Source organism: Barbatula barbatula, assembly GCF_947034865.1.
Source record: "Barbatula barbatula genome assembly, chromosome: 25".
Lineage (NCBI taxonomy): Eukaryota > Metazoa > Chordata > Actinopteri > Cypriniformes > Nemacheilidae > Barbatula > Barbatula barbatula.
Window position 1 is genome coordinate 9,271,734 of NC_136788.1, and position 138,143 is coordinate 9,409,876.

The 138,143-nt window shown below is 38.7% G+C and overlaps 7 protein-coding genes across 12 annotated transcripts in view; 3 read left to right on the forward strand and 4 right to left on the reverse strand.

The window, feature by feature from the left end:
• The window catches only part of grm8b (glutamate receptor, metabotropic 8b), a 111,758-nt gene extending 85,984 nt beyond the window's left edge, over positions 1-25,774 (forward strand). Inside the window, exons 7-11 of the mRNA XM_079450890.1 lie at positions 7,216-7,416; positions 17,412-17,548; positions 18,464-19,399; positions 23,442-23,688; positions 25,204-25,774. Coding sequence (XP_079307016.1) covers positions 7,216-7,416; positions 17,412-17,548; positions 18,464-19,399; positions 23,442-23,688; positions 25,204-25,253 — 1,571 coding nt within the window. The 3' untranslated portion in view covers positions 25,254-25,774. The remainder of the gene's footprint in view (positions 1-7,215; positions 7,417-17,411; positions 17,549-18,463; positions 19,400-23,441; positions 23,689-25,203) is intronic.
• A 32,262-nt stretch (positions 25,775-58,036) lies between these two features.
• On the forward strand, positions 58,037-86,185 carry pot1 (protection of telomeres 1 homolog). 3 transcript variants are annotated; one of them, XM_079450597.1, is made up of 18 exons: positions 58,037-58,096; positions 70,589-70,696; positions 70,811-70,861; positions 71,441-71,546; positions 73,099-73,229; positions 73,406-73,699; positions 74,987-75,142; positions 81,423-81,592; positions 82,156-82,247; positions 82,333-82,356; positions 82,464-82,496; positions 83,205-83,361; positions 83,721-83,911; positions 84,001-84,136; positions 84,279-84,361; positions 85,103-85,200; positions 85,339-85,444; positions 85,544-86,185. In XM_079450597.1, the coding sequence occupies exons 2-18, from the start codon at positions 70,670-70,672 to the stop codon at positions 85,651-85,653; spliced, it is 1,965 nt and encodes a 654-aa protein (XP_079306723.1). In that variant the 5' UTR covers positions 58,037-58,096; positions 70,589-70,669; the 3' UTR covers positions 85,654-86,185. The 3 variants fall into 3 exon arrangements, 2 of the variants coding, with proteins under 2 accessions (XP_079306723.1, XP_079306724.1); XR_013786296.1 differs by having other exon boundaries at positions 58,041-58,096; positions 85,075-85,200; XM_079450598.1 differs by lacking the exon at positions 82,333-82,356 and having other exon boundaries at positions 58,041-58,096.
• Positions 86,186-86,767: 582 nt separating this feature from the next.
• On the forward strand, positions 86,768-90,947 carry gpr37a (G protein-coupled receptor 37a). Its single transcript, XM_079450599.1, has 2 exons — positions 86,768-87,920; positions 89,270-90,947. Exons 1-2 carry the CDS (start codon positions 87,075-87,077, stop codon positions 90,089-90,091), a joined length of 1,668 nt encoding a protein of 555 aa, XP_079306725.1. The 5' UTR covers positions 86,768-87,074; the 3' UTR covers positions 90,092-90,947.
• Positions 90,948-100,145: 9,198 nt separating this feature from the next.
• Positions 100,146-102,794, reverse strand: spam1 (sperm adhesion molecule 1; the record flags this gene model as incomplete). Its single annotated transcript, XM_079450485.1, has 3 exons — positions 100,146-100,481; positions 100,762-100,851; positions 101,868-102,794. 3 exons carry the CDS (start codon positions 102,792-102,794, stop codon positions 100,146-100,148), a joined length of 1,353 nt encoding a protein of 450 aa, XP_079306611.1.
• Positions 102,795-103,540: 746 nt separating this feature from the next.
• LOC306890250 (hyaluronidase-5-like) lies at positions 103,541-107,959 on the reverse strand. Of its 3 annotated transcripts, none has more exons than XM_079449837.1 (5): positions 107,899-107,959; positions 107,519-107,589; positions 105,542-106,473; positions 104,530-104,619; positions 103,541-104,253 (listed from the first exon to the last, which is right to left on the reverse strand). In XM_079449837.1, the coding sequence occupies exons 3-5, from the start codon at positions 106,466-106,468 to the stop codon at positions 103,954-103,956; spliced, it is 1,317 nt and encodes a 438-aa protein (XP_079305963.1). In that variant the 5' UTR covers positions 106,469-106,473; positions 107,519-107,589; positions 107,899-107,959; the 3' UTR covers positions 103,541-103,953. The 3 variants fall into 3 exon arrangements, with proteins under 3 accessions (XP_079305963.1, XP_079305964.1, XP_079305965.1); XM_079449838.1 differs by having other exon boundaries at positions 107,519-107,634; XM_079449839.1 differs by lacking the exon at positions 107,519-107,589.
• Positions 107,960-108,347: 388 nt separating this feature from the next.
• On the reverse strand, positions 108,348-117,429 carry hyal4 (hyaluronidase 4). Its single transcript, XM_079449836.1, has 4 exons — positions 117,174-117,429; positions 112,353-113,344; positions 110,944-111,033; positions 108,348-110,701 (listed from the first exon to the last, which is right to left on the reverse strand). The coding sequence occupies exons 2-4, from the start codon at positions 113,304-113,306 to the stop codon at positions 110,228-110,230; spliced, it is 1,518 nt and encodes a 505-aa protein (XP_079305962.1). The 5' UTR covers positions 113,307-113,344; positions 117,174-117,429; the 3' UTR covers positions 108,348-110,227.
• Positions 117,430-131,901: 14,472 nt separating this feature from the next.
• Positions 131,902-138,143, reverse strand: part of hyal6 (hyaluronoglucosaminidase 6) — a 7,503-nt gene continuing 1,261 nt past the window's right edge. The window contains exons 2-5 of one of the 2 annotated variants that reach the window (XM_079450412.1): positions 135,913-136,117; positions 135,033-135,797; positions 133,108-133,197; positions 131,902-132,586 (exon numbers count right to left, since the gene is read on the reverse strand). In XM_079450412.1, the coding sequence (XP_079306538.1) occupies positions 132,134-132,586; positions 133,108-133,197; positions 135,033-135,797; positions 135,913-136,065 (1,461 nt within the window). In that variant the 5' untranslated portion in view covers positions 136,066-136,117 and the 3' untranslated portion in view covers positions 131,902-132,133. The remainder of the gene's footprint in view (positions 132,587-133,107; positions 133,198-135,032; positions 135,798-135,912; positions 136,118-138,143) is intronic. The other variant, XM_079450413.1, reaches the window with a different exon arrangement.

The window sequence follows — 138,143 nt, forward strand, 5'->3', positions numbered from 1 at the left end:
ATTTTAAAAATAAAAAGCTCAATAAATGTTTTGGTTACTCACATTCTTCCAAATATCATCTTGTGCAGAAGATACAGGTACATCATACAGTATATGATGACAGTAAATGAAGTGATTGACAGATTGTGTTGCTATGTCACGATCATGTCAGTGTTTCGTTTTTGTATTTCTGGATTTATGATTTTAAAACAAATTTATTATCAGACATTGTGCTAATCGAATAAAGACACGAAACATTGACAATTAATTATTTGAAAATTAATTCAAAATTAAATATGATGGGCTTGTAATTCCTTGAATGTCCTTTTTTAATTTTTTTTTTAAATTTGGCATCATTTTTTAAGCCTGATTTACTTGTGCGTCGGACCTACGGCGTACGTGTTACACTTCCGCATCGTTGTCCGCGTCGACAGGCAATGACCACTAGGCGTCAGTGCCCACGCGCGTGTTGTTTGTGTAACCAAGACAAGAGCCGAAGAAGCTCGCTTAAGAAGCATTTAGCAGTTATAGCAGCAAGTAAATGGTCACTTTTTTTTGCAGCTTGACATAATTCATCCGTAAATGCGTTTGAGTAAACATGGAGCTTTTGCTGAGTTTTTTTACCTGAACGCACTGCGCTTGCGTTTTGCATTGAGTTGACACATTGTTACATTTTTGGAGAGGTGCGCGTCAGGTTACGGCGGGGGGTATGCGGCTCTGCGTAGGTCTGACGCACAAGCATAAACTGAACTTTACTGTTAAATTTAACTCATGGATAAAATTGTGTGATAATAATAAAATGATAATAATAGCTAATAAAATTATTTTATGTTGGCGGGTTCTAGTGATAATAATTGAGATACTGTGTACACCTATCTGACTATAGTTTTCCTTCTTGTTTTAATAAAATCAAGTCAGTATTTTAGTTCAGATTTGGGTGACATAATCGCGCAATAAGGACATTTTTATCAGAAATGCTGGATGAAAATTGGGTGTTATGAAGTGTGAATTGCAGCGAAACAAAGTCAGAACTGAGAGACAAAAAGTCGTAATTACCCTTTCATCTTATTTTTTTATTCAGTGCCGGAAACAGGCTTAATATACAAATGGCATATAAACGTCTTTTTAACAATATACATTTTACAATAGGCACATCCTAAAATATAAAATATAAAAATCTTGATCCTGTCTCAGTGCCTTTTAGCCATATTAGCTTAGGTCTATTTGAAAGGTGGTTAAATCGCCTATACGGATTCACTCTTCTCTGTGGATATACACGCTTGTTTTTGAGGGAACAGAGAGAGGAGGTGGGCATGTGACATGAAATGACACTTTTTAATGCATATCAACAAGACACTGACGATTTAAATACAAAAGACAGATATATGATTTGCTTCTTATTTATTATTTATAACCAAGTCAATAATGAAACGAATGTTTTTGTCCTGTTTCGAGAGTGTGGATGGAGTAAAAGAAAAAGCTGCAAGAAATCATGCGGTTCCGTTTGCATTTTCCGCACTGCAGAAATCATTTCGCGGACCCCCGGACACACATCTGCGGACCCCACTTTTAGAACCCATGATTTAGATAGTTCATTCAAAAATGAAGGTTTGTCATCAATTATTTTACCTGCGTGCCACATCTGTACGATTTTCTTAATATATTTTGAAGAACGTTGGTAACCAAACAACACGGCCCCCATTGACTTCCATTGTTTTATCACACAACCACCGAGACATTTCACACATGAAAGTAAAAAAAAATGAAAATAGATACAGATATGACACAGTTGTTGAAATACAGTAAGGTTAATATAAAACAGCCTACTTCAAATAATATTGTTTTGGTGGAATCTGAAGGCAAATCTTTAATTGAACAAATTGTAGCACAGTTGCTGTACATAACTTTGGAAAAAATGTTGTCAGGTAACCAGATAAAGTTCTCATTATGCAGCGCAATCATTTCAAGAAATGATCTCATTATCGTGACTTACCTTTAAGATGATCCTGAACCTGGCCATCCTTTGAGTCTCATTTCCCTACTGTAGCTATTTAATAATTTCTGATGCAACTGTATCCTAGCTTTTTCAATTATGCATCCCTTACTTGAATACTTCACACGAATACTTGATCATTTAAACATTAGAAGCAGATCCAAATCAAACCCTTAGTGTAATTTGCATAGCGGATGTCTTATATATTTTAATCCGGTCACATAGCCATATTGGCTGTCGTCAATAAATGGACTTTCATGCTCAGATCTTTATTAACACCCCCAGTATTTTGCCAGCCTCCCTCGTACCTCCTCAGTCCCGGCAGGAAGCGGGGCAATATTACCATTGCATGCAAATGCGTGGCCTGATTTACATTTCCCCTTAATTGGAAAAAAGGGATAATGCACCAACATCCACTGCAGTGAAATAGAATTTTTCTACCTTAGAGACAACAAGATGAAGATGCACCATTTTATGTAAAGCATGTCCATTTCCTGATAGTCACTTCGCTGTTGTGTTTTTTATTTAAGGAAAATGAGAAAGTAATTGATCGAAATACAGCTGGTTACAAAAAGGCTACTTTCACTTCCTCATTAGCTACATTGCGAAACGTCCTGTAGATTGACATTGGCAGGATTTCAACAGACTAAAAGTCAATTGGATTGTAAATGAGGCGATACGTGTCACCCCAGTGCAGGCTTTGTCAGAGGAAAGTTTAGAAATGACATTTATGTTTGTTTTATCAAATCAATTTGATTTTTAAGAACCTTTATGCTTAAGTTTATCTCGTCCATGCCAATATCTATGTTTGTAGCTCTCAGCCATGACCACAGATCTCTTTTTCACTGATCGCCTGATGTGTATTACAAACTGTATACTAAGGTTTAGCATCGGGTGCTTACGGTAGCACCCCAATGCTGAAGCTTTAAAATACTTGCACGAATGTTATATATAAAATTATTTCATTAAACACGATAAAAAAGCATGCCGCCAAATGTTGTTTTGTTGTCTTTATTTTAAACTAATACAATAAATATGACAAATAAAATTAAAATGAATTTTTATATTTTAAAAACGATCCACAAAGCCACACAAGTGTAATAAATCTGTTTGGCCGACTCTCGGCAGTCACTTCCTCAGCACAAATATTATTCAGCTGCGATTGTATGAAGGTAGAATAGTAGCAAAACTCGAGAGCACTTAGATGTGAATTTGAACAATAAATATTTGCACTTGTATGCTACAATTTACACTCACAGCTTCGATGTGAAAACCTGTAAATTAAAAATCTGAAGTTGAACGCTGAGATTTGCACTCGCAGACAATAGTCACAAACCTGTATTCTGAATTTGAAGCTGCAGACAAGTAGTCACAAATGTGTACAATGACAGACACAGTTTTACAATGACAGACACAAACTTGAAATACATATTTGCATTTCTTCTTACATTCACATTCGCAGTACAACCTCAAATAGGCACTTGGTTTATGTCAAGTTGTCATAACAAAGACATCTCACACAATGTCAACTGTTTTTACACGGTATGTTATATGTGATGTATGTAATAATTTGAATACCAAATATTGTATAAAAACAAAAAATTACCCTCGGATTGTTATATCCCGCCATCGCGATGACAACCAAAGTGTCGGGAATGCGAGGCTGCGGGTGTCGTGACGCCATCGCGTGGAAAAGAAGCACGATTTCATTGGCTAGGTGCCAACCAATAAAACGACTCCATTGCAGCCACCCACCCCCGCCTCTCCCGCCCCTCGCTGCTACTGAGTTGCAAGTGCACAAATCAGTTTTGCAACTGATCGCGATAAGAGTAGCAAAAGTCGAAGCCAGAAATTGGAACTTGCAGTGACAGACTTGAGAAGTTGCAGGTGCCTATTTGAGGTTGTACTGCGAATGTGAATGTAAGAAGAAATGCAAATATGTATTTCAAGTTTGTGTCTGTCATTGTATAGCTGTGTCTGTCATTGTACACAGTTGTGACTACTTGTCTGCAGCTTCAAATTCAGAATACAGGTTTGTGACTATTGTCTGCGAGTGCAAATCTCAACGTTCAACTTCAGATTTTTATTTACAGGTTTTCACATCGAAGCTGTGAGTGTAAATTGTAGCATACAAGTGCAAATATTTATTGTACAAGTTCTCAAATTCACATCTACGTGCTCTCGAGTTTTGCTACTATTCTACCTTCATACGATTGTGTCCTAGTGGATCAGATCAACCTAATACATATCACTTAGATGAACAGCTGTTAACCATGCGATGCATCTGGTGATTTATCGACGCTATTGAAAACCACCATTAGGAATTCTTCATCATCATCACGAGGAGTATGAAAGCGATGAAAAAACTCTAACCAAATCACTTTGGATTTATGTTGCTCTTCTGACAACTGGTAAAATGTATTAGTGTTGAAGCAGACACTTTTAAATCGTAATGTGTTGGTTCTAAAGGGTCCTACTTAGCGGTTTATTTCATTACAGAACACTTGCAGAAATCCATCTACTTTTAATGAGAACTGTTTTGAAAACTGTTATTGCCGTCATATTGTAAGCCTCTTACAATCATCCATATCAAAAGAGACGTTTTATTATTCTCAACACAATGGCTGTGTAGAATGGGACTCTGGTATCAAAGAATAAAATGTACTTTCAGTTCTTTAGTCCGATTACAGTAAGATAGTCAGTTTTGAGAGTTATTAGTGCTAACGTACATTCTATGGAAAATTTTAACTAATACTATGTGTAGGGGCCAGTCTTTTATTTTGGAAACATCACTTCCTGTCTCTGGTGTCGGTGTATTTAATTGCCATTTTGGGTGTTGGATAGACCCTAACTATCCCATGCTCACTTTTGCTTTAGTATACAATTGCAAATACACTCAATGTTAAAGTCATGGCGCAATAAAATCCGCCTGGCAGTTTCTGTCCATACTGTCTCTTTATTACCATCAGAAGGACAAAATCTCAACACATATGATAAACAACTACATTTACATTTAGGCATTTGGGAGACGCTTTTCATATTATTAATGTAAATGCATTCCTTCTGTCAGCGGTGAAACCGCTTAGGATGTTGTTCCTGTTATGTTGCTTTATTAATCTTATCATGAAAGAAATTCTACGTAATTAATTTGTCATTTATCGAATTTTCTCATGTAATTGCAACCTAGCGCTGTTCATCTGCCGTACAGCCAAACACAGACAGAGCGGATTATTTGTCGGCCTCTTCCAGGGGTAATTGAATTAGCCCTCGTAAGTGAAGTTTAATTAAGATGCTTGTTTTAATGATCGGGCTCTGTGTCCTTTGTATTGCCACTCGTCACTCATCGAGAAGGAAGATTTGTCCTCCAGATGCCTCCGGACCGGCACAGCTTTGAGATATGGGACTGATTAAAAGACTAAGATTATGTGTCCGGGATGTTTTTTCTGCACAGAATGCCTGGGCTTAGCTGGATACAGCGAGATTTGCCACTCTCCCATCCATGCACCCAATTTTAGTCACTGTATGGTGTTCAAAAATGAATATCCAATCATATTTTTATGTTCTATGAACAAAGTTTGAGAGTGTGAGAAAACCCACTGTTGCTATGATGGTTGCCATGATATTGATACGAAGTTGCAAAGGTGTTCTGAGTGTTTGGGTGTGTGTTGCTATGGTGTTTTGTTTGGTTGCTAAGGTTAATGATGGATGCTAGTTGGAAAGACCCCACTCTAGAGTCTTTATTATGGATAGACCACTTCACAGTTTGTTTTATTTTTTAATCTCACATATCTTTTGGTTTTATATTGTTTAAACATTTGTGTAGAGTTCAACTGAAACAGCAAGTTCTTCAGGACCAGCGTTATACAAGTGTTGTATACATCCTGCAAAGTGATATAAATATATTTGTTGTTGTAATCTTTAATCTTTAAAATTAACTTTAACAAAATATAATCATTTGTTCATTTAGTGTTTGTTTCTTGCTAGACTTTAATAGCCAGATCTGATCTTATTTGTTTCAGTGCCTTTCTGTTTATAGTCATTTAACAGGTTGCTATAAAATCTTAAGTGTGACCCCCCGTGCAAGCGCTGTCTTCGTTTCACCTTTGCCGCGTCTTTTAAATTCACAGTCCAGCTTCTGCACAAGTAAAGTAGCTTTGTTCTTAAAAAATACTGTGCACGAGATCACCTTAATAATGTACCTGACCTCAGGTGATCCAATACACCAACAACATCAGTAAGTGCTCCCCATAGTGAATTAAAAGCCTCTCATTCGGTTGAGTTGTAGACCTTGGTCCACTGTAGGGGTGCATTGTATTTCATTCTTTATAAATGAGTCTGTATAAAGTGTAGCCTGAAATCAATTCAAAAAGTTCAATAAGTGAGTGCTCTTGCTGGACCTGTTAACATGCCCCTTCATTACGGACAGATTTTTAAAGCTCTCTTTTGTCAGATTGAATATAAATGGGGAGATTGAGGTACCGGCGCATTGCAGTTACATCAAATATTATAAGGGGGGATTGGTTTCACGCTGAGGCGGGATTTATCAAACAGTTGCTGCACATTTGCGGTGTTTCAGTGTATTATTCACTAACAAACTTCAATGGAGATTAACCAACCATTTTCAGCTCTGCAATGGAACTAGTGTCATGCATATTTAAAAAAAAAGATACATTTCTACTATTTTTTACTTTGTTAAGAATTATTTTGAAAATCATATTTCTCGGCGGTCAGGTTTGTAAGTTTAAATTGTGCTAAAAATCTAATTTTTCAAGGTCGCTTAATCTACTGGGCATGCTCACAGGTAGGCAAGCGCCCCAATAAACTCTGTTGAGCTATTAAGTACACGTATTAAGACTTGGCCAGGAAGTATTAAAACGCAATAGTCACTTTGCACTGAATTTGTAAGCTTTTTGTTGTTTTCTCCAGCTAACCTCTGTGAAAAGGTCATTCCAGTCGGCGCTAATAATCTAATTACCACAGAGCATGCCATGAATTTATCATTAGGCATTGAGGCATTGTGTAAATTAGTTTGGCATGCTTTTGAAAGGTCCAAATTGCCCTACAAACTTTGCAAATAAAACAAGCTTGCGTATAAATAAATATTTAATTTATTTAGATATTTTTACATTTAAATAAATGAATGTATTTCATTTTAATTTAATTAAAATTAATAACCCTCGCAAGACACAAATGAATGAAATATGTAAAAGCTTCAGTCTGAACTTGATGTCGTCTCTTTGCAGGGCTGGAGAAGGTCGGAAGGGACTCCACTTACGAGCAGGAAGGGAAGGTACAGTTTGTGATGGATGCGGTGTACGCCATGGCCCACGCGCTGCACCGCATGCATCGAGATCTCTGTTCGGGGTATCCGGGCCTCTGCCCTCGCATGAGCAGCATCGACGGGAAGGAGCTGCTGGGATACATCAGAAACGTCAGCTTTAATGGTGAGAAACGTCTTATTCTCCTCCGATTTAACTGAATGGTGGTAAGTTTACTTGAACTCAAATCTGATTTGTTTATGATTAAGTTTTTAATTCCTCAGATTTTCCTTCAGATGTTTGCCATTCTTTGTATGAAATTGTATGAAAAGTGCATTTTAAAAGGTTTGTCTTTCTGTTCCACAGAAGAAAATAAAATCGTTCCCATTGCACTTTTCAACTCTTCACCTCGTCCACAAACACGCAGGTGTCTCTTTTAAGAAAATGTTTCATGCTGCTACATTTTGTGGCTCCATTCAGTGCATCAACAATTCCTAAAGCTTCTAAAAGCCTTTTCTTGCTGAACCGTTTCGAGTGATTAAGGAGTTCAGCTTTGTTCTCTGTTTAACATATTCTTCTTTTTCTATAGGTTGATCAGAGAGATTTACGCAGACGGTCACTATCTTCCTTTGCTTTCTCATATCTTCTCACATAAAGTCAAGCTCTGCTTACTTCTCAAATCCTTTGGGCTTTGGGGCGGTGTTAAATCTTTGATATGTGAAGGTTCCTTTGATTCTTGTTAGACCTTTTCATGTTTTACACAAAATGTAGCCGATTTACACATTTTTCTTTGGGAACATTGTGAACTGCATTCACACCACTGTAGGAGAGCAAAACAGGATATTTAAGAAGAAATGTATTGGTTGACATATTAGAAAAGTTTAAAGAAATTCCGATTTATAGACTTAGGAATAAAGCTACGCAGACTTAGGAATAATTTTGTGCAATATGACCAAGAAAAATCAAGTTACTGTATAAATTTGATCTTTACTGTCCCATGGCATCAGTTTTCTCAAAATGCAAGAAAATTGGTTTTCTTAGGTATTGCCAACTTTGAGTTTTAAAGTTTTCTGACACGAAAGACAAGCATTGTTTTCCACCATAAAAAACATTTTTATGTTTATATCTATTCGTCATTTAAAACGAATTAAAAGTACCCAAAGATCAATACCTTGCATACAATATGACAGGATTTGGATGAAAAAGCGTATACATCTCCCACAGTCCAGTTCTCAATTTAAGAGCATCTGACGCATTGAATTTGTGAATGAATATTTGTATTCACTTCAAATCACCTTCAGAGTTTATGAATACCTCTTTTTGTGGTTTATGGTCTTTTTTCAAAAACATTTATACAGTAGATACTTCCTCATTCTGCTCGATGTCGATTTCAATGGGAAATGAATAAATCAGCAGCCTAACACACAGTAGGCCTATTCGTTTGGTGCGCTTTGTTTTGTGCAATTTTTGATGAAATGTTATATGAATAAAGCCATGGCTCTCATCTCCACGGTGCCACAATTTTACCTAATCAAAGACCTTTACAACCTGCTAAGCATCAATTCCAAAAATCTAAGACAAATCCATACATGTACGCCTACAAAACTATTTACTGTGGAAAAAGCCTCCAAATGAAGGCCGTTCACAGACATTGTGGTAGACAAGTAAATAGATTTTACAAAAAAGTGGCTTAGAAATTTTTTTTTATTTAAATATCATTCAACTTAAACCTGTTACTGGATTAATGCTAGAAATTACATGATGTCACAACCTTACAGAAACGCAACTTGGAGGACAAAACAAGACTTATCTTTTTCTGCACGCCAGCAATTGTTCTTCTTAAGTTTTCATTTTGTGTTGCCAAAATGATGCACTAGCCAACAAAGATTGTTCAGACATAGTCTGTGAGTGGTACAATGAAACAAATGCCATTGGGATTGATGAGTTTCAGATCCAAATCCAAATACATACCTGTCTGGACATAAATATCCCTTCGGTGGTGCTTCTGCACATGACATGAAAACATGATTACGTGGCGCTTAAAGCCACAATATGCTAGAAGTTTGTTATCCAAAAATCATTCGCACAGCGTGATATATTTCATGCAGTTGTGTAGTTACATTATCCCGAATGTTCCCAAGAATGTGCAAATCCAGAGAATGACCTGACCTATTTAAAATAATGGCCGTCCCTTGTCTCCCATGTGTTTGTCGCATATCAGTGACTTAATATCCAGTGCTCCCCAATACCCTCAGTTTAGAGAGAATTTACGGCAACATGCAAATGCAGAAGTGGTTATTAAAATTCATTCATTACCTCGTACCTGAACATGATCTCCATACACCTCTGGATGGTGACGACATGTCCCATAATTCCACTCTCCTACATAACGTCATTAAGCTTAGCTTTTTGTTGTAATTAAAACACTGAGGCTTGTGCTGTACGTAAATCACAGGCACCCAAAATATAAGTTTCTTGACATGTCTTCCAAATATTTAAGGCTTGAAACAGATGGCAATTTGACAAACCTGCGCCACAGTCATACGAAGTGTCTCATATTGGCTGCTATGTTGAAACAGGTCTACGCGCCACATAAATCTTGCAATCGAGTTTGTCAATCACATTCGAAGCAGACAGGATAAGGTCACAAAAAAGGTGATCCTGTCCCATCTGTGCTGTCCTATAATAACATATATGGTCATATTTGGCTATCTATGTTACATCTCAATGTTTTGTCAGCACGTCAAGTTTAAGTAGGATTAACTATCAAAGAATCTCGAGACCTCCGCTACTTTACATATATAAGTGTGTACAATCTAGCTTGTTTTTGTTCACAAAGTTGTCAGACTGTGCTGCTAGTTTTTGGTATGTGTAGTGTGGCAAGCAAACATTTGAGGCAAGATTTTTTAGAAAAGGCTAGATCTAGAAGGAAACAAATCCCAAACTAATGAATGTAAAACCGTTGCTTGGAGGGTTTACGCTTTTGCACAAACAACTTCATTCCTGATGGACCCTGTGCACATGCAGTTCTTCTGGGATGTGATGTGACAGTAAACTCTTGATCTTGTTTCTGTTCAGCTGGATTTGTGTTCTGTTGAGGTCCAATGTCATGTAATTTGTAGCATTTAATTGGATTTGCAAATTGCATTTCAAAGGCTTTTTCTATGTTTTGAGTCATTATGATTCAACAACCTCAGTGTGTTTGTACGATACGCAAGTGTGTGTATTTGTGCATATATTGTCATGCATGAAACGCATGATTGAGGAATTTATATGTGTGCCAGACGTACACATGAAGTTCAAGATGTTAATCAAAATCAATAACAAAAGCAGCAGATCTGTGTCGAGCATCAAACCCAAAACCTTCATCTTAGAGCCATGCGAGCCACTGTTGCCAGAGGGCAATTGCCAAGTCGACTGCGGTCAGATGCACTTGAGTGACTTCAGACATATGCTTATTTTTAGATTTGTGTTAGGACATTTAAAGCATGACATAGCTGCAAAATAGACATGTCGGACATGATCACATTAAATGTTCAGTAGTCAGTACTGCTCTACATGAGGAAGATGTTCTATGTGTCATTGTGACCGCTTGTGACGTAGTTGTCTATTAAGAAATTATTAATTTAATTTATAATAATTCCCTTAAAATATCATTGTTTACTTTTAGTGTACTCAACAAACTCAATTTTTTTTTCCTTTACGTAACATCCGGGTAACAGGGATTGTTCTTTAAATGTTGGCTAGCGTTCTCTTAACGTGTTCTTAGTTTAAAAAAAATTGCGTTAACATTAAAAGAACATCTCATCAACATTATGTGTCATTGCTAAACATTGTAGGCATGTTGGTGGAACGTTATTTCTTTGTTGGATGGTGGAAGGTTTAAAATATTCATAAATATAATCTTTTTTTTTAGCTGTGACAGAAACTCATATATATATACATATATATATATATATATATTTCTTAGCTATAACACCCCACCTAACAGGGACCGTTCTTTAAATGTTTGCTAGCGTTCTCTTATCGTTTGCTTAAGGTTCAAAAGAGTGTTCTTGGCGTAACATTAAAACAGCATTTTTATCAACATTGTGTCATTGCTAAACATTCTAAATACATTGATGGAACGTTATCCCTTTGTTTGTTAGTGGAACGTTTGAGACATTCAAAAATTACATTTTCATGTTGTAATGGGAATATTTGAACATATTCTTGTTAGCTGTACCAGTAGACTATGACATTAACGGACCAGGTGCTGTTAAGCTTCAAAAACTAAATGTGGCATAGAATTCAACATATCCAGTAAGATCACTATACAATGCTGACCTGGAAAGATTTCCTCTTGTGAATCTTCATTATCGATTCTGCCTTAGATTCTCACTATCTGTGAGAACAAATGAATAAATAGCTGGTTAACGGTTGAATAAATAGAGGACAGGAACAGGAACATTGTACACTTGAGCATGTTGGCAGCTAATTGTCTTTATAAAGAGCAGAAAAATCAATGATGGCAGATGAGTTCAATAAGCGGGGGATTTCGGGGGCCTTGTCTTTTTCTTGGAGAAGGGCATAACGTCTCACACTGGATGGCAATCACTACATTAATTTGAGAATTAACCTCTTGGCAGGGCATATGCTCCGTTCATTTGTTCCTGACATAAACGTGCTTCGTTTTCAGGCTCTGACAACCGATCATGAACATAATCTGTGCTGAGGCCAAGCGCCGTGCAAACGGTATTCATGCTTTGTTGAATGGTTAACTTACAAGCAACTTCACACGCATGTTAAGAATTCCTTAGCATGTCTATGATCTCATTTGTGGCTTTGTCTGTTCCCTCCCATGATGGACTGTATATAATTAAATCAGATGTCAAGATATTGAGTTAGGAGAACAAAGAGAATGTTATCACACAGTATAAAGTTACTATGGAGTCTGAAGGTCTTGGTGCGGACTCGAGTCAGTTGGAAGATTTGTATAAGTTGTATGTTCTACAGTACATGTGTAACTGGTTGAATGAATTGGCTTCTCAAAATGACATTGAAACCAACCCCATGGCCATTTTATGAGACCATATTTCATATGGGGACAAACAGCTCAGAAGATGAAACATTTTTTAATCCAATTGAAATGAAATGGCTTAAGGTTTTTTCCTTTTTGCAGAAACCACAGCACCAGTGGCAACAGGTTTCTTGTGATGTTGTTACACATCATTCTTGGCAGCAGTCCATGTCTGCTTGATAGTATCGTAGAGATCTACCCTACAGAAATGACCCCTCATGGCTTCTGCATGACTGAAAGGCCTTCTCAGAGCAAAAGCTGTCTTGTTTACGGTCCGCAGGGGCCGTATTTCAAATGGAGAGAGTGTCTTGAGCATTGGAGTTGATTAGGTTAGCTTTTACCATAAGAGAGCTGCCGAACACACCACTTGACCATGAGCTCCATCAAATAGCTATTAGTATGAATCTCCCTCGTGTCCACAGAGATGTTGAAGGTGTTTCCCTCGCAGGAAATTAACTTAGAGCTAGCGGTTCAAAAGTACCCCACTTCTAATTGTCTATCTCAGGGGTCCCCAAACTTTTTTCTGCAAGGGCCACATAATTCTCCCTGTCTTCAATGGGGCGCCGTGATCAGAAAATGACATGTGCCAGAGGTACTACTTGAATTATTGTAGAGATTTAATTATGATTTGAAATGTATTTGTTATGCCTCCTAATGGTAGAATAGTTTATTAATAGTTACTGTAATAGTTCAGTGCTACTCAAATTCAAAACATTTTCTTATGCATATTAATTAACCTTTCTCTTTCCCATCCGCTTTTCCCATTTTATCCTCTCTTTGAAATTTTCCGATGGTTCGTGCGTCAGATCTCGCAATGGTATGTTATGAATTTAACAAATAATTAGGCTATGTGAGTAACTTAGCGAAATTTGGGTCTGAAAGCCAATATTTATTATCAAATATAGACATGATATATGTGACACTGTAGGCCTATATTTAAAAAAAATGTCTCATAGAGTGTTCACACCAAACGCGGTAAATCGCGCTATTCGCATTTAGTTGGACCCTTGAACATTTTGAGTTTACTCGCATCGTTCGCCCGTGAAATTTGCTTTATTACAGACGTGAATTTGCGTCATGGGAGGGGCTTCTGACGCTCGCTCACGGCCCTACTAGAGCAAGCTCCTGATTGGTTAACGCGGCGCGAATTCTCTGCAAAGTTCAGATTTTTCAACTCGACGTCCAAATCGCGGGCCGTAGTTTGGGGACCCCTGGTCTATCTGGTTATATAAAAGGACAGAGACCTCTGCATGCATCGAGTCCTCGGTTTATCAACCGCCAATCCAAATTCAACGTAAATTTGTCTATGTTCACACAGCAGTGTGGAAAAAAAGAAATACCCAAAAATGTAAATTCATGTTTACTCGCCATCATGCCATCCCAGATGTACTGTATAAATGGTTTCAGAGTGACAACATAAGCAAACGTTACTGAGCATGCGCGCATTCGTGGACTGCTCAGGTACACATTCACAAACAAAAGAGTGCCTGTAGATTATTTCTAATCTAGAGAAGAACCGTTGGCTAAACTTTTCTCTTCAATATTTTGAATTAAGACTGCGATACCAAGCTCAACTGCTAGATCGCAATGTACCATACGGTTTGTTTAAATGTGTTAAAACGACAGGACCCAGTCAACGATTGTTTATTTAATAAAATCAACTTACAATAAAATAAAAATTTATATTAACATAAATTAAATAAAATATAAATAGTTATGTTATTTGACACTAGCCAAACACAGACCGGAAGTTGACTGCAGTCCAATCGCGCGTTGAATGAAACTGCTTTATGGCTTTATTTCTTACGCTGAACACACAGAAATAATTTTATATTAAAATGTTGTCATACTATCTTATGATATTGTACTTAAAATAGTGAAGCTTGAAAATTTAGATACATTCATCGTTAAAGTAATCCAAACCATTAATAAACGTTTCATTCCATTTAATTCTTTTCAAAAGCATGCAAATGTAGTAGAATGTACATTTTGCTGCATTCCAAAAGGTCAAGTTTAATGAACTCTGACCTGCAAATTTGCATCACATGACAGTGTTTGACCAATAGAAGATCGGCACAACGTTACCTGGAGCCGGAGACAATGCTAATAATAATATCGTAAAATCCAATTTCTACAATAACTTCAAAATAACAACTTTAGCAGTGCTAATCTATTGAAATCCTAGATGTGTAAATAAAAATAGACTAATGTTTCATAGCCACATTTTGTCTAGTTTGCATAACTTCAATTATGGCGGCATATTGATAACTTGGAATCTCATTAGTTCTTGCTTGTCACTTGACACAAAAATTATCAATGACATTTAAAGTTTAAATGAAATTATTGATCAAACTTTTTAATAAATGCACTGTGTGATCAGTCAATTACCTAATAGTTTAGCAGTTTTAGTCACTCTCGCAATGGCTACAGTTTTTATCTCAACTATTTCAAGGATTATTATTCAAAAAGTGTCTAGATTTCATTGACACAGACAGTATTCAATCAGACCTGTCAATTGATTGTGAGTCACATCTGTCCGTAGATACGGTTGCTAATCACAAACACAGCTTGTGTGAGCATAGCGTATGAAACAACACCAACAACGATAACAGGAAACGACCTCACAGGTGCGATGCACAAAAAGTCAACACATCGCATATGATCTTCAATCCTAAACGAACTCGTTTGGTTTGCCTTTGTTCTCTTTAAATACAGCACGCTCGAGCGGATTCATTGTCGATGGCGAATATTAGCCATGGTGTGTTATAATGAGAAACATCTTCAGGCTGAGCACAAAAAAGATTCACTCCACCGCAGATGGGATTTGCAAGGCATGTTCTCTGGAAAGTAATGCAGGGATCAAGTCGAAACTTGTGCCTACACGCTGCGCATAAATTACAGTCGAGCGAATCATTACCGAAACATCGCCTCTCCGTGTCTGTTTTTCCACAGACCACTTTTTATTACGACCGTCTAATTGCAAGTTTTGACGATGGGATCTAACCTGTGATTAAACCAAAAGTTGGCTTAATCAAAGCATCTTCTCCACCCTCTAATCATTCCTCCAGTACTGTCGCCATCTTCACATAGGCTTTTGGATTGCGTCGACCAGAGGCGGCAATCATGTAGTTGATTGGAGAATGACCGTTGGTCAGTGTCCTGCATTAAGATGAAGAGGCTTTTGACACCTGATGACACATCTTTTGTCGTTCAGACGCGCTGCCGCTTCTGGATTGAAGTTATTTTAACACGGGCATATCACGGATATGTAAATTAAGTGATTCATTCTCAGTGCTTGTTTCTCCGTTTCGCTATAGTTGCTTTATCTATTTTAAAATGACATCTTTGTCATTTTACCTTTATCAGGACAGTTGTCAGAAACAGGGAGCAAGAGAATCCTGAAAGAATCTTGAACGGCGCCTCGAACTTTGATCACCTAAACTTACGTTTACGCATTTGGCAGACGCTTTTATCCAAAGCGACTTACATTGCATTATACTATACATTTGTGTATGTTATAGTATATGTTGGAGCACTAACATATTATACCCTATATACCAACATAAGTATTTATATTGTTTTATTTTTTGTTTGTTCTGTTTATTTGTTTAGTTTTATATTCCTTTATTTGACTTTTTATTTTGTTGTATTTGATAGTTTGTTTTTATTGTTAGTTTATATTATATTATTAAAAAAAAAAATTTTTTATTGTGCATCTATTTATTATATATATTTTTTTAAATGGCGCTGTTGTTTTTGTTTTTGATTTGGTGGTGTTTTGGGGGGTTTTCTATAGGAAACATTATAGTAAGTATAGGAAAATTTGAAAACTGTACAAAACTGTAATTTTTCAGAATGTACTGTTACTGTAGGTTTTTCACGTAGAGTGTAAAAAACAGTTACTTAATAAATATTAGCATAACATAAATAGTTTTAACATAATTTTAAAACAAATTAAATCAAATTACAGAAAAACTTAATTTTACGTGACAAACTGTAATTTTACGGTATTTCTTGCAACAGCCGGAAAATTGCAGTTTTTTTACAGGATTTCTTTTCAGGTTTTGAATCTATGCATGGTTTTAGCAGCTGATTTATTAAAACAAATTATGTAAATCCGGTAAAGGCAATCTGTGCTGAACACAATTTGCATTTAGGTTCGTTGATGTCTGTGCGAAAGACTGTTACGTTTATATTTAGTTACAACAAATGTACAGCATCATTTGACCTCTGCATCCAGGTTCCTAAACCGGCTCCATATAATGCGTAACGTCCACTGGCGTTTGTGGGGCTGGCTCCATCATTTGATCACATATTGTTTGATCACAATAAAGCATCAATTACAAGAGTGCTTCATCACTGTCCCGCAACCTTTTAAAAACTCAGCAGACCTGTTTAGGGTAAACTTTTCAATTTGTTTTAGTAGTCATCTCACGTTGCGCACAAGCCCTAACCTTGTCAATTAATTGGCTCGTTTGATGCGGCGTAAAGCTACACCTCGACAGATAATACCGAATGCACTCAAAGCGCGAAACTCCGAATGAGCAATCTGATTATTTTGTGGCTCGAGGTGCGTCGTAGCAGTAAGCTGCATTTCCCGCGGAGTCCTGCAGGCGCGTGCCGTGTCTGACTCTATGCAGGTGTTTTAATAATGCATGACTCCCTATCTCGAGAGACGCTCATTTGATACAAACTCTCCCCCCTTCAGGGGCTGCTCTGTGTGCCGCTGAAATTGTTCATCTGAGACAACTCCTGCAGGCCCAGGAACATTCGCCAAGGCTTCATAATGATGGAATGATTTTGTATAATAACAGATAACAAATGAAAGATCCTCACGCTTCGCTTTGGCGAATTGTTTTGTTTGGAATACGGAGCTGATCTCATTTTTAGCTTATCATTGATTGTAATTTATTCACCTTGTTGGTTGAATGAATCGGGAACATTATGCATATTTTGTTTACACGGAAGCCCTGACGCTTTCATGTCTCAAGCGATGTCTGATGTGTTTACAGATTCATCTCGGCCGCGGGAGATTACGTAGCCATTGGCGTCTGATTCAGTGCTGCACACAATAGAGGAATAATCACAGATAATCACAATTTTGCTGTATCTCTTTGGACAGGAAGCGCCAAGACCCCCGTTGTGTTTAATGAGAATGGAGACGCACCAGGACGCTATGACATCTACCAGTATCAAATGACTAACAGGTCAGCTGAGTACAGAATCATCGGCCACTGGACGGATCATCTGCATTTAAATGTAAGGAGTGACATTTCTACAATTTTATAAGAGTGAAATGGTTGTTTATATTGTTGTTTGTTTTAAACGTCTGTCATGCTAATTATAGATCTATAAGTGTAAAAGAGCTGGTGTTGAATTAACACCCCTGGAGTTCCTTTAAAAGTTATTTCTGCTCCTCAGAAATAATATGATGGACAGAATAATATGTCCATGTCCACGTGACGTGACATTACGTTATGTATATTGATATTTTATGTTATGTTATGTGTTTTATCTTGGTATCTTATGATATTTTGTGCTTTGCTGTGTTGTGCTATGTTGTGTTATGTTGGTTTGTTGTGTTGCCATTTTATGATATTTTGTGTTAATTTGTGTTTTGTGTTGCATTGTGTTGTGAACCATTATGTTGTGTTAGGCCATGTAATGTTACTTTTGTTGCGTTGTGAATTTATTTTATGTTGTGTGTTGCATTGTGATGTAAACTTGTGTTACGTTGTGGTTTGGATTGTGTTGTGATATGTTGGATTATGCAATGTTATGTTGCTATGTTATGATGTTTTTCGTTGCCATCTTTTGTTGTGTTACATTGTGTTGTGAATTGCCATGTTGTTGTTGTGTTGTTTTGTATTTTATGTTATGCTAGGCTGTGTTATGATATTTTTTGTTGTTATGTTGTGTGCTGCATTGTGTTGTTTTTTTAAGTGCTACTGTATGTTGTGTTGCGTGTCACTATATTATAATATTTTATGTCGCTGTGTGTTACATTGTGTTTTGTTGTATTGTACTGTGTTGATACAGAATGCCGTCTTGTTGTGTTGATATTTTTTGACACGTTATTCACCATTTGATGCTATTGTATTTTTGTGAAATGTGACTATAAAAATAATGTAAATGCTTTTCTACAATTACTAAAATAATGATGTGTCTCTTCAGATTGATGCCATGCAGTGGGCGAGCGAAGGCCCTGGTGTGCCCATATCTGTATGCAGCCTGCCCTGTCAGACGGGCGAGCGGAAAAAGGTGGTGAAGGGCGTCCCCTGCTGCTGGCACTGCGAGCGCTGTGAGGGCTACCAGTACCAGGCCAGCGAGTTCACGTGTCAGCTGTGCCCGTACGAGCAGCGTCCCGACAGAAACCGCACCGGCTGCCAGCCCATCCCTATCATAAAGCTGGAGTGGCACTCGCCTTGGGCCGTGGTACCCATCTTCATCGCAATCCTGGGAATTCTCGCCACCACCTTCGTGGTGGTGACATTCGTCCGCCACAACGACACGCCCATCGTACGTGCCTCAGGCAGGGAAATGAGTTACGTGCTTCTAACTGGAATTTTCCTCTGCTACTTCATCACGTTCCCCATGATGGCGGCGCCCGGAGTGGCCGTGTGCTCTTTCCGGAGAATCTTCTTGGGCCTGGGCATGTGCTTCAGCTATGCTGCTCTGCTCACCAAAACCAATCGAATCCATCGGATCTTCGAGCAGGGAAAGTGCTCTGTGGCGGCCCCACGTTTCATCAGTCCCGCCTCCCAGTTGGTCATCACTTTCAGCTTGATCTCAGTTCAGTTAATGGGCGTGTTTATGTGGTTTGTGGCCGACCCCCCGCACACCATTGTGGATTACGGCGAGCAGCGCACACAGGACCCCGGATACGCCCGTGGCGTGCTCAAGTGCGACATCTCGGACCTTTCGCTCATCTGCTCGTTGGGCTATAGCATCCTTTTGATGGTCACGTGCACTGTTTATGCAATCAAAACCAGGGGAGTGCCGGAGACCTTCAATGAGGCGAAGCCCATTGGATTTACCATGTACACAACGTGTATCATCTGGCTGGCCTTCATACCCATCTTCTTCGGAACTGCACAGTCTGAAGAGCGGGTGAGTTTATATCTATAAAGTACTTACTGAAACACATGCCTATAACTATCAAAATCAGAAAAACTAAAAATAACTTCCAGATCTGTATATACTATGTCTTCATCAGATTGCATCAAATATTGTATTTAAGTATACATTGCAGGATGTAACCTTATATTAGTCATTGTCCTTGGTGGCCTGATCAAAAACAAGCACTCTTCTAAGAGAGGCTCATTATAAGATACATAGAGCCGAGTGATCATACATGACCCATAGGAATACTGCTGCTGATAAAAGACCATAAATAGATCTCACTTCTTCTCAGTTCAGGCCAGTATGGCGCCAATAATGCTGATGACCTCAGTGGTGGTCTACAAAACTGTCGTTTCACTGTCTGTTCTTGCATACAGATGAATAAATGTGTTCACAGCTCATTAGTGTGACTACCAAGAGTTTAAAAACAGCACACTGTTAGACACATTCTCCGCATGTCCGGGCATATGTCAAGGTTTGCTGTCAGATATTGATGTCAAGTGGTTGTGTTAAAAGGACACAGGAATCCGGCCCAAGTGAAATAAATATCTGTTGAGTTTTCTCAAAAAGCTACACGGTGTGATATTTTGTTGAAATGGCTACAAATTTGAAATATGAATATGCTGCTTTGCTTGGCATATAAAGATGGTTTTTATTATGATTATCTTTTGTTTCATGGCTTTCTGAAATGCTTGATTCTGATTGGTCAATTTCCGTGTTCGTTTTTGTTGCTTTTTCAATGGAGTATATGCACACGGAGCGATGACGTACTTCCGCTACAATCTCAGCCAATTCTGATACATCCAGCACATGTAGCGTCCATAGGGAACAATGGTGTTTTTCCACTGGGTCGCTTCAAGATGCATATGGGATTACAGTCAACGACGTGAGTCAAATTATTCAGATACAACCAAAAAGAAGCGCTTCAGGCTATCCGTTCCAAGCTACATTCAAAAACATGGAAAAGTCTAAGTTAACTTTTGCACTCACTCAAGGCATAATGACAAAGGCATATAACAATGTTCAGCCGTAGTGTTGTCTGTTCGTTACAATGTGAACTTTTCTTACTAAACACATTGTTATAACTTGGTGCTATGAGAGCGCAATTGGCTTAGCTGGCTGAGATTCTAGCGGAAGTACGTCATTGCCCTGTGTGCATAAAACCCATTGTGTCCTTTCAGTGCATAGATTGGTGCATAAGAGTGCATAAGACTTAAATTGCTCAAAAATACTTTTATAATATACAACACGTGAATGAGAGTCAATAATAACAGAATGTCATTTTCAGGTGAACTTTATTTTTCTCCTCCTGCAGACACGTATGAAGGCTACACACCTGTGTGAAGCCCAACATGCGGTGGAATCCAGTTGTGCATAATACAGAATTAGCTGGTGAAGTGGTTCAATGTAGTAATTATCCGTGTTGATTTGAAACGCGCTGACATTGATCGAGTTGCCATTTTCTCCTCTTGCGATATTCTCTGCATGTGACACTTCCTAAGGCTAATTACAATAGATTTAACTTCGGATAGTTTCCCGTGCAGACACAAAAGCTGTCAATCAACGCAATGGCCTGTAATCCATTGTGCTAACCTATTGAAAAAGGTTTAACGGTTCCATATTCACATTAGTGTTAATCGTTTTGTGGGGTTTAGAAAATCCTGAGAACAGATATATGTATTCGTAGTCTTTTTGTGTCTTTATTAGAGAAGGTCATGCTGGAGCTAAAGTCTATACATTGTAGCTTAGACTCAAATATCATGAGTGCCAAGGCTAACATTTATGTTGTTTCTTTGAGATAACTTATGATTTATGAAAGTCACAATTATTTTTGGCTTATATATTAAGCAGAATGTCCAGATTTGCCTCGCAGGTTTCCTGCGATTAAATAAATATATAAATTATTTCATTTTCAAATCATCATCACGTCATTTCAAACCTGTATGACTTTCATTATTATGCAGAACACAAAAGAAGATATTTTGAAGAATGTTGGTAACCAAATATCATTGACTTCCATTGTATGGACACAAAACCACTGAGATATTTCCCAAAGCATCATAGACAGGTTTTGAATGACCCAAGGATGAATAAATGATGACTGAATTTTAGGGTGAACTATCCCCTTTATCATCATCTTATTTAGATCTTATTCAGATTATCATAACCAATGCTCATCGAGGTGCGGCACATACTGTATACACAGGGGATTTGTGGAACCGTAGAATTTAACATAAAAACACCAGCATTCATTTTGGGAAACCAACATTACAAAACAAACACTGTTGCACACATTAAATTAAAAGTAACGTTAAAAAGAGGATATTGTTTTCCTCAAATCTAAGACTGTTTTTCGTCCCTCTGAAATTACAATAGACTTATTTCCAATAGAAGGAAAATCCGCAGAGCGCATTTCCTGTTCTCTTATCTTTCCCCGGCTTATTTCTCTTGCCCTCGCTGATGTTAAAAAGATTATGCTTCGCAATGAGCCGCTGCTATATGAGGACACTGTTATGAGTGTTTTATTGAGGCATGTCTCTTCGATTCGCATCTCCTAGCTTGGCGCTCATTAAAACGTCCGGGTCTTTTCTTGCAGCTATGCATCGTGGGTAATTTGAACCTTGCACGCACGTCCTCATTTTTGCTGATTTTCCGCATTAACGCTCTGGGTTTGTCTGTATACTCCCTTCATTTAAGGAAACGGAGTACATCTATAGATTGCTCTTGTTTTACTGCAGGGAGGGAAATTACTTCGTTTGTTTGAGAGTTCGTTTTATGTCCACTTTTTTCCTTCAATTGGGTGAAAGAGATGAAAAGATGCGGATGCCTGAAGGGGTTCATCCACGTTCACGTACAAACTCTCTAAGTTTTAAAGCATTTTCCATAGTCAGGTATGTGCCGCTTTAAGAATTGTCACATTCATAACCATCCATATTCCTCGTAAATGAGCACATGAAAATTAACTTACTATTTTTTGTTTTGTAAAGAGCCATCCCCTCTCTATTTGTTGGGTGTTATTTTCTTATGGTTTGCACATTTTAATTCACAGAGATCCGACAAAGTATGTTGGTAACAACAATAAGGTGCTATTTATACTGCTTTTTGCATGAATTAATGTCTTGCTGGGAATAATATGATACCTCATACATTTGGAACACAATAAACAGATATTTTCACACATCATGTATAATTTGACAAAATCACATTGTGATTAGAAATGATGCACCATAAAAAGATAGCCACTGAGGTCTGGTGATGGTGTCTGACTTACACACCACTTTCAGTGAACCTTTTCTGTACAGATCATGCTTCGTACGAGCATAAGGCCTGATGCTTGGTCTTATTCTAAATCGAAGAGATTTAGTGTTGGTGTTGTGTGAGCTCAGATATACTTTCCAACAGAACAACTAGAGATCTGCAAGAGATCATTGGCTCATTTGTTCTGATGTATTGCTTGGTACCGATGTGGGCAAAGGTAATTTTATTTGAGGTTGCATAACCTCTGTTGTGGTATAAAATGACACCTTGCTGTGCTCTAGATTCTCCACAGATGACCTGAAAGTCCCGGCTCATTCTTTAGATGAAACTAACACCTCATATATTCATAAACAGTATTGTAAATGTGAAGAGCTTATCATTTACATACAGCAGGATCATTTACTGCTCATTTGCTTACTAATCTCTCGCACCCAGGGTGAGAAGTATATAGTAATGGATTTGTTCGAAACAAAGACATTAGCCTGAATTAAGACTGATTTTCTTTTCATTGCTTTGGTTCTTTGGTGTTGCATCCAAGGTTCAAACAGATTGATATGTTGTATAGAATTGAATTGGATCGCTTAAAAACTCCAAAAGTTGGAAAGTTACATTTCACAAGACAATTATCTAAAAAAATGGAACAACAAATAGGTTATAAAGTAAATATGTATTTCACGTTATATAACCAGTGATTTTGGTCGCCCTTAATGTGGCACGTTTGATATTTGCCTCTTCTTTAAATATTGATATCACATCCATCTTTTTACTCTAGATGTACATTCAGACGGCCACCCTCACGGTCTCTCTGAGCCTGAGTGCATCTGTGTCTCTCGGGATGCTCTACATGCCCAAAGTCTACATCATCATCCTGCATCCTGAGCAGAACGTACCCAAACGCAAGCGCAGCTTCAAGGCCATCGTCACCGCCGCCACTGTGACCAACAAGCTCAGTCACCTGGCCAGCGAGCGACCCAACGGAGAGGTGAAAACCGAACTCTGTGAGAGTGTGGACAACAGTAGTGAGTACAGACGTATTCTCTTTCAAGCACAAAAATATAATGCTTTGTTAGATACCTGATGACTTGAAAAGGCTTTAAAATATTCGCAACGTTACAAAGTATGCCTCCTCCTAGGGTTTGTTTTGTCAGAACCGTTTTATTAAAGAGGAGATTCACTGGCGAATCAGTGCTGATTCATTAGTAATGCTGCCTGAACTGTCTGACTAGATGGGACATTTAAGTTCGAATCACATCTCATATAAAGTTATGTCCCCGCAAATCTGAATTACTGACTGCGGGCTCATTTCCACAGCCAAACGGAGGCGAGGGAAATTACTTCTGCGCTGATGTATTTCTGCAATAAATGTGGTGTTGCCTTTTACGAAAGGGATCCGATCATTAAACAAGGGCAGAATGCACAGGTCTACAGCACCATGCTACAGTTAAAGTAAATGTTCAGACCTTCACTAATGTGCCATGACCCATCTGTGAACGGGTCCTGAGGCTGGGCCAGTGTCGTAATGGGTTTCAAATGTGCCATGTAATGAATAAGCAAATAATGCCTTTTGGAGGCCGACCATTTCAGTGCGGTTCTTAGTTTAATTCTCAATTTAATCAAAAAAGTGTCTGCTAAATGACTAAATGTTAATTTGCTTGAAGTAAATGCAGTATTAAAATGTCTATTTTAGTGAGCGAAATAAACATGTTTCATTATAATTATAATACGTTTTAATTGGACTAAATGTATTTTATTATATTATATAATATGAAATATATTTATTATAGAATGTATTTAAATGATTATTTGAGGGAAATTATAGTTTTTATCTTTATTTTCAATAAGTTTTAATTAGGCTTACCTTTTATCTTAGTTTAATTTGCAGTAAATCCAGTAAAAAAATATTAAAATTTTTATATGAAATGCCGGCTAGTAAGGCAAACTTTTTATATTATTTAATTTTGTTTTCATCTGCTTATACTTAATTAGTATTTTTGCCTTGAAAATGATTAAAAAAATATTGTAGACAGTATATATTTTAAAGTTCCTTTTTACTCCTGTTTTTATTTTTTGATGTGGTAAACTTTGTACATCATTATTGTAAATCATTACATTAGTCTTTGCATATTAGCAGTTTTTTTTAGTTTTGGCTCTCTAGATATCATATATTAAGACCCCATATTGGACAACGTTTAGTCAATAAAGGTACAATTTGGAAACAGGACTACACCATGAAATGTTCCTGAACTCAGTGTCTCCCAGCAGACCTTTATTTTTGCTGTAATACCATTTTTGCCGTATATTGTTTTATTCTGTCATTTCATTCCCTCCTTTAAATCAAAGCAGGAGGCAAAAGCATTTTCAATCTACGAAACAAAATGAAAGTTTCAATGTGATGGTGATCTGTAACTTCCCAGACTCTGAAAACGAATTAGCTCAATATACACCACAATTCCCCCATCTCCCGCTACAATATTGCGTGTGTTCTTCTATTTGATACACAGCTGTCTTCTTAAACGGACTGTTTTCATTTTCAGCAGCATCCACAAAAACAACCTACGTCAGCTACACGAATCATGCCATATGAGAACCCGTCCTGAAAACGGTTTGCCATGGAACTGGCTGGCTCCGAGCGGACAAACACCAATGAATGAGCATGAGACATCATTGTTGTTCGTGGACAAGAGGACTCATGAACTGAGGAAATCTCTTCTGTTTTTCTGATGATTTGTAAGAACAGCTTACAAAAGAGGCAGCGATCCAAAAAAAAGTAAGATAAACGCTGCCATTTAGGTTGGCAGCCTATAAAGTGGGCCACTGCTACAGGACCAAGAAAGAGAAAAAAACAAGTTTAAAAGAAACTGAATAAATATTGGAGTCAACCATGTTACATGTTATTCTAATTGTAAGTATTTTGTGGTTGTGAACAATTTTTAATTCTTGTCCCACAGCGTCAGACTTGCATTTGAAAATTCATCCGTCTCTTGTATTGGCTACTCTGGTCTATAACTTCGGGTTGTGAGTGTGCAAATGCCATGGTTGAAGCATGCCGATTCAAATTTTTATACAAATAATTTATTTATAATAAAGGAATGTTTTTGAAATGTGCAGGGCTCTTGGGTGTTTGAAAATGGTGTTTTGGTTGGAAGACTGTGACTCGTATCAGTTCATAACATTAAGGGATCTTCTTTTGTGTTCTGCAGAGGAAAGTAAGTCATGCAGGTTTGAAATGTCAATAAATAATGACGAATTTAATATTGGGGAGATTTAAAATCTCACGCACGAGAGTTTGAATCTGCACAAAATTTTATAAAATAGAGAAATTAGCAAAATAACTCAAATGTCTTGGTATTTTTCTCACATAGATGTCTTATTTTATGGTGTTTTTATGGTTGTAGGTCAAAATAGGAGGTGAACTAGTAATGCGCTGGTCGGGGATTTTTTAAACCCACAGGTCCCGCTTTTATTCAATTATAGGGCCCGTCCCAGCCCGCCTCGCACCACTGTCTCTATTTTTACAACCCGCAACCATTAAATAGACATACTAGGCATTGTAAAGTAAATTAAAACAGACTTTATTTCAGCCTAAAAGTGCTTGGAAGCTATTAAATTACATCGCCCTGTAAACTGGGAACTACATACACTTATGAATCAACTTTCCCGACTTCAATTTCTATCTTCAATCTTCACTTTTATTTCTTTGTTTGTTTTGTTGTTGCGGCTGGCGGCGGGAGCTGCTTGCTGCTTTTGTGACGTGTTTGGTTTGGGGACATCACAAATGTTACGTTTTGTAACCTTATCAAAGAACCTAGTAAAATATCAAAATATACATTACCAAATATTTAATATAGGCTTTAGGGAATTGCACGCAACACACCATTTTTTATTTTGGTTTTAAAGACCCGCCCCACAATTAAAGTGACGATTTCTTTTCCTGACCCAAGGGTTACCCGCGGGGCCCGCGGGTTCGGGTTATGAGACGACCCGCGCATCACTAATGTTAACACAATTTTTTCCTCAGACATGAAAGTAAGTCATACAGGTTTGGATCGATATGAGGGTGAGTGAATGAAGATTGAATTTTCACAGTATTGTTGGCGGACTGAATATCTTTAACGTTTGAAACAATAAGAAAGCAAAACATGAGAAAAATAAGATAGAAAATGTGTGTCATATACGCATTATGTGTTCCGGTGAGTCCAGACCATTCCAGGAGATAGAAATGCCAAGCCGGCAAGTTCATATAATGTATGAGCTGAATCCAAGCAGGTGTACCGGGTTCCAAATATAGCGAATGCCCATTTTTATTCAGGGCATTACAAAATGTGTTATTTGTTGCGGTGCCACAAGTATAGCCTTGAATCTTAAAGCCTCCTTTATTTTGGAAGCACTTTATGCAGCCCAACCAGAAAATAATAGTCACTATGTTTACATGCACCCTCTTCATGCGATTATAATAGGATTTTGGCAATATTGCAATGACATTTTACCTCATGTAAACGCAAGAATTCGATCTAAATACTGTGATTAAGCACAGTAAGAATAATCGAATTCACGTAAATGCAAATTCATGGTTAACATGTCGGTCTGAAGTTTTTCCGTCAACACAACTCACTGTCGGTAGTCTTCTTCACATAGAAACAAAGCGAACGCGATGACAGCGTTTTCCACTGTTGGGGGGTTTCTTCCATCACATTTCTATATCACGCCGCCGGATAACCATAAAATATGTCCACATGTGTTTGGCATTAGACCCGAAAATATACTGAAGCGATAACCAGTAACACACACCTACTGTATCTGAGATCATCATTTGTGCTGTTTAGACGAATAAAACTTTCGTGTAAATGGAAGCAAAGAGGTGTTCGCTTGTCATGTAAACATTTAAGTCCTTACTCTGATTATTGGAAATAATCGCATTATTGATGCGCATGTAAACGTAGTCATTGGTTTTTCCTGAACAGTCAAATCTTTTCCTGTCCGCATTTTCTCTCTTTTTTACCTTCTCCAAATTTATCTCCAAACCTAACCGCAAAACGGTTTACGCACAGACCACACTACGCTTTGTCCACCGGGATAGTTTATGAAGTTTTGAAGCGGCCGGACGCCATTAACTGGCTCACCGACTACCCCAAGATTCCAGAATCATCTCGTAAGTATGCGCACCCAACCCAATTATCTCTCCTTCTCACTAATGAATGCCTCTCAGTCGCTATTTCAGGACTTATGACACAAAGAAAAACATTGATAACAAAAATAAACAGGCCTTTCAGATGTTTTCACAGCGCACAACTTGGAGGATGCCGTCTTTCACTTTGAGAAACCCAGCGGGATGGAAATAAAATGGAGAAAACTGGCCACGTGCTGTCCGCGATCAATATTTGGAATGTGGAAGAATGCAGCCGCGGACGACTTGCATCTGTGGGTGAAACATCAATAATCCAACTCATTGCTGAATATGGCACCTGGAATTGTTTATGGTTGTTGTTGGAATTTAATCACAGCATATTTCAGCGTATACAACACTGTGCAGAATACAATACAAATTTGGTACATATAGCTTACCTGTGGCTCAGTGGTAAGAGCATAGCGCAAGCAACGGCAAAGTCATGGGTTCGATCGCAGGGGATGACACATAGGCAATGCAATGCAATGCAAGTCGCTTTGGATAAAACCGTCTGCCAAATGCATAAATGTAAATGCTACGAGGGAGGTGTTGAAATTGTTTTGTTAAAAGCATTTTAGGAAAACAATTATGGATGATACTGTGTATACAGTACACACACACATTCTGCATGTGAGAACTTAAGTTCAAAGTCTACTCCTGGTCTTTCAACTAAAATGTTTAAATGACCGGCAATATTTTATTTCTTCGTGGAGTGGGTTTTGAGGAATCACTAATTGTTTTTTTTAATAAGAATAGTTTGCAAAGCACTGATAAACAATATTATTTGCTGTATAAACACAGATTATTGTGAAGCACTGACAAGGGACCAACAACTAGGAACATTTTGTTTCTGTCAGACTAAACCTCTTATCTTCATTTTTTTTTTCATATATCATACTATAGGTCACTCTTTATGTTTGCCTGTAGGTTTTGCAAACATTTAACCAAAAAAACGTATTGAAAAGAGCTTGTCAACTTTAACACTACAATGTTTCATTTCCTCTTAAGTGGCAGTTTTGGACATACAAGCTTTTAGTAAGACAGCAATTATTTTGTATATTCCCTTACAAAATCATGTGCTTTTTAACATGTAAAAAATATGGATAGTTGACAAATTAACTGTAAATGTGTCCTTTTGTGTTACAGCTAAATTTTCGAAAAAAAAGTATAAATTAAACCAGATCTCTCTTGTGCTGTTTGATTTAATAAATAATAATAATATAAAATGTTTCTGTCACACAATAGGACACATTTACTGTTTATTTGTACTACCCATACACAGTAGTGGCCCAACATGTCCAGGATGGCATATTTATACAATATGTTTCTTTAATGCTCTCTCAGGTTTAAATAAACTGTCAAAATATGAGGTGTATGGTACAAAATGGACAGAACACACATTTCTAGGTATTTATTGAACCAAATTATTTGGCAAAAAGACAAAGTACAGCATATCAGGGCATTTTGGTTTTTACTCTATCAGTGTATACAAGAAAAATCTTACAGCAAAGAAGCAAACATTGTCTACAATTGTATTTATTATTTGTTGACCTCTTTATTTGTCTTATGTCTATTTGATGGTAATATTGTGAGCTATGTCTTCATATACTTTGCACATGTGTTGTGGAAAGTTTCATTCCATTCTCAAAGCTGAGCTTCAGTTTATACTCCAAACACACAAATGCAACATGCATACAACATTTCTAATGCATCTTTAATGCAATGTTTCAAATATTTGAAAAAACAATTTTATATGAATATTGCAATATTCTAAAGAACATGACTTTTGGCCACTACTGTATTTCATTATGACAAGATGAGAAAAGCATGCTGTTTATCGCACCAAACACAGACATCCTCATCAATGAACACCCCTTTAGGTTCAGCAGGATTACGGCACTCATTTTATCATTAGAAATCTAATCTGGTCAAATCAGCTGTTTTAACTATGCCAGCCCTAATTGATTCACATGCGCTGCAAGAGGCTAATTGATCACAGGATCGGATTCTTTGAAGCCAGAGAGCAAAGTGTAAGAGAAAATCCTACAGACTTTCTGTGGGATCAATTTGGCCGGCATTGACCTGATGCCCCAAATGGATTTTACATTCTTCAGTTTGCTCTTATCCCATTTGCAAAACCGTTTCTCCTCTCTTAGCAACCCGGCCTTTTTAATTTGATTCAGATCCATACTCTCCATGTGAGATTAAAACAGGAAGCTTAGTCAGCATTAATGATCGATCAAGAGGCTACTTTATTTCACGCTTGTAATTTGACCATACATTAAATCTATAAATTATCCTTACATACAGTACATTCCATTAGGTCCATAAATATTTGGACAGAAGCACATTTTTGGTTATTTTAGCTGTGTATCAAAATGTAATGTATACATATATAATGGATATTGTCTTAAAGTGCACACTCTCAGATTTATTTAGAGTCTATCCACATCCAGATTAGCTGAAGGCTTTGAGAATAACAGCTCTTTTATATGAAGCTCCCCCCTTTTTCAAGGGACCAAAAGTACTTGGACAGTTGAATCAAAAGCTGTTTTATTCACAGGTATGGGCTTTTCCTTAAATAATTTCTTCATAAATGAAGCATATTAAAGGTCTCGAGTTGATTCTTCATGTGGTGTTTGCATTTTGGACCTGTTGCTGTGAAACCACATCATGGGGTTCAGGGAGATCTCCATGCAAGTGAAACAGACCATAGCTGGATTTCCAAAACACAACAAATCCATAAGAAAGATGCTAGGAACATTAAGAGCGGCCAAATCAACAATTTGGAACATTCTGAAAAATAAACACACCGCTGAGCTCAGCAATAATATGCACATATGACATGAAAGTGGTGGATGATGACATTATCCTCTCCATGATAAAGAAAAAAACATCTTCACAACGTGAACTGTAACTTTTCATAGTTTATGTGTAAAAACACAAAGTACTTTTTAAGTTGTTGTCCAGATGAATAATTTCTATTTTGAGCTCAGATCTGAAAGGAACATTTATGTCAAACATATATTTTTCACATCATAATGCCACGAGTTCACTTACTTGTGTCATATTGCTGAGAACATTATGTTTGACGTCTAAAGGACAAAACATGCCCAGAAGCTGTCTTTACTAATAAAAACAGTTTTACGGAAATTCATACTCCTCAGGGAAAACAGTTCTCAATCTGCCAAAGGTTGCTAAAACTTTCTGAGGTTGGCAAAATTCATTAAGATTTGTTTTGTTAGAGTGTATTTAGCTTAAGGTTAAAGGATGAACTGCAGTGATATCATGGGATGGGGTTACATATTTAAATATTCATATTAGCTCTAGAAAATACAGAATGTCAGAACAGAGATGGACAAACTTCAGAGTTCTGACATTCATTTCTAAACTTTTTAATGATTTATTTATTGTTGGTGCAAAAGTCATTGATGAGTAATTTCTGCCTGATTTCCAGGGTGTTGCTAAACAACGGCTAGCGTGTTCTGTCTGCAGTTTTTAACTGCAGTTGCTAGGATGTTCTGGATGGTTTTCAGGCTTTTGCTTTGCAGTTTAGGCTTGTGTCCATGGTGTTGCTGTACAGTGCTAGTGTGTTCTGTCTGGTTTCCAGGGTGTTGCTGTACAGTGCTATTGTGTTCTGTCTGGGTTCCATGGTGTTGCTGTACAGTGCTAGTGTGTTCTGTCTGGTTTCCAGGGTGTTGCTGTACAGTGCTAGTGTGTTCTGTCTGGGTTCCAGGGTGTTGCTATGCAGTTGCTATGGTGGTCTGTCTTGTTTTCAGGGTGTTGCAATGCAGTTGATAGAATGTTCTGGCTCGTTTCTAGGAAGTTGCTATGCAGTTGCTAGAGTGTTTTGTCTGGTTTTAGTGGTTTTGCTATGCAGTTTCTAGGGGGTTCTGTCTGGTTTTCAGGGTGTTGCTATGCAGCTGCAAACGTGTTCTGAGTGATTTCCAGGGCTTTGCTTTACAGTTGCTATAGGGTGTCAGGTTGCTAGAGTCTCTGGTGTTCTGGACCCTAGACTTGGCCCAGGCTGTTGATTGCCTAGAAGAGCAAGAGGATGCCCCCTCTTGTAAATCCACATGATTTGAGGTTTTGTTCATGATTGTACAATGCAGGAAAAGTTACCCGATAAGTATATTACTGACGTAACTTTGTTTAAACTCCCAATTCTAAATACGGGTAATAGAAATGATGCTTGAATATACAGCAACAGTCTTGCAACTTAAAATGCAATGCAAATATAACTCATGAGAATAATTCAAATGTTTCTCATTCTGTGCTCAAATGTATTGTGTTTTCTCTCTGTAGCAGAGCGCAATACCAGTAAGTATGTGAGATGTCCTGATATTTTAATACGACAGGATTTTACAAGAGAGCGACTCCCTGATTCTGTAGTTTTTTTTCTCCCAGTGAATGTCTAACAATAGCCTGCCACACGTCTACTGCTGGCACCGGTTGCTTGTCACCATCCATTTGTGTGATATAACACTCAGAGACAGATCAGAGACACTCCTTTGAGGTTTTTGTGACTGCAGAGGATAGTACCAGACATATGTATTAGTTGCTGGTTCTGATAGACAATAGAGAGAGTGTGTGGGTGTGTGTGTTTGTGTTTGTAAGCGAGTGCACGTGTGTTTGCGTGCATGTGTGTGTGTGTGTGATTTTATTATCACACTTACTGTAAACCTTCTTTTGAGGAGGTCCACCTGTGGAGCCGAGGAAACAGGATCCATGTCCTGCAGTAAGTTGCTTGAGCTGCTAATACACACAACACCAATAAACTCCAAGAGGCACCAATATTCTAAATTCTTTTTCACATTGATCCAACAAATGGCATCTGTATGAATTAGTCTTTAAGGGATGGGGCCTGTATATTTTACAGTTATATAATAATAATTACAGTTCCAGATTTATCACGTTTCTGTTTCGTTTCTATAACATTAATCAATGGTTTGTAATGCTGATAAAATGCTCTTTTAACGTTACTGCGATGTTGTTGCTAACTTTGAGAGCCTTGTATTCCTGATCAGTCTTTATGATTCATGTTTCATTCATTCTCAGAATTTTGAGTTTGCATTTGTGTTAGGCTGCTGTCTCATAAGATATAAAGCAGATGTCATAGAAAGGCAGCTCTTGAGAGTTTGGAGAAGAGCCAATATGTCCAATCGTGTTTCTGAAAGCTGCCTCTGAGTGAAAGCACAGTGATGTGCTCTCTGCTTTTCCATCATGGCCAATATATCTTAATTATTCCCAGAGGACATTGTCCACATTTTCACCTGTGGCACATATTTTTCTAGTGACCGTTGAGTCAATTCCTGTCAAATCCTAAAGATGCAAATTGGGCCATTAATCACTGATGTAGGGCACACAGTGTCAATCATAATCTGGAGGGATTGGAAATGTAATGTTTGTTGTTCCAATGACCTGGAAAATCTACAATAAATTATTGGTGTATTGCCATATTGCATTTGGATGGATCAATGCTTTGAAGATTTTCCTCCAAAGGTTTTCATTTTGTATTATTTTCATTTTGGTTAAACACTTTCTTTTGAATCAATTGAAGTTAATGCACATGCATCTTTAATGAATACACTTTTATGTGGACAAGCTTGTTTTTTTAAGCACAAATGCACAAATATCTGCAAACGTAACACATGCACGCAGGCTATTGTCTGTACTCCGTTTGATTTAGGACTGTAATTATTCCTCGTTGTCCCTTTAGAGCGACAGAACAGGCCGCCTGCAGAGATCTGCCTATGTCTGAATTAAGGACTTTCAATGTGGTGTCATGGCAACATATCTGTTTTACTGCTTTATCCCACAGAAACGTCCTTTGATATTCTGACTCGCTTTGGAATGCTGCATATGGTGCGAATTCTAAAACTTTAATCTGGAGTCTGTCGACTTTATCAGTTCCACAACATGCGCACACATTCACTACTCAATGGTGACATGGCCAGAATTAATGGCTGCCGTATTAAAGTCACAAATGTGAAGACAGTCACTATGGAAAAGCCCTAGAGTTAAATGGCTTGCTCAAGGGTACAATGGTGAATTTACATCATTTTTACATCAAGTTTTACTGCTAAATAAATTATTGTTATTGCTATACTTGCAATTCAAGAAAATATGTTCCAAGAACGTTTTGCTAACATAAAAATTATTTTAAAAGTGTTTTAAACATTCCACTTATAATGTAAGAATGTTATTATACCAACATTTCTAAAATATTTAAAAATGATTTATAATGTTGATAAAATTCTCTTTTAATGTTACTGCAATGTTTTCCCCAACCAAAGTTCTGAGAGTGTTCTTTATATCGTCATATCTGTAGTACATTTAATGGAAGATCATTTTGTAGTATTTTCTAATATATTGAATTTTGTTTAGTTATACTGTGTTTGGTTAGAAATAAATGGCCAGAGCTATGTAAGAATTACATGCGACACAATTTTCAGCCAGGGTTTTTATGTGTCAAAAAACTAAAACATTAAGCTTTCTGTCATGTACCTTAGGTTATTCAGATTTACCTATTGTTTTATGTCACTGTTTGGAGCTTCCTCTAGTCTATTAATTTATCCCGGCCTTATGTATTAAACATTTGTGTCTTGAGATGGCAGGTTGACGTTTTCCTGCTTGTCTGTCAATTGCAAAGATGAAAAATGTCCATCAACAGCAAATTGTTATTGATGTAAATCCTTCAGCTGTGTCACGCCAGAGGCATCTGCTCCTAATTTTCAATTCTAGAAATGTAAAAAACAATTTTCCAATCTGCCAGTTGGAGGATTTATCCATTTTGTCGGTTTAAAGAAAATTCCCTGTTGTCCCACGCTTGCTAATTTCAAAATCAAAATAAATTGAGCATAAAAAAAAAATTGCCACCCGTTATCACGGCGGTGAACAGGTGGTGCGGTCGTCCTTCATTGAAAATTCCTGCGCGGTTAATCTTAAGCAACTTTGTTTGTTAAACTTTCAAATTCGGACGTCTTTATTTGATAATGAGTAACCAATCGCACGTGCCTGGTGCCACCTTTTCACAGGGCCGGGCCTGTGACGCCTGCACGAGCTGCTGACCAAGCTTCATTGATCTTGACGGACGTGTGAGGAAAATGCTATCTGGAGATCACGTCTGGGGGATGGCTAGATAATTCATTGATTAAGATGACCTTGGTCGAAACCTCTTGAGCTTGCATGTGTTTTTACAAAAACTAGCCAGGTCCATATCGATCCAATCAGCTGGGGAGGTTCCTCACGGAGATTCACAGAAGATAGCCGGTTCATGGAAAGAATATCGTCAACATCCGACTTAAAGTTAATTACTTTTCCGGGGTGATAATTCAGACGGGTCCTGAAATAACAAGCACATGTGCTGAATAAAGATAGTGGCGGGCATTCAGAAAAGACTGCTTACATGTATCCATGGTGCCTTGGGACGTTTTAATGAAGAATAAAAAAGAATAGTCTAGTGCTGATCTCCTGAACGCTAATGGTGTGTTACTAAAGGTCAAAAGCCAGTAAAAAGGGTCAATTGGAATTAAACGTCCAGTGTATGAAATTTAGTGGCATCTAGCGGTGAGGTTGCAAATTGCAACCAATGGTTTACTCCACCCCTCCCTTTCGAAGGTTGACTGACAGAACTCGTCACGGTTTGACTTCTTTGGTGAAGGACATTACGTGTTCACAAAATGCGCTCTGTAGATCAGTTTGTCCATTTAGGGCTACCGTAGAAACAACATCGTGAATTCCATGCAAGGGGACCCGCGGTGTATGTAGATAGAAAAAGCTCATTCTAAGGTAATAAAAACATAACGCTTCATTATGTAAGGTCTTTAAACACCTCTAAAGATATAGTTATGTGTATTATATTTTATATGTGCATTTTTGTCAACAGATCCTTCAAAAGATTACACACAGTATGAAACACAGTTGATGTTACTGTTGATGGTATACAGCAATCTGACTTCGGGATCATTCTGTAATATCTATAACAGACTTCTTTAAGGGCGGTCTGTGTTGAAATTGCCACACTTTCGTATACAAAATTAGCAAAGCTGCCTGGATGGCAGATCAAAGCTACTACATAATGCAGATACTACTTACAACTGAGGTCGACATGAATCACAAGCATGAATGAAGCGTGTCAGTGCTACTCATGTATATGCATTTCATGGACACTATAATTTTCACGTCAAATAGAATGACATACAGATTTGTGCACATGAGTGGCATCTGCTCGGTTTATGGATTTTTTTCTAGGCGTAAGAACAAGCGCACCAATAAATTGCAAACAAATTATAATACCGTATGAAAAACGGAAATCTGATTTCTTCAGTTTGCACATTTATTTTATATTTTTACAAGATGTATAAACATCATATATATATATATATATATATATATATATATATATATATATATATATATATATATATTGTTTTTCTGAATTTACTATTTATAGGTATGTGTTTAAGTAAAATGATCATTTTTGTTTCATTCTGTGAACTACTAATGATATTTCTTATAAAAAATATTGTTTCCAATTGCATATATTTGCAGAAAATAAAAACTGGAAAAACAAGTCAAAATGACAGAAAAGATGCTCTGTATTTTTCAGACCTCAGAAACTGCAAAGAAAACATGTTCAAATTCACTTATACAGCAATACAGCAGTAATATTTGTATATTTATTTTTTTAAAGTAAAAAAATGTTTAACATGATAACCTTGATTTTTAGACAGATTTCAGGTGTCATGCTCTCAGTCTTTCACATTGCTGTAGGATGACTAGGAGAATCAACCATAAAATAAGTGTTTCAGCATAAAACAAATTTGTTTGTCTTTGTGTCTAGTAGGAAACAGGATGAGATTTGATGGATGTCATAGCGACAGATATCTTCATACAGATCTCTCACTTTTTAAATATGGACCAGGAAATGAAGCATAAATTGAAACTGTAAACTTAAACTGTTGACTTGTAGGTTTTTCTGAGGTCAGTGATTAAACATATTGCCTTAAACATACTTATAAAACGTATTGAATGCAAGTTTTGATCTTGACTTTAAAGTTCTGTTTACGTACTTTAACCAATATCGCAGTCGGTTCTTTTTATCACCGTGTCTGTTATTCTCTTTATTGGGTCAGGTTTTCACTTCTATCCGTCAGAACATGTACTCCTTGCCTTTGTTGACTGCTTCACCACCTTGGTAAAACATTTAATCAAAGTACAAGCAATATTGCGTTTGGTGAGGTTTTGAACTGAACATTTGATTTATAGCACCAGATGAAAGACTATGAAATAAACACACTTTGAAGAACCTAGAGCCAACGTCCAATGCTGTACTCCTGCACAGATAGAAGATCGACGTGACATTGCTTAATCTCAGTTTCATCTCGCTGACACATTAGCCTCGGCTACACACCTGCTATTCACTATGATGTGCATGAACATACAATCTACAAATGGCAATGCTGATGATGTGAAATGTAAGCTAGGTTACGAATACGAAGCCGAATGGTGTTTGGTGACTGAACTGGCACTATATTCACTTTCCCGTGCTTCTGTTAAGCTTTCCGTTTAATTTCTGCAGACAATGACCTCTTTGATTGTAGATTGAAACATTTATGTTTGGAATTAATCCATGGCAGATGCTGGGCTTGTGCACGGCACATTTCTCTGATGATTATTTCAAGGGGTTGCATAAGGCGAAAATCAAAGCCAAGCCACGAAGTGCCAAAAAGCGCAGAATGCCAATAATCATTGGAACTACTTGGAAATGGTGAGTAATTTTGGTGCTCGGTTGAATTTTGTCAGTAAACATGATAAGAAATGAGGTTTTGCAACTTTATCGAGGTGCCGTTCAAAAAGATGGTTCAGCAGTTTCGACTGTACGCCTTAAACGTTTTACGTTTATGCATTTCAGACACTTTTATTCAAAGCGACTTACAGTGCATTCAAGTTATACATTTTTATCAATATGTGTGCTCACTGGGAATCAAACCCCCGACATTCTCTACGAATCGAGCTACAGGAACAAATCTTCAGGTGCATAACCGTGCAGAAAGTCTACCTTTCAAACCCTTTGCACCAACTGAGATAAAGTCTCAGAGAAGCCTGTGGTGATCTACTGTGTGATGATGTCACAGCTAAAATCAGGTCTAAAAACAGTTGCGTTGACACATTGATGTGTTCTCCTTAACCAAAAACATTTCTGTGTTATTTCTTGGGACAACACATTTGTGTTACTTTGAACACAATTTATATTCAAAATCAACAACAAACACACAAATAATCCTCAATACAACAAAAATCGTTTATTTCATCACTCGCAGCACAATAAAGGACATACTGTAGGACATACTGACCATTCTGTATTTGTCCTTGGCTCCTCTTGACTCATTCACAAAGGACAATGCTTTGATTGGGAATAGCGGTCTCTGGCAACTGTATGGGTGTGGTGATAAGGGTTTGGAGCTGGAATTGGGAAATGGAAAGAATGCCGCCAGAGACTGGATTAACTAACTGGCATCTGCAATTGGTCCATTTCCCGGTCACTGATCGTCCTTAATTTTGTAGACGTATTCATTTTTCTGGTCTTTTCCGCAGTCTGAAAAACTTGTGAGGCATGACCTTTTAACCCCTCACTTTTAGCAAATTGAAGTTACACACTAAGTCAATCCAACATATAATTATGAGAAAAACTAGATTTTATTTCTCTTGAGGAGTACATTGAGAAATTTGAGGATTGGGATGGAGTACAACCTCTACAATATGCTGGGTTGTGCAAATTAACCTGTGCTTGGACGCATGCAAGCTGTAACTTTACGCAATTGTATTGTTTTATTTCACAGAATTTTCCAATACAATCTAATGGCTAAACCTAACCATTTTACCTGGTTCTTAATTTTGTCACATTTGTATGAATTTGCACGATCCCATTCATACATTTAGTCCGTTTTGCTTTTGGGCCAGTCATTTTAGGTTTGGGGCGAGGTTAGGGGTGGGGCTTTAGTATTTATTTTTTCTAGGAATCCAAAATATTACAGTTTTTGCAGGATTTTTTAAGACGACCCAGCATGGATTAATTCATAACCCAAACTTTTTAGAGATACTATAATTAAAACTTCACACCTTTATAACTTACTTGGTGATTGAAATGCATGGAAAGGACAAAGCTATATTCTAAAAGTTATACTGTCCACACCATTATAAATCAATATGTCAATAAATCATCCCATGAAAAGCATTTGTACGTGCTTATGTCCTACGACCATTCCCCGGCTGTGAATTCATGTAAACCTCTATTACAACGGCTAATCTGCTTAGTTTTGCAACTCTCCCCAAACACTGTGCTTCACATTTGGAGCGCAGACGTATAAACAAGGTGTCGTTGCAGCCTCCACATGCCAACTCCCCGTCTTCAGAGGGCAATTTGTTATGCATCTCTACCATTCAGGAGAGAATAAATACTTGATGGAAGCAAAGCTTGATGATCGGGGTGTGTTCAATGGTAAATAAAACAAGCGAGGCGCGACTGCATACAAACGCGGCCATCTGTTGTTTATCTCGCGCACAGCTTTTGGCAAATGACGACTAACATCCACATGTGCTGTTCTGTTGCATTCATTTCAATATGCGCTAATGCATCATGCAGCGGTATGGACGGGAGAGGAAATCTGTTCGATTACGGTTTCCATTCCGACAAAGTAATAGGCCTACTGATGGTGTGTAATATTTAATGTGTTAATTAGGAACCTAGTTACATGCTATATTCATCTTTGTTTGACATATTTATTTCGCGTAGCATGACTTTGGACTGTCCATCATAATTTGTAGCTTGAAGTATATTTACCAATTAGTGGTGCTTCTTAAAGACCCATGGAAGGGTTTTATTTGGTTTATATGTCAATATTTGAAAAATATTGACATATTTTGATGTCAACAGTAACATCAACTGTGTTTCATACTGTGTGTAATCTTTTGAAGGATCTGTTGACAAGAATGCAATATAATACACATAACAATTGAATTGCCCCTCCCCCTTTTAAAATAGCACCAATGGCGTTCAGTTTACAGCTTTGAATCTGATATAAGGCTGAAGTGCAGAAAGATCATTCGTATTGGCGAAGTGATAGACTGTAGTTTTTAATGCATGTTATGTAAATTTGAATAAACATTTTTAAACATGAATTTTGCATCTTCATGCGATATGTACTGTTGGTTTTTAAAGGTATAGTTCACCCCAAAATAAAAATCCAATGTTGATCAAAACCTGTATTTGACTCTTACTTTGATATTTTGAGAAATGTCACAATGGAAGTCAATAGGGGCCAATGTTGTCTGCTTAGCAACGTTCAAAATATCTTCTTTTGTGATTTTCAGAAGACAGAAAGTCATACAAAGTATTTTAAATTTTGAGTGAACTATCCCTTTAATAAAAAATCCTTCTTTTGGGAGCACTGTGTTTGTTTTTCATCAATCATTGGTTTACATATTCATTTTATTTTTTACTTTTAAAAAATGTCTCTAAAAGTTTCTCTCTGCTAATTCATTCTTGCAAGGTTGGTAATTACAGGAGGGTCAGAGCAACACCATCAGGTTGGGTGATCTTTCAGTGCTTATATCCAGCAAGAGGTGAGGGTAACAAGGCCCAAATCGGTGCCAGAGAGGGTGACAAATTGGGCACACAGCTGGGCTTCGTGAGATCAGGCTAGAAGGGCGTGTATGTGTCAAAGTGAAGACAGCTGGGGACGCAGACATGAAAATTAGCGGTAGGAAGATATGAATTCAACTGCACTAATGAGTTACTTCATTACGCACTGGCCTCCTCAGATAAGACCGTAAACAACAAATATAATAGAATAGTACCATATGTACTATATTAGTTTTGTACAAATAGTAAACTAGAATACTTAAATACTAAATCTTACCAGGATAAATATTTACAAAAACGTACATGTTTAGGCTACTATATAATGTAACTGTGATAGCTTTTGGAAAAGTTAAAGGGATAGTTCAACCAAAAAAATTATTCTGTCGACATTTATTCACCCCTTTGCCTTTTCAAACTGCCTTTCTTTCTTCCGCAGAACACAAAAGAAGATATTTTGAAGAATGTTCAACAACAGCGGGACCTTTTGACTTCCATTGGTTTTGTGTCCATACAATGCAAGTCAATGGGTACTGCCGTTATTCGGTTACCAATATTCTTCCTAAAATCTTCTTTTTGTGTTCTGCCGAAAGAAGAATGTCAAATGAAAAGAGAGTGAGTAAATGATGACAGATTTTTCATTTTGAACTATTGCTTTAAAACATTACCACCAGGATAACTGGACCGAGCAAAAAACAAAAAAAAGCCAAACCCTTGGTGTCATGCATCACATTCAATCTTTGTTATATTTGACCATCGATCAATATATAATCCCACTTTCATCAGTTTGAAATAACAATCTAAAAGGGTGAATCTGCTCTTGTCAATTTGTGGGACGTCCCACAGAGCTCAGGGTCTCATTAACTAGAGTGTGAAGAACCCCTGAAGTGCGAGCGGCTGCCGTCTCATGCTGGTCAGTGAGAGTCGTATGAGTGAACAAGTATGATGTTAAAAGTAGTTCGCAGAGGGGAGAAGAGCAAAGAGCTGTATGTGAAGAGCGCCTTATCTCTGAGGAGCGAGAGATGGCCTGAGAATGAAAACCACTCAGGCGGAGAACGCGTCTCCCTCCCTCTCCTTTCTAAAAACGATCCTTCTAACCTTCATGGAGTTTGAAAGCTGGCTGGTTTAATTTAATGAATTTGCATCTATAATGCCAGGAAGGTTCTTTGATCTTAAAGTGTGAATGCGATGGAAAGGGCTCAGGCAGTTGGGTGAAGAATGTTGGTGTGAAAGTGTAATGTTGGAGAAACTGCACCTGAACATGAAAATGTTGTCGATTACAAAAAGTATCGTGCTGTAAAATGTGTCAATAGGGCTCATGTGACGTGTTTTCTTTAAAAGCTATAGCTTCGTGTAGATTGAAACTGGGTCAAATATAATGTCAATGGTGTCATATTTTGTTCGGGAGCTGTGGCGGTGATAAACGAAGACTTCAATTTTAGTATCTGGCTTCAGAAGATTAGGAATAAACACAAGTATACAGCTACCACAACTGATGTGTGACTCAGTCTTCATTCACATTATTTGGCAGGATTAGTAAATCATCCTTGACATGTCTGTAATCACAGGGTCAGAGGAACAGCTGTCAGGATTAGAAGAAAGAAAGAAAGAAGAAAGAAAGTCATGCGGTTTGAAATGCCGCGAGGGTGAGACTTATTGTCCAATTTTGCTTGAACTGTAATTTTTTCTCTTTTTTAATCCACACAGTTTACAGCTCAATTGTAAGGAGGATTTCTACCCTTTGAAAATAAGTATTACACGTCAGGTATTCTGCACTCGGTTCTCAAAGCTTTGCACGTCTTCAGAAGGATTTTTTAATATTCATTTTGATGATAATGGAATCTAGATGAAAATTAAATTTCTGGCAATTACTCACCCTCAAGTTGTTCCAACCCTGTATAGATGGTTTCATCAGACGCATGCGCTGGCCCGAAGTTACCTCTGTCTGTGTTTGGTTATAATAAAATTTTTATTTTAAATTTCATTTATATTCATTCAAATGTATATGAATATTTCATTGTTTATTCATTGTATTACATTCATTTTAAACTACTCAACAGTTATTGATTCTTTGCGGAGGTCTACTTAAAGATACATTTGAGCCACATAAAAAAAAATATTATGTTGCCGCTGAAACCGTCTATAAATTACTTTGTGCTGTTGAACACAAGGAAATATATTTTGAATAATTTAAGCAATTGAGATTTCTGGGTTTGTCAGAAAAATGGTAGTCAAAGGTGCCCCAGAACTGTTTGTTTTCTACATTCTTTAAAATATCTTCATTTGTGTCTAACAGAACAAAAAATATATATTTGTTTTCTACTATGGTAGTCAAAAGTCTCAGTTGCTAACATTCTTCCAGATATCTTTCTTTGTGTTCAACAGAAAGTAGAAAAATAAACAGGTTTGTTCGAGAAAACTTGAGGATGTGTAATACAATTTTTGGGTGTAATATCCCCTTAAGATATCAGTTTGCGTCCTTTTTTGGTATCAAATGAGCACTTGTGTAATATTTTTAGGCAGCATCATTTTGCATTTAGTCTTCAATGATGAAACAGTTCCACTATTCAGAATGACACATCAGACATGATGCTGCAAGACAATGCAAGATTGTCAGTGATTGTTCAGTGATTCGTGAAGCGTAGCTGTTCTTAACATTTCTTACATAATCGTTGTGTATTTGAAAATATATAACCTTTAGATTAGGTCAAACCTGTATAACTTTCTTCCTTCTGCAAAAAAAAAGAAGATATTTTAAAGAATGTTGGTAACCACACAAAACTGGACCCCATAGACTTGGATTGGATTTGTGTGTATTCAATACAGTAGTCAGTGGGTACCGGCATTGTTGGTTATCAACATTCTTTAAACAGAATAAGAAATAAACATGAAAGAAAGTCATACAGGTTTGAAATGACAAGAGACTGAGCAATGAGAATTCTCTTTAAGGAGGTGATGTAACATCATTAGCCTGGCTTATGAATATTAGGATAGCATTGTCAGATATCTTTGATATCAGGAATCTAACGTATTGTATATTCCCTACAAAACTTTCTAGCGGTTTTTGAATGCTAATGATTCAGAAAGTTTGTTCGAAATGTTTGCAAACTGTTGCCTGAGTTTATTCTAGTGTGTCACATCGTTCATCTTTATGGCAGTTTATCTTTCTCTGTTATCTCAGGGTTGCAAAATGTTAAGGTGTCTTGTGCTGAAATACTTATAGTTACGATACATCTTGCAAAAATATGCTTTCCTTCTGTCAACTGAAGGCTTTTGTAACAGGCTTTGACCCTTCTATTAAACTTTTGTCCTCTATCCGGCATTGTGCGAAATTGTACCACGGAGACCTCAGAGGCATTTAAGGAGAAATAAAGAGCCATGAAACTATGAGGCACTGAGAGCCACAGTATAAATATGATCTCAACATGAATAGGGGCTTGAATGAGTTCAACACCATAAAAAAGGAAAGTGTAGAGAAGATAGAGGACCAATTCCTACCTCGGGTAAGACAAATGGGAGGTCTTATGAATGAGTCAGACAATAAGGAATTAGATTTCCCTTGATAAAGAGAGTTCACCATGCTGTATGAAAACTACTGTACGTACAGCACAAAACTTCTTAGGTAGAAAAAAAGCCATTTATTGTAAGTACTGCATTTAGATTTACATTTAGTCATTTAGCAGACGCTCTTATCCAAAGAGACTTACAAAGAGTTCAGGGAGCAATAAGCGATTTTTTCAACACGAGAAATAATACAATAGTAGCTAATACAAAGTACTAGCAAAACCTGCCGACGTCAGACAGATGAATACATTTGAGCGCAGGAATGCATAACCACCCACATTTACACATTAATAACGCCTGTGCAGTCACGGTGAGGCCATAAGGACAAAGCAGAATAGAAAATGGTCTTCATAAACACCAGGGGAAAGTCTGAACATCCACCGCTTCTCTTTCACCTGTAACACTTATATAAACATGGACCATACCATTAATACCCAAGATATTAAAATTAGGGCAGATATAAGGTGCAAATTAGTTTATGTCTAATGTTTAAAGTCCCAGTGAAATTAAAAATGACAATTCTTATTTTTTCATGACATATTGCATCGTTTAGTAAATAGCATATCAATGTGGGTCATATTCTTTTTATAACTCATGTACCCTCATAATCTTCAGTTAAAGTCAGTGAAGATGCACTTCCAGCCCGAAATGACTATTCACCTCAAATGACATAAATTAGCTGCCAGTTTAATTTCAAATCCAATGCAACAGCTGCTTTTACACATCCAATCAATTTGCAGGAAAAAATGCAAGCCACGCCCACTTATTTTCTCCTTAGAAAGTGCTTTTCATTCGGAAATGTGTCACAATAAGGAAGTAAAAATGATCGCGACGGTTTTTTGAGCACACTTAAAATAAAACTTTTTTAGAATGTTGTTGTTTTTTTAGCATGAGTTGTTTTCACTTTCCTGAGAAAAAACTTACACTCAACTTTTACGTATAAATCCAAGTACCTATACTCTTATTACATATACAACACGAACAATTTATATTTCGGCAATGAAACAAAAAGACATCTGAAATATATAATATTTTAATTGACCTAAAAAGAGCAATTTATGGTCATCTAATGATTGCAATAGGGTTTAGAGCATAAACTCGAATTTTACTTATTTATCAACGTAATCTTCACTCATTAAATTTACAACCTGGACAATTTCACATTTATTTGATGAAACAAAAGCAAATCTGTTTGTAAATATATATAATGTACTATATGTCCTATATCTATATGTCCTTTATCTACGTTCATCCAAGAATGGCCTTTTGTCATTATTTTGTGTACTTTTTAAGGAAGGGAAGACGATTTTGGAGAGGCAAACAAAATAGCAAGCTAGCCCTGAACATATGATCTCCAAAAGCGGCACCTCCTCTCAGACAAAACGATTGGAGGAAATTGGAAGAAATTAACAACCTAAAGTACCAATATTTTTTTCATTTTGTGAAACCAACCGCGCCAGTTGTCTTGTATTTAGCTGAGATGTTAGAAAGTTCTTTAACAATAAAAAAACACATAATAAAAAAAATGACAGGCTGAAGGGCTTTTGCTTCATCCACCGAGTTATCCCGGATCACCCAGCAGGCTTCATACATTTGATTCAAACAAATAACTATTTGTGCTTTGTGTCTGATCTTTTGTTATTATGCACTGGTACAGATAGCTTGCGTTGTATCGCACCGAGAATCACAATTGTGATGGGAATACATTTACATGAAATTAGACAATTGGAGGACATCCTTAAAGATCAAAACGTATTACATAGCACGCAGCTACTGTGAGGCAATTGCTTTGAAGCAGGTTGAGGGAGGCATGCGGTTATGATTTTAATTTGAACGAGATTCATTTTCCTGAATTTAAATGAAAAGGTATGTTCAGTCAACTGTGCGGACGAAGCATATGATATATCAGTTTTGTCATAAATGTTATTTATATTTTGTACTTTAAGGGATAGATCATCATATTTTGAGAAATGTATCAGTGGTTTACTGTCCGTACAATGGTAGTCAATGAAGTATAATGTTGTCTGGTTACCAACATTCTTCAAAATATATTTTGTGTTCTGCAGAAGAATGAAACTTGTACAGGTCTGTGCATGAGGATGAGTAAATGATGAAAGAATGTTCATATTTCATAGGGGGAACCAGGACCAGTAATGTGTATTGAGGAAATACAGTAATAAACCAGAAATACTGTAAACAAAATTGACACGCTATAAAAGTTTAATTCTATTTGGTATACAACAACAAGGTCTTCATTTATAAAATGATTTGTAATGATGTCTTTGTAAAATACCCTTATAACTTCCATTAAATCACTTCAGCTCCAATAAAACCTCCCACATTTTCTATAGAAAACAAAAGTAGAGTTTTGAGATTGATACTTGATATTGTATGGGCCCCTGTTGCGTTCTTTAAATCTGGATAAATGGATTTCCATTATGTACAGTGTGTCCCCTCAGATACTGAGTCTACCAACACAGAGAAAGATGTTTTACAAAAAAGAACGTAAGTGAGAAGTGAAAAGTTTGTACAATCTGCCTCAATAGCTCAATAAGACCAATGAAATTTCATAGCACCATAAATTAAAAGTTACGGAGTGAGAAGAATGAGAAGTTATTGAACCATTAACTTCAAGCTTAATATTAAGCGCTATCAGTCGATTTTTCAGAATTAGTACGCCATGCGATCAAAGGTGAGTGATTTCTTGGCCATGGGGCATTGAAAACGGCTTTCCGCAGCTTTTATTTCAGAAAAGGGAGGATAAATGAGTATATATAATTTACTTTTTGTTCAGAGCGCATTCATCTGAAGTTTTTGCCCTGATGAGTCACAGCGAGAACTGCAGTGAATGATTACTCCCAGTCAGCTGTACTAATTTAATTGTGTGTGTGTGTGTGTGTGTGTGTGTGTGTGTTTGTGTGTGTGTGTGTGTGTGTGCGTGTGTGTGTGTGTGTGTGTGTGTGCGTGCATGTGCGTGTGTGTGTGTGTGGGGCTGCTCTTACAGATATGAGCTATAGAAATTAAACTTGTTTGCAAGTCATGCATACATTACAAAAACAATAGCAGGAATATGATTCATTATGCAAACTCTAATGTAATAGATTTAAAAGTTAAACAGCTGTTTAGGGAATGTTGTAACAACAAAATTTTACCAAGCAAATTAAAACTAATTCAAGCAACACCATTTGAGATATTGTTCATTATACCTTTGAACTCGGTTTCAATATCAGCATTCTTTAAATGCACGAGTTTATAAATGAACACGATTTGCATTCCCTAAAGGAAATACCCGTGCTTTTAAAGCTGCAACATGCTAAAAGAAGGAAATCTACAAAAACAAGTTCCAGTGGACTATGTACGTACGTACAGGGCTGGTAAGGTTACTTTTAAAATGTATTTCACTACTGATTACAAAATACATGCTTTAAAAAGTCATCTGAAACGTATTTCGTTAGATTTGACAAATTTTGTAACGTAATCTAAATACTTTAGAATACTTTAATATGGTACATAAAACAAAGGGATCACTAAACAGGACTTGGCCTTTAATTTTGAATAAAAGCAGTTTTACAGTTTATAATTCTTAATAAGGTGTATAATGTTTAATAACCTTGAAAAAATAACTAAACTAAACACTCACACACAACAACAATATTAACAAACATGAAGACAGCCGTTGATCATTCAGGTCAGACAATAAAGATTCAAGGATATGTAATTTTTTTATGTTTTTTATATCAGTATAAGTTCAGACAGTTTGCCTTCTGGAGTATATACAGTATAGACTTCTATTATGTGAAATAGCTTATTCAGGACAGTACTAAATATAATTAATTCACAATTTTAATAAATCAAAATAACTTTTATTTTGTTAAAATTATTAAAATTATGTTTGGGATTTATGGGCATAACAGTTTAGGATGCTTTTGCAGATTATCAGGTTTGCTGTTTACATTAATTGCCTGTTACAGTTTATAGTTAATGTTTAAATGAAATAGTTACATAAAATTCCACTTTATACAGCTTAACTTTGGTAACTGGATAACTTTTTGCATGTAACTGTAATTAGATTACCACTCTTTTAAAAGTAACTGTAAAGAAAGTTTACAGTTTAAATGTATTTCGTTACCCCCCAACGTACGTATGTCTGTACATACAGCTATGAACTCCATACATGCTGAATTGCATACATTTACTGCAGAAAACGACCACATTGCTGACTTGCAAACAATGTAATGATGTAAGATTTCTTTATTGAATAACATGCTTCCAAGACATATTGATTACAGAGCACTTGTACATTGAATAGCAAGGTCAATGTGATGAGCACAGTTCTACAGACTTAAGTAACATTAATAATTCAAGGGAATGGGGTGGAGTTCTACATTTTGCAGTGGTTAAACGTTTAGCGTCAATGAAAAATGAATGATGTTGTCTTTTAGGGGCTGGCTTAAAAAAGATTTTTGGAAATCTCTAGTTCCTCCGGTGCTATCAATTACTCCTTTGGCATCACGATTGGGGCGATTATCAGAGAATCTTGTGTGGATTTTCACATCCTCTTTTTAATCTACCATCATTAGAAGATTTACTGTACAGTATACTGTGGTTTAGTCTGGCTCACATCCAGTGCCAACACAGTCACACAGGAAATCATAGATATAAAATTTGTACGATATTATTAGTACATTGATGGTTTTCTTTCACACCAGTGACGTTAGGTTGAGGGGTGGGGTTAGGATGTACCCGGCGGTTAAAGGGCCATATGTGACAGGTGGGACATCAGTATTTCTTTTTTCTAATAATCGCTATTTTTACAATTTCTAGTGTTAGGAATTCATATGAATTAGGCACCACATAAAATAGATATGAATTCCTGTGAGATCAGATTGCCGGTACTTGCTTCCTTCATTCATCGTTCCTACCTATAAATAAATAAGTTAATAAAGAATTGATTTGCAAAAACAGATAACTTTTTTCAAAAATGATGTTTTTTATTATGTCATCATGTTTTAATTGCGTTTTATTGTGTTAGTTAGCTTTAAAGTTATTATTACCTAATCAAAACAACCCAACTTGGATTGTTATTAATTGAAATGCACAATAAAACATGATTTATGAGAATTCTAAGAGTTTTTGCCACTCAAAAGATTCCATATTGTTTTAAGATTGAAAATGCTTCTGGTCGAATTTGCAGTTGTTTATTTCTAAATGAAATAAAATCATAATTGATTTTTTAAAATGTATTAAAATTTTCAATTGAAAATGTAATAATACAGAAAGAAAGACCAAATTACTGGTAATGATTTCAGCGAAGTTGCTAAAACCTAAATGAGTAATTTAAAGAATGAATTAAGCAAACATACTAATTTGAATAATGCCTCATTAACCCATTGCACAGAACTAAAGAGTTCAATACAAACTGAGCATTGATCTCTCCAGCACCGATCGCGACAACAGACATTCTTTAATCTCTTAATCCATATTTAATTCATTTTGATACTGAAATCTTCTTTGATCAAGTGAATTTTTAAAGCTCTAACTTTGTTTGCTTACAGTAGATGTTTCTGATGCTGCGCGTGTGTGAAACCCTGGTTGTCAAAACTTTCCTGAATTATGAGGTGATGTCAGTGTGTTATTATTTTTGTAATTATCCTAATCCAACATTTTCTTTTCTGCTCGCTTTTCAAAATTGTACTTGAGATAATGATGATTTCAATTATTCACTGTTTAATTGTATATAATTAGCAACGGATGGAACACGGAAGGAACTGTCGGACTTCAGTTGCGTGCCCTCCATAGTAACATTCATCCATATTTTTCAACCACTGTTTGTTCTCATCTCAAGTGGTTCTTATTACACGTTCTCAGACTTCATTGTTTCAACTACATGTTCTACATTTCAGTGCCAATTACTAGTGCAAATTAACATTGATCGCTTATTTTTGTATGGAAGCAGGTCAGAATATCAGCTGAAATGAACATGCTTCTCGCGTTGTATTGATTTTTCTGTTGTATTATTAACTTTATGATCTTGTTCATCTGTTCATTAATTATTCAGCCTATATCCTCTTTCAGCCTAAACAGTTCACAGACGTTTTACACAAAATTACAGTCGGGGAAAATAGAAATGATGTGAAAAATACAGCTACACAAATCCTAAAATAGGTCATTACCATACCCTCCTTTCAAAAGTGTTCGGATTTAGTAGATAATAACACATTGATTTGAATACATTTGACAGACAAAATTAGTCGCAATATATGGCTGCTCATTGCTTTCATTGTGCCATGAAACAGGACAGCATAATCGGTGCCATAAACCATGGGAAAAGCATGTAATTTCATACTTTATTTATAGAGCCACTGGGATGTTAATGTGCACGATAGGACATTCTGATGCATGGGACATGGGACCCTCGTTTTCCTCTGGGATTCCTCCCTGTTGACCATTGATAGGATGGAAATTATAGATTGATCTGTAAGAATGCAATGGCTCATATCCGACACAGCTGTGAAAGCTTGAGAAGGGGTAAGAAGGTATTTTGTTTGTAATACTTTACAGAGTTAATAAAACTGAAGTTGATGTCACAATAAAAAAAATCTTTGCTGACTTGGCCTTACAAGTTATTCAAATTACTAATTTATGTTTAGGCCAGAAGTCAGTTTATTTAACTACAAATTTAGTTGATACAGTATAACTTAGATGTGTTGAAGTAATGTAAAAAGCCCACATGACTTGTAAAGGTGAATGATAAAACTTCTGGGAAAAAATCCCTAAAACCCTGTAAAAACTGAAATATTCCAGCAGATCGCTCACGTAAAATATCAATTGTTGTTTGTTAGTTAAATTATGTTTTCATGTTATTTTACACCCAACAGCTTCTATAATTTGACATTTTCACCACAATATGTGACAATTCTGTCAAATAAAACAACAAAATTGCATAAAGATTTTTTTTACAGTGAAGACTTACAGTATTTGTTGGTGAGTGAGCTCCTTTAAGTCTTTTTTTACTAGTAACCAACCAACATACACACATACAGAATACCCCAGTAACCACCTAGAAATAATAACACTCTAAAACAGCTGACAACGCTTTAATAACCATATAACAACGTCCTGGAAACCATGCAAAATTCAGTGTGGCAGCAGGTGTGTATAGGAAAGCACCACTTTAAAATAATTTTCTTTTCAAGTCTCTAAGCACTTTCTTTAATGCACACTTTGCTTAACTTTGACTTTTAAAATAAGGTTTAAACATTTCAGAGCTATAATTTTTTTATCTGAAATGTACTAATAACTTGTTCATTTAAGATTGTGCTTGTTACCTGAAACAGAGCAGTACGTTCTGCTTAACTATATGTCCCAGGTCACAGTGTTCTTCATTCATATCTGCACTTGTCAATCCAATTCATCATCCAAATAGTATATTTCCTGTGTCTTTTTCTCATTATAATCATTGCTTTTTTTCTTTATAATCTCTCTTCGAAATATGTCACACACATACACCCTCCCACTGGCAGATGTCTTGTTCTCTGCGGTCTCATTATGACTCTGTCCACCATTAAGTTACAACCCATAAAATGTGGCATTTTGTCAGCAAAATGCTTGAAGCAGAGCTTCTGCCCATTGCCTGCTCAAAATGGGTCTCCGAGGCCCCAAGACGTGCTACGTGTTCACAAATTGACCCCAAAATGACAAACTTTTCATTTGAATTGATTTAGAGTGCGATTTAGACCCAAGGTCTAAAAACTATACTAATGTAAGTGGCAGTCTTTTATGTTGCCTAATTTTGTATTCTTTGGAGTTATTCTACAGGGAGCTCCTTCCTCAGGCTGATTGCTGACTGGAGGCAAAGGAGTACATTGCAACACCAACATACCTGTCTGGCCCCACAAACTCTCAGGGGTTGAATTTCTGAAAGCATTTCTGAAAATGACTCTTATTTCACCCATAATCAACCTTTACTGACAACTTGAGCGCTGACTTTATTTTTATTTGACACTGTGAACCACCAGATCCTGCTGTTCACTCTCTCCAAACTGGGCATCTCTGGTACTGCACTCAACTGGTTTGACTCTTATCTCACAGACAGATCCTTTAAGGTATCCTGGAGAGGCAAGACATCCAGATCTCAACAGCTGACAACTGGAGTTCCTCAGGGATCAGATCTTGCTCCTATCCTCTTTTCTACATATACCACTTCCCTGGGTCCAATTATTAAGGTTCATTGGTTCTTGAACAATTTCTATGCAGAAGATTCACAGCTTTATTTCTCGGCTTTATTTCTTCAGCCAGATGACCCTACCATCTCTGCCGTGTCTCTGCCTACGTTCTGGGCATCTCTTCTTGGATGAAAGAACATCACCTAAGTCAACCTATCCAAGACAGAACTCCTGGTTATACCGGCCCACCCATCAATTGAACACCACCTTCCCATTCAGCTCGGATCCTCAACTATAACACCCAACAAGTCTGCGAGGAACCTGGAGGTGATGTTCTACGACCAGGTGAAGTTCACCTCTCACATAGCAGCAACTGCTCGAACTTGCAGGTATGTGCTCTACAACATCAGGAAAATTTGGTCGTTCCTGTCAGAGCATGCCTCTCAGCTGCTAGTCCAAGCTCTGGTCATATCATGACTGGACTACTGCAATTCTCTACTGGCTGGCCTTCCAACCAATGCAGTCAAGCTCTTTCAAATGATCCAGAATGCAGCTGCACATCTAGTTTTCAATCAGCCTTAAAGAGCCAATGTAACACCCCTACTCATTTCAAGTTTAAATCGCTGACACTGGCCTTCAGAACAATAACGGCAAATTCGCCCCTTTACCTTAATTCACTGCTCCAGGTCTACATCCCTCCCGTCATCTTAGGTCTGAAAATGAGCGACGCCTGGTTGATCCATCACAGAGAGGGACCAAATCGCGTTAAGCTTTAAATGTTATATAATTGTATTGACATTGAGATTTGTTTATTTTTTTGGAGGATCTATTGACAGACATGCAATATACATAACATTACTATGTTTTAGTACACACAATGAAGATTTTTGTTTTTATTACCTTAGAATGAGCTATTTCTATCTACAGTTTATGAAAAAGGAAATGTGATCTCAGGAGCTGAGAGGAGGGCCTGTTCACGTCATGATGCAAGTTTATTTATTCATGTCCCAGTTCCAAAGATTCTGGATTCAGTTTTTATCATTCACTACGTGTTGTTTGGATTGAGCTTCTCTGCATAGAAGTGTAAAGTGGTGATACTCATCTTCTGTTCAAAATTCGAAAATCGAGCAAAAAGGTGCATCACCTATTTCGTCGGCTTGAAGCCGTGCCATCTTCTGCTACTTCTTGACCTGAAAAGTTTGTGGTACACAACGATAAACAGAAATGACATTCACATTACCAGTGTCTCACATTGGGGTGTGTGAGAATGTGGGTGGTACAAGACAATAAGTGTGAGATCTCTGAGTCAACCATATATAGCGTTTGTCACAAAGTGTGTAAGCAGAGTGCAAACTTCGAACACCTACTTTAGCGATTGTGTTGACGTTTGTTGTCGTTTGCAAAAACAGATGTCCAGAGTGACAAAAACCCTTAATGTGAGAGACTTGTCTCCGTAAATTAGTTAAAACTTTATGTTTGTGTTGCAAAATTAAAGGAAAATTATTTCAGTTGTAACGTTGAAAGTCTGAGATTTGTGTTGCCTACAAACACAAAAATGTTATAATGAAATATAATGTCTAAGGAGACGAATGGGAAAACAATGAAAATAAATGTGAAAATGTACCGAGAATTTCAGTAAAACTCTCCCACATATTTACACTGTTAGACCATTCAAGGCATTTCTACAGTAAAATACTGGCAACACTGTTGCCAGCTACTTACTGTAATGCAGATTCAACAGTTATTAGCTGGCAACAGTGTTGCCAGTATTTAACAGTAACTGAGACTTTACGGTGACTAACTGGCAACAGTGTTGCCAGTTAGTTACCTTTAAATATACATTACAGTAAGAAGCTGGCAACACTGTTGCCAGTATTTTACTGTAGCTGAGACTTTACGGTGACTAACTGGCAACAATTTTGTCAGTATTGTACTGTAAATCAAGAATAACAGCTAATTACTGGCAGGAGTAGTGGTGATAGTTATTTACTGTAATGCATTACAATCACAGTAGAATACTACATATACATTGTGCTCCATCAAATATGCTGCATTTTATTTGATGGCATTATCTTCTAAAAAGACAAAGAAATTCAAAAGGTTCAAACAAACATAATTTATTACTTTAGCATACAAAACACAAGAAAATCCATAATTACATAAGACAATTGAACAAACCTGAAAGTTATTCTGAAATATAACATCCACTGCTAGTGTATGGCAATGTATAAATCACATTAAAGGAAAATAAAGAAAACAAGTACACTATATTGTAGATATGGGATATCTATGGCAAAGATTACTCAAAATGTTAACCAAATACATTCTATTTTCTTTTACAATATAAAAAATATAAATAAACAACAGAAACTGTGTCACTTATCAATTCATTAAACATTTTCAACACAACTTTGCAAATGAATAGTAGACCATAATTAATGTGACTAATAAACTAAAGTATTAACTTACAATATTACACAAACACACAAATACATAAAAAAAGGCTATTCTTCAAATGCATCCTGATACAAGATCATTGATAACGATGATGGATTCTCATGAAAGATGGCATTTTGCATGATGCATGTGCCATCCTTATATCCTCCATTACCTTGTCATCATGATCAAGCATTTTTGACTGGTTGTACTGCTCCCTCACCGATGCTTGCTTAAACAGAGATTTTAGGGTTTCTATAACTGGCACATAATGTCAAAAGCGATCTTTACCAGCTGTGTCACTGTCAAGTTATCAGGGTTTGTTTGCCTCTATGTCTGACCAAACTTGAAAAAGGCTCCAATCAACTTTAAGAGGGTGCATAGAATAACTCAAAGCATAGATTTCTTCATCATCAAATCAATGTATTATATGTTTCAATGAATATCTCAGATGATTAGCTTAATAACCTATACAGAAAACATAAATATATAAGTCACTGCACACAGTATTCAAAGATATTTTAAGTACAAACAACATTGTTAAAATATTTGCAGTTTATGTAGCAACTTAACAGCAATGTAAAATCAAGAATACTTCATAGCACACGTCCAGTTAGCATGCTAGGTGCTAAAACTACTAGCATAAACTACTCTCAAGCATCCAGTACACAACGAGTATTTGTCCTACCAGTAGCATCTCTAAGTTTATGAACACATTGTGGCTTTTCCCAGCAGTCTTTGGACAAACTCAATTGACCCAATGCTGATTTCCAATCTTGGGTAGGAGAAGCACATTCACTGCTCACAAAGATCTTTCAGCATGCTGGCAATCACACACATCTGGTACTTTGTGCCATGTGGAGTTCCAATGCCCAATCAGCTTCCTTGGTTGTTCCAGGTAGCACTGTGCTCATACCCAATAGGCTTCACTCATTTTTATCTCAAATCTTTTTAATTTAACAATGATGAGTATATATATTTTCCTCTTTTTCTTCCATTTTAACTTTACCTTAACAGTCACTGCCCAGATATATTGGTTTTGGGGGAACAAAGTTGAAGTTCTTTTTGAAGTAGCTTTTACAACCTTCGTTGTACAAAGTTAACAGATCTTGTGCAAGTAATTCATCAATAATTTTGTCAATCTGCATGTGTGACCTTAATGAGGAGAATTTCTAAAAAATACAAGGGCACTGAAACTCAAACTGAAAATTCGCACTGTGTTGGTGTTTTTTTAAACATGTGTATAAAAAAGGCCTAGTTGGCGTAAAGGCAATTCTCACAATTCACATCTGTACATTGTGGGTAATGTGACTACACAATAAAAAATAAACAGGAAAAATAAATAAAGAAGCGGTGGGGTGATACATTATTTTCAACTCTAAAGGCTACTGAGAGTTGTAAGATGCTAAAAGCTAGCTAACAGGTAGCTTATGGAATCAAAAGATACAGAGCACATAATAAGAAATGATTAACTTATCTACGTTTGCAGTATATTTAACAAAAACCTTCTAAATATTTGAAATGTTTAATCACTCATTGTTGGGGATTTCATTTTAAGTTTCAAACCATGACAATCAAAGGAAAGGAACATAAACTCAATGATCACACACACCTGGCTGCCCTTAAAGTGGCAACACCTTTGCGTAAACAATTAAGCAGTCAGCGCACATATGTGTGTGTATGTTACAGTTTAGTAAAAAAGGCAGTATTTTACAGCTGAATATTACAGCTGTTCTCTGTAATGTGTTAATATAGTTATTAACTGTATTATATCATCTGAGCTACAGAAATGGACCTCATGTTTCAGTTAAATACTGTTTCCCAATGTTACTGCTAAATACTGACTATTTTAAAGTTATTTACCCTGTAATTTACAGCGAGGTTTAACAGTGTATAATATGAGTACCAAATGTTCCCACAATGTTCTATAATCTCACCTATGTTCAGTATGTGACAGCACCACAACTGTACATCAAGTCTCCAACCTGTAGGCAGACTAACTTTCCTGCTGTCATGAGTTAAACTGTAACATGAGTTTCTAATTTGAAGAGTTTGCAAAGCGTCATCCACGTTCTCTTGTGAATGTCACTGCAAATTGGCAATTTTCAAAAATGTGCATTTCTCATTTAACATACACATGCCTGGTCAAGAAAAGGTGTAAATTATGAACACAACCGAAGCATGAATAATTGATTAATGCTAACATTTATCAAAGTGTCTGATTTACACACTATTTTTGCTTTTTGTTAATTACAGCCTCTTGCCACCGTCAGGAGTCAGTCAAGCATGCAGCCAGGAATCCTTTCGTAGTGTAACACATACTATAGTGTTAGGCAGACCAGACACCTGACCTTCAGTGAGTTTATCGGGTCTGTCATTGATTCTAGATGCACAGTATTAAGCACAGATGGAAGGCAGGTTGTCATTTAATGGCGTCTCAGTTTTTCCGATGCGTGTCGCATTCCAGTTTAAACTTGTGATTACATCAAAGGATGCTATAGCACAAGATTCTCCCCAATAAAGTAGCCTACAATGAAACATGCATAGGCCTCATAATATGGGAAATTTAGACATGCTTTCGGAGTTCTGTCTTTTCAACAAAATGTTGTATATATAGCTGTGTAAAACTAAAGCACAATAAACAAGAACAGTATCTGTGTTCATATGTGTATATTTACAAAAAGATCCATATATACATATCATAGTTATAGCTTTTCTATCCTTTACTTGCTATTTCTGTCAAAACAATAATTTGATGTTTTGTAGGTTACCTTAAGCCAGTGTTTCTAAAAGTGTGGGGCGGGCCCCGCTGTTGGGGAATAGACACATGACAAGTGGGGCGCGACAAATGGGTGGACATCTCTATTAATTACTTTATTATTGACCATACACTCAAAACAAAACAACGTCATTTAAATGTAAGCCTTACTTAAAACAACATCAGATTGCAAATAAATTGCAAGAATGATTTTATGTCAGATGTTTGAGACATGGAATGAAATGAAAACTGGAGATTCGGCACCAGCAGATAATACCAAGACAGACAGTGGACCTAAAGTTGATTAACATTTTGTTTTTGGCTATTGGGGACAGGTGGGGCTCGGACCCCTACCCTACTTTCAAAGCGGGGACTGGCTTGCAAGTTTAAGAAACACTGCCTTAAGCGTTTTTGCTGTTTCATAAGGGCTTTGCTCTTTACACTACGCCACAAAATACAGGTGTTAATCGAAGATTTATTTCTTTATTAATAAAAATCTTTGAAAATTACAATATTTTACAGATCAAACAATAGACCATATAAAGAGAAAGAGAAAGAATAAATCAAGCGAAAGAAAGAGAGAGAGAGAAAAAAGGTGGTAATCTAAGACGTTTGTATGCGCCTGGCCGGTGACGTATATCCGGTGCAGAACGCGCCCGTTCAAACAGCAGCAGAGGAAGTTCAGACAGACCGCTCGGTGAGTTTGATGTCACTGATGCACGCGTGTGTTTATATGAGGCAAAGCTGTCGAACTGCTATAAAATGTACACAAATGCACATCTGTATTCAGAATGAATACGCTGGGCGACTTGCATTAAGCGATTAGCAAGGAAGTTAGCTAGCGAAAGCTACTTTCCTCGGTTGTGCAAGTGTTTCACGCTGTTTACCTTTGTTATTGTATGTTTTACTGCACTGCTGAAGTGAAACATGTGTTGCATGTGTTTAATATCAAGATGGCTGGAAATGCTTTTAGTCAGTTTCACGAATGGTACCGATTAAGATGCAGTATGCTGAAGATTTGACACACGAGCATACATTACATAATATTAAAATGCCCGGAAGTCGTAATATAAGGAGTTAAGACTTTTTGTTGATACATTTCGGCAAAGTGCACGATGCATACGGAGATAAAGTATACGAATTATTCACAATATGGGATTCATGCACACATCACTGCTGCTTATTTTAGGCTCATTTTTACTTATAACACATGGAAGTAAATTAAGGTGATGCAAATTACACCAGAAGTGCGCAAGGTTTGCTTGTACACATATCCTAACGGTATGTAATGCACATGTTTGTGTATATATGTGTATGCAAATTGTATTAAAATAGTTTTACTACATACAGTTAAACTATAGTTTCTGTAGTTAGCCAATGGTAAATGTGTGGTTATGATCATTGTACAAACACTATTATTATACTGAATATATAATATATACTGCAATAATAGTATGTATGTAAGGTGAGCATTGTATCCCATTAGGATAATTGTTTGTCTTCTCTTATGTTTGTTTCATATATATACTGAAATTGGAGGAAGTTTGTTCCTTGAGTTTGTTTATCCACTGTGCTTTAAATTAATAAGGGTCCTTAAGGGTGGTCCTCTAGTCACTGTATCTTATTAACCTTCTTGCTCCCGTTATTGGACACTTTCAGCTCCAGAATACATTATTCAATAATGACATATACTTCTGTGAATAGTGTATTTCCCCAACTGCTTTATTTCAGTATATAAGACCTTGTTGTATTGACTAGGTAAACCACAGTGAAATTGCGTAAGAAATGTAATATCATAGTTTAAAAATCGAGGTAGTGTTCTTTTTCCGTCATGGTAATTTTAATAATTGCGAAATTGTCATGCATCTTTGTTATCAGATGATCAGAAATTGCATTGTCGAATGGAAATTTTTACTTTTGCAATAGTGAAATGTAGGTGTGTCTGTTTGTTCACGCCATTTCAGTAATGGATGTTATATAATTTATATAACAACTTCGATCTTTAGCAAGTCGTTCAATAAGGGGTGGGAATCCATTGGTCCCTCACGATTCGATTCAGAATCGATTCTTAACGTACCAATTATTATACAGAAAACGTCATTACGTCGCATTTGCGCTCAGAGTCTGACTAGTGTTGGCAAATTGGCACTTTTGCTTCTAGTCTTTGAACCGGCTGTTAGGACTCTGTCCTTCCTGTCTCGAGCTTTCTAGCTCCCTGGGCAGAGTCATGACATTGCCACGTCTTTCGGGTTTCTGTTGTGTTATGTGTGGAGACATGTGGCTTTATGTTGTTACTTAATGCCACGTGTCTTCCTGTTATGTCTCTCAGCCCCACCCTCCTATCTCCTGTAATTTTATTAGGGTTTCATTCCCATCGTCTGTTTTGTAATTCACCTCGTTAGGGTTTCATTCCCATCAGCTGTCACCACTCTCCCCATGTAATCACTCCTTGTTAGTGTTTCCCTTTATATGGTCTCAGTTTCTCTCTGTTCAGTGTTGGTGCATTGTCTTTGTCTTTGTCTTATATTGATTGTCTAATGTCACTGGATGTCTTGCTGTTCGTTGGACTTTGTGTTTTGGATTTCCTGGTCTAGTTTGTAGACATTATTTCATTTTCTAATACCCTTGTTTTGGCCCCCTCGTGGGAAGTGTTTGTTTGCCTTTGTTTTTTCGTTCGTGTTTTCCCCATTGTGGAGGTTTTATTTAATAAAAGTTTTACGTTAACCTTTTGTCTGCCTGCATCTGGGTTCTGTCCAAACCATTTCGTGACACCGGCATTTTAATACAACTGAGTGTCCAATAAAGCCATTCTCATTGACATTTTCTATTGTCAGACATTAAAACGAGTGTATAATAGTAAATAATGCATTAGTGCCACATATTAAACGGCAGTCACTTTCACGAATTGACACATTCTCTGACAAAGTTATCATGCACATTAGAGAGGAGATTTTGGCAATATTACTATATTCGTCTCATGCAGTGTGTGTGAGCTGGCTGAAAAACTGTGCATATTTACAGAAGTATGATCATGTTCTGAAGTCTAAACAGTGACAGGTTTTGGGAAACGCTATATTGCACTCATTGACATATCAGCTGCAGTATGGTCAATTGGACGCACTGTTTTTCGCTGCCGCTCACTGCACAGAGTAGAAAGACCATCTTGAAATGTATTTAATTTATATTGAAGTTCAGTACAACGGGGCTGAATGGTTTTCTCTTTCTCTACTGTCGTGTATGATCCGCCGTAACTCCGTGTGAGGTGTGCGCTCTCTAACTGGACCGGGTGCTGCACCTCTCTCGCTGTTGACCTTTTGTGTCCCGATTAAATCACTTTATTATATTTACTTATAACATTTAAAATAGATTTTTGTCATTTGTGAATCGATTTGAATCGCTAGAAGACTGAATCGTGGTTCATTTGTGAATAATCCCACCCCTACATTCAATCTTTTAACGTACAGTACGACTCATTTCATCACTTCTCAAATTGGTACAGCGAAGGTTTCTTTTGACTGACTTTGTTGCATTTCACGTTATGCAGCAACTCATGTTAGCGAATTAACATTGGCATATAAAAACGTTTGTGCTTGCCTTTGTAATGAGTTCGGGGTAGACTCGCCAGCAGTTTAAGGTTTGCTGTGTTTTACTGGCGATTCGAATGAAAATAAAACGCTTTGTAAACTACATGGAGACACAGATTATGTGTCTTGTGCATATGGAAGATAAGCACATGTGATGCGCTGGTGCAGAGTTGGTATCGTCTTGAGCGCTCAACAAATAGAATTCAAAGAACATCATATCGTAAAATATCCCCATCTCTCTACGATGGGCAATCATAACTACGAAGTATCGTTACACCCTATTTGAAACTGATAGGTGCCATGGTCCCAGTGCCAAAAGCGGTAAGTCAAACTAAGTCATATGTCTGTGTTTTGTTGGCAATTGGCGCGTACATGCATAATTGTGTGCTCATGCTGAAGTTCGTCCCACTGCCAGCCTCCAGCACTTTGTGTTTTTCCTGAAATAATCGTACAGCTTTATCTATCTTTTGTAAATGTGATCAAACTAAACACTCTTTGAAGATTCGACGTATGCAATACTACTGTATAGGTACTCAAGATTAATATGAGATTGGCAGAAACTGAGTGTAAAACTGATCTTTAATGTCGTCCAGCAAGCATTCACAGACCATTAAGAATAATTCAAATTGCATTTTGCACATCATTTACATTTTACATGCTCTTTGAGTCCAAACATTTCTCGTTTTGGAAAAGGAAAAATTCATTGCCTGGGTTAATTCGGTCTTGTTTGGAATTGAGAAATCCCTTCAGGAACAAGTTTGACACACCACGTGTAGATCTTCCTTTCTTTTCCTGAATTCCGTTTTAACAGTAAAGCCTAATTTGCTTTGTGTAGGCTTAGTTCCGTTCCACTTTGGAGGTTTCAGTTTCCTTGTTTGGAGTGCCCGGGAGAAATGCGTAGGAATATTCATAAGCAGTAACAACATTACACCACGGTTCAACCTCATGCCCTGTGTAATGATGTCTACCGTGCGTGGTCGGGGCGAAAAGATCAAAATGTGCAAGTTATATGCCAAGACACCCCTCCTCTTCTTTTTGTTTATTCGGTTTGAAATCATAAAGCATCAAAAAATAACATACTGTAAGTTTAGTCACCATAAATTATCACATCTTTTCAAAAATTAAGGTGAGAACATGCATAAGTGTTAATTGCGATCACACTTGAAGTTAAGTTTGCTAATATGAAAGCTTACCGAACCCGATACTATCTGAAGGAAGTGGTCTGAGTTCGGTTGCTCTCGAAGTATGGCTCGGTTCGCATGAATATGAAAGCAACACGGACCGCTGTATGCACTTGATGTGGAAGTAAAGTGACCTGCGCATGGGTTTAAGGTGATTACGATGTATTTCCTTACATAAAACACATGTAAGAGATGATATTGGTGATTTACCTGGGATTCGAGTAAGACTGAGCCTGCATCATATTTCTGCGTTGCGAGGGGAATCAGAGCGGCAGGTCAATGGTAATCCACTGCTTCCTCAAAATAGTCTGTTCGCAAGCAGCAGAAACCTGTCCGCACATACAGTAAACCCAAATTAAGAGTGAGCTAAAAATACATGTTGGTGTGTACAATCTATGGTATTCTGGTATGTTCATCACATTCAAGCTTTCCTGTAGCTCAGTGGTAAGAGCATTGCGTTAACAACGTTAGGTTGTGGGTTCGATCTCAGGGGATTGCAGATACCTATGGAATAATGTATAGGATAATGCAATGTAAGTCGCTTTGGATAAAAGCGTCTGCCAAATGCCTAAATGTAAATGTAAATCACATTATAGTGATAACTCGCAATAGTTAGCTGTATCGATAGTTTTGCACAGCCCTACTAAGAATGATGGTCGAGTAGATTTCATCTAGATAAGAAATCCACCACGTTTTACAGTAAATTTTAAGAAATTACAATGTGATTTTTCTTTTACTTTTTTGTTAACAGAGGAATTGGGGAAGCTCATTCCGGTTCATTTCCTTTACCGAAAACATTACGATAAGATTTTAATATTAGATTGTAATTAAATAAATATACATGCTTCGTCTCATTTCAAAGGCTGCGTCCTCCGGAGGTTGCGTTTGTCGGCCTCATAAGCCTTCACATTCAACATCCCGAGGGAGGCAGACTTCGAAATGAGACACAGCTACAGTTGACGAGGGTCTGTGACATGGTGGACGAACCTTCGGCGTTGTGGAGAAAAACTAAAATAATATAAATCCAAAGCATAAAATATAAAGGCAAGAAAATAACTAAATAATTAGCCAATTTTGACAAAACGAAAAACATAGAAGACCTGGCAAATTTATTTCCGTCAGAAAGTTTTTTCATCAAATAAAAGTTGCAGGCCTACCTCAATCCGAAGATTGGAGTTTTTATTTAATAAACTAACATGTTTACGTATTGTGGGGACAGTCTGGAGCCTGTTGACAGTTAGACCCGCAGCAGAAAACACCCTTTCAGATGGCAGGAATGTAGAGATAACGCCTCTGTAAGCGCGTTTCATTTGCTTTTCACCAGCCATGATTAATATCCAAAAAGGGCACTTTGCCACATAAATGTGTCTTAGCTAAACAGATATAAATCCGATTTGCTATACCTGAGTAAATAAATACATTATTTATTACCTATTCATATTTCACATTTGTATTTTACGTTACGTCTCAAAGAAAGCAGGGAATCCACAGATCGAGCTGTTTGATTGCTAATTCATATTTAAAAAATATGATTAATATGATTTAACTTAAAAAACAAACATACCTTTTAAATCGTTTAACTGAAAGTATTAATCGGTCAATTTTTACTATCGGTTAAACGGTCTATTTGATCATCCATAATAGGAATGAATTATTTATGTATTTTCTTGCTTTTTCTTATTACTGAAACACGTCCCGTTTTTTATTTATTTAAAATAAATCGGGAATTATAATGTTAACAGAGTCAAATTAAAACATCCTGAAAAGCAATTGGATTTTCTACTATAGGGCTGCACAATTAATCTAAAAACTAATCGGGATTACAATTACGGGTAAAATTCATTACATAATCGCCAAAAGCCTCAATTACAGCCTTCATTTCTGCGCGTTTCGGCTGTGTGTTTTGGCATGGAGGACAGTGGCAAGACTTTAACAGAGACTTTAAAATGAAGTGTCCTTCATTGTTTAGAAATAGAAAAAGATCCGTCCATGATATTCTCATCCTCTGTAAAAAAAAAGACTGTTTATTACACTCAAAGACATTTACTCGAGTTTGAATTCATGCGAAGAAACACACCCACCGGTGCCTTTCAAGTAACCGCAACTGGATTGACATATTACTTTATACTTTCTAGTTAAAAGCTTATTTTTTCTTGTCATGCTGTGTACGTGACTCATTTTCATTTTCATTACCCACACAGGTGGTTTTCTGCATTAAAAAATTATACTTAAATAGATTCATTCATTCATGTCTGAAGACTTGAAACTTGCTTTGTCATCATGGCATTTTAGCAATACATGCTAAGGGATTGACAGATTGTAAATGGTTACGGTTTGTTTGTAAAGAAACATAAAAAATTGCTTGTAAAAATCTAACATAGTCATCCAGTTATAACTAACTAAGACCAACTCTTCAATAATGAAGTTTTGCTAAAAGTGTTGACGTTAACTTGACAGTTAGTCTTCTCACTTCACTTCATCTCTCCTCACATCTCTGTATTTGTATCTATTGGTTTTAATTCACCGGAGATTGAACTTTCTCTTTTTCTGTATGTGCAACAGATGTTTTTACGAGAGGTCGAACCCCCACAACACTCATGTGCGCCAAAGTCAAGAAGGTTTACAAAAAACACCCTCCCTCAGTATAACGCTCTACCAGATGTTCAGACCTCAAAGAGGTGCGCACATTAGGAGGAACGTCTATTTGCTTCATGACTAGTTGAGAGATTGAGCCATCGCACATCGTTCAAAACTACTTGAGGTCTTATTTCCGCTTACGGTTCTGCATTCAACATTCGAAGGCAAGCTACACCGGTGGTCCTTTTCAGAATGAATTAGCATGATTCATTCACGTCATTGCTTTTAGAAATGGCAAGATGGTTCAGGTAGTCGCATGCACACACAATTTTTCATTCTTAATTAGGGAGTCGCGTGAAGAGTCTATTTTTGTGGATCGGTGCCACGTGGGCTTTATCGCGTGAAGAGGTTCTGTCATGGTATGTTGCTTTGGTCTCGCTAGCGCTGCGATTAAGTGCTTTTGACACATTCAGATATTCTTTGCGTGAGTGCAATATTGTTGTTGGCAATATGTTAGTATTGTTGTTATTGTTGCCTGTGTGGGCAAAATTCCTGTTCACAAGGTTAACCATTCTTCTGACCTTGACACCAAGGTCCCTTCTCACCTTCATTGTGTGTCACTCACAAGCCTTAGAGTGAATTCTGACCCCTAAGACCGATGTGTTAAGGTTTGATGCATTCATTGGTTTCTATTCTGAGAACAACCAACCGCTCAGGACCTTTAGTCTTTGCCTATTGACAGCATCCATAAGAAACATCAAACATCATTTGAACCTTATACACTGAATACAATACAGATGTTAGTGTTACTAATGAGAGTTAGATTTTTGCACCAAAAGGCCTTTTTAAGGCTTTCCACAAGAAATCCCTGCTTTAGAAACTAGACAACATTTGTGAACACCAGTAGTTGTGAACGATAATGTACAATAAGCCAGCGAGTGGAGGGGTCTTGAGTCGACCTTAAGGGGTTTATTTTGTAATAAAGACCCTGCTGCATGTACCTCATCCTTGCCAAATAAATAAATAGAGACATGCAATGCTGAAGTTAATGCATGTGTGTGGCGCACACATAGCTTATACGACGATAAAGCAGCTCAGTGGTTCATGAGAGGAACTACTTAGCTCATGCGAGTTATCTTCTTTAAATAGGCTTGGTTAGATCACAAATGTCCTAGTCTTTGCTGCGTGGCACAGAAATGCTTGAAGCCAAGATCAGAGGTGAGTCTAGCAATTTGAATTTAAATTCAAAGACTAAGATCCCGAGCAAGCCGGCGACGCATTGAAAAGATCTGTTTTGTCAGCAGAGACACGCTGTCTATCCCGCATCTTGTTTAAAGCGGCTCTGGTGCTCAGGGATTTAAAAGATTTGTAAGAACAGGCGTCCAGGTTGCTTTGTTTTATTAAAACGTTCCATTAAAATAGCGAAAATGCCGCCACTACCTTGAAATGAAAGATGTGCCATGCTGAGCGGCACTAAACTTTTGCTGTTGCATTTTTCTGCTTTGCACAAAGGAAGTCCCCCTTTCCGAGCGTTGCTGAACAGATATCAGTCAACGTCATTCTCTTCAGCACCCTGGCAAAGGACTTCACCAGTCTGTCAGACCAGGGTTAGACATCGCCAAGACATTCAGATGTTTGCATGAATATTTGGGAAATTGTACTTTTTGTTCTAAAATATACAGAAAAACTTTTTTACTAGTAGGGATCTTTCAAATTTAATGAACTAGTGATTTTGGGTAGAAGTCGATTTAAGTAATATGACTCAATTTAACAACGTTTTAATCATCGACATTGACAGAATTTTCCGTCATAGGCCTTCTTCCTGGAAACTTGTGCGCTCATGCGGTATAGCATTAGTTAGTTAAAGCTTCTTTAGGCAGAATGATATCAGGCACTGTGGCCTTCACAATTCCTCTCAAAATATGCAAAGTTCTTTGAAGGGGTGTCCCGACTAAGGATTTACATAGTCGAATCAGAATTGTCACATCTTGCCTACAGTCGACTGATAGTCGAATCAGACTTGTGTGTGTTTGTGTGTGTGTGCACGCGCTTTGGGGAAGACACCAGGTGGTTAAAGGTAATGCGCAAAAAACAATCAAACATTAATTTACAAAATTTGTTTAGAACAAAATATAATTTTATGATGAATACAAATAAGAAAAACGAAATAAGACAGAATCTATTCACAAAATAAATGTGTTTAGGCAAAATGTCTGAAGTGCAGGGGAACATCATTTTCCAAACAGAAGCCACAAATTGTCAAATTAATGGACATTTTCCTTAAACATTACATAAACATGCTGTGCCAAACAATACTAGACCAGATCTCGCCTAAAAACTATTTTTAAAACTACTCGATAATAATGAATAATATTTTACAAATGGGAAAACAGCGAGTTCATTACCAATGAACTACCAATAAAGTTACTTTATTTACCGCATGTAAAGCAAAAAAAGCTAAATGCGGTTATTTTGTCGATGGCATACGTCATTAAGGTCGTCTCATTTCATTTAACAAACATTACTACAACAGCATGCAATCTTTACAAGAGCAGCATGGGGCGCAAAGAATGATGATCTGGCGGATCGTTTTCCGGATTGTTTTTTTACTATGTATTTCTCTTTAGACGCAGAAGTTTTGTTCTTACCTTGAAATGTAACTGTTGCTTTTCTAAAATAAGAAACCACATTGACACATGCGCCCGACAAATGCGACCTCCGGTCTACGCAGCCAGTTACAAATCCTGGCCAGGGCACGTCTGGAAAAAATGTATGGTCACCCTAAGCTAACATGTTATTGTTTTTTACATTTGGTCTCAGTCTGAAGTGGGGTACAAAGATGCACACAAAACACGAATTATCTTGAAATTATCTTTAAATGTTTCGAAAAAAACTAAATAAAAAATTTGAGAGATGTTAAAAAAGGAAAAATGGATTTAGAATAAAATGTTTTTGTTTGTTTGAAAGCAGATACAGTCTTTTTTTAATATGATTTATTGTATTTTCATATATTCTGACCAATTAAAATTTTGGAATTGAAAATGATCAGAAGTGCCGCTTTGGTTGGCTCTATATCGCCACCACTGTTAAAAAATGAAATAACAGGATACTTTTCGTATTTATCTACATTTACATTACATTTAGTCATTTCGCAGACACTTTTATCCAAAGCGACTTACGAAGAGTTCAGGGAGCAATAAGAGATATGTCATAAAAGAGCTAGACCACCTGTTTAGAGAAGAGAGAGAGGGTTAGTGTACTTATTATTATTTTTTCATTTGTCTATCAAGTATTCACAGAAGAGATGGGTTTTAAGTATTTTTTTGAAGGTTGTGAGAGATGTGGTTGACCGGACCGTGTTAGGAAGAATGTTCCTAATGTTCCAATGAGTTGTTTAAGTGGGATTACTTAAAAAATTTTACCCAACAGTTCCATTTATTCATCATTTTTACAGTTTTAGAACACTGCTTTTATGTACTTGCTTAATTGCTGGATAGATCAATTTTTGTTTAATAGAAAAAAAAAAAACGTGACGGATTGCAGCTCTTCGTTCATCAGTGCCAAATATTTCTGTAATACTAGTTGGCTGATTTTAAAAGCAGACCTTCTGAAGTATAAGTCCTGGTTGCATAGTCAGTATTTTACTGCCCTTCTCCTCCAGAATCACAATGGTCACAGCACCGTTCGGCTTTTCTACCCACAGACAATGGCTTTGTGTGAGAAAATCGTCCTTGAGGTACGTGACTTCAGTCAAAAGCAGCAGTTTATGCTCTCATATGGTGCAGAGAAAGAGACTTTCTCCCCAAGGGATCCTCTTTTCTGTCATCTGTTGCATTCTCCCATCGACACTCATATTTCCAGTAATGCACTAGGCTGTGGCTTTGAGTCTTTGTGTTCTTTGAATTGGAGGTCAAGAATGATGCGGCCCTAAAAGTCGACATGAACGTTTCGCAGTGCAGCGACAACAAAGTGCAGCATATCAAAGGACTTTGTGGCAAACAACCTTCACTATTCGTTTTTGTTGCCAGCAACATTTTGGAGGAGTGATGATAAAACTGTCATTTGGCTCGTGTAACATTGTTTCTTATAACAGTGACGCGAGATAAAGCTTTGAATTGATGAGCTATCACGATACTTTGCAGTGGCTGTATAACGGTGGAGCTAAATGTTATCTTTTTGATCTTTGAATATCTGTGAGCAAGGTTTAATCTTGTGAAGTCGTCCGAAGGTACTACAGCCCAACAAGACGTCTGAAAATAATTGCGAAGCTTAAGTTGTTTAGTGATAAAGGGGCAAGAGGGAACGAGCGATGCCGTTTTTTTATTACATGTCGGCAGTGTGTGGAGCATTTTAAAGTGTCAGAAAAAGTCGGAGTAAATTTCTGAATGAAAGTGTCTTTACAATTCGGTATTTTTGTAGGCTACTTCAGATCGGAGCGGTCGGTCCGACAGTAGCCCCACAACTTGCAACATCCTTTGACATCATACAGTGGTTGCATGCACACGGTTACCTTGTCAAAGTATGTTCTGTGCATCCTGGCCACGAGTGCACCTTTTGAGAGAACATTCAGATTTTGTGAATAATAATATAATATATTATAATAATCCAACACAGGGGCGTCGCTAGCCCCCTTTTACTGGGGTGCGTGATTTCAAGTTGAAGTTTTAACAATTTTGTTTATAAAACAGATGTAATGTAATAACCTAATTCACGCTTGTAAAAGCAATGCAGTTGCGCATTTTAACCTTTCGTGCATAAAACCATGTCCGCCCACGTCTGTGTGTTTCCTTCCAACAACTGCACCACACAGCTGCGACTGAGGTAGGCTATGTAAACATGACGAAATGAAAGTTTCTTAATAATATCAATCATCATATTTGACTCGATCATTAATAGCCCCTGTAGATGGACATCAGAATTTGTTTGTGCAAAGCAGGGAAGAGATGATGAGTTTGAGGAAGATAAGACTTGATAAACTACTGTACTTCCCCAGCCAGTCAGGTCTCAGACATTAACTTTGGAGAAAATTGTCTCAGGAAAACCTTTGTGAAAAACATCAGCGTTCTGTACTTTCAGAAACTAAATTTAAATTTAAAGTACTAGCTAGTTTAGGACATTACTTAAAAAGTTGTCAGTATGCCTGAGATAACTATGTGCTATTAAAGGCATGTAAACAAATTGACCAACTTTGTTTGGACTTTGCAGTTCAACCAGAAAATTATGTTGTTGTTATTTTAAATAAAATATGTTATTTGTATTAGTTGGAGCCATAAAACGACTGGGTTCTTGAAATATTGTTATTGTAGATTTTTGGAAAGATGTAATAATTCATTGTTATCACTGTGTAATGAATGCAGATGTGCAAGAAAGACAAATTGTTGCACTGTAGGAATAGTGGTTTAAGCAAGGGAAGTTTGTATAGTGCCTTGTTGCGCACACATTGCACACAGCAGGTTTTTAAGACAAACATTTCATTTTTATTCGGGTTTGTCAAAGAATTTTCATTTCGGTGCATCCCTAGTTGTTTGACTGGTTAGTTTGTCATTAATTGTCAACTCATGGTCATTAATTGTTAGTGAATGTTTGCTATAGCATCACTTACGCACCCTCATTTCATTCCAAACCTGTATGACTTGCTTTCTTCTGTAGAACACAAAATAAGAGATTTTTAAGGAACATTAGAAACTAAAAAATATTGAATCCAATTGACTTTCATTGTACGAATTCAAAACCTTTCACAAAATGTCGTCTTTTTTGTGTTCTTTTGTGTACGGGCTAGCAAACTTTTTCTTCACAAAATTTTAAGATGATTTGTAATTGGTGGCTTTTTAAAAATCATCTCTTTAGGATGTTGTCCTATTGGCTGGCTTTACCGTCAGGAAATCTCCATCTTTCGTAAGAGACAAGGTACATCCATGTCACAAGGAGATGGATGGTGATGACGCCAGTGTTTTTGTAAGTTTCGACTACTTCAGAATCCTCACAACCCGCTTCTTGAGCTTAGAATAAATACAAAATATATTTTTGTAAAGTCTGTTTTTCATTCATTTGTTTAATGTCTGTTTAAAGGTGTGTCCCTTTGCCGCCCCCTCCCGGGCCCCCCCTGCTGTCAGATCAGAGGTGCAGTATGTGATACTTCTGTATAGATATCAGGGACACCTCCCCCTTTTTTCTTAACAAAAATACGCGCCGTTTATCCCTCAGAGATCAAGGAGATTGTTCATCTAAATTGGCTTTCGTCTGTTGGCTTTTGTATGCACATCTCTCTCTGATTGTTTGATCAGTTGTTCCTGCATTTGAGCACAGGGACTTTCTTAATTTGCTATCCAGATCAAGCGATTCAGGGCTAAATGCCCCAGACACATTTAATACAGTCTAAATAAAGAAGAGTCTGGATCCAAGTGTTCCTTTATTTGAAAGTATTGAATTTTGAGATTAGGGTTGGAAACATACTTTACACAAGTATGTAATTGCTAGCACACAATTTCGCTAAATATACTCCATGTGCGGCCAAACCTCAGTTTAACATTGCGTTTTCATTGCCTTCTAAGACATTTCAAGCTTGGGTATCAATCATAGCGACAATTCTGGTTAAATTTAGCAATTGTTTAAATATTTGACCACAGTGGTCTTCACAGAATTGTGTTGATGTATGTTTCAGGCCACTGCAATGTGAGTGTTTCTGCTTGCTTTGTGTAGGCCAAATACACGTATACTCCTCTAAATGCATTGAAGCCCATGACGGTGGTGAACGTCTACGGTGTGGTGACCTTCTTCAAACCGCCTTTCCCTTCTAAAGGCTCAGGTCAGTGAATCCCCCACATCCCAACGAGGCCGTAATAGGTTCTCCCATTGTTATCTGAGCCCTCCTGAGAGTAGGGCCAGACGAAAGATTACTTTCTAAATGACTTTTCAGAGCCACCTTTGAAATGACTGTCAAAAATGATAATGGGTCTCTGAATATGTTGAACTTTGCTTTCGGTATGACACGAGAGAGATGTTTCAGAGGAACATGCATGAAGGTTTTTTGTTTGGTTTGTAAGTGGTCATTTTAGCTTTTTTTAAGAACGTAACATCATGGGTGAAACTTAGACAAAAAGCCTTGACTTGTAGCATTTTACAGTGTGCTATTTTCAGCTCTTCTCTAAAATTTGCTTTTGTATTAACACTTTACAGTAAGGTTGTGTTTGTTGACAGTAGCTAATGCGTTAGCTATTATGAACTAGCGATGAATGAACAATACTTCTATAGCATTTAATCATCAAATTCATCCTGTTAACATTAGTCAGTGCACAATGTACTAACATGAACAACTGTATTGGAATTAACTAACATGAACAAAGAACATATATCGCTCATTGCTTGTTCATGTTAGCTAATGCATTTACTAACGTTAACAAATACAACCTTATTGTAAAGGGTTACGGCTTTTGTTGAATGATAAATAGTGAAGTTTGCACTGTGCAGGGTAAGCACATGATTGTTGATACTATCAAGTCGTAAGATGCTTCTCAAGGGACGTAAGATGCTTAAGTTGACACAAACCAATTACAAGATTAGCGCTCTCTCATGGGTCAGTTCATAGAAAGCACATTCAGTTCACTGGTAATGGGTTGGATTGTGACATGTAACGTTCGGTTGAATGCGAACAGTCAAACACACTCAGTGTGCTGGTTGATGTATCCGTGTTTTGATATGTGGAGAAAATATAAAGATAGATCTCTGCAAAGAATCAATAACTGTCCAGTAGTTTAAATTTAAAGAGACACTTCACCCAAAAAATTAAATTCTGTCTTCATTTGCTCACCTTCAAGTTGTTCCAAATCCTAATGTCTTTGTTCTGATGAACACAGAGAAAGATATTTGGAAGAATGCTTATAACCAAACAGATTTTGCCCCCGATTGTCTCCCATAGCTACATTCTTAGAAACGTCTTCTTTTGTGTTAAACAAAACAAAACAAGAAATGATAAAGTAATTTTTCATTCTATGGGAGTCAATAATGGGGGGCAATATCTGTTTGGTTATAACCATTTTTCCAAATATCTTTATTTGTGTTTTACATAAATATATTTTACAAATTTGGAACAATTCGAAGGCGAGTAAATGGAAAACAGAATTTTCATTTTTGGGTAAAGTTTCCCTTTAATACAACAAATATACAATAAAATAGTAACATTATTTCACATAATATAAATGAAACAAAATATTTTTATATTATAACCAAAAACAGACCGGAAGTTAACTTCGGGCCAGCGTGTTCGTCCAATGAAACCATCGATAGTGTTAATTTTATTTTATAGTTTTTATTGACCATACAAGCAGAATTATTTAAAATTTACTAGTTTTTGTCTTCAGATTACTCGTCCATGATGAAGATCACAGACCAATCTGATGTCAAAGTGTGCTGCAATATCTTCGCTAAAAACCTGGAGGATCATCCCGTCATCTTCAAAGTCGGAGACATTATTCGACTCCACAGATTTAAGGTGAGGAGATCTATTACACCTGTTTAGCAATATTCACAACATTACAGTTAACCCTGAGCAGCGTGTCTGCCAAAAGTAATCTAGTCTCAGAAAGCATACTGGACAGTGTCAACACTGTCTAATTTAAAATCAAACTATTAGGGCTATAATATGCGTCTTTTGTCATATTCTCTCAGACAGATCTGTACAAAGACTCCATGATGCTGATAACCTGCCGTGGTTGGTCCGCCGTCACATTCGATGGAATTATCGACAGCTCCGTGGTGCCTCGTTCCACCAGCAAATCCTTTCACTTTGTGGAATCTGATAAACGTAAAGTGCAGGAGCTTCGCCAGTGGGCGGCCGACCAGTCCGTGTTTTCCAGTGATCCCACTGTCCCTCTCTCTTCGGTACAGCCGTGTATGTACTTCAATCTGACCGGCCAGCTGCTGGCAAAGGCAGTCATGGATAGCAGTTGCATCCTGCTGAAGGTGCTTTCAAAAGTTAAACTAACCTTAAAGAGTTCCCCCAAAACTTTTTCCAAATCTTTAAAAATGTCTTTGTTCTGATGAACACAGAGAAAGATATTTGGAAGAATGCCTGTAACCGAACAGTTCTTGGCCACCATTGACTACCATCATTGGAAAAATACTTTATACATTTCTTTGAAGATATTTTGAAGAATTTAGGAGAGCAAATAGTTCTGGGGCACTTTGACCATCATTGTCATTTTTCCTGCTATGATAGGCAATGGTGAGTCTTTATCGGTGTTCATCAGAACAGATAAATGTATAGATTTGTTACAACTCGAGAGAAGCGTTAGGTACCGAAACATATATCTGGTTTGTAACTGGACCGAATTGAAGCGCAGATTTCGCCGCCACTTAAATGCTGTCTGAGGTCTGTATTGATGATAGTGAAAGACAGTTTTAGTGCTCTTCCTCCTTGTTCAGCATTCATCCCCGGGCTCAGTCTTTAACTTCAACTGCAGCATAAGGCAAATAACTTAACATAAAGTGAAACTAACTTTAATTTGACATGCACGTGGCGCGTCTGCAATGCAAGCAATCACAATAAAACTGTTGCGCGTGTTTAAAATCAATGAAGCGTGTGATGCGTGCCGTGGGGCTTGTTCTTAACACAGTAACGCATTTGGCAAGAAAGACAAAGCGCTAAAACCTTATAGACCGGTCAGTCTGATCTCTAGACATCAGTCTGTCAAGCTTTTTACTCGGACTGCATGTTAAGGCATATAATTATACTTCTTCATTATACATAATGTCTGTTTTTTTTAAATAATGCACATATAATGTAGCCTAGAAGGCTCTCTGTAAATGGACATGATCCGTTGATACATTTAACGCTTTTTTTGCTGGAGGGTAAACAATATTACATATTTCAATGTTAGTTTCCCTGCTTATTTTACATTCAACTATAATTGTGATTTTGGTTTGAAATCGTTTCTAATTATTTAATGTTTTTTAATTGAATATATTGTTCTTTCATATCATCCACCTGTGTTTTGTGGCTCTCTTTTAAAACTATCAATTTAGGCACCGTGATTTAGGCACCGTTTAAGCATCCGTACAGTTTTTAAAGTATCGATTTGACACCGGTATCAAAACAAAAACCCATACCCAACGCTTCTCGAGGCTGAGTAAATGAAGACGGGATTTTCTTTTTTGGGAGAACTGTCCCTTTTATACAACTGTTGCTATTAAATGTAGAACAAAATCCAGTACTATTATAGTCAACTTTTGATTGTCTGCTGTTATCAGGTGTGGGACGGGACCAAGTGTCAACATCCTCTGTTAAAGGTGGCTGTCCCAACCGACTCGGTAGAAGGAGAATCAACCGTCGCCAAAGACAGGATGAACTTGACAGCAAATGTTCTGGTGTACGATAATCACATTGAGGTTGCTCGAAGCTTGAAGGTGAGATTTGCACTAGGCCTTGTTGTGACTCTATTAATGCAAGATTATGAATGTTACCCATTGATACAAATTAAAATAATTTTCATGGCCAAATGTCAACCAATGAGAAACCTGTCCTGTACAGAAGCAGTGACCTCTTTTTATATACCTTTTGAAGCTATGAACATCATCTGCTATCATTACCTTTTGCTCAAGTTTGTACTGTCGCTACCTGTAAGCACCATCCTGTGCAGGAGACCCACGCACCCAACCCAGCACCATTAATGATGAATAAGGTGCGGGGTGAGATTCTCGTGGGCACATCCTGTACCTGTTCATTTGCGAGGCGTTCTCTTCCCCCCTGTCTTCTGATTTTGTTTGCTGTTTGAACTTTAAAACCTCCCCTGCCTGTTTTTCCACTCGATAAAACCCCACAAAAACGTCTCCAGAAGATGGTCTTATAACGAGTGAAATAAATAATCTCCAAACCTTGCGGCAACATTTCTGTCTTCTCTTCCTCTCAATGAATATTTGTACAGGAGCATAGCTTTCATGCCATTTTTTGAAACTTAATGTATGGTTGTCCACAGTAGTTTTACAGCCCAAAAAACCCAACGTTACAAAATCTATGAAAAGGGTAATAAATCATTTAAATAACTATAGGTCTCCAGACTATAGGATATGGTGATGTATGAACGGTAGTTTTGTTTGGCTTTCAATAGTGTTTTTTTAACATGTTCTCTGTGGAGAAAGAACAAAGTTGGGTGGAGTAAACTGATGGGTTTGAAAGAAAAGTTGTATTATTATCCATTGTGCTACAACTTTGATTTTCCCCTTCGACAAGTTTATTCTTTTGGTGTGTTTGTATATTTGATTCGCAGAACACAAAAGAAGATATTTTGAAGAATGTTGTTAACCAGTTAACATTCACTTGCATTGGTTTTGTGTCCATACAATAGGAATTAATGGGTTCCGGCGTCGTTCGGTTACCTCCTTGCTTCAAAATATCTTCTTTTTTTATCTGCACAAGATGATTATATTTCCATTTTTTTTTACTTTAACAAGTAGGCTCTTCAAATGGTCAAATGGTGCCATTTTTAACCATCTTTTCTTGTCTACGCTCTGGAATGTGCATGTACTTGTGGTGCCATCAGCCAATCCGTGTTGTGCCATGGCATTTACAGCTCAAGTGATTGTCTCAAACGCATCTGCCGTTCCCACGAGCAAAGCTGGCGGATATCTAATCACGTACATCTGGAGTGTGATGGGGCAGCTGAGTCACTGCCCATGAGCTGAATGGAAAGGCTGTCGGATGGCTTTCTATACAGTCTTGATCTTAAGATCACTCTATCTGTTGCCTTTCTTTACAGTATATCAGCACTGAACAATCGGCCTTTCCATCACCTGCCAGCCGTGATGCTGTTGAAGCCTACAGTACCCACTTGGCCATACGCTTTCAGCTGGTCTGCCAGTAAAGAGAGATATCCCAATACATAAGCCGCCCTTACCTACAGATTAGATGAAAGATGTGATGTGCCTGTACAAATGGTATGGTGTAGTGACTGAGACAGAACAGGAAGTATTATCTGGCAAACTGATGTTATCCGCATTTGTTAAAGGGTTTGGGAAAAATAGCTCATTAATGCACAAGCTGAAGGCTTTCATTTGTTCCTTGGTAATAAACCTCAGACTTTTGATGCTTAAGAGTAGGACGGAAAATAATCTATGGTCCTGTCCCAAATGGTGCCTTCAGGCCCTGTGATGACTCATTGAATGTTTACGTGTCGCAATCTGAACTTCCCCAATTCCAACAGTAGCTAGTAGAAATAATTTCACAGACTCACTCACAAGTTTTGTTTAACCATATAGTTCGGTTTTGTATCTCAATTCTGATACCAATGCATTGAAAGGCAATTGGAAACATCTAAAATGTTTTGAATTCCTAAACACTTGAATTGTTGATATTGTTATAACTTGATGCCGAATGATAATTATTTGTATCAAAATCTACTTCGGCCGCAAACCATTGTGTTTTATTGCAATATTTCCCCTTCATTATCAATACCCCCTGCCCGATCGTTTCTAATATTCTGTGAAATTGCTTGAGCACAGTGCTGAGGGGAAGAAAAGGAGAATAAAGCCAGCTATTAGGATTAAGTGGTCTGAGATAGATAGCTTTATGAGAGGGGAGCGAGAGGGCCAAATCGATACGGCTGTCACGGTAAACGCGGCATTTCTTTGTGGGGACTGCAGGCACACACAGTTTCTGACTTTAGCTATAAAACATATATAACTCGCACTGTATACATCAGATAGGTGAAGTCAGTCTGTATGAGACATCACAACTGTCACGGTCATAAACAGTTTTGCTACTGAATATATGGTACACAAAATTATTGCGGTTAGTAATTTGAGGTTGCTTCTGTTTTCCATGTCTTGCATTGTAACCTTAGTGTTAGTTACGAGATGCATTGAACACAAATCTGAAAAGGGATTCATAAGCTGTATATGTTCATAGGTTGACAAGTTTCATCTTTATTTTGTTCATCTTTTTTGTGGCATCATGCACACAGGACTATTTTAGCTGCGGTTGACGTCAGTGCTAGTATTGCTTTTGTGCGTTTGGCTAGAATCTCCTGAGGATTCTCTGAGAACAGTGAGGAGGACACCAGATATCTCACCTCTCTTTTTCACGTCTGGCTTGTGGATTGTCTATTGCTTGCTTTTCGAGTCATTTGCATCATCTGGTCCCAGGCCAGTCGCTAAATGCTTTTCCTCAATGTGTCATCTCGCTTACAAATCGCATGCCTCATGCAAAAATAATATACATAAATGAAGTGCTAGAAGGTACACAATTTGCAAGTTAAATGGAAATGCGAATATGGAAGGCAGTTCCAACTCCAACTTCGCTCTTACTTTTGCTTAAACATTGGTGTTTTGTTTTAACTCGTAACCATAAAATTTGAGCCTTTGGCCTACACTGGGCGGCAGCCATGTGTGATGTGTTAAATCGTGCAGGACATGTGTGCTTTAACATTTAGATTTCTCTAGCAACCACCTTGAAATGCCCAGATGACACCCTAGCAACCACATGGCAAGATGCTAAAACATACAGACCACTCCAGCAACCACATTGTAATGCTCTGGTGATACCCTAGCAACCACATGGCAACATGCTTAAACACTCAGACCTCTCTTGTAACTACCTTGGGATGCCCTAGCAACAACATAGGAACATGCTTAAAACATTCTGTGTAGTGACCTATGTAGTGACACCCTAGTAACCATTTGACAGCATGCTAGAAATACTCAGAACACCTTAGCAACCAAATAGCAATGCCTCACTACCACCAACACAACCCTATCCCTGCACAGGTAAGAGCCACTCCCATTTTTTTAAAACAATTTGATTAATTGTGTATCAGGTTATTGTAAGTACAGGTGTACAATATGCTTATTCAAATTGTACCGTTGTTTAGTGGTATTGTATTTCTTTTGCTTTTAAACCAAAAAGAAACACTGTTTTTCCGTGTAAGAGGATACACATGTCTATGTGCAGCAGATAACAGTAAGATTTATGAGATGCTTTTTAGATTGTAACTTTTCCACTGCAGTGGTAAAGCAGCTTTAAAGCATTCTTAATGCACCTGCAGCGAGGCATGAGCTGATGCAGTATAATGTGACATCCTGCCTCTTTACACATGTGACTATCAATTATTCATAAAGAGAGAGAAAGCGAAGCACCTGTGTTAACTTAACAGCCAAAACGGCCCCTGCCAATAATTGTCTCAGACAGCCAGCATATGACACTTATCCACTGAGATGGAGCGTGTATCTGCGTGAGAGAATGTGAGTGAAGTGCAATAATGGCTTTTTGTTTGTTTATGTGTTTTGTTTGCTGGTACTGAAATCTGAAATGGATGAATCGATGTGTATCCAGGTATCTTCTCGCTTTCATCCAAAAATATTGTTCAATTTGGGCACAGATAAAGCAGAAATGCTTTTTCAGTGTTTTATATGACTCGTGCGAGCATGCGGTGGGGCACTTCAGGAATTATTGCTGTCAGACAATTTTGGATGGTCTGTCTTAAGCACAGTGTTTGCTGACAAAACGCAGCTGGTCTTTGAACAGAGACACAAACCGAGAAAATATCTGCAGATTTAGACTGCTAGTGCCAAAACCTGCACCGCCGGTGGGTTTTATGAGGACGGAGAGCCCATATTCCTCTAGCCTGTGCTAGCCAAATAAAAATGGCACTAAAATCCAGTAGTATCGGATGGTGTGTATGGTTGATGTATTGTCATAGTACAGTAGTATAAAGGAACATTTAAAGGTCCAGTGTAAGAAATTTAGCAACATCTAGCGGTGAGGTGGCAGACTGCAACCACAGCTCACTTGACCCCCCACTTCCTTATGAACCACTACGGTGACTGACATGCAGTCACGTTTTAATTTTTTTGCTGAAGAATATAACGTATATACAAAACACGCTATATAGAGCAGTTTGCCCTTTTAAGGCTACTGGAGAAACAACATGACGATGAGATTGTTGTTTCAGTCATTTTACAATTTACTGTTTGATGTTACATTGCCGTTGTTCTTTAGTCATGAAACCAGCGTTGCCAAATGTCACTCCTATACCTAAAATACACATTTTAGTCACATGTAATGTATATTTTTTTGCAATACACATTTATTTCAATATTACGTCATAGTGGTTCATAGGTCAATTCATTCTACCTTAAGAATGGCTGATGAACAAGACCCTTAAACCTGCAGAAAACAACCCGCAGCAACAGTCCAAATATAGCCCAACTTGGCAACCCTGCATAAACCCCCAATCATTAATATCTTCATGTTTTACAACACACTCAGAGCTGTATCCTCAACGGTTTTTAATTATTCTTCTGCGCCTTTAACAAACACTTCCACAAGCCTACGTTTTGCTCTATTTGTTCGCTTTCATCAGCGCAGGTTTTACAGGAATCGGTTCGTCTCTGTGATAGACAGAGCGCGTCTCCCCTGCCCCGTTTGCTATTTAGCATCCAGATGAGGGTTTGGACAGGGTTTGTGTTCCCCTAGTAGTCTCATCAACATAGCTTCAGTTAATGGAATTTCACATCTAGAATGAAGGAGTTTGCTTGAGGACCACTTTTGTTCTGCTGCTGCGTCAGAGGAGCTTCACACCAGCTTCGCACACCTGCGCTGAGCATCCAGACTCCGCCAACCCCCACCATGTGTAACCAACCGTGCAGTGAGTGCATGCAGGAGAATACCAAACATATGTAAATTCCAAATCCTGAAGCGTTTCTCAAGGAATGACTTGCAGGTCTGATTTTAAGTTCTGATGTTAAAAGAGTGGGTTGCTTAAGTTGGTGGAGCTTGACGGAGCCAGTCCTTTTTCAATTTCGTTGTGTAGAAAGAAGTCGTGCAGCATGCAGGTTTGGAACTGCATGAGGGTGCTTAAATGAGAATTGTGAACTGTAACGTTTGAGTTCAATAAATTGAGTTTAACAACTGATTTTCACGACAAGGATTGGCGGCCACATGTCTTAAGCTTTTAAGCTCCATTTTTACATCTCAGTGTTTGGTTGTTAACAAATTCTCAAGCAGGATACTAATGAGCTGTATCAAATTGGCCCATATGGGATGAAAGCGTGTTTTGCAGAATGCTGTTCCCCTCCCTCGATTTGTTTATCAATGTGGAATAAGTCTGTTTTGAATCATAACCCAATCAAATATTTCCTTGCACATAATAACTGATGTTATCGTGTTTACTTTATGGATTGTCTATTCATGTGTTCATTATGAGAGACGATGTCTAGGGGCTGTATGGCATCCAAAAAGTTATTGTGACATCAACACTTAGTCTTTACATTTTTATTCTGTAACCATTGCCTGAAAACCAAGATTTGGCTTATGCCCGAACCTGATGATGTCATCAGGATTCATTTATAATACTGTTCCAGGCACTTGTGTATAAACGTGGATTATAAATGTCAAAACATGTTTGAAGGGTTTTGAATATAATTGTTTTTGTATCACATTCCTCCTTGGCTATTTAATGTCAAGTTCAATACAAATCTGAATTATTTTCAAGGTTTCATTGAGCGATTGAAGTTTCTTCATGTCGTTCTCAGTGATATCAGGTGACCAGGGATGTTTTTTGAGGCACCATTGCTCAACCCTGGCACCATATCGCCCCCTTCTGGGTGATTTTTCTGTCAAAACATCCTTACAAACCAGACAACGTTGGTCCAAATGGGTTATCCTAACTTGATTCTGTGTTTTGGATTTTAGCCTGGGATGTTCCTGCGCATCTTCAACCTTCATGCATTGTCGCAAAGAGCCCCTGATGAGCAGTCAGACCAGACCGAGCAACTGGCTTTTCACCTTCATGGGGGCACGATGTATGGACGAGGTTTGAGAAACATTCCTCAAGATTCCCAAGAGCTTCAGCCTTTAAAGAGGTTAGTGTCCGCAAATACAATTTCACCTCATTTTTTTAAACGTTATTATTCCTTACAAGTGTTAGTGGTGCATTAACTGATGTTAACTGTGAAAACATTTGATTTCAATAATGTATTAGTAAGTGCTAAAATGAACATGAATAAATATGAATTAATGCTGTATAAGTATTGTTCATTATTAGTTTATGTTAGCTAATGCATGAACTAATTGTTAACAAAAAGCCCCTTATTGTAAAGTGTTGCCAAATATTTTGCTGAAAACATTTTCACAAATATTGTCACATGCACACGTATGTTTTAATACAATAAAATCTGAATATAAAAGACATTTGAAACATCGCAGATGAAAAGATTGTATTAAAAAATCTCCGGGACACAAGTGTGTTAAAAGTATACACTTATATTTGCACATTCTGATACTATACTTGTGAATTTACTGATCTGGGCAAGCCCAGAGACACTACATTCAAATACATTTCCATTGAAAATGACCTGTGTGATCCCCTCGGATCTCTTCCTGACATTCTGCCATCATCTCTCACTCTTCACTGATCCATATTCAGACAGTTAGAGAACCATGCTGATCTGGAGGACGATGATGAAGTGAATGACGACACTCTTTTGGAGATGTGGTACACTCCACCGGAGTCTGTAGGTTGGTGATGGCGATTTGGGTTTTTAAGTCCTATAAATGTTACTTCTATTTAATTGGAGTTCATCTCTTTTATGTGTTTTTTTAGTCATGCGAAATGATGAAGAACCAGGTATAGACTCAATTATACTTTATTTTGTTGAACGCTTTCTCAAGGCCTACCACAACTGTATTAAAAATTTAATGAAACATTATCATCTATTCTTGTTTTATGTTTAGACGGAGAGGCAGATGTGGAAACTTCTTTAACAGGTGAAAGAGCGGAATCGAAAACTATTTTTGTATGACTTTAATACAAGTGTCACATTGAATGAAAGTGTTGCTTTGCACTATTTTTCTTAAAATTACTTCTACAGACTACGAGTCTTGAATTATTCAATAAACTTTTATTGAACTGACAGCATATGTGGCCACATTACCGTTTCTCTCAAAGTACAGAATTGCTCAATATACAGTATGATTATCTGTATGGAAAAACTCGCTTGTGTATGGTTCAGTGCTTGAAGATCCACAGGGAGATGCATCAAATGTAATTTTCTGCTTTGCCATTGTAATAATAATAGCAACAGAACAATTTTAGAAGATGGAGTGGCACAGATTCTTCATAAATATTACTGTCTTAAATAACGTTAAAAAGGATTTTGATAGCTTGTCACCCACCTCACACTTCTACTCCCAGCCCCCCAAGAAATGTGTTGCTTTACAATTTTTTTAAATTACATTTATCCATTTGACACAAAAAAAGCAACATACATTGCATTGTACTATGCATTTGTAAAAGGGTATGTGCAATCCTGGGATCGAACCCTTGACCTTTCCGTAGCCATGCTCGAACCACTGAGCTAAAGAAAAGCATCTTTTTAAGTTAACTAAAATAAATGCATTATGTGAATGTATCCTTAATTACTTGCATATTGGAGCAAATATATCTAAAAAAACTCATTACATGTTTGTGTTTAGTGCGAACATGCAAGCACACATTGCAGCGTGTCACGTTGGCCCAGGTGAAGCGCTCCACACCCCCGCTGGTGTGTCACATCCGTGCACAGGTGAAGACGTACCATCCGCAACAGCTGTACCAGTGCCTCAAGCTCTTCTGCTCCAAATGTAAAACAATGTGAGTTTCACACATCACTGCATTCGGCTTAATACACAGTTCTTTAGCCTCAGCCAGGATCCAGGATATGCTGTTCTAAGAATAATACAGTATATTATGCATACAGTTATGTTGTCACAATTTTCGCTTATGCATTTGTTAAGTCTTGTTTGCCACCTGGTGGCTGTGAAGCGTAAAGTTTACATATCTGAAAAAACATCTCGTGCTTTGCCACTTTAAAAATGATAATAATGCATTTAGGAAATGTATTGTCAGTGAAAATAGATCATCCAATAATCCAAGGCACTGATATAATACTAAAAATGACTGTAACTTGTAAAACTAAAGTCATTGTACACTTTTTATTTTGAATGCGACAGGAGAGAGGTCCCAGATGATACCACGATTGCTGAACTCTTCTGTGAATCTGCAAGAGGCTACCAACCCTGTCACGAGCCCTGGGCCGCCACGTCCTCTGCGAGTTTATCAAAACAAGGCAGAAACATCTCAATGTACATATCCAGTGACATGGTGGGGGACGAAACTCAGAGCCAGCTCATCTTTGTCCAGGGTAAGTCCGACGCGGCCTGCTCTTCTAAACCGAATTTGGCGACTAGACAAATAAAAAAAAGTCACAGATTGAGAACAATTTCTCTGCAGGAATGACCCTGAATGAGGTTTGCATGGTATCACTTGATCACAAAAACCTGGTTCCCGTGAGGTCAGACAATGGCAGGATGAATCTGATAGACCTCACGGCTCCCTTCCTCTTCTGCAAAGATAAAAGATATTACGGGTGAGGGGACAGGGTTACCAGCATCTTTAACTCCTCAGAGCGTCACTTTCTCTTACCACAACATGATTTACCCTCAGAGAAAATATATCACTTGTGTGTAGTTATTGTACATCTTTTTTGGGCGTGCATGTGTATTTTTCAGGTGTAAAGAGTGCTCTTTAAACACTTTTGAGAACCCTGTGTTTACTGGAGTGGAAACCTGGGATGAGCATACGGTTGCAGAAGGTACTCTGTCACCTATAAAGAACTCTTTTGTTCTAGCTTGTTCTGACTTGTTTTATGTGGTTAGGATGTTGGTGCTTTTGTCTTGTTGGTTGTGTGATCACTGCTAGCTGTAAAGCAATTTTCCCCTTAGAGAAAATAAAGATAACCTTAAACCGCTTGGGCTCCCTAAGCTCGTAGCAAAGGCTGAAGGTTTGACTGGTTAGTATGGCACCAGTGTTTTATTTTCTGTTTTATTCATATTTTAAATTAGCTTTTATTTGTTTATTTCATTTCAATATCCAATATTTATTTTTAGTGCTTCATCTTACACTTATTTCAGTTTATTTGATTTTAGTTGATTGATTATTTCTAGTTTTTTAGTTTTTCAAGCAGCATTTAGGCCAATATTCGATTTGATTTCAGTAAATTGAGGTAGCAGTGTGTTCTATCAAAATTAACACTTTATGAGCAAGATATGAATTGCAAAGATTTGTTATAGTACAGGTTTTAAATGCATTTTTGTGATTGCAAGCTATTTTACCTGATGTCAAATAAAGGTGTTTACAATTATGTTGTTGTACTATGGACATGCTTGAACAAGTTTGACTTGAGAAAGTGTCCACTGTCCTCATTTTACACCGTATCTGCTGTTTTATATGTAAAGTGCATTTATGCTGTCTTTATTTTTGAAAGATTTATTGTATGTATGTGTTATGTTCTCTGTATGTATTCAGACATCACTTCTCATCTGTTGTCGCACAGCTCTTGGAGTTCAGCTAATGGAGTACAGACTGTTAATGGAGTTTAAACTGGAGGACCACACAGACACATTAGAGGCACTTCTGTGGGAGAGGAATGCTGTGAGTCTAAATCGTACATCACTGTCATTTCATTAAAGAGGCCTGGAAAGCAAGAAAGAAAAGACAGCATACTACCTGACCAGGCTGGTTTTTTTAAATGCTTGAGTGATTGTTGCATGTTCGGCTTATTCCCTATAGGAGAGGTTCTTCTGTGTTTCTGCTGTCGGCGCTTCAGCTAAACAGGATGTGCAGGACAGGATTCTGACCATCATGGACACACTTCAACCACAAGGAAGCGATATTGGTAAAGAAAAAAATCTCTCAAATGCTTAACAAGTGCAACACTTTTGTATTGATTTCTAAATGAGAAACATAATCTCTGTTTCTTTACTTTTCTTCGTAGAAGAACGTCCGTGGCTGGATCTTTGTCTTTCCGTCTACGCTGTGCAAGACAATGGCAGAAATCAAGTTTGCTACCACATCACAGATACAGAAGTGAAAGAAGTTAACTAAATGAATGTAAAGAAATCATAGAGGCACTCCTGCTGTAATACAGTAATGTTATTAATAAGAAAAAGAGCAAAGTTATAATTTCAAAAACGTTTTGTTAGAAGAAATGTACATATGTTTTTGTGGCCAGACACATAAAATAAAGCATGTATAAACATTGTATTTATAAAACCGCTCATTCGATTTTTTTTTCTTCATTATTTATAGATTGTCTCTGTCACCTGGTAAATTGAAATACATCCTATCAAGATAAATATAATTAAGATATAATTGCTCTTTTTAATCTAAAATTAACTTTTGTTCTTTTTTAATAAATAAATAATCATAAACAGTGTTGAGTAAGATACTTCAAAAATGAATTAATTCCTCGTTTTGAGTTACTTCCTAAATTGCATATCATCCTTAGAAATAAGTTTAAACTTTAAACCTTCTGAATCAAATGAAACATTACCTGTAATCTGCAGTAAACATTACACTTTGAAATATATCTTTGTCATATTTGATTTTCAACAAAATAAACAAATTTGTTACACTTAACTACACTTGTACACTTTTTGTTTTAATGCAAATCAGCCTGAATATAATATTGTTTACATAATTGTTCAAAGTAAATCGTACTGTATTAGTTATTAAGTATTGACGATCTTTGAAATTCAAGTCTACCGGTCTGTGAACCCTGATTTAAATTTATAGTCTTATTTTACTCTCACGTTGTTCCAAATCTGTATAAATGTCTATTTGGAAGAATGCTTACAACCAGGGCTTGGGCCACCGTTGACTACCCCATAGTAGGAACGTTTGTTTTATACATTTCTTTGTTCTGTTGAACAAAAGAAGATATTTAGAAGAATGCAGCAAAGGAAACGTCTGGCTACCATTGTAATTGTTCCTACGATATCCAAATATCTTTCTCTGTGTTGTGACGTGTGCAGACTTGGGACACCCAGAGAGTGAGTCAGAAATTTCATTTTTGTGCGGACTATCCCTTAAGGCACCTCTTTGGAATTAGGTGTGGCGCGTTAACGAGAGTGGAAGTAACTGCTCTGTGATGTGCAGCTGCTTTGATGCTCTACGAATAGGATGAAGTTTGAGTCCGCATGGCGGCGCTCGTCTCCGTGTTGAACTGTGCGTTTGAGAGCTTCGGGCGGACATGGACAGCGCTCGAACATCTTCACTTTGCCGGATCCCCTTGACCCTCACATACAGTCTTTCTTCAATGACAAGATCGTGTTCGTGTGAAGTAGCTTCGTTTTAATGCACTTTGTTGTTGACCGGACATCTGTGTGAAAACTCCAGATTCTTAAACATTGTTTAACACTAGAGATGTTTATTTATAAGATGGACTGAGCTTGACATCTGTTTGCCGTGACATCTTTGGATTTGACAGATGAGGATATTTCGAGGAGTCCTCGCATAAAAACAGGATGAAAACGGAACCGTTGTGCGTGTTTTGTTTGCTGGTGTGTTGCGAACTCTCGGTGGTTCTCACGCGTGTTCATCACAGGACCTTTGTCCATTATTCTCCTTCACATTCACGTCAAGTCCGGACTGACGGACTGGAACGACGTGCGACATCCGACCACAGTGACGACGAACTCGTAGAATCCACAGGTGTGTCTGGAACGATTAAAGCGATCCCATCGATAGCCGAGAATGACTTCATAGATGTAAACAGAGGACCGCCGAGACGCGAACACGCTCACGACAAATACAGTCAAACCAAGTCGTTTCAAGGACACGACAAATCGGGCCGACAGAAAAGAGAGACCGCGAATAAGACGAGAAATGAACAAGACGGGAGTCGAGTTATTGAGTCGTCGGAGGATAAACGTCAAGCATCCCCGAAGGCTTCAGCGCAGGTCCAGCCCACAAACTTCCCAGATGATCCCACAACCCTCCCCGAGTGGGACATCTCACCTGCGGGAGACTACGAGGAACCGTATACACCCCTGGGTCCCTTTAACACCCGCTCGAGGACCCCGGGAGTGAAGAACCCCTTTTACCCCGTGACGGGTGACTCGTACGGCGCATACGCCGTCGTGTGTATATCCGTCGTCATCTTCACCGTGGGAATTATCGGGAATATCGTGATCATGTGTATAGTTTGTCACAATTACTACTTGAGGAGCATCTCAAACTCACTGCTGGCCAATCTGGCCCTGTGGGATTTTGTCAACCTCTTTTTCTGCCTGCCGCTCGTGGTATTCCACGAGCTCACTAAGGATTGGCTGCTCGGCGAGTTTTCCTGTAAAATTATTCCTTACATCGAGGTAAATCCCATGGGATGTGTCCACGCGGAATGAGAAACTCTTCTTTTAGTTTTTTACCTTTTCTCTACCTATCTCCAACCAAACATGTATCACAATCCCCACATAACTCACACGATGTCCAATATTAGTATTGTTGTACTATTGCTACCTGAAATCAGTTTCATCACAAACGTAAGATTTGCACACTGTAGACATGTTTCACAAAGCTGCAAAAGAAACAAAATAACCCACGTCGAAGACGAATGAAGCGATATGAAGAAAGGATACAATTAAAATACAGAACTCGGAAATAAAGATCCCAAGATCAGTTCCATATACTGTATAAAACTATCAAAATGTAAAAAAATGCAAATAGTAGACCTAATATAGGGCATCTGTTTAGATTTCAAGTTTGGTGTCTTTCAGGACTGTAAATGATCGCACAATGCACATGATTTAGTCCATATTTCAATACAGTGCTGTTCAACGTATATTTGTATAGTTCCATAATGTGGTTCGATATGTCCGTATGTAAGGACCTGGTTTGTTTTTGAACTTCTGCATTTACAGTAAGTTTTCTCGTAATTCGCTGAGTGTAGGTCAGGATAGACGTGTGTTTTGTCTTCCTCGCTCATATACCGTAGAATAAGGGGGTTGTGTCTCATCTACAGAGACGCAAAGAGGTAGTGGCGTTGCCCTCGGGCAGCGTTCAGATTGTATCATGTGTTTCTGAGGAAGTGTCCCGATTGGTGGCACTGTCGTGGCTTTAATCTCCTGACACACCACAGAGCTCCAGTGTCTACACCCTTGATTCAACATGACCTGCTAACCCGATCGCATTACTTCAACATAAAAATGATGTCTATGGTCCATGTGGAGAGAACATGCTTTAATACGCAAACTTATAAGAGGTTGAATTTGAAGCAGTTACTGTACATTTACGGTAACAAGGCTTTAAAGGGATAGTTCACCTTTTTATAATTTATTCAACCTCATGTTGTTTAAAACCTGTGTGACTCTTTCATCTGTGGAACACAAAAGAAGATATTTTGAGAAATGTCTCGGTGGTCCATACAAGGCAAGTCGATGGAAGCCAATGTTGTTTACCACATTCTTAAAATAAAGCATTTTGTGTTCTGCAGAAAAAAAGAAAGTTATTAAGGTTTGCTATGACATAAATGATGGGTTATTATTTTTTCCTCTTTGAACTTTCCCTTTAATTGAGTAGTCATCTTAAAAACCGATCTGTTTATTTATCAACGTTTCCTGTTTGTATGGCACAAAGTACTCCCTGTGTACTTTTCTACTAAATGTGTATCGTTTAGAACACTTCTTTTGAAAATAAACATCTTCGTTCCTTTGCCTCCCAGGTGGCTTCTCTTGGAGTGACAACATTTACGCTGTGCGCGTTGTGCATTGACCGTTTCCGTGCTGCAAGCAACATCCAGATGTACTACGAGATGATCGAGAACTGCGCTTCCACTACGGCCAAACTGACTGTGATCTGGCTCGGCGCTCTGCTCCTGGCCCTGCCCGAGCTCCTCATCTGGCAGCTGGTTAGAGAAGAACGCGAGCCTCCGGAGGTGACGCCATGCGAGCACTGCGTGGTCCGGATCTCCACGTCCCTCCCGGACACTCTTTACGTGCTCGGCCTCACCTACAACAGTGCCCGTCTCTGGTGGTACTTCGGCTGTTACTTCTGCCTACCCACCGTCTTCACCATCATCAGCTCGGTGGCGAGCGCTCGCAAGATCTCAAAGGCCGAGCGTGCCAGCGTCCGCGGCAACCGCAAGCAGATCCAGTTTGAGAGCCAGATGAATTGTACGGTGGTGGCTTTGGCAATCGTGTACGGTTTCTGTGTTATTCCGGAGAACATCAGTAACATTGTTTCGGTGTACATGGCCACGAGCGTGCCGCGTCGCACGCTGGACATCCTGCATCTGGTGAGTCAGGTGATGCTCTTCTGCAAATCCGCGGTTACGCCCGTGCTGCTTTTGGTGCTTTGTCGGCCATTCAGTAAAGCTTTTTTGGACTGCTGCTGTTGTTGTTTGGAGGAATGCGGGCCTCCGAAGTCCTCTGACGCCACCAGCGATGAAAATGACCAGGATGGCACCACCGTACTTGAGCTCTCGCCGTACAGCACCGTCCGTAGGGAGCCGTCTACCTTCACAACAGTGGGAACACACTGTTGAGGTTGAACCCCACCTTTGAGCTGCGGGTACTTACACAGGGCTTCATACTGAATAGACCACTTGAGAGAAGTTATATTACACCGTTTTATGATGTGCAGTTCTTGTTTTTACACTGTATTATCTTAGGCTTTGTTTTTGGGGGAGATACCCACAAACCCCAAAAAATTGTTATAGGACAGATGATCTTAGAGATTCAAATACCTATTGCTGTTTACGACAGAAAACGTGAGTGTCATGTGTAGGTTGGTGAACGTTTATAGAAGTATTGAAGGATTATGAATTAACTCACATGCAACTGTTATTTTTGCACAGTTTTCTTACCCCTAGAGTTCGTTTTATTTTTATTGGATTGTTTCTGTTTTTGTATTTATGTTCTGTCTTTAAGACTTAAGGAAAGTAATATATAGAACTAGCTGTTTGTAGGTTTTTTTTTGTGGACATTGGCGATCCTTGTGAATCGGTTAAAAGTCAAAGCTAGCTCCCTTGCTTTCTAAATATTGAATTCACTCTGTATTTGATAGCAGATATTGTGTGATACTCTTCAATTCGCTTTCCGCCAATTGGAAAGCAGTGAAGCAGATGTTGTTTTAGCCAAGATATCACTTTTTAATAAAAGAAGCTGAAAGGTCTTACCGGCTTAAGAAAATGTCTTCATGATATCTGAGTAGTGATGAAAAATCTTGATAAATGTATCATTCACTGAAACAGAAGACAGAAGTTTTTTTGTGCGTTTTCCAAATTTCGAAATAAAAACATGAATAAGCAGAAAAACGAAACGGAAACGCATGTGCGTTTCCAAACGAGATGGAAATTTGCAGAATTAATTCTGACGTAGCGAACATTAAAGCCACGAGATGAATCGGCTGTTTCCATTGATGGTGTCTATATGGTTTCCAGATATTTTTGTATTTATTTATTGTTGGTTAATAGGTTACCAATAACACCGATCGAGGAACTTGATGGAAATGCACCAATTTCACATTCCTCCTGTTTTTGCAAACTTTGAAAAGGTTTGCGATGGAAATGCACCAATTTCACATTCCTCCTGTTTTTGCAAACTTTGAAAAGGTTTGCGATGGAAATGCACCAATTTCACTTTCCTCCTGTTATTGCAAACTTTGAAAAGGTTTGCATTACGTTTGTATGGAAACCCGGCTACTGTGTGGATTTGTCCTAGAGATCTTTATAAACCGTAGCCAAAGGAATGCTCTTTCATGGGGAAGGTGTTTGTTATCAGGCTTGCAAATCATCAATACAGTGCTTTTCTAGCACACAGCGGGTATTGTTTAAGGCTGTGGCCAGTTCAACGCATTCATAATGTTGTGGGCCTCATGATGTCACACGCTGAAATGCATAATGGCTTGAGAGTCTAGATAAAGATGTAGGAAGCCTGTTTTGACCTGGTGGTTTATATACCACAGCATTACGGGATGGAGGAACAAATTATATACACTATTGCCAAAAGTCTTGGGACGCCCCCTTATGATAAATAGATTTGACTACTTGTTTTGAGTGATGCCATTACTACGTATCTTTATGTTAGAGCATATAATGATATTCTAGGGAATAACATGCTTCAAATTTTATAATGGTTTGGGAAGGGACCTTTTCTATTCCAACATTCCTTATTTTAAGGCGGTTTGAAGGCTGTTCACGCATTACATTCTCATACATATTTAACCCGATGACATCATTCAGACTCACACTTCTAATAAATGATTCATAAGCACCAATGAACAGTAACTCTTTTGAACGTCCTTGTGTCATATTAATATTTCATGAGTGATGAGCTCTTCGTGCCCCTCCACAATGTGAACCAGACAGTTCAGACATTGTTGGGTCTGGCAAAGACTTCATCTATTGCACCTTGTTTGGTTTTGATTGGTTTTTTTTGTCTTCCATTGTCCTTTATAACTAATTTGCTTGACTGGGCATCTCATTACGTATGTCCTCATTTATTATGCCCTGAGCAAGATTCACTGACGCATTTGTAATATTACCGTGCGTTGATATCTTACGCTCGGAGGACACAGTTTTAGGAGTATGGGCTGAGATATTTCCAAAACTGTTGTTCTTCGGTGTCTTTTCTCATTTGATCCATCTGATTGAGTGGATGCCATCCGTGAAAAAGAAGGTCTTTGTTGTCTTGTTTTTCCCTTTGTGGAATTGTTCCTCATTTCTAGGTCACTGCCTGCGATGGACGCTTGAATGCGTTAATGAGTTCCTGTGAACTCTTCCCCGTGTGTGATCACATCCCGTCTTTGTCACACACACACTGTATGTACTGTGTGCTGTTCACCCCCCTTGACCATCCCTATGAAGGGGGTCCCTGGGATTTTTGGTACATGTTGTAAAGAAACTTCACAAAGTTCACCAAAGAAATATTATGTCATCATTATATCACCTTCAAGTTGTTACAAATCTGTATAAATGTCTTTGATTTGCTTAACGCAAAGAAAGGTATTTAGAGGAATGTCAGTAACTAAACAAATCGTATCCCCTATTGACCCCATGACCTTATTATTTATTTCCCCTACTATGGGAGTAAATGGGAAATGATCTATTGTTATCTGTAACAATTATGTTAGAATTAAAATGATAATGGATAAACAAAAAAAATCTAAAACCGAGAGTGTTTACATCTGGTCTATATACATCTCGCCTTAAATTGGATTTAAATCAGAATTTTTTGAGAACTTGAATTACACAGGAAAAGTGAACCAAAGTTTACAAAGTGGCTATTTCATATGAAGTTGTACGATATTAATTGTTTTAAAATGTAAGACTTTCTTACGATTACTGGAAAAAAGCAATAATACAGCCCTAAACTTTACAAGAGCTGTACTTATTCATTAATCTTGTCAAATAAAATAGTTCATATAGAATAGAATAAAAACAGAATAGATATAGATCGTGTTGGAATTTCAGATTGTTTATTGTTTGCTATGTGGGTCAAAGACGTTAAGATGTCCCCATCAAAATACATTTACAAAAGTGATTTTATTTCCGTAGAAAGCACATTAAATTTATAAAGCATATAACTTTATTATTTTGGAGATTAAAATGTCAAACTTTGGTCGAAATAATGTTACAGTGTAATTCAGTGTAACACAATATGTACAAATTCAAACAATATGCTTATTCTGACTTGTACATATTAAAATATATAAAAGAATAATGGAGCATATTTCATTTTATTGTGCTTCAAATGAGTAAAAAATAATTGACAAATTGACAAAACCTAGCATAGTGGTAAACAAAAAACTAATCAGCTTTTAATATGTCATTAATTGACTTTTGTTATAAATATACCAGACAAGATTGTTACAAAGAATTTTATTTTAGTGGACGTCTTCTGTAAATCAGATAAAAATTTATGATATGTATGGTTTGCTCACAAAAACAAAAATGCAATTTAATTAAACAGAAAAGTTTTTTTAAGAACAACGCCATGTACACCTTTTGTGTGACTGGTAATTTCCCAATTTTGAATAACAAAATGTCCTGAATGTCTTTTTTCTTTTATCCATTGCTCAGCATTGACCTGATAACCCTAAAAAAATCATTGCGTTCCCAAACCTGTGAGATTATGCACCATCCACTTCACAGTAGAGGAAAAATGTCCTCTGCTCATTACTCAGTGAACATCCCATTAATGATCTCATCTTGACAGAGCAATTTTATGAGTTACAAATGCTTTCATTATAACTCTATTAATATTGATAAGATTTAATGGGCTAATATTTTTGCTGTACCATTGGCTCCAGTGTATAGGGTACGGTTTGCTCCTTCCATAAACCAATAGTAATTTGTACAAAATGGGAAATGAGAAAGGAACAGGTGTCTTCACAAAACGACGGCCAAGCCTAAAAGGGATAAACAAGCAAAACAAATAAATCAGTGTAAATAATAAATGCTGTGGTGCCGTTTAAAGCTAATATTCATATATTTGTGGTAAATCTGCCAGGATTATACAGTGGAGGAGGAGGACTATCAGCATTCAGTGGCATGCTAATGTAAACTAAGTGTAGTAAACAATCTCTTCATTGTTGCTTTAGCCCTTTCCTTTCTCTATCGCTCCATCTAAAAATGGGGAAAATAAGATCATTATATATGTGCTCATGTACTAAAAATAGCTTATGTTGTTCATTTGTAAGTCCTTTAAGATAAAAATGTACAGTATATGTGTGAAAACTGCTAAATGTATGTCTGTAGTCGATGTAAATCTATAGAGAAAACACACACTGTCAGAGGAAAATGGTCAAAACGCTTTTTGTCACAGTGTACACTCATTGGTGGAGGAGCCACACCCCAAAAAATATAAATGATTCCCGTCAAGTATGTCCCTGTTGCAAATACAGACCCTTTAGAGAGTCTTTATTCTCTTTTCATTTTTGTTTCCATTTTCTTTTTTTATGTACACTTCCATTAAAACCCCCCCTGTTGCCTAGTGTTCTCAAGGCACTAAACCGATGCTTTGTGTCCAACGTATCAAAACACAATCTGACAGACGTTTTTGCAAATAAAAGAAACTGTTTGCGTCATTGTGACATTTGGGGTGGAAAGGAAACAATCGCCACCCTGTATGGACTTTTTATGGCATGTGAAGCCAAATGAGTGTTGTTGGACCGCAAGAGATACTGAGGTTTTCAGGGTTTTTGGCAGACAATCTGAACACTACAGATAGACTGGTTGTCTAAAAGCACATATATTGGTCATACTTAACATGACAAGAAATCACAAAGAGCTTTAAGGACTTGAACATTTTCAATAGGTATCAGGACGTTCCATTACAGTAGGTTTTACAGGAGTGCCTATGATGTTTTTAAAGAATATGAAAGATGAGATTTAGAAAATTTGAAATTCACGATAGCGTCTTTCCTTTTTTCTCAATGCGTGGTTACGGCGGTCTTAAAAAGTTAGGATAACAATATTAGCGCAATATTAAGCTTAATTGTTTTCAAGAAATAAATCGTCATTTGTAAACTTCATCTTTATTTTCAGTTTTGTCTGTTATTTGGTCAATGAATCACACTCTAACGTGTATGGAGGTGGAGAGAGAGAGAGTATGTTACCATAGTGACTCTTCAGTCATCTTTACGATGTTAAAATATGTGTCATATTTAAACAATATCAATAACCATTGAAAATTGATTTAATTTAAGCCATTTGTTCCATATATTCCATCTATATTTAGATTATTTAATTTGCAATGAAAAGAACAATATTCACATTCATACTTAGAATTAACCGGAACATTTAACTATGAACGTATTCCCTCCTGGTGTCCTTTAATAAGCCAAACAATGAACGCACAAAGACTCCACTGTGAATATTCTTCAGCTCCTTTTACTCCTGTGGAAGATCTTGGAGAAAATAACATCCTTCTACTTCATTGATTGTTAGTTAGTAGTGCTTTATTGCATTGCATATAACAATACAATGCAATTCTGTTGACGCATCCCAATATGCAGCACAATTAAAATAGATTTAATAAATATTTAAGCTTCTGTTAGGTTAGTCACATGAGGCCGAAAAAGAAACCGAGAGAAAAGGTTTGATGGATGTTTGATATTGCCCATCTGTGTAAAGGAATGGCAATGCATTATTTCTTGGCCCGTGGCTGATCAGTGGATTGAGTAACTAATGAGATTTTATTCCTGAGCCTCGAACTGATCTCTTCTCATACACAATAGAGACATTTAATCATGTGTTTGCACAGACCTTTTCTTCACCATAATGTTGCCCTCAAACAAACTGCTGTCCGTGTTATTATGAAGTATTTTGACAAACATGCTCAGTGGACTGTTATAAAACAGTAATACTGAAGCCATGTTAGAATTTTTGCCCAGGAGATGATTAAGGCTGTGTAATGAGATATGAGTCACTGAGTTCAGTCCAGTAGCCGCTTGCTGGGGCCGACAAGCCCCCTGGACCACCCCATGATTCAAAACATTTTCAGAGGGTCACAAAGAGCTGAATGAGTTGATCTATGGGAACATTGACAGCCTATTAGTCCTCCGATGCCCCGTGCAGCAGACCTTTGCTATAAATCAAAGAAATCACAATATCGGCGTCATCCAAAGGCATATAAGATTTAGGTCCTATTTTACATTCCACAGTGTTGGTTTTTATGTTGCTAGTATGAATATTCCATTTTAATTTCTTTATTTGCTCATTTGTGGTCATAAAGATGCTGATTCTTCTTAGATAATAAAAATAATGTTCAGAGTAACAGAAAAAACCTAAATTGGGATTTGAGAAAGAAATTCAAATACTGAGGGAACTGAGAACATCAGAACGGAACGTCCCCAAAATAGGTCGACCTACAGTAAATGTGTGCGTTTTAGTCTGAAGCGGGTACGCAGTATGAATCACACAACTAAAGGGCATAACACTGTTCATGTGTCTTCATTCATTTATATGTCAGCGCTCATGGGGCAGAGCTTGCTTGCTGGGTGCGAGTGACAAAGCACAAGCTCCAGAAATATGATAAACATTTGCTAAAGATAATTCGGTGAATCAAAGGGGAAATTACAGGAAACCGTGCTAATTTGTTCATTTTTTTTATTATCAAAATGTATGTTCCTACAATTTGATTCAACTCCAAATTTACTTCAATGTCTTCACTGTTTAGCACACAGCACCCGTTCTTTATGTTTTCACATGAGGAAATAAATCATAGTTGTAATAGTGACCCTATTCGTTATTACAGCGAGATAACAGACCTTTTATGGAACAGAATTTGTATCCTCTTTTGGTACAGTGTTTTTTGTGCTGCAGTTAATGGAGGTCAAAGAGTGGGGGCTCGCCTATGATGCACTTTGTATCTAAATAACAGAAGGGACCCCCTCCATTTAGACTTTCAACCCACCTAGTGACGCCTATTTAATTATTTGGTAAATCAAATTTATTTTATTGGTTTACTTAAAGGCCCAATGTGTAATTTTTTGGAGAAGGCCTATCTATGGACAGAAAAGCAACATAATATACTGTATACTGTACGTAACTATGTAATGTATTGTAAAAGCAAATCAGTTGATACGTGTGTTCTATATCAATCCAAACACCCCTGGATGTAACTGGGGTACACAAACCTCTAATTTGAACCAATGATTTGTTTTCTTTTTGAAGGAATACAAAGTTTACACTATTCAAAAGCAACTGAAGTGTTCTTGTATGCATTTTTTGTGTACTTCACCCAAAATATAGGCTACGTATTAAAGATTGTACCTATAAGATATTCGGTTTCAGTGTAGGAGCAGACACACATAGTAATGTAGGTATTCTCATACAGTGGTACCAATCTGGATGAGCTCGACAGATGGCTTGAACGACAGAGTTGAGAATCTGTGTCACTGGGTCGCTGTAAAGAGAAGTCATGAGCAATTACATTTCATATTTCAACCTGGGGCAGCCTGTATTTTCAGACATCACAAGATGTCTCTGCAAGCTTTCAAATCCTCATGTGGTCAACCCACATAGCAAGTAAAATGCCTTAATAGATAATTGTGTCATTTAAAAACATATTAATCTCAAAATCCCTGCTCTTAAAGCAACACTTTGTAGCTTTTCTACCTTAAAATAATGTCTCTAAAATGATTTCAGCCGTATAACATCTCTTTACTGGACGAAGTCTACTGCCGCTGCTACCAGAGCAGCCTCAAGTTCTGTGTTCGGGTCGGTACACCATCCCCTGCCTGCGGAAGAGTGCAACGTGGTGTCTAAACAATGTTTTGGCATTCGCTGGTTTCATCAACTTACTTTATAAATTCACGTGTATTGCGCTGCCCTCAGGGAAGCTTTTACTGCTGCATTATTTAGGACACTGGTAACAGACCATTGCGTTTATCAACCACATGGGGGAGCCGTGAGCGAAGGTTCTATAGTGTTGCTTTAATGTTTAGAGGCAGCTCATGTTTAAATGAATAGGTCAAGAATAGTTTGGTTATCAAACATCACAATGCTTGAAACAAACAGTGTTTTTGTGTTGTCTTTTATCCAGAAATGATCATTTTCAATGTCACACGTGAACCCTTAAATATACTGGTGAAAAAATGTCAAAACAGCTGACTGGCATTTTCTGATCCGTTCCTTGTATTTGCATGCTTCAGATGTTTTTTCCTGTATTTTATAGAGTCACTGCTGCAGTCTCTGTTTGGTTACTCAATAGTATAAACTGGCTTTTGTCTGTCCAGGGACATTTGCGTCATGTCACCCAGTAGTAGCAAGAAACCCCACACCCCCCACCCTCCGAAGGCAGAACACTAGGCCTGTCACAGGCGGTCACTGCAGGGTCTTTTGTTGGACATGGATGTTGATGTTACAGTTTCACTTAGCATAATCCTTGAGAAAATGTTTTATCATTTTTAAAGGGGCTTGTATATTTTGTACGAGAACTGCTCACTAGGTACCCAGTGACTGTATTAATCTGAGGAACGTTATATGAAGCTGAAATTTCAATGGAAATGTGGTGTTTAAAGCCTTTTGTGTGTGACTGAGCTCAGATAAAAACAAGGAATTTCAGCAATATATACTGAGAGGTAAAACTGCAGTATACACACAGAGCGTTTTAGAGCCATCTAGAGTCAAAGACAAGTATTCAAAACATGTTAGTGTTAGTGTTCATTAAAAAACACGTGATCACAATTTTAAGACATTGTTTGGAAATTAGTTTTAGGTTCTGTTGGAGCTCTGATGCGTCTTAATCTTCACCTTTTTGTGTTTGGGGTCTGCTTATGCTAAGTAGAATAATAAGTCGTGAAGTCTTGTGATTGGTTGATGATAATGAGTCTTGTTATCTTGTTTTCACAAGTGTTAAGCAAGTGTTTGCGGACTATTGTCAGTTGTTTTATTGAGGTTAGTAAAGCTTTGAATGAGCAAATTAATAGTTAATCTGATAATTATATTAAATAACATACCATCATCAGTGGTAATCTATATCATTCATATAAAACACGTGGCTGCCATGTGGAGATCACATGACCTGACGAAAAGTCTTCACATTGGGCTCATTTATAAAACTCTTGTTTCTCTGAGTGTATTTCAACGACTGTCCTACCTAAGCCATTTTGTTTATTGAATAAAGCAATCTTGTCACGTCAGGTTCAGGATGAATTCAAATGCCACTTTGACACTGTTAAACCTAATGGTGTTTCATCGTTGTGGAAAGTCAATATTTGCAGTGCTGGGTTCATAGAGGATCTAGTCTTCAAAGAAAGACCAGACAAAACACGTGCATACATACATACATAGAATGATCATGGAAACAAAGAGCAGGTGAAAGTTATAGTAACTTATAGTATAGTAAGAAGCATTAACTATTGAGCTGCCTTTTAATCCGAAGGCTGCGTCATGCGTCATCGAGGATGTTCCATTTTAGTTTTAATTTTTTCTCCTAAATATAATCATTGTAGTTTAATTCTGACCTTGAAATGTAACTGTTGCTTATCTACGATAAAATCATTAATAACAAAGCTCGATGACATATGTGCCATCCGAAGGACGCATCTCTTGATAAGGAACAAAATCAACATCTGCCATAACAATAACATAAGAATAAACAAGGACGAGAATCGCCCTCCAGTGGTTGATGGGGAAGTTGCAACGTGCTTTACACTAGTCCAGTTTGGGGAATACTTTCTTTATTGAAGGTAATGGCCTCCCTCGGGTAAACTCCATCTTTCCATGCTGTCGGGAACGCATTGCTTACATGTGTAGCAACATGTTTAGAGTCTGCAGAGTTACACTCAAAATAAAGTGTTGTGTCTGCCCCAGGCCCACTTTACCAGCGTCTGAAGTCTCTGAAGTAAAACAAGCAACTGTTCACGAAAACATTGCTTTTTACACTTACATTTTACAAACTATGTGCATATTTTATATATACACAGGTGTCCGTGTACACATGTGTATCAGTGGTGTTTATCCATACAAATCTCATAGTGTCATCATATTTTGTTATAACACAACTACAAATCATTGACATTTCAAGAGCAAATTTAGTTTATTAAATGTTTATAAAACACATTATTCAAATATCAAATCAGATATGAAGTCACACAGCAACAACCAGTGGAGTTGTGGGAAGGGACTCTGGCATTCTAGCTGAGCATTTCTGATCTTTGTAACATTGGCAGATGAAGTTGTCCACAAAGTTGGTGATGTCACTAAGGGAAGGCGTACCTACGGCCAGGTATTTTCCTCGAGCCTTTAGGATGATGAAATGGTTCGGGTTTAAGTGCAGGAAGGTGTTTGACTGAGGGTTCTTGCGCACACAGCGGCCGTTGTTCTGACACAGCATACTACTGCAGAGTTGCGCAGCTGTGGTCACATTAGTTATATAAGGGTTTAGCGTGGACGGCAGATAGGCAGCCAGCGCTTCGCATGATTCCTATGAATGAGAAAGAAACATTGTGAATAATGTGGCGTACAATGCACGATGACCTTGCAGATACAGAAAGTGAATTTGTACATCTAACATGACAGCTGACTTTGATCGTCTTGTTTGTTCAAAAACTTGTTTTGGCAGAAACTTAAAGCTGGTTTTAGTAGAAAGAATTGTAAATTACGACCCATTCAGTACTGATAATGCTTGAGTGCTGGAATAGAGCATTAAATGAAAGAAAATAATGAACTAAATAAGGATTTTTAAACTTTAATGGTGACACTACCTTGTCGTTAAAATCTGCACTGGCACCCCACAGAACAGCCCCTGAGGCCCCCAGAGCTGCACTCTCACCAATAGTATTGACTAGATCCATCTATAAAAAAAGGCAAAAGATTCTCTAGACATTTTTCATAGAGCTTTTATAGACATCTAAATTTTGATATTTCAATTAATATTTTTATAAATTGATATCTATATTCTATATACACTAAACACTGTTGTGTTCATAACACAATAGTGTTACTTCTGTGAGAACACAGAAAGTGTGTTGTTCATTTTTACACAAATCTCTGTGTTAATTCTGGAAAGAAAAAGTTATTTTGAACTCGACTTGTGCTGTCCTTAATACAAAAACAACACACTCATAACGTGTTAAACAGCACAACACAAACAATGTGAAAATAATAAACAACACAATCTCACTCATTTACAAGTTGGCCATTTTGTATTCACAACCTAATTTTGTATGATTTGCTTTTGCACCATTAACAGTTAAATTTAGGGGTGGGGCTTCACCGTTCTTTTCTCCTAATCTCACGTTTATGTACACATTGTACACCCCTCACAAATAGTTACAAATTCAGATGAGATCAGGCTAATATTTAATTTCCTTAGATTTCTTATTTTCATGGTATTATCCAAAGGTAATGCTTTCCGAGTTGTTTATTAGGATTGGGTGTAAGAGATTTTTTATTCTCAAACAGTACTAAAGTACTTTTATCCTCAAGTACATGTTAAAATACACATACACTTCATAATGTTTTTGCCTTGGAAATTTTTTATTTATATAGTTTATGAAGCATCATATAATAATAAGTTTTATTTATATAGTGCCTTTCCAGGGCTCAAGGACGCTTATATACTTTTATAACATCATTTTTACTCCATACTACTTTTACTCAAGTCAAATTAAGTCAAAATACTAAACTAAGTATTAAAGGTAAGAAATCTAGGCCCCAATGTATTATCAAAAGTATTGGAGTAAAAAGTATGATATATGCTTTACAATGTAGTAAAAGAAAGTAAAAACACTGATAAACTACATTAATGTATCTGAGAGTAAAAATACAAGTAGGCATACTTAGCAGGTTATTGTGACGGAAACCTCACCTCACTCAGGTATATTTCCGAACTATTCCGAAACAGAGGACGTAAATATACATAAATTGGAGACGTATAAAGGTGCTTTGGCAGAGCAGATACCCGGACGGCCTCTTGAACCCGTCCACGAACAAAGTAAGCTGCATTTCGGTTGTTTCGCAGGGCTAGCGGCAGGTACGCCGAGGGAAACAACGCCGTACTTGCATTCCATAACCAAAGTAGCTCATCATTCAAGATTTGTTCTTGCTCAGGACACTCCCCAGTATAACCTGGCTGGTCCCATCCATAATTGTAAGAGTCGGGAAACAAATAGTAGCCCCAGAGATATTCTGGCCGCATTTTGATCCCAAGTTTCACTGTGCTTTCCATATAAGCCCTGGCAGCAGCTTGAAACTGCTGTTTTGCCATAGCTAAAGCCTCATTGGAAGACAGAGATGGGTTGGTTTCCTGAACATACTCGATAGAAAGCTTTCTGTAGATCTCTTTCGAATCCCAATTTCTAGCCCATAGGGGGCGCCACTCCTCCCAGTCAATCACAGCCAAACCCGGGGGGGACTCAGGGATGTACTTTGTGACATCATCAAGTGCTTTTGACAGGCTGGCAGTCAGGTTGCCTTTCTGAGGAATGCCGCCGTTGAACTCTTCTTTGGTTTCGGGGATTACGTAAGGGTACAGGCCGAGACGTTCGGAGTAGAAGAGGAACAGAAATTGGTTGGGAACACTGGACGGTGTGGTCACCGCTTGGAATGCTGAGGTGTCCAAACTGATCTCAAGTCTCTTGCATACTTCAGTAGGGGCGTTCCAGATAACAGAGAAGGGTGTGTCCTTAAAGATCGGCGGTTGGGTTGGCGGTAGAGTTAAAGCATTGTTGAGGAAGCCAAAAAGTGATATCAGGGTAGTTAGATGGACCGGTGAGCCACACTGAATGGGAAACATTGTTGCAGCCTTCAGGTATATGTTAAACTTGAGGATTATCTGTGAAATATGGAAATTTTATCAATTGTATATATTTTTTAAATTGATAAGTGATTTCTGGTCCACATCAGACTCTTTTCATTTATTATGTAATTTATCATTTAACTTATGTTGAGAAACTTTTGGCTATTTAAAAACAGAAGTTATTTTAAGGTTAAAATAGATTTGAAAAAAATCACAAATATTTTCCAATAATTGTGATATTGCAAACATAAAAAATGAACTTCGTGACATTAAAATGACATGTCTTACCTCCCACTTCACTGAACATTGTTGTGGCTCCAAATTGTGTTACATGTGAGTGTGTATATATAGAAAACTCTTATCTAAAAATGATGATAAAAGAGGAGCGGTTAACATCTTTTGTGTGTTTTGCCTTTAAAGTACTTGATATGTTGTGACTCCAATCTGATGAGGATTTATTAATAGTTGAAAGTAGATTTTCAGTTAGAAGATATTCTGTATGCCTTTTTAAAAGATTATAGTCATGTTTTATGAATAAAGTCATGTGATATGCAACTCATTTACTGTTCACACCCCTGTAAAGTTGAAGGTCACAATGTGAATTTGTTGCATAACGTGGACACATTATATTAGTGGTCATGTTGAGGTGAGGGCAGGTCGTCTTGGATAAAAGGAAAAACCTGTACATACAGTACAAACAGTACTGAAAAGATTAAGGAGGGTTATGCAACGACAGCTGATATCCTACAAGAACTGTTTCACTGACAAGGGCAAATTTATATTACTCATTTTCCAATGTTTATTCATGATTTATCAGGCTACTTGCAACTGTTACAATATAATCTTATCCGACAAGTAATGTAGATATTGTTCTCCTCTAAGATGTTAATGTCATGCAAGAGAACAATATGTGCACAAAAGCATTTGTAATTTAATTTCTGTATAAAATAATGAAATCACTGCAAAATGATTTAACGAAAAAATACATCCATGTAAGCAATTCTGACCGACGACCGTTTCAGTTCAAGCCTCTCCTCCAAATTCCACCCACAAAACCTCACTGTCAATGTTCTCTCAGAAGGTGCACTCGTGGCCGGGATGCACAGAACATACTTAAGTAAGTATTTAGTAAACCCCTCGAAGACCCTTGTCTTGTCTACTGCGTTTTAACAGAGCACTTCCTGTCTTCATAGCACTGACAAGTAAACTTGTATGCCCAGTGAGAGATGTCATCCAGTGATGGTGTTCCGATAACCACATATTTCCCAGCATTCCTTCTGATTTGGTGTCTTTCTGGACTGAGGTGAAGGTAGTCGTCCGAGTCAGAGTTTTTGCGGACACAGCGTCCGTTGCCTTGACAGAGACTTTTGCTGCAGAAATGGGCCGCAGTGGTAACGTTCGCTATGTAGGGATTTAATGTATCAGACAGGTATGCAGATAAGGCTTCACACGAGGCCTAGAAATAATAAGAGGAATTGAAAATAAATTGTGATTTAGTGAGATGAGAAAGCATCGTAATTCGTCTCAAAATCCCGAGAAATTCTGTAAATCACAACAGATTATGTTTTGAAAAATACCCTTACTTGTAATGAAAATACATAGAATGGCAATCTCCAAAAATCATGAAATCATCAAGCACAAATAAGCTCTATAATATAAAACCTCTCTTTTACGTTTAATGGAAATGCAAATCGGTGCATGACGTAAACTGCACCTTTAAGGCAAGAATTACCTTGTTAGTATAATCAGCACTGGCCCCCCACAGCACTGATCCAGCGGCCCCCAGAGCTGCACTCTCACCTATACTGCTGACCAGGTCAATCTAGATACAGAACAAAGAAACGTGAACATAGCATATTTGACACATTATTACCAGCCAGCCGAACTTATAAAGTCAGTGCGGTCGCGAATGGTTCGGTTATTATCCAGTTCGGCAGGTGGCGCTGTCACAAAAGAACTAGGGTCCTATAACTGCACCCGCCGATTGTGCAGGAATATACTACTCGGTGCCTTCGTTCAGTCAGTTTAACAGCATTAAAATGTAAACTTTATCATTCAATCTTTCAAATGAACTGTAACTTAAATCATTACCACCTGGCTCAAGTCACTTTATATGAACACGTACAATTGCGATTCAATTACTTTCAACGGCCTGAACAATTCAATATTTATACTTTATTCATATATATCATTCCAAACATTTGACCGTTTTTTACTTTAAACCCCGTCTAGAGAACTTTGTATGTTAGTTCCTTATAAGTTTGTGTGGTTCAATTGAACGAAATATGTCAAACCTATTTATTCACGTTTTAAACGAACACTTCTACTCGCCGTGAACTGTCTTCTCGCGGATGACGTTAGAAGTGTAAACAGTAGCTTCTTCATGGCGGCTAACGTTAGCATTCACAAATGTATCGCATGATGTTTTCTCTGAATCTCTTCTTGCTTTTCCGTTTTTCGCACCTGACTCTTTTCGACGACATCGATCACGCCCTCGTGCTGCCGCCGACATTTTGTATTCTTCCTCAAGGGTGAGCAGCTACGTATACGAGCACGCCGCGGAGCGAGCACGCAGCACGTACGTGAGGAATTAATCGAAATTAATAATACAATCACAGCGTTATACATTTCATCATGTTATGAAATTATAGATAGAGGAAGACACGTCATGCATTTTATTTTGTCGGGTGAGAAACAAAAAAAAAACTGTTGTTTTCAAGTCAGGCGCAAGGCCTTGTGAGTACCTCATTAATGTAAAGCGTGCTCTGGTCCCGTAAAAGAGGGCGCAGGTAGACGTAAACAGGTGCAGCGTACGGATGCTTTGACAGTCCTGCCACTCTCACTGCCTCTAGTACTTGGTGCCGGACAAACAGTGCAGCTTTTTTGCTTCCGCTCGTAGAGGCCGGCAGGTAAGCTGAAGGGTATAGGGCCGTACTGGTCTCCCACATCCAGAAAAGTTTGTTGTTCAATTGTTTTGTGTGCTCTGAACAAACACCTGTATAGTTTGCATCCTCGAAGTCATAGTTATAGCAATCTGGAAACAGGTAGTAGCCCCACAGATACTGAGGTCTAAGTGCAACCCCTAACTTCAGAGTTTCCTCCATGAAACCCCTGGCCGCCTCCTGGAATTGTTTTTTCGCTTTGCTGCCGGCCTGTTGAGTGTTGAGAGAATTGTTATGCTCGAGGGTGTAGTTGATGGACAGGTCCTTGTAGATCTCTTTTATGTCAAAATTTCGGTGAAACATCGGAAGCCACTCCTCCCAGTCCATGACAGCGAGCCCAGAAGATGAATCGGGAATGTACCTGGTGAATTCTTCTTTAGCTTTGTCTAGGCTAGCTGACAAATTGCCTCTTTGAGGTATACCACCATTATACTCTTTAGATGACTGAATGTCTATATAGGGAAAAAGCCCGATGCGGTTTTTGTAGAAAAGAGTCAGGGACTGATTTCTTACTCTTGCAGGTGTTGTGACTGCTTGGAACAGTGATAAATCGAGAGGGACTTTTAAGTGTTGACATTTGGAAATGGGTGCGTTCCATAAGAGCACAAAAGGTCTTTCGTTGAAGAGAGGAACTGTTGTTGGTTGAAGAGACGATGATGTACAAATATGGCCGAATATGATGAAAATCATGTGAAATATTAAACGAATATGCTTTCTTTGGGTTTCCATCCTCACTACAAAACAAATATAAAAAGCCATTTAAAACATTTAATCAAAGTGATGTCATTAATATTTCGACATGTTTTGTATTCGTTTAATCCATGTATTGGTATACATTAATGGTGTCTAATGTATTTTATTGGTTTAATGGTATTTTTAAAATTGCAACACATTTTCTACGCGATGACAAAAGGATGACGCCTGCCCTCATGCTAGCAACGTTACACATTCATTGTGTTATCCAAATCTGTGACACATGCATTTCTTTGCATTTATGCATGAGGTATGAGGTAATGACACCAGAGAACATTTCAAGCACAACAACTCCCTGATCCTTTGATTGTATATATTCAAAAATACTTTGGATTGACATCCCTAATTTTTTATTCAAATTGAACTTTATGATGTCATCTCTAATAATGTACAAGATACCATTGAGTCTAAAACTTGTTATTTGGTAAATATCACATTCATTTGAAAAAAAATGGGCTAAAGCTAAGCCTAATTTGAACAGTTTGTAAGAGAAATTAAGCAAGACGTAGTTTAAGTAATATAAAAAACAAAATGCAATTTTAATCTATGTATTTAAAAAGTATTATAGTTTATAAGTATATAGTATACAAGTTATATTTGAAGTCAAAATTTTGATACTCTTCTCTACTTTTCTTTTGAGAGTTCTACATGTTTGTCCACATTTTTTACACTTCTGTACTGTAATAAAATATATATGTAAAAAACTCACTAGCGGACACAAACGTGATGTCGAGGCTTGTTTTATGACAGTCCAGAGATGAAAAGATTTTTTTATTTAATACGTTATTTTGTTATTAATGATGAAGTTAGCTAACGTGACCTTAGCTACATTTTGTTATGTACTTTTCTGTGTAACGTTACCCCAATGCGACAGATCGGTTGGTCGACTTGCAAGTGAATCCAGAAGTGCGATAGTATTAAGTCACGGTGTTCTCTTACTGTTTAATTGGATTCAATATTGTGGTTGTTTTTAAATAAGTTTACATACACGATAAATTTATTAATTTGGGGGTGCATTTAACCTACCGTAGGGATGTCTGTGGTGAAGTCAAAAGTGGTACAGTGTGGCTGTATCCAACACTCATCTGTTGCGGTGCCTATAGCACCACCGGTTGAATGAGTGAAATTAATGCAGGCTTTAACTGTAGAATGTGTTAAAAAAACCTTACATGACATTTGTTAATAAATGATAAAAATAGTCATTTGTAATATGACTATTCGTGACGTTTAAACGACATGCTTTCTCATTGGATCAGTGCAGGATTGGCCTATAATACTGGCTTTTGCTTACTGCAAGTATAGTACAATGTAAAATCCTACAAATGTGGTATTATTGTGAGATCATGATATCAGGAGAATAACAGTTGTTCTGGAAAAAAAACATTCAGAAAAGTTTAACGTCTTACCGAGCTAGATGGGTGTCTGAATAGTTTCTCTGTAGCAATCTGACTTGCTCAATTTCTTGTTAAACATTAGCAGGGCTCATTGGGTTTAATGCATGAGTGTTTACAGTGTGACTGGAAAAGGGTGATGAAATAGATTTGTAAACATTTGTATAGAACTGTTGCCTAGAATTGTTGTAGTGTTAAAATAATAAGAACAAGTGATTTGATTTAGTTTTAGTATGGAATTCTGAAATGCAAAAACTATCAAGTCGGACCGATCTGTGGACCGATTGTCTACTTCAAGTCACAATGTACAATACAAACATCTAAAGTTTGTATTCAGAGCAATTGAATGTATGTATAAGCAGACTGAGAGTGTAATGGAAGAGGGCAGACCATTACATTTAACATGAGTGTTTGTGCGGTATGTGATGCAAACATTTCTTGTGCATCAAAGAAAATAGTTGAGTACTGGTTACAATCCTTTATTTGCAGTGCATATGTCAAGCAACATTTCTTCATTGAATATTTGGTAAATGTAAAAAGTCAAGTAATTTGTTACACATTGCATATAATTGCATGTTTTTGAGATGAACAAAACATAGGAGACTGGCAAAGTTTAGCACTGAGGTAATCACGACAAACATTGCAGTCTCAAACTACTGTCTTAATGCTACAAAATTGCAATGCACACGATGCAAATTTTATAAAAATGTTCATTATTGAGTAAAAAAGACAATAGATATAAACATGTTGCAATCATCCTTTAACCTAAAACTGGAGATATAAAATATTTGGTAGACATGTTTTGCAATTTGTTACAATTTGCAGATTTGCTCAAACCATCGAGGTACACTGTACTACTGTATATTATTACCAGTATCAATGATTCTGGCTTGCTTCATAAAGACAAGAGCACAGTTTAAAAATACAATCATTATGAATTTTCACACTTCAGCATTCTGTAGCATCGCTTGCAAATGCAAATGTGTGAACACAAACATCTTTGATCTTTTTTGGCTTAGTAAGCATTTTATTAGTATTTTTTTGGGGAAAGATTAACAATTTGTGCAATTCCTATAATTGCTTAAACTCTGGTTGTGTCCGCCGAGGTTTATCTTCTGTCAGATGTGCAGGTACATGAATTGATTGTATTGTTCAATATTAAAGCACTAAATAGTTGAAAGAGACAGCTATCATCGGTCATGTGTTTGTACTGTATTTGTAAAACCTTTAAGTTGCATAGGCAGAAAACAATCCCACCTCTGAATATGTTTTTGCACTTTTATGATGAGTAGGATTCAATATTATTTCGCTGTGGGCCAGACTACGAGCTAAAAATAGAACTATGACAAACATTCTCCCTCTTGTCTGTTTCTCAAAATGATTGCATAATTTGAGGCACATTAAACCTTATTATTATAGACACAAGGGTGAGGGTTAAGGCACCACTAGCACGAGTCCATTATATATATTTTAGGCTTCGCTAAATGCTACGTGTCCATGTTGACAGAACCTTTGTCCAGCTTTAAAAGTTTTGATTGGATTGGGAAGCAGGATGTTTGTATTACACAGATCACACCTGTATGCAATGTGTATTGCATTGAATATTTCATGCTCTCTGAATATGAAGTGCTCTGACAGCAAGTATAATGCTTTGAAAGCAAACATGTGTCTTTAAGCTGTGCTAGTTTCCTAGTGTAGTATGTTTAATGTTTAGCAGGTAAATTTGCATTAAATGTTTTTGGAAAAGGGACCAAAAATATTGATGACATCGTCCTGCACTAGTAATTGTTTGTACAGTGTCTGTAAAATGAGAATAACTGTGATTTGCAATAGCAAAGGGCAACATTCTGGGTCTTGCTAAGAAAGGTAAAAAATAGCATTTTGATTTCAGTGCTTTGTCAAACCGGAAGGCGTAGATTAAACCTTTTGGGGCGAATAGACATTTACATTTAAATTCAGATTAAAGAGCAAATAATGAAGAACTAAAGTTCAGAACAGTCATTCTACATATCTACTTAGAATGAAGTTTGTGCAAAGGCTTGCATCTCTACATTATCACCATACAGCACTACTGTAACAATCTTAAAAAATGCTAAATCAGTCATGATGTGCCATCTCGATATCCTCAAAGGTGACGTGTGTCATATTTTATTTTGTATACATTTTTTTATGCGAATTGTCTTAGCAATGTACAGAGACAACTTTTTGTGAAGTAGTGTAAAATGTTTAAAACATTCCTCCGTTTCTTTATGCGTCCTGTCACAGTAAAATTGGTTCAAATAGTATGGTTTTGGGGTGTGGCTATCGATTTTTAAGGATGCCAGTGGCACAGAAATGACGTGCGTCACTCTTGAATACAAGCAAAGTTTAAGAAGATGAGCAGAACAGTCAGAATGAGGGCTTTTTCTAAATGCACCGCTGCATCCCTCGTATCTTCAGGCTCCTCCTGTTCCTCCTCCCTCACCTCCTCCACATTCTCTTTGATCATATTGTCTTCTTCTTTTTCCTCTGGCTCTATGCTGTCGCAGCGGTCGCCCTGGTACCCCTGGTAACAGTGACAGCGGAACCTCTTGGCCAGCAGGTAGAGCTCTTGCTTAGAGTGCCCGCCGCTCACGCTGAACGTGCCGTACCTGTTGGAGTGGATGCGGTAGCTGGATCGGCTCAGGTGTAGGTAGTGTGGCTCCTCCGGGTCTCGGCGGACACAGCGTCCGTTGGACTGACACAGGGCGTCACTACAGACTTCAGCTGCCCGGGTAACATTAGTTATGTACTGTCCCAGTCTGTGGTTTAGAAACGCCTTAACTTTAGAGCAGTTGTGCTGGGGAGAGAGTCAAAGTGAATTCAGAATTGAAGTGTGAAAAGGTACTGTGGAGCATAAATAGCATACATTAAATCAGTATGAACTCAGTTTTATCTTTAACAGAAAACATTTTATTGACACAGAAGTGTGACTGTTTGAGAATTTCATTTATACATTTTTGGCTTTTCTTGCCTAATGTTAGCTGTGTTGATGTGAACAGCAGAAACAATTATGTGAAAACGAACAGGTCTAAATCTTACCCTTGAGGACGTGAGGTTGAGATCCCCCCAAATGACGAAACCTGCTGCACCCAGAGCAGCACTTTCTCCTATTGTGTGTATCAAATCCTTCTGTGAAATGAAAAGACAAATACTGTTTTTGTAAGCAAAGGAAGGAATGAAAATAATAATGCAGAACAATACAAATGCATTCAGGCATAGCATAGTCCGATGATAGAGTCAGATTGTATTGTATAAAGTCAATCTGTGAAGAAGTCGAACGTATTGTTGTGTGTAGGCTACTATTTGACCACAAGATGGAGCTGTTTCAGATAATGGATCAACACTTTGTTTCTGTCCCACTTTGATATTCCCAATAGACACAAAGAATTATTTTACATTAATGGATCTGGCAGTCACTTTCACAGTATCTTTAGCCATCTTTAGCACATTCAGGCTACAAAAATGTTTAGTTGACTGTTTCATCGGATGCATGTGCCTGGCCCCTAGTTAACTTCCGGTCTGTGTTTATATTTATATTGATATTAATTCATCTATATTCATTTTTTGTTGTATATTACTTTTATTGTATAAAACTACTCAACAGTAATTGATTCCTTGTTTGGGCCACATACCGTGTGTTTATGTTGCTGCTGAAATGTCTTTGTTTTCGAATGACCTCTCGTGACCTCTGCACTGCCCTTACAAAAAATAAGTATACTTGAAGTTCGTTTTTTAAAGTATAAAGTACAGTTCAAGTATATTTATATCATGCAGTAAGTATATTAATACTGTATCATGGTACTAGTAAAGAAAATGTACCATTTCCATACTACTTGGGACTAAACTGCCCACTTTTTCGTTTTAAAACAAAGGTTTTACAACTACATTTTTCACAATATCTTCATAGTTTACTACAAGTAGTTCAGTGTGTGTAGCACATTTTTGAGTTTATAAAAGTACACTTTAAGATACTCTCAGTAATTTATTTATGTATTATTTTTGCGCCTATTTAGGTTGTAATTTTTAAACTTAAAAGTGTACTTGAAATCTTATAAGCAAGATCAGCTTCAGTTTAATACAGGTTAAAGCCAAATACACTTTGTCAGTCAAGTGAAATGTTATTTTAAGTATATTTTTGAAAAGTACAAAGTGCACCGAAAGTATAGTTTTTTATAGATAATAGATAATAATAAGTGTGCTGTTAGTATATATATTTTTAACTTCTAAACTTTTTTTATCTACATTAACTTTTATGTAAGGGTGCTGAGGCAGTAGCAAGTGCGCTAAAATAAATCACTAATGTAAAATATTACTATATTATTTTGAGTGATTAAGTATATCAGCTTTCAGAATATATCCCAGCAGAGGATCAAAATCATGTTGAGGGCTTTTGGTCAGTTCGACAAAGTAACTATGCTGGCGTTTCTTCGATATCTACGGGTGTTTACCTGGGTCAGAAATGCCATGGCATCATCCCTGTAGCCCAGCCGTGTGTATACATATGTAGGTAGGTCATAAGGCAGTGAGGTAAGGGAGGCAAGCCTCAGCGACTCCAGCACTCTATTTTTCGAGAAGTGCAGGTTGTGAACGCTGTCCGTGTGGCTCTTTCGTATAGCCAGTGCCGGAAAAAGGGCAGTGCTGCTGTTCCACATCCAAAACAGCTCGTCGTTCCGAACTCTCTCCTGCTGAGGGCACGTGCCGTTGTAGTCGTGCGCGTGCACGTTGTAATTGTGGCAGTCTGGGTACAGGTAGAAACCCCAGAGGCCATTTGGACGGGTTTGCGTGCCGAGCTGCAGCGTACTCTGCATGAACTCCATGCCGGTCTTCTCGAACCGCAAGCGCGCAAGCTCCTCCACCTGCTCTTGCGTTACATTAACGTAGGCCCTCTCGATCAGCTCGCGGGAATGCTCGCGGTAAATGTCCTTCTTGTGCCAGTTTCGACTCCACTGCGGTCTCCAGTACTCCCAATCTATTACTGCCAGGCCACGGAAGTCTTCGGAAGGTATAAAGTGCTCTATGTCTTTTCTGGCTTTGTGAAGGTGCTCTTCGAGGCTGCTGTTTTGAGGTAGGCCTCCATTGATGGGTACCCCCTGCTCATTGTAGAAAGGGTAGTAGCCCAGACGGTTGGCGTAGAAGATGGTGACATTCTGACCCGTGTGGACTGCTCGTGGACTTCCGCTGATTTGGAAGAGATCGAGGCTGACGTTGACGTTGTACTTCAGCTTGCACATGTCGAGCGGGGCGTTCCATGCTGCCAGGAAAGGCTTACGGCCCACCAGAGGCAACTTTGCAGGTTTTTGGCAAAAGGTGGGATGGATGAGGATCAACAGCCAGGAACAGATGATCGCACAGGCTACGGGCGCAGTGTGGTGTTGCGAGGCCCCGCGGGGCACACCAGGCATTCTGCTGCGTGACTCAGCACAGGCAACTGTCAATCATCCTGTGAGAGAACAAAAACAGGTGTGAGTCCTGTATAAATAGACCTTAAATAATGACCTTAGAATGAGCTATTTCTATCTACATACACCGCGGGTCGCCTTACATGGAATTCCCCATGTTGTTTCTACAGTAGCCCTAAACATACAAACTGCTTTACAGAGTGCGTTTCGTAAATAAGTTATCTCTTTCGACAAAGAAGCGAAAACACAATGTCATCTTTGTCCTGTGAGCTCCACCTTAGTGCTTCGAAAGGGAGGGGTGGAGCGAGCTATTGGTGGCTATTCGCAACCTCGCCACTACATGCCACTTAAATCTCCACATCGCACAAATCTTTTATGATGATGTTGACGACTTACATAATATCTAATAGCTTTAATGGATAAGGTTCTTATTTTTAAGATAAATATGGTTGATATTTATCAACGGCGGTAACCATTGATTTTGGATTGGTTTTGTGTACAAACAATAGTGTTTGGTAACCAACATTCTTCAAAATATCTTCTTTTGTGCTCTGCAGAAGAAAGCCATACGGGTTTGAAATGACAAGAGGGTGAGTAAATAATGACAGAACGTTCATTTTTGGGTGAACTATCTCTTAATTGCTAAAGTTAAATGAAGGGTAAATTCGACAATTAATGTTTTGCCATTCTGTCTGGTTTGATGAGTCAATTGTTACTTTGGGGGTTGCAGTCATCACCCACACCAGCAGTCAACCACAGAGTAATGGCCAAATTCAACCCCTCACCAGTATGGCGCCCACATTCCCATACCACAGCTGCCCTCGCCATTTGCCCTGTTTGAATGCTAAAGCATTTTAAAACAAATTCACTGTATTTAGCACCAGTATAAGAGTAATTTTGTGTTTCAAAGACCTACAGTCTGTATCCTATCGTACAGTTCATTCTACACATGTATTGTCATAATGATATTCCTTGCTATTAAATATGGCTTTAAAGGGCTAGTTCACCTATAAAAGACAAATTCTTTAATCATTTACTTATCCTCTTGTCATTTCAAACTGTATGACTTTCCTTCTTCTGCAGAACACAAAAGAAGATATTTTGAAGAATGTCGGTAACCAAACAACACTGACTTCCATTATATGGACACAAAACCACTGAGACATTTCTCCAAATTCTCTTTTGTTCAACAGAAGAAAGGGTCAAATTCAGGTTTTGAGTTGATTTTTAAAGCTGGTCTTTCTGGTTTACAGTACATGGCAGACTAAGATAAAGGAATTATCTTATCTGAATTGATTAAATAAAGGAAAATTGTAATAATGGGTAATGCAAAATTTTGCAGGATGTCCTGTCGGTCGAGAGAATCAGGAGTCATTTCTCGCTGCCCTCAACACACGGCATGGAATCAATCACCAGTAACCATAGTAATAATAGCATGTATTTGTAGTCTATTAATGCCAGTCATGTGCTAAAGCTGAGGTTAAAAAGTGAGGTACAGCGTGGAATGTTGCAGATGAAAGCAAATTGCGGAGCCCCATGGTGGTTGTGTTATTGAGTGGAAAGATTCTGACTGGAAGTACCAGTTCCATTTTCCCCCAGGACTGGCGCCGGGGCCATGCCATGAGGGGAAAGAATTAAACCACTTCCTGCATAATAAGACCAATGCTTTTCACTACATTTTATAGACACAAGTCATTGTCCTTGAAGACATTTGTTTACCTTACGTAGGATGTGTATAGAATCCTGTTGAGGTGTTCATGTTCTACATTTTAAAGCAAAGGTTGATGTTAAAACTAAATAAAATATAAATAAATATAAAACATTTTTGCAAAGATGACAAAGTACACTCTTAAAAATAAAGGTGCTTCACAGCGATGCCACAGAAGAACAATTTTTGGTTCCACAAACAACTATTCAGCCAAAAGGAACTTAAAGGAACCATCTTACTTTTTCTGAGGAACCTATTTTCGGCACATAGGACCTTTTGTGTTCCGGTGTTAAAGATTCTTTAGGGAACCAAAAGGTTCTTCTATTGCATCAAAGAACCTTTTGAAGCATCTTTTTTTAGAGTTTAATCTATTGTTAGGTTTATTTTGTTGAAAATTCTGTGGCCCAACATTTGGAGACAAGGGAGTTTTTGGGAAACCTGGAAATTTATGTCCAAAACAATAATATTTTTTGTGTTTTGTAAGCTAATATTAGGCTTAAAAGTTACACACTATGGCTTTCATTTATTTATTTTACCTTGGCTTAAGCACACTGACCAAACATTTTGTTATCCTGTCTGAGCATTTGTGGAGATCGGTTCCTAAAAAACACACAAAGTGATGAAATGTATATGTTATGCAATGTAAATCACTTTGGATAAAATCTTCTGCCAAGACTTTAAATGTGAATAAATGTATGCTTACAAAAGACATAAATCCAGAACACGTTTTTCAAATGGTTTGTGCCAGAATATGGAGAGGTGGAAGGAGGCCTCGTGAGATTATGTATTCGAGAGAAATGGGGGGATGAATAAAATTTTCCGTGAAGCATTAGGTTTGGCCATAACTGCAAACACTGGCCCATGAGAACCTACACAGCCATAAAGAATTAGGAATATTATGCCTGTATGGGTTTCAGATACCATAGATTTATTTATCTTCAAGCTTCCTCGAACCCTCAGCCCACTCTGGCAATAATTAAGATACATGTGGCTTAGTGAAAGTGGTTTTTACAGAAAACTTTTAGGCAACGGCTTCAGAGAAACCACAGAAGGCACGGAGTCGACCTGACGCTGACATGCGGACGCGTCTTCGATCCCTTCCATCCAAATTGGAAACATAAATACGACCAAACCAGATTTACAACAGGAGACAGAGAGGTTTCTCAAACGGATGATTTTCTGTTACGAGTATAGCTTTCATTTTCATTGTGGATATTTTCTCTCTGATCTTCTCTCACTGCAGTTGGGATTTAAAGATCACAAACTGATATCGCAGATACGTTTTTTTAAAGCTTGAAAAATAAACAACTCGCAGTGTAACCCAAACAGACACCTAGTGTGGTTATTTTGAGGTTGTGTTTTGGATCGACCAGGTTAATATTCATGGTACAGCTGTCACTTCTACTTTCTTGCGAACGCTAGTAAATTAACCATAAAGTTAAAATCACAAGATATCACAATGATGATCTTCCGGTGGCAAGGTTCCGGTGAAGTTAATTGATGACGGTAGCATAACACTTGGCTGTCGGTTGCTTAATTCCAGCGTGGGAGCACATTGGCCTTCTTCCCGTAGACGATTTTAATGCAGAAGTGCGTTACTCATCTGCAAACCCTTCCCTAAGTCCCTTCAAAATCTTTACAGACGGAGCCACCGTTCAAAGACCTCAGTCGTTCCATGGCACATTTGCTGATAGACTTCCAAACTAAACTTCCTTTGACGTCTGCATATATTGCATTTGCAACGGGCTAATTAAGTTTTCTCTAATTTGGTTTGCTTCTCACAGACCTGAGATGAGGTCCTGCCATTTCCAAATCCAGAATACTCAAGAAACCAACAACCCTTAAAACTGTAATGATACATTCATAGTCCCATTGAAAAGCTTGCCTTTTGAAATCCTCCAATTGATGAGGATGAACTTTCTTGGACGTTTACTCTTGATGCCAATACATCTGTTTCAAGAATGTAAACCTCTATCTGGACTTGCACACTGTTTTGAGCATGCCATTTAAGAACAGTCACTAGAAAAGATGCCCTGAAGGGAATGCACTGTGAATGATAGACTATTTTAAAAGATGGAATGCATCTATTTTTATACACATTTTGTGTACACAGCAGCCTTCAACAGGCTCACGTAGGCTATATAAAATGAGAGGCTACTCACCTGTAGATCCAACGCTGCCGCCCGAGTTACATTTCGCAACACGCACCTCTCCGCATCTACAGTATGCTAGTATTGTTTCTCCCTGTCTGCCGACCAGCCTACTCACCACTTTCCTATATACACACAGAAGAGAGAGAGAGACTTGAAGTTTCCTGAGAGAGGGAGGAGAGAACAACCACGGAGCCTCAACAGAAAAACCACAACACTGCGATTAGCGTAAAGCCGGGGAGGAGAGTCTAAATCCCCTTGAATGAGTGCGTATGTGAGTACTTGTCTGTGGGAGTGTCTTAATACCCGTGTTGATCTAGTTCATCCTCTAGTCACCTGGTCGCGAGGTTACGTGGGGTTTTAAAACCCCAGACGTTGCCATGGTGCAAGCTCCTGGAGGCTTATTCCCGCCCATGTTACTGTGTCCCGTGGCATGTGATTGTCTTTTGTGTGTTTCTAGACAGTCACTGTCTGTTTTTGTGGCTTTGGAATAGACATGTCAAGAAGTAAATCTAGAGGCTGTAAATAAACGAGATTATATTTCTCAATGAGTTTTCTTTTTCAGGACAGCGATTTGTTGGAACAATTCGATATATGTCATAGTTTTTTTGTTTTGTTCGCACATTAGTGATTCATTGGTCGATGCAGTTGTCAGTGGTTGGATATCTCCAAGCATTAGCTGGCCTCCTTGTTGCATTCCTTTGGCAAACCGTGCTAAATAACTGCTCTACGAAACTTTGAAGACTATAACGTTCACACATTTTTCCAGAAAGCACTCACTCCAACCTCATTTAAAGATGGAGCACGGGTCCTGTGGAGCAGCTGTCTCTGCGTTTTATGAGCCTCCTCAAGATGCTTAGCTTGCAACCGAGATAAACGGGAGATTCTGACTGTCTGTCTGAATTCTCGCATACTGTAAACAGTTGTTTGACGTCTGCAATAGTGCTCATCTGTCTCAAATCGGTGTGAATGTTTGTTTATTGACATGTATTTTTTAATGTAGTGTCATGTAGTGACTCAAATTATCAAGGTTATCCGTTTTATCACGGTTATGTTCACATTTACTGATTACCAAGTTTTATATAGATTTTACATGTTAAATGCACTTTTTGTTTGCATAAACATCAAATTAATAACATTAACATGAGCAATGAGGTAAAAATCAACCTAAAAGGCGTACTTATATGGAAAATTCTGTCATAATTTACTCACCTTGTTCCAAATCTGTATACATTTCTTTGTTCTAATGAACAAGAGAAGGATATTTGGAAGAATGTCAGTAACCAAACAGATCTTGCCCACCATTGGGTACCATAGTAGTTCTGTTGAACACAAAAGAAGATGTTTTGAAGAATGTAGGACAGAAAACAGTTCTGGGACACCAATGACTACCATTGTATTTTTTCCTACGATGGGAAAGCATTCTTTCTGGTTACAAGCATCCTTGCAAATATCTTTCTCTGTGTTCTACAGAACAAAGAAATGTACACAGATTTGGATAAATCAAGGCTGAGTAATTTTCATATTGTCAATATTTAATTTTTGGGTGAAGTGTTCCTTAAGTAAATCCGATATTTATATAAGGCAACACAAATCAGTATACACAAATACTAACTGCTGGAAATTGTCATTGCGGTTAGCCATTAAATCACTAACTGTCCCATTCCGGATTTGTTTATGGTTGAATCTTACAAGATTTTGTTGTTATTCAAGGTAGTCTGTATCTGTATTCTTAACAGCCAGTTTTTGCCAAATGATCTGCTATGCAGAGCGTACAGAGTAATGATAGGGTCTAGCTTTGTGTGTAGGCCTAGTGTAGGCCGGTAGTCTTGGTGTGTACACTTTACAAACTTTAATGACATCGCAAATAAGCTCTTACTTTTGCGTAATTGTTTGGGTGAGCCCTAAAAATAATATGCAAGCACAATACTTGTGCAAGAATCAAACGATTAGCTTTGTTGTTGACCTTAGGACCATTATTATTTGGCATTTTACTTTGTCCAAAATTCATTGATCTGTTCCATATCAAGATACTTATTCAGGAAAGAAAATGTTGTTTTGATTAAACGGGACCACCAAGACACCAGAGGTTGATTCATGGGGTGCCAGATGCTGGATTAGGCTTTGTCTCACCTCTGTGGAAATGAATTTATTCGTGCTGAGTTTATTCAACCGTGGGAGAGGAGGCGGTGGAAGGCGAAGTGGTTGGAGTGCTTCGAAAGAAAACCACATTCCCACAGCTGCAGGAATGGGACGTTTGTGTCGGCCAAGCACTGTGGATCACACCAGTGGACCACTGGTGACCTCTGGTGCCTTAGAGGAAACGCCAACCCAAGTCGAAAGTTAAGGTCCAACGTTAAATTTCACATTCACAAATCCCTGAATTAAAATCTGAGGTGTTTCTCTGCTGAAATGTTTTGCATTAACAAGGCCCTCTGGTCAAGTTTCCGTTCATTTCTTGCTCTCTGTACAGCAAACCTGCGAGCTCGGTTAACATCGTGAGACTGAACACATGTGGTTGTGATTAGCATTTGGTCCAAAATGTTGAGCTAATAAAAAGAAAAGATGAATTTATGATTCTGAAGGAGAAGTGTTTTGGTGGCTGAGAGTGGGAAAACAGAATTAATGTTAATGTTGAAGGAGTGGGGGGTGAAGATCTGCAGAAATACCAGTGAGGTCTTTTCAAGCAGAATCATCAGATTCCAAACCTCAGGGCTTTGTGCCAGAGTCATTGGTCAGTGTGCTGTTTCTCTGGCACTTTACTATACAGAAACTCTTCCAAATTCCCCCTCAAACGTACCTTCTCTTCCCCCTGTAAATTGCTGTATATGCATGCAACACATAGAAAGAGTGTACATATTGCAAACCTATAAGGCTTTTACTTTCGCAGAACACAAAAGAAGATATTTTGAAGGATTTTGGTAACCAAATGGGTAACCCACTGACTTTCATTACATTGACACAAAACCACTGAGACATTTCACAAAATATATTTTGTGCTCCACAGAAGAAAGCATCATATGCAGGTTTTGACTGACGGGTAAAGATGACAGATTTGTTTTATTGGGTGAACTATCCCTATTTTATACTGTATAATTGTAAATCTCTTTTAGTCATTGTATTTCAAAGTTGTCAAGTTTGTGTCTATTTTCATTACTTGTTTTAGGAGACTAAACTGGTCCCTAAGCGAGATCTCCAATAAGACTCCTGAGCCCTGAAAGGGCAAATGTATGAGCAATATAGTTTTCATTTTCGAAAGACTCAAATTTGGTTTGAATGGTTTAAATTTTAGTCTACAGTCTTTAGAAGATTACAGTGAGAGAACATAATGTCAGGGCAGTGAAACCACAAATGTTTATGCTAACATTGACATGTTATTCTGCAGATGAGGTGACACCGTTGCAACAGTTGTGCTTTTGTTGGATTTCTCCAAGATTGGGCTTAACAAATGTACACAATTGGAAACATTTAGCATGTGGGTGTGTGTGACACCCCACACTTTTTAAAAGGATAGTTCACCCAAAAGGATGTAGTCACCCTTATGTCATAATAAAGCATTATGACTTTCTTCTGCAGAACACAAAAGAAGATGTATTGAAGAAAGCTGGTAACCGAACAACATTGACCCCAATTGACTCTCATTGTGTGAACACAAAACCACTGAGACATTTCTCAAAATATCTTCTTTTGTGTTCCACAGAAGAAAAAGTCATATACAGGTTTTGAAACACGTGAGGGTGAATTAATGGCATGATGACATTTATTCTGTCTCTTTAAAGTCGTCTCTGTACATACAGAATTTGAACAACATTAGCAATAAATGAATGGTGTAAAACTCACACTTTGTTCATTTGTCACAGTTACCAGCCAGCATGGACAGTAAAAAAAATATTGAAAGTCATTCGCACACAATAATGTTGGACGTTTTTGTGTTATATAATGATGGCATGTGATTTTGTGGATGTGGATAAACACAATTTGTCCTTTGTTAAGAAAGGCACATTTCACCAACGGGGAGGTCTGTTTTACTGAAGAACCGCTGGAGAAATGCGACCCTTCTGTTGATTTTGCAGTACTTCAAACTTTAATGTTATTGTATAAATGTTGGCTTGTTCAGATGGGGTCTACCTTACAAATCTGTTGAGTATGAACTTACTCTTTGATCTAACCGTCTTAAATGCAACCGCATGCGATCTAAACTTCGGAAATGAAAATAAAGGTTCTCTCAGTACCATGAATGTTCCTCTCTTTAGAAACGTTTGGCACTAGAAGCTTTTGGCACCAGAAATTATGGCATAATTGTATGGAAATATTAGCTTCTCGTACTTGAAAAAGAGGATTAAAGGGATATATCCCAGAAGTGTAAGTTATGAACTATTTATGGATATGTTCTTGCACTGGTTATCTAGAGAGCACTGGAATTTTTTTACTGTTTCTTTACAGGTTTTGGTGACATTGAAAACCTTATTTTTCCCACCTTGCTGAAATGGTTTATATCTAAATAATAGAGAATTTGACATTGGTTTACTGGATCACCAGAGTGATTTATTTTGAAATGTGAAGTGAATATTTATTTTGTAAATGCATTCATGTGTTTTTGTGCCTCCACTTCATATGCAGAAACCACTATTTGTAAGCCATGTGTGTGCTTAGTTCCTCAAGAAGTACAAACATTGTGGTTCTGTCAAAACATGAATCAGCAGAGTGTTGACTTTGACCCTCAGAAGTTAAAGTGTTTGGGAAACCGTTTTGAAAATTCATTATTTTAATAGATTTGTCCTCCTCCAATATGCAGGCTAGCTTTAAACATGACAGTGTTTATATTATAGTTTTGGTTAAATTTGCTAATACCCAATATGTTTAGCTCAGTTTGCTCAGCTTGAGTGAATCAGTTTATATAAAGATAAATAAGATAAACAAGCAAGTCGGAGACTTACCAGCAACCGTCAGATTTTTAAGTCTCAAAATTGTTCAAATATTTCACTTTTTTGCAACAATTATAAAAGTGTTCAGTTATGTTGTCCTTTGGTGTGATGCCAAGGAATTATATTTGATTTAAAAAAATTATATGTAAAATTATTTATTCACATCTTAATAAATATAGTTTGACTCGCAATAAGCTGTGCTGTAGGGAGACTAGAAAAGTTTCAGTAACATATTGATTGACTGAATGACTGACATTAAATGTTTTCTGTGGAAAACAATTGGAATTGTTAGAATGTTGTGTTTTGTTTATGAATTCATCAATTTATATCTATGAATTAACATTGTCAGAGTTGAATATAAAAAGTGTAAAACCTCCGTGTCATGATCCTGTCCTCCTTGTCAGGAGCTTTCTAGTTCTGTGGATAGGGTCGTGACAGTATTACTGTATGTCTTTTGTGTGGAAGCACATGGCCTTTGTTGTCACTTTGCGCTGTGTGCTCTCCTGTCGCGTGTCTTGGCCCCACCCCCTTGTTTCCTCGTAATCTTCCCAGTGTAAATATCCCTTCCTTGTTTCCCCTATTTATAGCGCTCTTGTCTTCAGTCCTGTGCAGGTTCATTTGGACTCTTTCCCGTATCCTAGTCCGCCTTGTCCCCCTTTGTTTTTATCTCATAAAATTTTAACAGATGAAAATAACACAGATATTTACTTAAGAAATGTGTAGTATAAGCAAATTGGGACGCAGCATCTGTGAATGCAACAATCAGTATGCAGCTGTCAAGATGTACAATGAAACGATGACTACGCAAATCTAAATTTCCATTAAACCTTAATTGTACTAAACACCAGCTACTGTTCAAAGAACAAGCACTTATAACAATAGTCTCACATTAAGCTTGTTTATGTTAAAGAAACGACATAACGTGGCTCAAGGCAGCTTACACTTTCTGTTATCATGTTTATGTTTGATATCTGTGATAAACAAAATGTATTTACATTGGTTTTCCGGGGTCGTTGTTTTGGTAAGTTAAGCTGTTTCCTTATAATGGATTTTAGGAAAGAAACGCTTGGCACAAGTTTTTTTACTTTATCTGTTTAATAAGGGCTCGTACATTTAACAGAAGCTAGTGTTTATTACAAGTAAGGTTTGACAGAGATTTGGGTTTACCTGGTCATTGTTCAGGTCATTAAACATAAGTACTTTGAGTTTTGCCTGTGGAGAAAATTACTTGCTGCTGTCCACGTGATTGAAAACAACCTTTCAGCGAGCTATTTTTAGAGTGTGCACGCGACGCCCGCATCGACACAGACAGACTGACAATGACGGCGTGCGGTTAAAAATCATAATCAAATTTGAAAGATTTTAAAAGTGGAGAGACACGTCCCCAAAATAACGCCCCTTTCTATACGTATTGTTACCATATGCTATTTTGGATGCAGGAACCCTCAAGTGAGTCACTTAAAGTTCTGTGTTAGCCTTTACTTATCCTCTTGTCATTTCAAACCTGTATGACTTTTTTTTCTACTGTTGAACACAAAAGAAGATATTTTGAAGAATGCTGATAACAGGCCGTTGACTTGCATTGGTTTTGTGTTAATACAGTAGAGGTGATTGGGTGTCTGCGCTGCTACCAAAATATTTTATTTTGTGTTTTGAGTACTTTCATAAATACTGTGTCTTGTAAATCTCTGACAATATCTTAGTAAGTTGGCAGTTATCGTAAACTTTAAAACAATGTCAAAGCCATTCACACTCTCTTCTGGCCAACGTGTAGACATTGTCTCATATTTTTAACCATGACTCATAAGGTTAAGTTTGGACAGCATGAACATTACATCTGACATAAATACTGAGTAATAGTTCTGGCGAAGACATACATAATATATAATTATGTTGTGAAACCAACCATAATTCATTATTGCCGTTGCTATTATAATTCATCATATAAAAGTTAGCATTATATTAACAATTATGATTTCATCGCATACATTATGTAAAACTAGGTCTTGACATTAAAGCGTTTCATGTTTACAAACACAGCAGGCTTTGTTGAACATTTGCGTAAAATGGTAGCTTTGTTAGTTCTATAGTGTTATTTGCATTAATGGTCATTTTACACAACAAACTTATCTATATACATTGGTATTTATCAACACATATTTAACGTATATCTTTCTAAGTGGTTATGTTAAATAGCACATTTTAGCGGCCCGTATCCTGTTATTAGTGGTGGGAGAGTGGGGTAATGTTAACTTGTAGTTTGTGGAAACATTTTGGAGATGGGAAAGAACATATCACTAGTGAGTTGAAGGAATCTCGGGACTCCTGACTCAGTTCTTGCCCGGTACTCTGTTTTGCTGAATAGACCCATGGTTTAAGGTTAGGGAGAGGGTACAAATGTTTTAATTGGAGTGGTGTACATAGGAAAGGGTTGGTTCCCTTTCTGTCGGTCTCTCGACGTTGTGTCGACAGAATGGGGTTTGACTTGAGAACCTACCTTCTCTGACTGACTTGAACAGGCCAATGAAAATTGGCGAATGAAATTTGCATGCCGGACTCCGCCCCCGGATATCCGGGTATAAAAGGGAGCCGGCGTGCCGCATTCATTCACCTTTTGTTCTTCGGAGCCTTCGCATCTCATGCTGACGACTCTGCAGACAATCTCTACGTGTTGCTGGTCTTACGACGTGGTGCAGCGGACTGTCCCGATTCCTGTGACTTCCCCTGGGCGTCTCGGCAACTGCCAAAGCATCTTTCTAAAGAGCGAGCCCTTTTCAGGGCTTAAGACATTCTACAGCGCGGCATGTCCCGCTGTGCTCGTGGGTGCGGCGCACTCATCGAGGAAGGGGACGGACACGATGTCTGCCTCAGGTGTCTGGGACTCCAGCACGCTGAGGCGGCATTTGTGGATACATCTTGCCCGCACTGCGGGCGGATGGTGATTCAGACATTGCGGTCACGGGTGGCTGCGTTCTTGCGAGAATCAGCCACCACCTCGAGTGCTTCCCGTTTTGCGGCAGCAGCGGCATCAGCCCTGCCGTCCGCTTCGGCGAGCACCGAGGGTGATTTGGGAATTACCGTTAGCCTCAATCCGTCAGCCACCGGCTCGCGGACCGTTCACGCCCCACCTCGCTTGTCTGACCGTCCCGGAAGAGGCGGTACGCCGCCTTGTTCCTCCGTCACGCACTCGGACACGGGGCGTGACGACGATGAGATGTCGCTCGCAGCATCGGAGGGCGACCTCCTGGCATCCGACCCCGACGAGTCCTTGGAGCTTCCTCCCCCGGGGGGTCGAGCTCAGGATGAAGCGGACGTCGAGATGTCAGCCATGCTTTCCCGGGCCGCCGCGAGTATTGGGCTGCAGTGCACCGCACCGCCTCTCCCCCAACGCTCGCGGTTGGATACATGGTATCTCGGGACCGGCCGTGACTCTAAGCCACGGTCGGCCCCGGTACCATTTTTTCCGGAGGTGCATGAGGAGCTCAGTCGGACTTGGAACGCCCCCTTTTCGGCGCGTGCACGTCAGACTGGCTCGGTCGCCCTGACTTCCCTCGATGACGGGGCAGCTAAGGGCTATGTCGACATCCCACAGGTGGAGCGTGCAGTCGCGGTGCACCTGTGCCCGCAGACAGCTGCCACCTGGAGGGATCGACCAAGGCTCCCTTCCAAGGCGTGTAAGTTTTCGGCATCGCTGGTGTCGAAGGCTTACAACGCTGCGGGTCAAGCTGCCTCGGCTCTTCACGCCATGGCCATCCTGCAGGTCCATCAGGCCAAGGCGTTGAAGGAGTTGCACGAGGGAAAGTCCGACCCGGGGCTAATGCAGGAGCTCCGCACTGCCACTGACCTCGCTCTCCGGGCGACGAAGGTGACGGCGCGAGCCCTGGGTCGTACGATGTCCACATTGGTGGTCCAGGAGAGACATCTTTGGCTCAACCTTGCGCAGATGCGGGACGCTGAGAAGGTTCGCTTTCTCGACGCTCCCATCGCGCAGGGTGGGCTGTTTGGTGATACGGTCGAGGACTTCTCTCAGCAGTTCTCGACTGTTAAGAAGCAGACGGAGGCGATTAAACACATCCTGCCCCGCCGCGACCCGGCCGCCTATCGTCCGTCGAGGTCCCGCGCGGCGTCTGCTTCCCAGCAGCCCCGCCCCTCTCCGACTCAGACTCCGGCCCCAGCGCCCCCTGCACAGGCGGCCTCCCGGAGAAGGACGTCGAAGAGGAGAGCACCATCCCGTCACCAACCTCCGCGGAAGCAGAAGCGTTCCTGACGGGGTGAACCCAGGGAGATCGAGTCCACCGGGCCCGACCCAGGCAACTACATCGCCGGAGGGTCGGATTGGGACGGTGCCTGCCCCGTCCCAGCAACACCAGCCGGGCCCTTTTCAGGGCCTGGTGCCCACATTCTCACGAAAAGAGCTGTCTCTCCCCCTGGGTCTTTCTCACAGCCGCTCTCACCCTCCGCAGGACGGTGCTCGGCTACCCCACGTTGTGTTTCGGCGAGACACACGGTTGGGTATAACTCTCAGTGGCCACCAGCACCCTCAGTCAGACGGTGCGGTATGCCGCGATATCGCCCGACAGGCACCTCGGCAGAGCCGCTCTCCTCCCCGGGGTCCCCCCCGCGTCGAGGGAGCCGTACTGCCAGCCATCGAACCACCCCCCACGGGGGCAATGAATCAGATCGAACCTCTGGTCCCCCTGTCTCGGTACCTGGGAGCCTGGTTGGCTCTTCCCAGACCAGCACGGTGGCTAGAGCGAACGATCCGTCTCGGCTATGCGATTCAGTTCGCCAAGCGCCCACCCAAGTTTCGGGGCATCCTCTTCACATCAGTGGGAGTAGATGCTCCCGTGCTTCGGGCCGAGGTCGCTACCCTTCTGGCGAAGGGGGCGGTCGAGCTCGTCCCTCTGGCCGAGATGTACTCCGGGTTTTACAGCCCGTATTTCATTGTCCCCAAGAAAAGTGGCGGGCTGCGCCCCATCTTGGACCTGCGTACCCTGAACAAGCACCTACACAAGCTGCCGTTCAGGATGCTAACGCAGAAGCGCATTCTGACGTCCGTCAGGCGTCAGGATTGGTTCATGGCGATCGACCTGAAGGACGCGTACTTCCATGTGTCCATCCTCCCTCGTCACCGGCCGTTCCTACGGTTCGCTTTCGAGGGACAGGCATATCAGTACCGCGTCCTCCCATTTGGTCTGTCCCTGTCTCCTCGAGTCTTTACGAAGGTCGTGGAGGCCGCCCTCACTCCCCTCAGGGAGCAGGGGGTGCGCATACTCAACTATCTCGACGACTGGCTCATCTTGGCGCACTCGCGAGATCTGTTGTGTGCACACAGGGACCTGGTGCTCCGGCACCTAGACCATTTGGGGTTACAGGTCAACCGAGAGAAGAGCAAGCTCTCCCCTGTGCAGAGCATCCTTTTCCTCGGTATGGAACTCGACTCTGTCTCCATGTTGGCACGTCTTTCTTCCGAGCGTGCCCAGTCGGTGCTGACCTGCCTGAGGAGCTTCAGGCAGCAGCCAGCGGTCCCCCTGAAACATTTTCAGAGGCTCCTGGGACACATGGCGTCCTCGGCGGGGGTGGTCCCCCTCGGGTTGATGCACATGAGACCGCTACAGCACTGGCTACAGAGCAGAGTTCCTTGGAGTGCGTGGCACTCCGGCAGCAGGCGCGTCCCGATCACGCCCTTCTGCCGGCGCACCCTAACCCCATGGTCTTCAATGACCTTTTTGCGGACAGGGGTCCCTCTTGGGCAGGTTTCGAGGCGCGTCGTGGTGACGACCGACGCCTCCCTGCAGGGTTGGGGTGCTGTGTGCAACGGGCACGCAGTGTCGGGTCTCTGGACGGGCCCCCGCCTGCGCTGGCATATCAATCGCCTAGAGTTGTTGGCGGTGCTGCTTGCACTGAGGAGGTTCCTTCCCCTCGTGCAGGACAAGCACGTGCTGGTCCGGTCGGACAGCACGACTGCTGTGGCGTATATCAACCGACAGGGTGGTATTCGTTCACGGCAGCTATCGCAACTCGCCCGACGCCTCCTCCTGTGGAGCCAGCAGGTGACGAAGTCCCTGTTAGCCACTCACATCCCGGGCAACCTGAACCAGACAGCCGATGCGCTCTCTCGTCAGTCGACGCCCCGTGGAGAGTGGCGGCTCCACCCCCGCGCAGTCCAGCTCATTTGGGTGCAGTTCGGGCAGGCACAGGTGGACCTGTTCGCCTCCCTGGACACCACCCATTGCCCGCTTTGGTACTCCCTGACCGAGGCCCCCCTCGGCACGGATGCTTTGGCGCACAGCTGGCCGCGGGACAAGCGGAAGTACGCCTTCCCCCCAGTGAGCCTCATTGCACACGTCCTGTGCAAGGTCAGGGAAGAGGAGCATCAAGTGCTACTAGTTGCGCCTTACTGGCCCAACCGGACTTGGTTCTCGGAGCTAATGCTCCTGACGACAACTCCCCCCTGGCCGATTCCCCTGACGAAGGACCTTCTTTCTCAGGGGAAGGGCACGTTGTGGCATCCGAGACCAGACCTCTGGAACCTCCATGTCTGGCCCCTGGACGGGACGAGGAGATCCTGAGTGGTCTACCCCCAGCGGTGGTAGAGACCATTGTTCAGGCAAGGGCCCCGGCCACCAGGCGGTTATACGCTTTTAAGTGGCGCCTCTTCTCGTCCTGGTGTTCTTCTCGTGGAGAAGACCCACGGATATGCTCGATCGGGAGCGTGCTGTCCTTCCTGCAGTCGAGACTCGAGAACAATCTCTCCCCTTCCACGCTGAAAGTGTATGTAGCCGCAATTGCCGCTCATCACGAACCAGTTAGTGGGAAGTCTCTGGGACAGCACGACCTGGTCATTAGGTTCCTGAGGGGCGCGAGAAGGCTGAATCCAGCCCGTCCGCGCTCCGTTCCCTTTTGGGACCTCAATGTGGTCCTGGCGGGCCTCCAGAGGCCCCCCTTCGAGCCCCTCGGAGATGCCGCTCTTTCTCATCTCTCGATGAAGACGGCTCTCCTAGTGGCGCTCGCTTCCATCAAGAGGGTAGGGGACCTACAAGCATTTTCCGTGGCCACGGATTGCCTAGAGTTCGGGCCTGGTCAATCTCACGTTATCCTGAGACCCCGGCCTGGCTACGTGCCCAAAGTTCCCACCACTCCCTTCCGGGACCAGGTGGTGAACCTGCAGGCGCTCCCTTCTGGGGAGGAAGACCCAGCCCCTTCCGTGTTGTGTCCAGTACGCGCGCTGCGCCTCTACTTGGACCGCACACAGAGCTTCAGGAGCTCTGACCAGCTCTTTGTCTGTTTTGGAGGTCAGCACAAGGGGAGGGCTGTCTCCAAACAGAGGTTGGCGCACTGGATCGTGGACGCCATCACTATGGCTTACCGATCACAGGATCTCCCGTGCCCGCTTGCAGTGAGGGCACACTCCACCAGGGGTGTGGCCTCCTCGTGGGCACTGGCGCAGGGCGCCCCTCTGGCAGACATATGTAGAGCTGCGGGTTGGGCTACGCCCAGCACCTTCGCGAGGTTTTACAGCCTCCGCGTGGAACCGGTATTTGCCAGAGTCTTACGAGACACCGCCAGGTAAGTTCCGGCAGCTGGTGGGCGTACGCCTGCGATAGCACCCCTCCACAGGTGAGACGTGGTGCTATCCAGCCTCCCCTCTTCCCCCCACGTGGGCGAAGAGTAGGCATTCCATCCATCACTAAGCACTCCTCGGCGGCGGGCTCGGCGGAGCAGCCCTGCCTCCCTTGGCCTGTTTCTGAGTTCTAGCAGTGACTCAAACAAGGCCTAGTGCTCCACACGTAGTAACCCCCCCACAGGGCGGTTCCGTCTGATGTCTTCTCATGAATGGCTCTCAATCGATGGCCCATGACCTCTCCCAGGTGTACTTCACCTGCTCACGACACCATCTCGTGTCTGCATGTCTCCCACGTGCTCTCCCCTATCCGGTGAGACCGTGTGTGAATCTCCACTAAACTCCTCCCTGCGGTAGGAAGTGGTCTCCGTAGCGCGTTCCCTCAGGGGGGAATCACGCTTCCCAGTGGCCCTTACGGTGCCGGGCGGCTTCTCGCTGTTAAGAGAACTAGGCCGCCGTCCGTGACGGCCGGAGGAAGGGGCTCCCATCTTGTAGGTAAGCTCTGGACCCCTTCCCTTCCACTGGAAGGTTGCAATTCATGCTAGCGCCCACGTTTTGGCACGCCCAGGCCAGTCAACGTCGCTTCGCGAGGAATTGTGACGCGGCACAGCGCTGTGGCGTTTTCCGAGGAACCCCATTCTGTCGACACAACGTCGAGAGACCGACAGAAAGGGAACGTCTCGGTTACGTATGTAACCTCCGTTCCCTGATGGAGGGAACGAGACGTTGTGTCCTTCATGCCACAACGCTGGCCGCCCGCTGCAGCAGTCGGGGCAAGATCCTCAGGCTCCTCAGCACAAAAGGTGAATGAATGCGGCACGCCGGCTCCCTTTTATACCCGGATATCCGGGGGCGGAGTCCGGCATGCAAATTTCATTCGCCAATTTTCATTGGCCTGTTCAAGTCAGTCAGAGAAGGTAGGTTCTCAAGTCAAACCCCATTCTGTCGACACAACGTCTCGTTCCCTCCATCAGGGAACGGAGGTTACATACGTAACCGAGACGTTCTCATGGCAAAACCCCTGAAAACTGAAAAATAATATTGTTAAAAAACCTGATGCTCTTAAACAGTTTTTCCACATCAAAGTGTGACTGTAAGCTACAAAAATACATGACTGATTTAAAAAGGCCTAGAAATGTTTTGCCCAAAGGTTTGAATGGGAGTGCTTTGTAATACGCATAGCTTAACAACAAATCTTTTTGCTTCATAAAGCAAATTCTGCAATACAAACAATTGTTTTCTTAAAATACATCCAAAAAACTAAATAATGCTATCGGTTAAACAAGACACAAGTACGGACCCGACTAAGCACATGCGTTATATACACTATACTGTAGTACTGTATTGCCTTTGATCTGTGTCCTACAGAAGACAGAACTATATATAAAAGCACTGAATGACCCCACACTCCCTTTTATATACATACAGTATATGTGGGTGTTTCTTCCTTAAAACTTCCCGGCAAGGGGTCTGGAGGTGCTTGTGTTGGATATGTCTGTTTCACCCAAAACTCCAGGAATGAATCCAACTATAGATCAAGTTCCAAGCTGTGTTTCTGATTGTATCCTGGGCTCAAACCCGCAGCTGTGAGGCGTGTCTATGATGTGAAACCATCCTTGTATTCCCGTTTTCTATGTGTGCAATGGTCCGTAATGTGCCAGGTTCAACAAATAACATTAATGCGTATAAATATTTAAATCCTGTCCAGAACTGTAGAAGAGCAAAAAATCTTTCCAGCCTTGAAGTTGAGAACTAGTTTGTTTTAAGTTAATGTTGGTCTTAGAATAAATGAACACAAAACCAAAGTTTCAATATTCCAAATCATGTCACCACATATTGTTTGTTTAAACCATCGTTTTTATATAACGCCGAACAGTAAAATCTCCAAAAATGTCCTAAGAGAAAATGGAGAATGTTAATGGAAACAGTCTGTGCTTTTTAATTTAAAGTGAGCACGAATCTGAGTTTTTACAGGGTTTGTAATTTGACTGTTTAGATTGACTTGCCGAATCACAATCTCCGGTCTAAAATAAGACATCTTGGTCTACCATCTACAATTTTTATGTTATTTATGAGGAAGTAGTTGAGAAAATTCACCTCAGTTTGTCTGAAGAAGAAACAGATTTCTATACAAAATAATAAAAAAGAGAAGATGTTGTCTATTCATTACTTTGTTGGATATTTTTTTTTTGTGTGTCTGTACAAAAGAAGTGAATGGGTCTCGGCATTGTCCGGTTACCAACTTCATACAGAACGTCATACAGGTTTGAAATGACAAGATGGTGAGTAAATGATGAAAGAACTTTTGGGTGAACTATACCTTTAATTATACTTTATCGTAACTGAGATATAACCTTTGTGACAAATCCAGTCTACCTTACAGTAAGTTACAATACATCTGAGAAATAAACCAGAAATCAATCTTACAGTATCAGACACTTAATGATGAGGCAAAGACCCAAGAACACGATGGCAGACAGACAGGAGAAATGCAAAGACAACACCACCAGCAGTTCTCCCAAAACACCGTTCCTTGGGTGGGGGGCGATGGGCTTCGCTTCCTGAGGCATCTCGCAGTAGATGCCGGTCCAGCCTTGGTAACACTGGCAGGTGAACCTTTGCTTCATATCAAGGATGTCAAGGTTGTTCAGATGGCCGCTGATATGGAAGCGCGGTCCACGGATGCCTCGGTTGAGTTGGATGTTAAAGAAACGAGGGTTGAGGTGTAAGTAGGCCCATGAGTCCAGACTCTTACGGACACATTTGCCGTTCTTCTTGCACAAAGCTTTGCTACACAACTTTGCAGCCGAGGTCACGTTGATCACGTAATGACCCAGTGGACCATCTATGTATTTCTTTACAGTTAAACAGTTTCTCTGCAGAAAGAAAAAAAACATCAACTTTATTGAAAGTTTTTGCTTGTGTGATATCACAAAAGGGACGCTATGATGTCCATGACACTTTGATTACACTGTAAATAGAAGTCATTTTTGAAATATGGTTAAAATGTCAAATTACAGAAAACGTTTGTTAAAACTGTTTTATTCCTTTATTTTCTGGCGTCCCAGCTGTTAGAAATTTACAGTTTTTATTTAGGCTTAGACAGATACAACATAGTCTTCTAGATGTTTAGCTCTTGTCATAAAACAGAGACGCCAGAGCGTCCCACTGTTTGTTAATACCAGCTCATCAGCTTAAGTTAATATCGGGTTAATATCAGCTCAAGCTGATTAAAATTGTGAGAAGATGCTGGTCTCTAAGAGGATCTAAATGTTTTTGGTAATGGATGCTTTAGCAACTAATCTGAAAAATACACCATCACATCAAAAAAGATTTGATTTTGATCTAATTTTATGGATAGAATGATGAGAGTCTGGCTTATAAAGATGATGAGCACCTCAGATCTTGAATATTCAGAAGACCCCCACAGCACCACTCCAGCGGCCCCCAGCGCTGCACTTTCTCCTATAGTGTGAATCAGGTCACTCTGTGCAAAATAATATTTGTATGTTTCATGTTGTTTAGTATGCAATATAATAGAAAACAGTCTTAAAGGGACAGATCATCCAAAAATGACCCTCACCCTCGTGTTTTTCCAAATCATGGGTACATTTCTTTGTTTTGATGAACACAAAGAAAGATAACAACTGCCATTTCTGAGGCATCATTGACTACTATTGTAGGAAAAATAATTGTATATTGTTTTTGTTTTGTTTAACATAATAGAAGATATTCTGAGGGATTTAGAAAAGCAACAGGAATCTTTTGACTACGATTTTAATATTTTCTGCTATGGTAGTCAATGGTGCCACAGAAATGTCAGTTGCTAACATGCATATACATGCATCCACACTGAAGAATTCTGTTGCATAACTTAAAATATGTACATCAGTTGCACATATTAAAGCTTTTTACTCAGCATTATTTATTGAAGTTGCCAAATTTATGTTTGATTTTTATACGTAACTTTCAGATTATGCAGACTCGATACTTAATGTGACTTATATTTGATCTTCTTTTAAGATACAGGACCTAACAATTACAGTTATAAATGTGACCTTCCGCAGCCATAGCTCTTTTGAACAACGGCAATTACAAAACTCAACTCTCCACAAACTCTTCTAAAACTCAAAGATTTAACTTTACACATCAGCAACGTTTCCTTTGACTGAAAAACACATCAAATAACACAAAAAAGTGCTGTCCTAATGCAATCTCACACAATGCATGCTGGGAACTTGGAAAATCCTCTGCCTAGTTTCAATTCCTTTGATGATTGAACATGAAAAATGTAACATTTGGGGCTAAATCTTTTTTCAGTGTACTGTACCATCGGATAGATCTGGTGGTTAAAGTCTGAGATACCACAACAATACTGTAGACCTACATGTAACTGATGGCTTTGAGCCTGTACCATCACAATGAACATGTGGAAGCTATTAGTCGTAACCCGAACTAGTTATAATAAGTACATTATTGATGTATTTCACTGTCTAGAAAAGTCGGGTGGTCCCATCTAACTGAAGACAGGACCTACTGCAGGGTTTGATGTGGAACATTCCTCTCATAATTAGGTGACAGATGAGTGTTTAAGCATATCTCTGGCATTTAACATGATGTGGAGGAGGGTGGCTAATGGGCAGGGTCTGTCATTCAAGTATTTGACAAGTGATTTAAACAATGTGTGCTTGACAGTTTCTTGCAGACGCCTTTGGCATAACATTCTTGAAACTTTCAAGAATTTGGAAATGCAAAAGTTGGTAAGAAGTAGTGAAACCTTTCAGTGCTTTCGGGTTGTTCAAAGTAGTTTAAAGGTCCAGTGTGGAATTTTTGGTGGATCAATTGACAGAAATGCAATAAAATATACATAACTATGTGTTCACAATTGTATAAAGACCTTACATAATGAAGTGTTATGTTTTTATTACCTTAGAATGAGCTATCTACATACACCGCCGGTCCCCTTACATAGAATTCGCCATGTTGTTTATGTATCCCTAAACGGACAAACTTCTCTATAGAGCGCGTTTTGTAAATACATTATCACCGTCGGCAAAGAAGCGAAAACGTGACTACATCCTGGGTCAGCCATAGTAGTGTCTCGAAAGGGAAAACGGGAGCTGTGAAATGAGCCTTCGGTTGCAGTTAGCAAACTCACCACTAGATGCCGCAACATATAGTAGTTCTTTAACGGTTCTGTTGATTTGATTTTGTGCCACATCTTCATAGTGTAACCTGCAATTTTATGTTTCGAACAGACATGATAGTATAGAAGCAAAAGTTACACAATGCAGCTTTAAACAGTTGCAATACTGTACTCACTTCTGACAGAACGTCAAAGGTGTAGGCATAAAAGGGCCTTGAGTATACGAAAACCGGCAAGGTATAGTCATTCCGAGCAATTGAGGCAATCCGCATAGCCTCCTTGACGCGATAGTGCACAAATTTCACTGTGTTGGGAGAGGACTTGAGTTCATAGTCAAGATAGATGGAAGGATAGAGTGCTGTGCTGCCCTTCCACAGCCACATCAGGTGATCATTGCGTACGTGCTCAACATTAGGACATTCTCCACCGTAACGCAATGGATGATGCTTGTAACCATAATTGTAACAGTCAGGAAAGAGATAAAAACCCCAGAGGCCGTGCGGCCGGCGACTTTCGGCCAGCAGAAGCGTGGAGTTCATGAACGCCAGTCCAGCTTTCTCAAACATCTCCTTGGCTTCATTCTCCACCTTGCTTTCCGGCCAACTCGGATGCAGTTTCCTTATAAGCTCCTTGGACTTGTTCCGATAGATGTCTTTCGAGCCCCAGTTGCGCACCCACTGCGGGCGCCAATTTTCCCAGTCGATGACGCCCAGACCGTGAAAGTCCTTGAAGGGGATGTGCTTATCGATGTCTGCTTGGGCTTTGCTGAGGTGTTTGCTCAAACTCTGGTTCTGAGGAAGGCCACTGTTGATGGGAATTCCAGAGCTGGTGTAGTAGGGGTAGTAACCGAGGTGGCTATGGTAAAAGATAGTCACATTGGGGCCGCTCAGGGTCTCGTTGTGGTTAGCAACAATGTCAAAGACGCTGAGGTCCAAATCCACCTGGCAGGAGAAAAAGACGTGATATAGTTACAACATCTGCACTACAAATATCATTTTCATTATATGGACCACACAGATTTGGTGATGCTTGCTAGATTATCGACACATGTTCAACCTTGAATCGAAGACGGCAGGATTCAGTGGGCGCGTTCCACAAGACCACAAACGGCCGATTGGGCAGCAAAGTTTTGCGGGCCTGTTTCATTTCATCAGCCTGGGCAACCAGTAATCCACACAGGGCCACCGCTAGAACGCCAGCCAGTGCCATTGCCTGAATGCCTTCATAGATCAATAAACCCACATTCACAATCTGAGGAGATCTGAGAGAAAGAAAGACAAATTTAATCATTGCTGAGAAGTCTACAAGTTTTGATAGCAGTGTTTTTACATCCATTCCTATTTTTATCAGTTTCTCTCCTCTTGAAAATGACATGTTACATAAAAATTCCTTGCTAATCTCTGTGAAATTCTTGTCTCCGTTTGCTATTCCTTCCTTTTTTGGTTCTGTCTAATTGAAGTCTTATAAATTTAAGTAAATGAATTAAACAATAAGAATTTCATTCTGTTTTAACATTTACATTTAGTCATTTAGCAGACGCTTTTATCCAAAGCGACTTACAAAGAGTTCAGGGAGCAATAAGCAATATGTCATACAAAGAGCAATAGTACAATAGGTGCGCACCTTCTCAGTCACCCGGATTAAATAAGTCAATTTAATTATTAAAAAGAGAAAGAAAACATGGTTCTCGTGTCCTTTAAGAATGTCTCTGTGTGTGCCAGTATGTCGTGTTTTTTGGGGGGTCTTAACACATACTCTAATCTGTTCTTTTTCAGAAAGAATAATATCAGGTTGTCATAAAACATATCTCCACGTTTGTCAGGGTGTGTTACATAAAAAAGCCTGTGAAATTTACGGTAGATGGGGAAGATCTGCATTTCCTCTAGAGGAAATGATGGCAGGCAAAAGCAACAGCGCAGTGAAGTCACCAAGTCCTTTCATCAACCACAATCAAGAGACCCCAGAAACCCGGCTGAGACATACTGGCACACACAGAGACATTCTTAAAGGACACGAGAACCATGTTTTCTTTCTCTTTTTTTCATAATTAAATTGATTTTTTTAATCCAGGTGACCGAGATGGTGCGCATCATCAACTTTATCCCTTTTGGCCAAAAGGGGGGGGGAAGGGGGTCCTTCAAGTTTTCTAATGTTTTTATATTATATTTAATTGCATTATTTATTATTTATTTATCCAAACTAAAGAAATACGGTGTGGAATTAATAAGAAACATTTTAGAGACACTGACCATGTTAACACAATTTTTTAACACAAAACTAAATTTAAAAATGGTAAATAAGGCACTCTTGCACCTCTTGCATCCAATTTCAGGTTGCCCCAGTTCATCCAAACACTTTATCGTTCTTGTGCATGGTTTATTATTTGTTTGCCTTCTTTAGCGACAGGAAAATAGCTCTCATTTATTACCCCTTCAACACGAATATACAGTGACTGCAAAAACATCTTCTGTTATGCTCAGTGATAAACTCAGAACGTTTACTTCATACTGTAAGCATTTTTGTGCAACTGAAATAAATACAGATGTCAAGACCCTTTGGAAGCCTAATGCTGCAAACATATAATACATGGGATCTCTAACTTGCAACATGCTTTTCTGGAAAAATAGAAATAAATGTAAACAGCAGCTCCTACTAACCTTCAAACACAATAACATCAGATTGGAAAAGGTTGTCATTTTTCCACATTATTCTTGTTACATTTGTGACCTAATACTTTTGACAGAAGTCCTAATCCTAGTGCTGTCCAGAAGATTCCCTCATGTCCCTGTGGCCTACACCAGATGTTTCGTGTAAAAACATTTGTTATTTACATGTTTTATGTCCATTGTGCTCATTCTGTGAATGTGATTTGCATATGGCTTTGTTGCATGGGAGGTAAGAATGTAAAACTCGCTTTGACTCAACAAGACACAGAAGAAACTCATTTCAGAGTCTCTTGCCTGCTGAGGTCAATATGTGGAAATTTGTTTGTAATTGCTTTTGGTCCCATATGCTTTATGGAAAAGACCTGTTGGCAGAACCAAAAACACTCCAAAATGCCAAATGCGAGTTGAAAATACATAATGAACTGCACATAATGTGCATGTGAAGGCCAGTCTGACCCTCGCTGATGTAAGTGACCTACAAAGTGTTTACTGAAAAACAATATAATTGTCTTCCTGATTTAACTTGAGTTAATAAACTAATTCCCGAAGCCCAGAAAAAACACAGAATGTTTTTTATAATAATAATCGTACATCTGTATCTGTCTTTTATAAATCAGATAA

Excerpts from the sequence above, each read along its gene's own strand:
- pot1 (XM_079450597.1), top strand. The coding sequence starts at position 70,670 with ATGGATGGTGATGACGCCAGTGTTTTT. Across the intron at positions 83,362-83,720 it reads TGCTCCAAATGTAAAACAAT|GAGAGAGGTCCCAGATGATA; the intron begins GTGAGTTTCACA and ends TGAATGCGACAG. Across the intron at positions 84,137-84,278 it reads AAAGATAAAAGATATTACGG|GTGTAAAGAGTGCTCTTTAA; the intron begins GTGAGGGGACAG and ends TGTATTTTTCAG.
- gpr37a (XM_079450599.1), top strand. The coding sequence starts at position 87,075 with ATGAAAACGGAACCGTTGTGCGTGTTTTGTTTGCTGGTGTGTTGCGAA. Across the intron at positions 87,921-89,269 it reads AAATTATTCCTTACATCGAG|GTGGCTTCTCTTGGAGTGAC; the intron begins GTAAATCCCATG and ends TTTGCCTCCCAG.
- LOC306890250 (XM_079449839.1), bottom strand. The coding sequence starts at position 106,468 with ATGGAAACCCAAAGAAAGCATATTCGTTTAATATTTCACATGATTTTC. Across the intron at positions 104,620-105,541 it reads GCACGCTTTACATTAATGAG|ATTGACCTGGTCAGCAGTAT; the intron begins GTACTCACAAGG and ends TTCTGTATCTAG. Across the intron at positions 104,254-104,529 it reads GTGCTGATTATACTAACAAG|GCCTCGTGTGAAGCCTTATC; the intron begins GTAATTCTTGCC and ends TATTATTTCTAG.
- hyal4 (XM_079449836.1), bottom strand. The coding sequence starts at position 113,306 with ATGCCTGGTGTGCCCCGCGGGGCCTCGCAACACCACACTGCGCCCGTA. Across the intron at positions 111,034-112,352 it reads CCATGGCATTTCTGACCCAG|AAGGATTTGATACACACAAT; the intron begins GTAAACACCCGT and ends TTCATTTCACAG. Across the intron at positions 110,702-110,943 it reads TCAACCTCACGTCCTCAAGG|CACAACTGCTCTAAAGTTAA; the intron begins GTAAGATTTAGA and ends CTCTCTCCCCAG.